At 38.6% G+C, this 108,209-nt stretch overlaps 3 protein-coding genes across 3 annotated transcripts; all 3 read right to left on the reverse strand.

Annotated features, from left to right (window-relative positions):
- Window positions 1-1,655: 1,655 nt before the first annotated feature.
- Window positions 1,656-28,656, reverse strand: LOC126379124 (caldesmon). The gene is made up of 3 exons (XM_050027751.1): window positions 26,317-28,656; window positions 6,493-6,614; window positions 1,656-5,766 (listed from the first exon to the last, which is right to left on the reverse strand). Exons 1-3 carry the CDS (start codon window positions 28,309-28,311, stop codon window positions 4,917-4,919), a joined length of 2,967 nt encoding a protein of 988 aa, XP_049883708.1. The 5' UTR covers window positions 28,312-28,656; the 3' UTR covers window positions 1,656-4,916.
- A 1,651-nt stretch (window positions 28,657-30,307) lies between these two features.
- Window positions 30,308-50,785, reverse strand: LOC126379193 (fatty acyl-CoA reductase 1-like). The gene is made up of 14 exons (XM_050027873.1): window positions 50,699-50,785; window positions 46,921-47,007; window positions 44,322-44,438; window positions 43,580-43,737; window positions 42,279-42,369; window positions 41,684-41,829; window positions 40,037-40,146; window positions 38,330-38,413; window positions 37,804-37,912; window positions 35,406-35,482; window positions 34,412-34,574; window positions 32,912-33,004; window positions 32,114-32,278; window positions 30,308-31,287 (listed from the first exon to the last, which is right to left on the reverse strand). The coding sequence occupies exons 2-14, from the start codon at window positions 46,993-46,995 to the stop codon at window positions 31,113-31,115; spliced, it is 1,563 nt and encodes a 520-aa protein (XP_049883830.1). The 5' UTR covers window positions 46,996-47,007; window positions 50,699-50,785; the 3' UTR covers window positions 30,308-31,112.
- A 10,205-nt stretch (window positions 50,786-60,990) lies between these two features.
- On the reverse strand, window positions 60,991-86,432 carry LOC126379201 (putative fatty acyl-CoA reductase CG5065). Its single transcript, XM_050027887.1, has 13 exons — window positions 86,283-86,432; window positions 71,351-71,549; window positions 70,508-70,665; window positions 70,057-70,147; window positions 69,333-69,478; window positions 68,980-69,089; window positions 68,417-68,500; window positions 68,066-68,174; window positions 67,408-67,484; window positions 64,111-64,273; window positions 62,991-63,141; window positions 62,144-62,250; window positions 60,991-61,262 (listed from the first exon to the last, which is right to left on the reverse strand). The coding sequence occupies exons 2-13, from the start codon at window positions 71,543-71,545 to the stop codon at window positions 61,163-61,165; spliced, it is 1,491 nt and encodes a 496-aa protein (XP_049883844.1). The 5' UTR covers window positions 71,546-71,549; window positions 86,283-86,432; the 3' UTR covers window positions 60,991-61,162.
- Between the last annotated feature and the right edge of the window lie 21,777 nt (window positions 86,433-108,209).

Raw genomic sequence — 108,209 nt, forward strand, 5'->3', positions numbered from 1 at the left:
AAGGCGAGATAAGTAAATACATACGAAAAGGCGATATAAATAGTACCTAAAACAGTACCTACTTCAAAGGCAAATTTTGATACTACTTGCGACATCTGTTGTTGAGTAGATAAAACTAAACATTAGTACTTAATTACGCTATTACCCGTTAGATGGCTCTGCACGCATACAATGTTTATAATATTTTGTTGTTTCAAAATATTGAATCATATCTTATCATTTTCCTTAAACTATGTTTCATTCAATTTCCAATTAAAGATCATACATGATTATCATTTACTTACTGGTGAGGGAAAACATCGAGAAAACCCACATTTCTAAGTTTGTTGAAAGTATTAAAATACAATGTGGTAGGTAGTGGCAAATACCCTCTAGTCTCAGTAGTACGGTTGTTTTGTCCGGTCACGTACTACTGAGCCCTTTTTAGTCTCATTAGTACGGTTATGACGTCAAACCGAACTGTTGAGCCTATAGCTGTAGTAAATTTGGAGTGAAGGTAATGTCGAAAAGGGCGAAAAAGGATATTGACCGGGAAAATTTTATCCAAAATTGTAAGTTGCGTCTTGTAACAAACCAAATATCGACAGAAACTTATGTACATAAAATTGCATCGTATATAGCATCTTAATATGAGTAGAAGAGATGAAATGAATGAAGAAGGGAAGTTAGGCAGAAGAACAGGTTCTAATTTTTTCACAAAGAAAATGATTTTGGTTCCGATTTTTACTGAAGTAGTACTGAGGTACTGAAGTTAAGTACAAGAAGTAAGTAAGTTATGTTATGTTTTTTTACAAAGAAAATTATTTTCGTTCAATATTATTTACTATTTAATAAAAAATATTTCGCTTTCTAATACTTTTTGTGATTTTTATATAACCTCCTTAACCGGACTACTGATACCAAAAAAGTCACATAAGTTCGGTTTGACGTCATAACCGTACTAATGAGACTTTTTTGGTATCAGTAGTTCGGGGCCGGACAAAACAACCGTACTACTGAGATTAGAGGGCAAATACAAATAATTCTTGAGGGACTTTCCAGGCTGCCTTCCTCAAAAACAGTATGGATGGCCCTGTACAGATTTTCCTTCGCTTTCTAATTTCGTGGATAACAGGGTCAATCATCATTTATACCAAAAAAAGAACAAATTTATTATTTATTTAGATTTCTTTCACGATATTTATGTTAGTTTTAAGAAAAAGCTTTTAGAACATTTATAAATATAATTTTTTCATAATCTTGATTGTTACAAAGTTTTGTTAAACTTACGGATATCAAAAAAATTCAAAAATATCTTTATTCAGTAGGTAACATAGTTACACTTTGAATCGTCAATTTTTACATAACGAACGTCTCATCCGCCTAAAACTACTGCAGCTTCTCACAACCTGTGTATAGCCGATAGACTATGTACGCCGTTACTGTGGTTAAGATCGGACCCTTTTTATAATTTTAAGATTAGAGATAAGTAAATGCTTAATGCATGTGGCACTACTTTATATAAATAAATAAACAAATGTAAAAAATGCAAGCGTGTCTGTTATCCATGAAGTTAGAAGGTTAAACAAAGGCAACGCTGTACAGCGCCATCTACATTACATTTGGGGATCGTGGCCTGGAAATTTTCTCATTCTGTATCAAATTAAACTACATAATGCCATTAATTAATAGTTTTATTGAACCAAAACCTCTCTATAGAGTACACATAGTTTTTAAAGACCTTAATTTAGTTAACTATACTAATTAAAGAAAATATGTAAAAATAACACATTATTTACACAACTAAACATTATACACAATAGCAAATAATAATTAAATAAATTAATCAATTTTGCTATTTACCACAACGGCCCTGATTCCTGCAGACACCTAATTTTATTTTAAGTTTTACCTGTCATTTTCTTATTCGTCCAAAAAGTTAATTTAAAAATGATTGCTTGAATGAATGAATAACCCACGCAAATCAAATAGGCATCCCGTTGATATGCAACCAGTTTGACGTATTCTCTCAACTTAATTCTGTCGGGTTACTTGCCAACGTAAAATTTTGAGATTGTTACTTAAACTTAAAATAAAATTAGATGGTGTGCAATGGAATCAGCACCAACATTTAACAAAAGTATTATTTTTGGATGGTAACCCTGGCCAAAATTCGACCATTTTTATACAGATATTTACTTGTAATACTATAACTTATAATTACAATATATGAACACATATTAGTATATATGTAGTTATACACGCACCTTACATATAACAGGCAAGATTGATATATAGTTTAAATATGTGTGATGTAAAAAAAAGATCAGTATGTAATTATTTTATATATTTGTGAAATACTACGATCAAAACCTTCAAAAATTATACATTAAATTTACGCGGTTATTATCATAATTAAAACACATAATAACGGGTTCTTACCGCGTTCAAAGCAGGGATATGAGACTCCCTCATTTGCAGTCGCATCGTCATTAGGGGGCCGTCCATTAATCATGCGAGACTCGAAAGGGGGGGGGGGGGCATGAAAAAATCATGAAATATCATAAGGGGGGAGTGGGGGTGTAGTAATATATCACGAGTATTTATTTTTTGGGATTTTAAACTGTTTTGCTGAATGAAGAATATTTTACAACAAGCAATATTTGTATTATTTTTTACATAGGCCTTGATTTCACAGAGACCACTTTATTTTAAGTCACACCTGTCATTTTCTTACTCGGCTTTGAAATAATTTTTAAATAACTCTGGCGAATCCTGTGCTGCCAACTTAATTCTGTCGGGTTTAATAATGTAGTATTGCTTAAAATTGACGTGTATTACATCAATTTTATACCCGTCGATTACCCGTCCCTTTCCTTTTCGGCGGATAAGAAAATGACAGGTATAACTTAAAATAAAATTAGGTGGTGTGTAATATAATCAGCACCATTATCAATGTTAATTTGAATTATAGTATTTCACAAATCTATAAATAATAAAGACTGATCGGCTTCTTTAAATTCATACATAGAAAATGCTTCAAATATACACTTTGTTTGGTAGAATTTGTAGTTACTTTTTTAGGACAAAATAAAACTCGAATTCAGTGGTTTAGAGGCCGAGCCAAGATTCGAACCTGGGACACTGAGATATAAGTCATGCTTTCTCCAAACAGAGCTACCACGGTTTTATTTAGGGAATAAATTTTATATACTACAAAATCTACAACAAAATCCGAGGAGCTCGGTGGCGCAAAGGTAAACGCGCTCGGTCTGCGATTGTTGAAGTTAAGCAACTTTCGCAAAGGCCGGTCATAGGATGGGTGACCAAACAAAGTTTTCATCTCGAGCTCCTCCGTGCTTCGGAAGGCACGTTAAGCGGTTGGTCCCGGCTGCATCAGCAGTCGTTAATAACCACCAATCCGCACTGGGCCCGCGTGGTGGTTTAAGGCCCGATCTCCCTATCCATCCATAGGGAAGGCCCGTGCCCCAGCAGTGGGAACGTTAATGGGCTGGTGATGATGGTGATGATGACTACAAAATCTATCAAACAACGTGTCAATTTATACATAGTTTATCGTAACACACAAGATTATACATATTGTCTATGATATAGACCACACACACACATTACAAATTTCCTAAAATTGTGCAGTTTTCAATGTAAAAATAGAACTTATTTTCCATACGCCAAACATTTCTTAAAATTTCACAATAAAAAAGTTGTTTCGGTTGAATAAACGTAAAGTTTCGGTCAAATCTCTAAAAAAATAATTAATAATTGAATAATAATAATTATTCTTTTTAAATTTCGATTTGCCTTGGAAAACTTTCGATTTAGACACCCAAAAATATCAGAAATCATTACGGATTTATTAAAAATAAACACGTGTTAATATTATGTATTGTAGAATGTCCCATAAACAATAATTCTTTTTTCTTTTCTCACAATGGATAAAAATAATAAGAAACGTCAAGTCACTAGTGATTTTAATTTTATTTTAATAACTTTTTAGTCAAAATAATAAGTTTTATTTTTAGCTTTTCTAATGGGACATTCTACAAAATAAACCCAACTTAAAATATATATTTTTTTTTACAAATTAGAACTATTTTACGATCGTAAGATGTAACTATGATCGGCAGTCTCACATGTTATTCGCAAACACTTAGCGTCCTCTTGAATAAAAACTATCATAAATTAAAACTAGATTTTTTTAGAATGAGTAAGGAAAAAATCAACATTTTTCCTTTCAAAATCAGGTTAGGTACTTTTGGTAATCTTGGAGGTGAGGTAGTCTTGGAGATGACAAATCACAATTTCTTTTTTCTCAAAACGTCTAATTCGCAATACAACAAATTACTCTGTCCCAATTGTAAGATTTTCTAATTAACTAAATTAGAAACTAATTTGAGACTTGCGAATCTAAAGTCGACGTTTTGCGAATGTTTGACATTTTGCAAAAGCAAGAATTTAAGCAGATTAAGCGTAGCATCGCTAGGTACGCTCAAACTACTTAAATTATTGTCTTTTTTAAATAACTGAGCGAGAAAATATATTTTTCAAGACTTTTTGCATATTTTAGGATTATCGAGAATAAATTCTTAACATAATTTTAAAAAATAATTGAAGTTACCATAAAATATAATCAGACGTTACTAAGTGGAAAACCAATTATAGCTAATCGATTATTAATATAGTACTTATAGACAAAAGTTTTTTGAAGACGATTTTTTGTTAATTTTAAAAAGAACAAGTGAATGAAATATCTGAATATACTAAATAACATTTAGAAGAGGAATCAAAAGAGTATTATATTAACCTAACAGAAATATTAAAAGGAACATTTAAATTACTTCCGAAACCAAATTTTCTTTCACGACAAAATTATTAACTTTCAATTTTTTTTATTATCAGCAATCATTTCTTTATTATTTTTATTTGTTATTCTTATTGTTTTTTGGTCTCTTCAAATTGTCTCTAGTTATTTTGTAATCATTTTTGTTTAGATCTTTAGTTTGGATGGTGTTTTTTTTGACTGGTACCGACTTTCGTAGGTCGCTTTGGTTTTTAGGGCCGGCATGGGTAATATCATTCTTTGAAGACACAGCACTTGTGTTATGCTTACCATCTTCTTTCTTCTGCTTCTCTTCCGCCACCAACTTATTATTACCTTCTTTTTGAACCTCTCCGTTCATTAGAGTTTCTTTTCTAACTTGTTTATTTTTCTCATTAATGTCTTTATCACCATTGACTTCATCCGTTTTATTCTTGCTTTCTTCGTTTCCCTGTATTACTTTTGTAACTTTATTATTAACGTCTGTGGTTGCTACATCATTTTTGTTATTAACATCTGTGTTTTCTACTTCAATTTTATTAATAACTTCTGTGGTTGCTTCTCCAACTTTATTAGTCTCTGTGGTTACTTCTTCAATTTTAATATTAACTTCTGCAACTTCACTTACTCCTGTGATCAGTTCATCAACTTTATTGTCTTCTGTGTTTCCCGATTCGATTTTATTATCATCTGCACTGCTTCCCTCTTCAACACTCTTATCTCCTTCCAACTCCCTCTGAGCGCTTTCCTGTTCATTCTTGATACGTTCTTCTTCTTCCTTCATACGTTCTTGTTCTTTCCTGATCTTCTCTTCTTCTTCTCGCTGTTTCTTCTCGGCGGCTTCCTTTCTCTTCTGGGCGTTCCACCAGGGCATGAATCTTTGGAACATTACCCGGGAACGGTGTTGGGGCTTCAGGACCCAAGATACAGCCATGTCCACATCAGCTATCCTGTAAAGAGATAGAAAATACGTCAAGCCAAAATGATTTTCATACAAACGGTTTATGTACCTTTTTATGAGCCGTGGTAGAACGCTTGCCTCTCACCTTGAGGTCGCAGGTTCGAATCCAGCATAGCCCTAAACTAATTATTGTCGAATTTGTTTTCGAATTTATGTTTGGATCATAAATGATTATCACGTGCTCAGCGGTGAAGGAAAACATCGTGAGGAAAACCCACATTCCCGAGAAATGCATTTTCGGAGGTATGCGTCCTAACCTGTATTGGGCTGGTTGTCCCTTCGCGGGTTGGAATTTAAAAAAATAGGACCTAATAGAAATATATAATGCTAGGGAGATGATGATTTTTTAATTGTTGTAATTAGCCATCCTTCAATAATAAACGGTTCTCTCTTTAAATAGTTTTTAAAGAAAAATGTAAACTGTGATTGACAATAATTTTATTTTTATTTTTGACGTGACTTGACTCAGATAATTGAGTCAGCTCACTAAGTATCCCAACTCTAGGTGAGAGTGAAGTAACAACCGCGTACTGTGTTGACTAGTAATTGTAAGGAATTGTTTTGTGAAAAATTTTAAGTGATATTATTGTCTTGTCTGGCGTCTTGTCTGTGTCTCGTCCTTTTATAATAAACAATTTTATATTCTATTCTATAACTTGCAGGGCAAAGAATCAAACATCGATTATCTCCTTATCACAGGAAATTTTGCTCTCACCTCCTCTTAAACCGCTCCCGGTCAAGCGCATGCCGCTCCCAATGCCCGGCACGGGCCTGCCTCGCCGCGAACGTCCAAACCCTCATCACGTGTACCTTCGGAGGCTTCTCTGAGAATGACACCTGGAACAGATGAGACATAATTATAGTTAGTAAGTAAAATATTCATTTCCTCTACAAATATCATTGTTCTTATACTAAAATTTACAATAATTTTATAACATGAACATTAATAATATTTGTAGAGGCTGGAGCCTAAACTAGGATACCCTGTGTTATATGTCTCCAGGCCTCCACCTCCAGGAATACGGCCATTAATAATGTTTTCAATAGAGCAATACAAAGAAAGTAAATAAAAAAAATGTAGAGTGTGTGTGTGTGCGTGCGTGCGAGTGTGTGGGTGTGTGTGTGCGCGTCTGTGTGTGTGCGTGCGTGCGTGTGTGCGAGTGTATAAGTGTTTGTGTGTGTGTGTGTGTGTGTGTGTGCGTGCGTGTGTGTGCGTGTAAGTGTGTGTGTGTGTGTGTACGTGTGTGTGTGCGCATGTGTGTGTGTGTACAACGATTAGAATAAATAATAAGCACCAGGTATAGCCCTATGTCTATAACAAACTTGGGTTCGGAATTCGTTTCTTCTTTTTCCACAAAATTGGGTAGTTCCCTAGGCCAAAAATAAATTATGAAATTCTGATTACTAAATAAAGACAGATCTAAAGGTTTCTTTTTAAAAAACGTTGTCTTTTTTCTATTTAATTTATTTATGGTCACATCTTAGCCAAGAACAAGAGCTGGGAATATTTGACATAACTAATGTGGTGTTTTCACGCCGCCGCCGCGGTCCAGTGGTTTGAGCGATGGGCTCACGATCCGGATGTCCCGGGTTCGAATCCCGGTGGGGACATCACAAAAATCACCTGGCTGTCCAAAAGATTGTGCTTCGGAAGGCACGTTAAGACGTTGGTCGCGGTTGTTACATGAGTCATGGGGCCCTAGACTGACACCAGGGTTGATGGGGTTGGTAATCCACCTCACAACCCACACGACAGAAGTGTACGATGTCAGATGAAATCACTGTTTTAAATTAGATTAATTACGTCGAAACAGAATACTATTGCGCGGCGCATGACGCATCGATCATGGTTATAATACGATATTGATTCAAAGATAGACAGACAACATAACTCGTGATGAAAGAAACTAAGTCTTTTAAGACCTATTAAAAAGACTAGCTTTCATCTTAAAGGACTCGACTCTAAAATGAAGACTAAAGGTTCGAGTTTTTATTAATAAGACTTAGTCGTTGTATTATAAAGACTAAACGACTTAAACGACTATAGTTGTTTTTAAAAAACTTAAAGACTAAAGGAGATCATCGGATTTCGGCCCAGAAGTCAAAGTGCCGGCCAAAAAATAATTTTGCTATATTCCGTTAGACCTTATCCGTCTGAGTATTTATTACTATGGCACCAAAGCTGTAGGGTCAATATCTTCGGTTTTATTCGAATTAAAAGAACTGTATTTTTCATACATTTTTCGTGAAAATGTAAAGTGCCGGCCAAGTAACAATAATGGTATATATCCTTAGAACTTATCCATCTGAGCATTTATTACTATGGCACCAAAGCCGTAGCGTCAATATTTCTGGTTTTATTCGAATTAAAAAATAAACTTGTATTTTTCATACAATTTGGTGAAAATGTGAAGTGCCGGCCAAGAAACAATATTGGTATATCTCGTTAAAACTTATCCCTTTGACCATTTATTATTATGGCACCAAACGTCTATGACCATTATTTTGGCTTTTATTGGACTTTACGTTTTAGTTTCTAAGTGAAAAGTGCCGGTCAGCAAAAACACATGTCAAAACTATCGAGGAGATACCTGTAAACATTATTCACTATGACAATAACCGTGTATGACCATTAGTTTGGCTGTTGTTGGATTTTTAAAATCTCGATTCTTGATTTTTTTGTTATAAAATAAAATATGACAGGCGCGTTATTTAAAGGATCGTCAGAATGTTTATTACTATGACATTAAACGTCTATGACCACTATTTTGAACTCAATTAGATTTCTCCAAAATCTGGAGTTTTCATAGATACCTACACTTTGGCGAAAAAAGTTTTATCTGGCGATAATGCAGGTAAAGGCGTAATATCGTGGTAGTCTTTGGACACATTTTTATTAATCAAAAATAGTCTCTGACCACTATCTCACCTGATGGTGATACACGCTTTAGAAGCTTATTTTTTTTTTTAAGAAAAGTGAGGTACGATGCTATGTCGGCCGAGTAGCACCAGGACATTGTGATCGGCATACATGCAAAGTACAACTACCCGACTCCTGTCTTCCCTAACAGCTACTTCAGACGTCATGCCAAAATACGAGTTTCGTCACTAGATGGCAAGCTTATCTTTGGAGGGTGGTAACCATCTACGGTCAAGATGAATCAATAACATAATTCGACCTAAACTTAGGCCGTAACGTTGAGTCGAATGCAAAAACTACAGCCAACGTCATATCTAAAATCAGATAGTATTAATATAGAAGTTCACCTAACAACACACAAAACAAAACCCAAAGTATTTATCTGACTAATAACTAGTCATAGGGAAAGCTCTGCTTGTTGTCATTGTTAAAATGTATATAAAAAAAGTTTTTTTTTCAAAAGTATTAAAAGCCAAAGTCGATATTTGGTAATATAGTAAAAAAATACGTTTCAAGTCGTTTACCAAAAGATTTGACTTATTTTGTTACGCTGGCTGACATTTTCCCATTTGAACCAAAACGGAAAGAGAGACGAATAAAAGTCAAAATAATGGTCAAAAATGTTTTGCGCCAGATTATTAAATGTTCTAAAGGTTCTTTGTAATCCGCCGTACCGCTAGTTTTGCCTAAAGCACTTTATTTTTAAACAAAACAAAAAATAAATCAAGATTTTTAAAATACAATAAAAGGCAAACTAATGGTCATACACGTTCGGCGCTATAGAAAAAAATGTTAACAGGCATCTACTCGATACTCTCAACATGGTATTTTTGGTGGTCGGCACTTTTCACATTTGAACTAAAACGTAAATTCCAATAAAAGTCAAAATAATGGTCATAGATATTTGATGTCATATTAAAAAATATTGAGAAGCAACTATTAGACAGATTTGACGTATTTAATTCGATGGCCGGCATTTTACATATTAACCAAAACGGAAAGTCCAATAAACGTCAAAATAATGGTCATAGAAGTTTGGCGCCATACTAATAAATGTTCTAACGGTCCTTTGTAATACGCCTGTATCACTTTTATTCCCAACGGACATAATATATTTTTTTACAAAATGTATGAAAAATCGAGATTTTTAAAATCCAATTAAAGCCAAACTAATGGTCATACACGTTTGGTGTCATAGTAAAAAATGTTCACAGCAATGTACTCGAAAGGTTCGATACATTTTTTTTCTCTGGCCGGCACTTTCGAATTTGGGCCGGCCAAAGTATGGAGAGCCGATGATCTCCTTTCTACAATCCTTCGCAACAACATGCTGAGTCAGTCCCTTTTCCCTGGCAGTGTATTTTTGATTTGTATACTTATCTTTATCTTCTCTACTATTGTACTACACTGTTTTGGGAATAAAGTTATTCTATTCTATTCTATTCTCTTCTAAAATGACTGAAGTTGTTTTTAAAAGGACTAGCACTTGAGTATTACACATGACTCATGCATCATCTTTTGTGTCCTACTAACCACATAGATAGAAAAAAAAACATAAGTTATATTCAGAAATGTTTAATGATTTTTGTATTATAATACGACACGCATCATGCACGAAGGACTAGCGCTCGCGCTACTAAAGGCTATAAGGCACTTTCAGTCCTTTTAGTCGTTTTAGTCTTTTAAGCCTTTTACGTTATAAGGTTAAAGACTACGACTGAAATTAGTCGTTATTTGTAGTCTTATGACTAAAGACTACAGGGTTACAAGACTAATTTAGTCGTAAGGCGTTAAAAATTAGCCTAGTCTTTTTAATAGGCCTTGAAAGACTAAGTTTCTTTCATCACTAAACATAACAGCATAACAAGCCCACGGCTATATTAATCATGTAGATGGCATAAAAAAGAATGAACAGTAGTATTTGTGGGTGCGTGCGTACGGTCACGAGTACTAATATGTATACACTTTGAAACCATGTCACATTAACTGTTTTGACAAATTAAATTGTAGGTCTCATTAAATGTCAAATATGATGGTGCGACAGGGTTCTAAAGTGGGTTAATGATAATGCTCATGACTGTATGCGTGTATTAATGTTGCCGAAAAATCGATAGTTTTACTATCGATAGTAAACAGCCAAAATCATCTACTGTAGGAGTGTCACAACATCTTGCTGAGCTGATGTCCCTTTTTAGAGATAAGATTTTAATTCATTATTTTATTCATTTTTCTATTGTGTGTACCACCTACTTGTTTCTAAAATAAATGTTTTCTTTCTTTCTTTCTTTCTTTCTACCCAACCGATAGTATCGATACTATCGTTTTTTGGTAAACTATCGATAGTTCGATCGACAACTATCGATAGGGCGCTATCGAGCGGCAACACCATAACAAACTACGGTTGTAGTTTGGCGATAGTATTAAAGTGTATATGTATGTAATTTTGTTTATAAATTAAAAAATATATACAGGGTGTTAGTGACATCGTAACGAATACTCAGGGGGATGATTCAGACCATGATTCTGAGTTACATAATATCAAGTGGAATTTTTCGTCGCAAAATTCATGTTTTTTTTTTAGTTTTTTTTTAATTATTTTCAATTCTATACTTTATCCCAATTGGGGTTGGGATATATCCATCGCAAGAACCTACCCACAACTAACAGAGCTTTCTGTTAGGTGAGCCGTATCATCGTCTGTAATGGTCGAGTTAACTGTGTTTACAATAACATAGATCTGCTTCTCCAGAGTAAAAAACTGGGTGTCTCATAAGTTTTCGAATGTACAAAGTCTCTGGCCCCATGCCGGAGGACACACTGACGAAAATACAAAAAAAAAACAACGTGTTTATAATAAATACAAAAAAAAACCGAGTCAAAAACAAATGTTTTTGCCTCGGTTTCGGCGTTTGATGAATTAGTACATGCAACAAAATATCTTTGTTAGAATTTTAATGTCCGATCAAAATGACGACCTTGAGTTACGAAAAAACATTGGAGTATGTCCAATGCTTTTCACTACTAATGCTTTGATGGCGCTTAAGGTGCGCCTCTACTGGAACTCTTTGCGTGAAAGCCCTCAGCCCTTCCTACTTCTCCAGTCTTCTTCTATCGTGTGGGTTGTGAGGTGGATTACCAACCTCATCAAGGCCAGAGTAAACAGGCTCTTTCTGGGCGAGCTCGCTCCATCTTAGGCCTCGTCAATGCCTTCGGGAAAGTTTGGTGCCAAGAGCAAACCCATCAAAGGTAAAAGAAAAGAAAGAAAAAAAGAAACATCCCTGGTGTCACAGCTACTATTGGCCAAAGGCCCCTGCCGTGTTTACAACAGTAAGTTATTCCAGACACATTCGGTATTTACGATAAGTAACATTCATAAAGATATCATCATCATCATCATCAGCTCATTAACGCCCCCACTGCTGGGGCACGGGCCTTCCCTATGGATGGATAGCGAGATCGGGCCTTAAACCATCAGGCGGGCCCAGTGCGGATTGATGGTTATTAACGACTGCTAATGCAGCCGGGACTAACGGCTTAAGGGAGGAGCTCGAGAGTTTTCAACTTTTTTTTGCGGTCACCCATCCTATGACCGGCCTTTGCGAAAGTTGCTTAACTTCAACAATCGCAGACCGAGCGCGTTTACCGCTGCGCCACCGAGCTCCTCATAAAGACATAATGGTGCTAATTCCTGTAAAGACCATCTAAATTTATTTTAAGTTATATCTGTCATTTTCTTATCCGCCGAAAAGGTAAGGTACTCACTTACATAAGCAAGTAGTAATCGTTACATGAGCCATGTCAGGGGCCTTTGGCGGCTCAATAATAACCCTGACACCAGAGTTGCTGAGGTTGGTAATCCACCTCACAACCCACACGATAGAAGAAGTTTTACAATTTAGTGATTTGGCTGCCTAGTATCAGTACCCAGACAGTTAATCCCATGCATTCATATCTAATATTATTATTATTATGAATATATGAAATAAATAAATGTTTTGTGTGTGTGTGTGTGTGTGCGTGCGTACGTATGTGCGTGCGTGCGTATGTGCGTGCGTGCGTATGTGCGTGCGTGCGTATGTGCGTGCGTGCGTATGTGCGTGCGTGCGTATGTGCGTGCGTGCGTGTGCGTGCGTGCGTGTGTACGTGCGTGCGTGTGCGTGCGTGTGTGTGCAAGCGTGCGTGCGTCTGTGTGTATAATGTATGCACCAGAGATAGCCCTACGTTAAAAAAAAACATGGGACTTGATCATAGCTGACGAGTGGATGTATAATACGCAGCTCTGCCTATTCGGAGTTACAGACGCGATGCTATGCTATGTTTGTCATATCATCTCATATTCCCATATCTAAACTTTTCTGCTCGACTTTGCCAAATCGTGTCAGTGTGGACACGGCTTACTGACACATTTCCCAGACAGCTGCCAAGCCCGAGGCTGTCAGTTCAAATACCGCGGTTGAATATTTAGCTGCCATAACGCTATATTAGTTCCGGTGTGCGCAGTAGAGCCGTGGGAGCCCAGTTGGTAAAACGCTTGCGTCTCACTTTGAGGTCGCAGGTTCGATTCCAGAACAGGTCCTAAACCAGTGATAGTCGAATTTGTTTTCGAATTCATGTTTGGATCATGAATGATTATCACGTGGTCATCGGTGAAGGATAGCATCGTGAGGAAACCCACATTCCCGAGAAATGCATTTTCGGAGGTATGTGACCTAACCTGTATTGGACTGGTTTTCCCTTTGCGGGTTAATCATTTATGATCCAAACATGAATTCGAAAACAAATTCGACAATCATTGGTTTAGGCATGTTCTGGAATGGAACCTGCGACCTCAGGCAGAGGCAAGGGTTCTACCAACCGGGCTACCACAGCTCCATAAAAAAAAATGGGATCTTATTTTTTTATTTTTTTTTTATTTATTTGGGAAATTTACAGCGTCTTAATAGTATTAATAAAACTTAAGTATATAAATTGGAAGGCCATTACAAACTTCCACATACAATTAGGGATCATTGCCGATGGCTATGGAATTTGAGAAGCAGTAGAGCTATCGTAGTTATCTGTTTGCAGGAGTAGTAGTAAAAGAGAGTGGGGTCGAACCGACGACAGCGGGTCTCATGCATGGCCTTTCCCTTTCTTCTATTGTGGGCAGAGGTACGTCTATCGCAAGATAAACTATGTACCCACACCTCACAGAGTTTTCTGTTGGTCCAACGCGATAGGCGGTGAGCCGTATCGCCGTCTATAATGGACGAGGCAATTGTGTACAGTCAATAATTTAATGACTTTTTAATGACTGACAGTATACATTAGTGTCCGAAACACTGATAGCTTATCAACAAGTCTGTGTTCGACTATGAGCTGCACGCTTATCTGCTCAAGAGGGTAAGCCCGAGTTGTGTTGTAGGTTTTTGTTTGAAGGTGACAAATCAAGACATCTAGATTCACGCACTTTGTTAAGACGTACAAAGTAACAGACAAGCGCATATAAAAGTAAGTGCGCAATGACACAACAACAATGATATTTAAAATTGACAAATGTTTATAATGTCTTAGACTAATTATTAGGTATTTACTTAATTCCTTGATGCTTAATACTGACATTATTTGTAATATTGTACGTCCGAAATGGACATGCTGTTGAGACAAATTTTATAATGTTTGATACCTACACAGCTTCACAATAAATGCTTCTTCTTTGTTTCTTGTTAATGGACGCAAGTTTCAAATAGCAATATTGCTTTTTTGGATGAATTGTTTCGATGTGGCCTTTTTAACCCCCCTAATCTAGACTATTTGACCCGACTGCTAGGCACAGGCCTTCCCTTGATCCCTCAACTTTTGTCGACACTGCGCGATCCCTGGCCAACCTCTTCGATTATACAGGGTGTTAGTGACGTCGTAACGAAAACTTTGAGGGATGATTGAGACCATGATTCTGAGATGATATGAAGTAGAATTTTCCGTCGCAAAAGTGTCGGAAAATTCCACTTGATATCAACTCAGAATCATGGTCTGAACCATCTCCCTCAGTATTCGTTACGGTGTCACTAACACCCATACCTACTTGTATGGGTACTGTATGTACTTGTGCGGGGTGTAAGTGACATCGTAACGAATACTGAGGGGGATGAAACAGCTGATTATTCTGAGTTAATATCAAGTGGAATTTTCGATTGCAAAAGTATAGAATTCAAAATAATTAAAAAATAAATAAAAAAAAACATGAATTTTGCGACGGAAAATTCCACTTGATATCAACTCGGAATCATGGTCTGAATCATCCCCCTCAGTATTCGTTACGATGTCACTTACACCCCGTATTTGAGGTCATAGATTTACCACTACCGTAGATTGAACATCGGCGCTCAAAAAGTGGGACGCAAAATTACTGTTAATATAGCGACGTTAACAGTACTTTGCAGTTTCTTGTCATTTCTTCTCCTCAGCCATAAATAACACCTTGCGAAATGACGTAAATTCAAAAATGTTACATTGACCTTCAACAAGTTTATCCATGATAATTATTACGTTGGATAAACCAATCTGATTTCTCACGTTGATAATATTATTATCTTTATAAAAAAAATCTATAGACCTCTGCCTACCCTTTCGGGGGATACAGGCGTGATGCCGTCATGTTGTTCTGTTATTATTTGTGTTTATAGTACGAAGCGAATGCGGTGGATATGATGTAATAACCGACTAAGTTGCGTTAAGGTCATAACATGATAATAACGAGTTACTGTTTTAAATGTTCAGTATAATACGAGCCGTGGTAGCTAGGTTGGACGAACGCTCGACTCTCATTGCGAGGTCGCAGGTTCGAATTTACGACTTTAGTTTTTTCTTTGTTTTTACGACACGCCCGGGATGATGTGGACGGAAAATTCCACTTGATATCAACTCAGAATCATGGTCTGAATCATCCCCCTCAGTATTCGTTACGGTGTCATTAACATACATACATACATACATAAACTCACGCCTATTTCCCACCGGAGTAAGCAGAGGCACCCTCATGTAATTTCCACACCCACCACCCGTGTCATTGACACTCTGTATGTAGGTAGGTTCTTCCGTTCATCTGTCAACTGTATCCTCAGTACCCACACCTTCCACACACATATCCTTCTACACACAATCCGTCCACACTTTCTTGGGTGGTCCCCCACCTAGAAATCCAAAGAAAACACGTTTAAAAAAAAAACAAGTTATTTTAATCTATGGAATTCGTGTTGTAACGCTAATTACTTGATGTCAAGGTTTCGTCACGGTAAACGTAACGTAACGCGAACCCATAACGTAAAATAACGCGTTTAAATGGTTTAGTTAGCTAATTGTAATTTTAAATTGTAGTAGTGTTCCTTTTTTATAACCTTTTTTGTAAAGTTTCTGTTTAAGTTTTATTCATATTTATTTATATATAATTGTATCTTTGTTTTTGGGTACAAATGATGACCCTTTCTTGACCCTTTTTTAACAGCCTCCATGGTCTAGTGGTTAGAGCGTTAGGCTCACGATCTGGAGGTCCGGGTTCGATTCCCGATGGGGACATTGTCGAAATCACTTTGTGAGACTGTCCTTTGTTTGGTAAGGACTTTTCAGGCTTGAATCACCTGATTGTCCGAAAAAGTAAGATGATTCCGTGCTTCGGAGGGCACGTTAAGCCGTTGGCCCCGGCTATTAGCCGTAAAAACACCTCCACCAATCCGCATTGGAGCAGCGTGGTGGAGTATGCTCCATACCCCCTCCGGTTGATTGAGGGGAGGCCTGTGCCCAGCAGTGGGACGTATATAGGCTGTTGATGATGATGATGATGAATTATATACACCTAGATATATACGTTTTGTTGTTGTAATTATGAATGTTGTGTGTACCTGTAATTGGAGCACATATACAAAAACTAATTAAAGACTTGCATTTTATAACTTTATAATATGTGTACTGTTGGTATACCTATCTAAATAAATAAATAAATAAACAATTTGAAAGGAAAATTCTATTGCACGTTGTTTACACAACAATAAAGTGATTTCACCAATGTTTTGGTGACGCATGGTGACGCGATGACGAGCGAGTCTTCAGTCCAAACGGTGACGTGTCGGTCTTACCCCAGCCAGGGCAATCCCACAATTTATTACGTAATCAATTACATTTATGTTATCATCATCATCACCAGCCCATTAACGTCCCCACTGCTGGGGCACGGGTCTTCCCTATGGATCGGGCCTTAAACCATCACGCGGGCCCAGTGCGGATTGATGGTTATTAACGACTGCTAATGCGGCCGGGACCAACGGCTTAACGTGCCTTCCGAAGCACAGAGGAGCTCGAGCCCATCCTATGACCGGCCTTTGCGAAAGATGCTTAACTTCAACAATCGCAGACCGAGCGCGTTTACCGCTGCGCCACCGAGCCTGCGCCGCGAACTCCGGTTGATTCAAACAAGCCTGCGCCCAGTAGTAGGACGTATATAGACAGTTTATGTTTATTTACTTAAGTAATAATTGACGATAAAGCTACGTTGGCGATGGATGTACCTCTGACTACCCCAATTGGGATATAGACGTGAATTCATGTTATTTTGTGGTAAATGACCGCTACAGATAGTTCCGTTAGTGTCTTCCAACCTTGGATAAAGTCACATGGTTGCGTGCTGTGGTTGCACGCAACCAACTGATAACCTAATAGGCTTCGGGTTGCAATGTGGCTACTGGTTGGTTGATATCGAACCCACGTGGTCACGTAGAGTTTTGACATGTCAATCTTGGTTGATGATAAATAACAGCTATTAATTAACTTATTGTTGGGTATTGGTATTCGCGGGCCGCTTTCCGCAACTCCACGTCTGAGCGCCTATTTTGCGTGATACCTGAACATACATACATAAACTCACAATTAAAACACATAATAACGGGTTCTTACCGCGTTTAAATGGGGATATGAGACTCCCGATATTTCGACACTGTTGCAAGTGCCATGATCACGGGATGACTGATAAGATTGGAGTGGAGTAGGTAGATCCATAATATTCTACGGGCAGACATATCTGTCTACCCTCTTTCTTTGCCGCTTGTTTATGTTTTTGATATCGGAATATTATGTGTTTTAATTATGATAACAACCGCGTAAACTTAAAACAATGTACATAAACTCACGCCTATTTCCCACCGGGGTAAGCAGAGACTATAGAATTCCATTTGCTTCGATCCTGACACACTTCTCTTGCTTCCTCCACATTCATCAATCGCTTCATACACGCAGGCCGGTTCAGAGTAGATCGTATTAAACCTTTTCTAAGGACATCTCCAATTTGGTCATCGTAAGTCCTTCTCGGTCTTCCTCTGCCAGCCCTACCATCAACTTTTGCTTTATATACCGCTTTTGCAATTCTATTATCCTTCATCCGCTCTACGTGTCCAAACCAACCTAACATTCCCTTCTCAATCTTAGTCACTATATCGTCTTTTACACCACATCTCTGTCTTATCACACTGTTTCTCACTCTATCACTCAACTTCACACCGCAGATGCTACCTGAAACGGGTGGATTTCTCCAACCAGCCTAATTCCCCAAGGAAGTCTAACCGTCCTTTATTTATTGTTAATTCAGACTTTATGAGTTTGAATTCATGTTTGGATTACACATAATTGATATCAGTTTCCAGGATTTGTGCCCGGTTAATGGCAATGGTTCGACCCCTATTACATGGGACTTAAAGCTGGCGAGGAATGGGTATATACACTATACATCTCTGCCTACCCCTTCGGGGATACAGGCGTGTTGTTAAGTTAAGATATGGGTAATCCGGCTCGAAAGACCATATTCCAGTCTGGTCTTATTAAACGCCCAACTTGAGATTAATAGATTTATTGGTGATGCTTCGTAGGTGCTTGTTTACACAGAGCGAGAGAAAGTGACAGAGTAAAAAATTGATTCACAAAAAAATATATATTTTAGTTGGCGTTGCAACAACAGGTATATATTTATTTATTTAAAAGACTAGCACAACAGTTGACAATCATAATAGAGGATAACATATAGTTAGTCCCGGTTACTACTTACTGATGGAAGTTAGTAGTCGTTACATGAGCCATGTCAGGGGCCTTTGGCGGGTCAATAGTAACCCTGACACCAGGGTTGATGGGGTCGGTCATCCACCTCACAACTCACACAATAGAAGAATATAACTTCTCGCTGTTTACATCACAAGTTTCAATATAAATAGGGTAGTATTGGCACTGGATAATGAATTCTGTTTATTTTGGACGTAACGTTGTAATTAATTGTGCTTTTAATTGCCAAACACATAGAAGGAATTCTTAAGCCGTGGTAGCCCAGTTGGCAGAACGCTTGCCTCTAACTTTGAGGTCGCAGGTTCGAATCCAGCACAGGCCTCAACCAATGATTGTAGAATTTGTTTTCGAATTCATGTTTGAATCATAAATAACTAACCACCACTGCTACTAACTTAGTATGTAAGTTTTTGTTACTAACCCTATGGATCTTATGTTGTCCGAATAAATATTTTTTGATTTGATTTTGATTTGATAAACGATTATCACGTGCTCAGCGGTGAAAAACATCGTGAGGAAACCCACGTTCCCGAGAAATGCATTTTCGGAGGTGACCTAACCTGTATTGGGCTGGTTTTCCCTTCGGGGGTTGGAAGGTCAGAGCGGCAGTCGCTTCTGTAGAAAACCGGACCTGTCAAATCTTCAGGTTAGGTTAGCGGACCCTGCGGGTTAATGCTAGGGAGATGATGATGGTGCCCAGTCCAGCATAGGAGTTTAAAAAAAAAAGTAGTATATTAATAACAACACAAGGTGAGAAGACACCCTCGACAGATGTTGTCATGTTATTATATTAGCGCGTATTTGTACGTTGGATATTCATGAGATATTGCTATTGAACAGCCTCCGTGGTCTAGTGGTTAAAGCGTTAGGCTCACGATCTGGAGGTCCGGGTTCGATTCCCGATGGGGACATTGTCGAAATCACTTTGTGAGACTGTCCTTTGTTTGGTAAGGACTTTACAGGCTTGAATCACCTGATTGTCCGAAAAAGTAAGACGATTTCGTGCTTGGGAGGTTTAAGCCGTTGGTCCCGGCTATTAGCCGTAAAAACACCTCCACCAACCCGCATTGGAGCAGCGTGGTGGAGTATGCTCCATACCCCCTCCGGTTGATTGAGGGGAGGCCTGTGCCCAGCAGTGGGACGTATAAAGGCTGTTTATGTTGTTATGTTCCCGATGGGGACATATCGCACAAATCACTTTGTGATTCCTAGTTTGGTTACGAAATTACAGGCTTCTTCTATCGTGTGGGTTGTGAGGTGGGCTGTTGTACCGGGCGAGAGCCTCCAGTGCTCCCCATTTGTCCGGCCAAGTAGTTAATGCCATCTACAGCAAATTGCCGTTACAAAAAGTGCCGTCAAAAAAAAGGGTGCTTTTTTTTGGGTTCTAGCATAGAATTGAATTCTTACCTGCCTAAAGGTTGGATAAAAGTTTTTTTTGTAATATTTGGGTTGGGTTAGGTTAGTTTTTGTAGAAAATATTTGAATGAACTAGTTACTTAGGATATTATCATGGTATAAGGAGAACAGGTAGGCTCAAAACTGACAGCTATTTCAAGGTTAGCCCAGCTGATGTCATCCAACCCTGAGTTTACATTTCGTAAACAATAAATTACCCACGTCCAATTTTTTTAATTTACTTTGCAAGGAAATTTAAAAACTTTTAATTACAGATTTGCGTACATTTTTAATGATTTTTATATATGTGACAAGTAATAGTAATTAAATACATTATTCAGTAATTCACTAAATTTTCAATAATAAAATTTACGTCCTTGGAATGTTGGAGATACCAATTTACCAATTTACGTCATCAATGGGCTAGCAATGGCGGCTTGTCATAGGATTGCGCATAACCTGGTCTTCTTATACCATGGATATTATACTAAATTGCAAGAGCGAAACATTGAGACTCGTTCTTTTGTTCACGCAACAGATGTGACTAACCTTTTTTTTGACGTGATTTATTGTAGATTTGTTGCACATGGCGTTAACTACTTGGGCGGACAAATGGGGAAGCGCTGAAGGCTCTCACCCGGTACAACGTTTAAGACAACAGGCCTGAGGGTGCCCAGTTGGGCGCGAACCTCGGCTCAGGGCGTCGTCTGAGAGGAATAATATTTGAAAGAAGAAATAATATTTGAGGGAAATCCTCGACCACGCCGGCGGGGTCGGTATCGGGTCCAGAAGTGTTTGGTGTCGCGAGCTGATTGGCTGCCTCTATAATGCGCCGCGAAACTTTCAATATAAACAATAATATAATTAGACATATGAAAAAAAAACTTAAGTTATTTAATTTTCACACATCATTCATCATCTCGCAGAACCTCAGACACTCGCGACACACATACGTCCACTCACAAACAGATCACACTCTGGTGCTGATGCAAGGAGTGCATTAAGCATGTGCACGGCACGGAGGAGTGGCGAGTGTATGCCGCCGCCATGGCCAGCAGCGGAGGGCTGCGCGGCCAGGTTGTGTGTGGGCACGTTGGGGACGTACAATCTCACCAGCTGCGTCACCAACTCCGGGCAGTCGCGCGCGATTAGTTTATTTTGCCTACTTCCACAGCGTAATGTGAACAGCTGTATTTTTTTTAAACATCTAGGGCCCTGTGCCGAGGTTTTTCTTGCAGCTTCTTTTCCCCGGCTATACAGGTTGTAAGGAGGCAGTAGTTTTAGGCGGATGAAACGTTCGTCATTGTTTTACGTTTACGCGGTTATTGTCATAATTAAAGCACATAATAACGGGTTCCTACCGCGTTTAAAATGGGATATTTAGACACTGTTGCAAGTGCCATGATCACGGGATGACTGATGAGATTGGAGTGGAGTAGGTAGATAATTTTCTACGGGCAGACGTTCGTTATGTAAAAATTGACGATACAAAGTGTAACTATGTTACGTACTGAATAAAGATATTTTTGAATTTGAATTTCAATTTGAAATCCGAACCACCACGCACCGTGTAATTACGCCCACGACCAATGTTTCAATTTATGAAATCAATAAGGATTGCAAAGCCGCTTCAACACACCGCTTTTATCAGTCTAAAACGATGCATTGCCGTTATCAAACAATATAGGTAGATAGGCGGTGTCGAAACAATATAACATCAGTAAATTGAATTGCATTATGATACGCAAAAAGGATATAGAAATCCACTGTTTTAATGATATTTCAAAACATTTTAACCTTGTTAGCATAATATAAGTTCATAATGGCCCCGATTCCTCCAGACACCATCCAATTTTATTTCAAGTTATACCGTCATTTTCTTAATCGCCGAAAAGGAAAGGGACGTATGATTGACTTAATTTAAAATCTCGCTGGTATTGAAATCGTGTGACGTGTTCTGTCAACTTAAATCTGTCGGGTTATTGGCCAATGTAAAATTTTTAGAGGGTTGTTTTATATTTGTACCTAAAATTGACCTGAGTTCCATAAATTTTACGCTTATTGATTACCCGTCCTTTTCCTTTTCGGCGGATGAGAAAATGACAGATGTAACTTAAAATAAAATTAAGTGATTTCAAAAGGAATTAGCACCTATATCCCAACTAATAGAGGGTAGTCAGAGGTACATTCATCGCACATAAGTACCCACACCTCACTGAGCTTTCTCTTAAGCCAATATGATAGGCCTACATAATACCAGCGTCGTGGTTCACGCCGCGACTTGTGCTGAGTGAGGCCCTTTAATCTCAGGACGTCCACCACCACCTTATGATCACTTCGACCATGGTATAAGAAGACCAGGTATGCTCAATCCTAGCCGCCATTGCTAGCCCATTGATGACGTAAGTGTTACCATTAAATTGGTACCTCCAACATTCGAATGACGTAAATTTTATTATTGAAAAATAATGAATTACTGACTAATGTATTTAATTACTATTACTTGTCACATACATATATAAAAAATCATTAAAACTGTAAGTAACATAACAAATACTTTACTGCACAAACAGGAAAAAACAAAATACAAAACAAAAGTGAAATAGAATGAGTACAACAGGCGGCTTTATTGCTAAGTAACAATGTCTTCCAGGCAACCTTAAGTAAATCTTTTACTGGGAGTTCAAAATTTCCTTGCAAAGTAAATATAAAAACATTGGTCGTGGGTAATTTATTACCGACTTCAATAAAAGGAGGTTCTCAATTCGACCGTATGCTTTTTTTTTTGTTTACGAAATGGCAACGCAGGGTGGTTTGTCACTTTTGAGCATACCTGGTTTTTTTATACCCTGATTTCGACGAACAACCTTTTTCCTTTTTTTTTGTAATTCTTTTGTGACTATTTAAAATGATGTTATTGTCTTGTTTTTGTGTGTGGCGTCCTTTTACAATAAGTAAACCTATTCGGTTAACGCGCTCGGTCTGCGATTGTTGAAGTTAAGCAACTTTCGCAAAGGCCGGTCATAGGATGGGTGACCACAAAAAAAAAAAGATTTCATCTCGAGCTCCTCCGTGCTTCGGAAGGCACGTTAAGCCGTTGGTCCCGGCTGCATTAGCAGTCGTTAATAACCATCAATCCGCACTGGGCCCGCGTGATGGTTTAAGGCCCGATCACCCTATCCATCCATAGGGTAGGCCCGTGCCCCAGCAGTGGGGACGTTAATGGGCTGATGATGAAACCTGTTCTGTAACCTATTCTGTAGGTGGTGAGCCGTATCGCCGTCTATACTATCTTTTTGGAATAACTGTTAAATGAATATTGTTGTTTAGACGCTTCTCTTCCCGGGCATGTCGTAAAAACCGACAGAGGGATTGTGTCCTCTAACATGATGGACTAATGTTATGGGCGATAGGCTGATCCCCTATCACCATAAGGTTCATCATATCCATCTTTGGACTTCGTATCAACAGTGGCTGCAAGTTGTCTTTGATTACTTGTGGCTCTGCCCACCCCATTAGGGATTACGGGCGTGAGTTTATGTATGTATGTATGTATGTTGTTTAGACGATTGTTTTTTTTTTTAAATGAATTGTGTTTGCTCTTTGTAACATCCCTAAACCATAGATAAGATAGCTATAGTTTGTAGCGTATACACACATATATATAGATGTAAAGGTAATCTTTGTATTCAAGTATCGTCACGAGTACTTATATGTATATGTCACCGTAAAATTGTAAATAACGTTAGATTATAATCTATCGATTTGAATCTCGCGAGATTGTGAACTGTCGAATAATTATGAATCGTATCATATTGCTTACAATTTAACGTATTATTTTTCGGTAGATTATAATTTATCGAAGTGAAACCGTCAAATTGTGATACGAAACGCACCTCGCGTGCTATACCATAGAGTTACAAAACTATTAGAGTGAGCATAATGTTAATTTGGGATTCTCTTAAAATGCATAAATGTTTTTGTCATAATTTTAATTATCATAATCCTTTTTGCATAACGTTTTTTAGCATAATAGTTATACTTTCCCATAATAACATCTAGGAATACTGGTTTGTTAGGTATAACTTATTTTTGGAATTAATAAATAGATATCCATAATTCTTTTTTAGAATAATAGTGTTTTGTCATAATTTTTACACCACCCCCTTGGGCCACCCCTATGCCGCCAGCATGTTTATCTTACACACGAAAAGTATAGTGAATGATACGTTTCAGATTTTTTAATTTTGATACATTTTTTCTTACCATGTGATGTCAGAATTATTGATTACTTACTAAATAATTAATAAATACGTACTTGATTTCACAATCTTGAAGAGCATTTATTTTATTTGACTGACACCTGTGTTTTATTCCTAACTCTATGGACACAGAACGGTCTACTGTAAGGCCGACCAATCAGGGACAGCCGTCGGACAGTTGACAATTTGACAATTGTAAGATTGTGATTTAACAGTTTTACTTCGATAGATTATAATCTGACGAATAATAATACGTTAAATTGTAAGCAGTATATTACGTTTCACAATTTTTCGACAGTTCACAATCTCGCGAGATAGATTATAATCTAACGTTATTTACAATTTTACGGTGACACCAAAGTGTATACATATATTAATGCTCGTGACCGTACCTAATAAAGAGTAGGTTCTCGTGTAATTTAGTTTCGGTGTTAATTAATCCTCGGCCCAATAATTAGGGAACAACATATTATTGAGTATAAGGCCGGGTTTCCACTGACGCGGAGATAGGCGGAGAAGGCCGGGTTTCCACTGACGCGGAGATGGGCGGAGAAGGCCGGGTTTCCACTGACGCGGAGATGGGCGGAGAAGAGCGTTCGTGAGAGCGAAAAACGAAGACGCTCTGTCACTCTCTCCCTCACGGTGATTGGTCGATACCTGCACATCTCCGCTCATCTCCGCACAGCTCCGCGTCAATGGAAACACAGCCTAACACTCTTGAAACCATTCTGCCTCTTAAAGAGGTTAAGGAAGTGGCGATGGTGTACTGAGCTTACCCAGGCGCCTCAGTCTTGCAAGGAACTCAAGTTATCAGTGGAGGAAAACGTCAATCTTCTTCCTCTATCATGTGGGTTGTGAGGTAGATTACCAACCTCATCAACCCTGGTGTCAGGATTACTGTTGAGCCGCCAAGGGGTGACACGACTCATGTAACGACTACGTACCTACATACTGGTAAATTAGGAAAGAGAAACCATGGTACCCCGAATTTAACACGAGCGAAGCCGCGGGCAAAAGCTAGTAGTTTGTAATGCGTGCGGCCAGGGAGTGGAATGCACTTCCGCTATTGATGCTTTGTTTAATGACCTCAGTGGTCCCGGGGTCGATTTCCGGTGGGGACATATCACAAAAAATACTTTGTGTTCCCTAGTTTGGTTAGGACATTACTGGCTGATCACCAGATTGTCCGACAGTAAGATGATCCGTGCTTCGGAGGGAACGTTAAGCCATTGCTCCCTGTTACTACTTACTGATGTAAGTATGTAGTCATTACATGAGCCATGTCAGGGGCCTTTGATAATATGCCTAGAATACGTCCCTCCTTAATGCAGCATACTCCACCACTCTGCTCCAGTGTGGTTAGACGTTTGGGCTAGTAGCCCGGGACCAACGGCCTAACGTGCCTTCCGAAGCACGGAATCATCTTTCTCTATCGGACAACCAGGTGATTCAGCCTGCATTGTCCTAGCCAAACAAAGGACGGTCTCACAAAGTTATTTTCGACAGTGTCCCCATAGAGAATCAAACCTGTACCTCCATATTGTGAGCCCAATGCTCTAACCACTAGACCACGGAGGCTGTCTTTTTTTTTTAAGTGGTTCTAAACTTGCACTTACAACCTATTTGAATGAAGACATAGTAAATATACACATAGTGCCTATTATATACATTGTATAAAGACATAGATATTTCTGTATGTATTTATTTATTATTATACTCATAGATTGTACTCGCAATCTTTCCTCATGGTTGTCTGGAAGTAATAGCTTTAAACGATAAATCCGCCATTTGCCATGCACCTAGTTAAGAGTTTTTTGTAATTATTTCTTTTTATTTTGGTGCAATAAAGCATATTAATAATAAAAAAAAGACACTCATAACTCACCCTTTTAGGCGGCTGGCCCTTTTTTCGGAGTTTCTTGTTTTCGTCGATTAGCAATCCCCGTTTCACACTATCACTCTCCAACAACACATCCACATCCTGGGACGGAATCTCGTCAAAAGTCCTCACCGCACAATCCACCTCATCGTTATCCGATGCACAGTCCGATGACATTTCAACCGATGACCCTGTATTTTCCAAATGAGACTTGGAATCTTCATAAAGACTATCGTCTGTTAGATCACTAATTGTCCTCGACAACTTATGGGAAAGTTGACACACACCGGTACCACAGCCCGAGTCACTGATCTCCGAATCAGAATCTGAGCACTCGTTATCACTGTCATCCGTTGTAGCATCGTCACCAAACACATCGTTGGAAGTGTAACAGCTGTCCGGAGATTCCTCAAAGACTATGAACGAGTCTTCAGAATCACAATCTGATGGTTGCCGGACTCTTGAGTGCTTCGGACTGTCTGTGAACACGATTTGGAATGAGTCGTCACTGTCCGTTGTAGAGTTTGAGTGAAAACGCCCCTTAAGCTCGTCAAAATATTCCTTATCGCTGTCTACAGAGCCCGTTGGAGTGTTCTCTGCAGTCAGTTTCTTTGTACAGCACTTTACTGGGGAGCTATCGACGCTGGATATGTCTCCGGAGTCAATTTCTTGAGCAAACAGCATGTCGTCTTGAATATTCTTTCTTATACGTGACTTTCTTCTTTTATCTGTCAGTCTGTTTGGATTCTTAAAATGTTTATCTTGTGTTTTCTCAATTGGTATAACTTTCGTTGGTATTGGCGGTCGTCCTATGACCGGTTCTGGTTCTGGAGCAGAAGCGATCGAGTCTATAACAATTATGGGTTTCTTGCGTTTTTCTAGGAGCAACGATTTGAGTTTAGCCATTTTGTCTTCACAGGAAGATATAATCTGTTTCTTCGAGTCAATTTCAGATTCAAGTTTTTCTATCACAGTTGGATTTGTCTCAGGCTTAGTATTTATTTCTTGATGAGTTTTAACGACTTTGGGGTTATCATTAACGTCTGGTACATTATTAACGACTGTAGGCATGTCGTTAACATCATTGTGCACTTTAATTACTTCAGGCTTCTCGTTAACATCTTTAAGAACTTTAACAATGTCAGTGCTTTCTGGTGCAGATATGATTTCAGTCTTCATTTTGGCAGCGTCTACTTCTGTGAATTCTTGCTTGTGAACATTTGCAAGGGGAAAATATTCGATGTATTCTTCATTAGCAAGGCTTACCAAGTTATTTGCCACAAATTCATCTTCATAATTGTCTTCAATTGAGCCGGGTTCAACAAAAACTCTCCTTGGCCGTCGGGGACGAAGTTTAGGTGCAGACGAGACTGTTTTAGTTGTGAGTAGGCACCTTACGCTGTTAAGTTTGTCTTCACAATGAGCTGCAGCAGACTTACAATTATTCATGTTGTCATTTGATTCAGTACTAACCACCTCCGGAGCTATAGTTTTATTTTGATCATCAGATTTGGCCGCTTGCCAGCCTTCCGGCGACATCTCCTGGTCCATATGTGAATCACATTCAAAACAATCGTAGTACTGAGATACTGGCGACCTAGCCCGCCTATTAAACATTGCACCAGAGATGGCACCAAAAAAGTTGGATATAAAATTTGTTATACCCATAAAAGGCTGATAAAAATCGTGCCTTTGCCCGTTAGGTGGTTGTGCCATGTTTTCTGAAGGCGGTTGAGGGTCGTAAAAGACTTCCTTCGTTTGCGGAGACATTGTTTTCTTTTTTTCTTTGTTATTGTTTGGTGTTATGACTGTATCTGCCAAGTTTTTCTTCAGCGGATCAGGTATTGAATGTATCTTAGTTAGTATGTTTTCCTCGAGGGTAATATCGGATTTCATTGAATCAGTGCTGTAATTTGCTATTGAATAATGCATAGGACCCAAGGGTACACCTTGGTGGAGCATGCCGCGTCGCCCCCGCCAATCACCGCTATGGAAACTCATGGTTGATTTCTTCACTATTTTTACACTTTACTAACACTACAATCACAGTTTCAAGAGGATGCTAAGCCATTTATATTTAGAAACACATTGTTTCTACGTTCAAACACTTGGAAATATCGGGAAAGGGCCTATATAGCTGCCAATGCTTCGAAAACTGAGGCACGGTAGCAGAGTATCTAGGAATCCACTCGCAATACAATTGTCCGGCACTGTTCACTGTATCACCACTGAACACAACGTTAGCAAGGTTAATATCACTTGCAGATTTGGTTTCTTCGAAAAATCGTGTGCTTTGGAGCTCCATTGTAACGAAAATAGCAGAAATACACGTCTTTACAGTTCGGCCATTTTGAGTAAATTGATATTTTTTTAAAACCACAGACAAACAAACATAATAATAGAGTATGACTCATAGGATTAACTCGATTTATTTACTCGACTGAAAGAATCGTCTTGAAATTTCGAGACTATTCGATGAGAGATTTTTACAAAAAAAATAATTTTTAACTTTAATATAACTTTATCCATTTTTAGACTTAAATTTTGCTTGAGATAAGTGTAAATAGTTGAAAAACAAATTGTTCGAAATTAATAAAATCGATATTATGAATCGGTAAATCAACGATGGCAACTCTAGGTTGTCTACCATAGACAAATCGATGTTTTGTATTAGTTGTTATAAATAGCATAAATTAGTCATCTGACTGATTCTGCAAGTAATTTTTGTAAAGGCCGCGCCTAGGCAGAAGTGGCGGCGCGGCGCTACTATCGCAGTATCTGTATAGAATTATTGACTTCTCAATTAGTTCCATTAAAAACCGCAGGACTTCTTGCGTGGCGCGTACTCCTATTTATTGGAATTGTAGCCAATTTAACTCTTGATAAATCGACTTATCTCGGAATGGATGCATTAATAAATTACAACGTATGTGTAACTTTAGTTATAGCTTTGAGGTCTATACTGTATAGCTATAGCAAAAGATTTGGCTGATGCAATCGTTTGAAAATCATTAATGGTGTCAGTACTTCCTGTATAAATTATAGTGCCATCTAGTGGCAAGTAGTAAAAGCATTTTCTATAGTTTTCAATTTATTACTATTACAAATTGCAAATTGTAATATTTGGTATTTGTTGGAAACCAGTTACATTTTTTTACAAAATAATGCTTCAGAATGTAGTCTATATTTTTGGAAAATGATTTGATAAACAGCTTCAAGTAGGTATGTAGGTACCTAATCTAGGTCACTACGGAATAAATTGGCTGATGCAATAAATAGGTAGGTACGGTCACGAATACTAATATATATACACTTTGAAACCATGTCACATTAACTTTTTTGACAAATTAAACCGTAAGTCTCATTAAATGTCACATAATGAGAGTGCGACAGGGTTCTAAAGTGGGTCATGATATTGCTCATGACTGTACAATAATATAATCGTATTTAGACTATAGGTATGTACTTAAATGTATAATCCCTGCAAATTGTGACTAAACTGAAGTATCTAGCTAACTATAAGTAAACCCGTAAGTAAATAAAACAAAGTGATGAAACTACTACCGCCATCTATTGTGAAATAGTGGCACCAAAAATATGTAATATTATTATGTTTGTATGTAATATTAAAATATTCACGCCCTTAGCCCCATAGGAGTACCAAGCCACCAAGTCTGTTATTTGTACCACGATTGACATGGTCAACTTTATAGTATGGCCAGAGTTTATCATATTTTATGAAATTAAATGGAAAAAAAAACTTTTTAAAGATTCTCAATAATAATTTTCTAGAAATCATATTTTTTGGTGAAATTGTAGCGTTAATGAATAAAAACAATTCATCTCTTTTTTATGTAATTTAGTCTATCACACTAGACACATTTTTCCATATTTTAGAAAATATTCGAATTTAGGGAAATAAGAATAAAACATTATTAAAATCCTTTATTAATTATTTTTTAGTCTTTTATTTACAAAAGAGGTGCATCTTACAAAAATAAATTCTTTACTTGCATTTCAAAAAAAATATCTGGCAATTACACTTACTTATAATTAAAAAAATAGCTAATAATTACTTATTCAACTATAAAAAACATATATTTTTACCAACAATATTAATTGATAAAGATTTTATTTTTGTTTCGTGCTAAAAATAATAACTTACCCTACTTTTTCTTAAAAAACATACTAGATGGCGTTAAAAACAGCGTTTCTTCAGCGGATTTTTTTTTTATTATATAACTTAATTATTTATTAAATCAAAAATGGAATACCGTGGTCGTACCATATCCAAAATTATTTTTTAATAATGCCAAATTCCCGAGAACTAACGCCATCTAGTGGTCATAGCTACCTAACACTTTTTTTAGTATCATAATCGTCGTGCAGAATAGGCTGTATGGCTGTATGCCTGTGTTCCATTGCCTTCTCATTTGAGAAAATGTAAATACTACTACTCATAATGGTATAAAATACGGGACCATCCAGGCTACGTTCTTCGAATACAATATAAATATAGATATATTTACTTCGTTTAATCTTCTAATTTCATGGATAACAGACATAATTAATTTATTATTCTGATCAAAATAACTATACTTACATAAACTATACATAATCTGATCCAAATATCAAGCAACAATTATTTTTATATATGCTTCTGCCGTTACATTGTATTTTGGAATAATTATGTATCCGAGTATTGAGAAAATAGGTAATTATGAAGTTAAAGCTGTACAAAGCCTGGAAAGTCCCTCAATAAAAATACATTAATTAAAACCTACGTATTAATTCAACTGTCATCACATGGTCACACTGGCAAAGCCTTCAGCTTTTGCTTGGTCTATTGGTGAGAGGTTTTTCAGAGTACTGTCCAGGGTACCGACCACAGAAGTGAACACGTGCGAATATGAATACAAAAACCACAGCAGAAGACACAGTAGAACCGTTTGCAGTATCACGTCTGCTACGTAGCGTCTGAGAAAGAGAAAAAAAAGCATCATCATCATCATCTCAAAATGTTTTCTTGCCACTGGTTGCCTGGTTGAAATTGCTGCTTAGCAATAAGGCCAGCAGACTTTGCTGTATCTTTCGTCCATGTGTGTAAAACTTGTTTTGAATGTTGTGTCAAATAAAGTATATTTGTATTGTATTGCATCTCCCTAGCGTTATCCCGTTCTCCACAGGGTCCGCTTACCTAACCTGAAGACTTGACAGGTCCGGTTTTTACAGAAGCGACTGCCTGTCTGACCTTCCAACCCGCGAAGGGAAAACCAGCCCAATACAGGTTAGGTCACATACCTCCGAAAATGCATTTCTCGGGAATTTGGGTTTCCTCACGATGTTTTCCTTCACCGCTGAGCACTGATATATATTTAGGCCTGTGTTGGATTCGAACCTGCGACCTCAAAGTGAGAGGCAAGCGTTATACCAACTGGGCTACCAAGGATATTTGTTAACTATTAATAAAAACTTATAATTTATGGGTTTTATAAATAATGACTATAAGTAATGCCCCATTAGACTTTTTTATTTTTTTGTTGTAGATACCATTAACTACTTGGCCGAGCTAATGGTGACCACTGAAAGCTCTCGCCCGGTAAACAATAATTTAACTTTCTAAGACCGAGATTTCCAGACACAATAGATAAGCAGTGGAGTTTGGATTTTAGAAGGATATTTTACCAAAAAATAGCAGAATTGCTTCAATAATGCTCGGAATTCAGGAAATGATTTGGATTTAGATGAATTGCTAAAGTGGCCATTTTGGCCCCCTAGTTCTGACTTTGAGAATAAAACTCACATTCTATGCAGTTTCTTGGCTCTGGGTAAGGTGGACGGGTCTTCCTTGCAGACGAACTGCCTGGCTCCAAGGATGTAGTCTTTCAGGTACTCTGGAATGTCTACTGAAGAGACGTCGGTGAAGAATGTCTCGTCGTCTTCTTTGCTGATCCTTTCGCGCAGGGCTCTGGAAAAAGAACTTGACCATTGACGTATTGGATACCTTTAAAGGGTCGTGGCAAAACCGTCTGCCTGAATAAGGAACTGTGGGACACGATAAGCTACAGAAAAAATGTACAAAAGTTTTTTTAATGCGATTTTTTGCTTTGGTAATGACGTTAGCAAACAAGCAAAGCAACAATGAAAGAGAGGAAGGGGAAGACCAAGAAGAGCTTGGAACAGATCAAAGCGAAGGTGAACGTCTTATAAGGAAGTGAAGGAATTGGCCTTTGATAAACAAGAATCGAAAATGCTACTCCGACAAGACAAGATAAAATACAACCCCGTGCCCATGGCTTTTGAGACTGCAGGTCCTTGGTGTAGCGAGGCGAGGGAATTGATCAGGGAGATCGGCCGGAGACTCAAAGTCAGAGGGGGTGACCCTAGGTCTGCGTCTTACCTGGTCCAACGCCTGTCAGTGGCTGTGCAACGGGGCAATGCCGCTAGTGTAATGGGTTCGTTTGGACCAGGTCAGAATCAGAACACTTAAACGCGTAGTTGGACGTGACGAAGTTACGTATGTTTCTGATTATATGACAGATTGTATTATTATAATAATAAAGATAATTATTGTATAAAATAACAAAAACAAAGCATTTACCTGAAATTGTTGTTAGTGAAGTACCATTCCTTAGTTGTATAGTACTGAATGACACCCATTCCATGGCTGATTCTCTTTTGAACGTTCACCATGCTGAAATAAGTTATAAAATAACAATTAGCATAGTTACAGTCGTGAGCAATATCATTTACCCACTTTAGAACCCTGTCGCACTATCATATTTGACATTTAATGAGACTTACCGTTTAATTTGTCAAAAAAGTTAATGGGACATGGTTTCAAAGTGTATACATATTAGTGCTCGTGACCGTACATTAATATCATTTAATATTTTTTGTTTTTTTTTTTTGATAGAGTTCGGTGGTCCGCAAGATAAATTTTAAGACCAATTATGTACTAAATTCATACAATGAATGATTTGATATTTTTTTGCCAATATTATCTTTTCATCTTTCGCGGTCCTGTGCGCACTCCGGCCAGTCCCTCCGACAAACGTTCAAGTCGTCACGTGTGTGATGGAACGACGAGCGGGAGGCCTCTGCCCAGCAGTGGGATCTTGTAGATCAGATTATACAGGGTGTTAGTGACATTGTAACGAATACTGAGGGGATGACTCAGACCAAGTGGTATATTCCGTCTTCTTCTTCTTCTATCGTGTGGGTTGTGAGGTGAATTACCAACCTCATCAACCCTGGTCTCAGGGTTACTATTGAGCCGCCAAAGGCCCCTGACATGACTCATATAACGACTACGTACTTGCATCAGTAAGTAATAACCGGGACCAACGGCTTAACGTGCCTTCCGAAGCATTTTCCGTCGAAAAGTCATGATATTTTTAGATTTCTAAATTATTTTCAATTCTATACTTTTGCGACGGAAAATTCCACTTGATATCAACTCAGAATCAAGGTCTGAATCATCCTACAAAGTTTTCGTTACGATGTCACTAACACCCTGTATATCTGTTTTCATGAATGAAATCTTGAATCAGGCATTATGAACACTACCTGTAGATATTTTCCCTTACAATACTTCATATTTATATAGATTAACTGTCAGCACGAAAGCAAGAAAAATGCCCTAAGAAGGGTTAAAAAGGCAAAAAAGATTCCTTTTTTTTTTTGGCCTTTTTACCTGGTTTTCACACGCAAATGGGCACGTCAAGTCGACCCTACAAGATCGCATTGTTGGACAAAATTTCCAGCCCCCAAACAAATTTGACCTCGTCGAAAGGTGATGTAAATCAGTGTTGCCCTCTGGGTAAACTTTCACTGAACCCTGGACTGCGGCACCCATATACCTTTATGTTTTCCAACTAAATATTAATTTAATGTGTGTATATTTTAATGTTGTAAATGTATTATGTGTGTCGCAGGTTTTACCTAAATAAACTTTATTATTATTATTTGTATGTCGTTTCCATATCTCGGGCCTACGGAGTCCCGGACTTTTGGAAGGCGTGCGTGGGGCCGAAGCCAACACGTAGATGCCCCTTAAGACAGTTTAATCTAAATGTGGCGTGACACAAAAATGACTCACAAAGTTTTTCGCCCCATCAAAAACAGCAAGCCATCAACCAAATATGCTGGTATCAAGTGGAGAAAGATTACGCAGATCTGGTGAGTCCACCAGTAGGATTTGACAGTACCACCAGGGTACCAGAGGGCTACAGTGTGGGGGTACACGTTTACCCATTTCCTACCTGTAAAAGGAACGAAAATACAATCAGCCATCAATGATTACATAATCAAATCAAATATACTTTATTGCACACAAACAAAACATACAAATGTATAATTAAAACACGTAATGGCCCCGATTCCTGCAGACACCGCCTAATTTTATTTTAAGTTATATCCGTCATTTTCATATCCGTCGGAAAGGAAAGGGACGGATGATTCACAGCTCTTAATTTTAGGAAGAATGAGTAAATGAATGAATAACCCGGGCGAATCAAAAGGTACGTCGCTGGTATGCAATCCGTTTGACGTGCTGTCTACTTAACTGTGTCGGGTTATTGATGGATGTAAAATTTTTAGACGGTTGGTTTAGATTTGTGCTTAATATCGAGTTTTTACCGCATTAATTATGGGTATTATGTGTTTTAATTATGATAATAACCGCGTAAAACTCAAACAATTTACCTTATATGTCGTGGCCAGATCGTAAAATTGATCATTTCATGACGTGTTCGACCATTTCATGAAATGGTCATATTTTAATGAAATGGCCAACTTATATTTTATTTTAATATTATAACCCCAATAATAATCAGATCGCTCCTTAGAGTTATAGCTAGGAATTTACCTACTTTATTCTAAATTTCATTGATACCATTTGGGAGAGCCGCTGATTCTTGAGACACAGATTCGTCTAGTTTAAGAGTCAGAGACTTCAAAACATTTTTGTAAACTTATTATTATTTATTATTAATATAATAAAATACATATTTTTATAATTCTATAAGTTTGATGAAACGGTAAATAAGTAGATATTTTCTAAAATAATGTGTGTAAGAGTACTTCCAACTTACCCAGCTCAATAATTTCAGCCCAAGTCATTTTGACGATGCCGGAGAGAGTTATGTTGTACACACGAGTCTCTTTTGGCCTGTGACGGAGGAAATATGACAAATCAGAGGGGTTAAAAAGATTACGTACAGTCATGAGCAATATAATGTACCCACTTTAGGACTCTGTCGCACTAACATATTTGACATTTAGTGAGACTTACAGTTCAATTTGTCAAAAAAGTTAATGTGACATGGTACAGTCATGAGCAATATAATGTACCCACTTTAGGACTCTGTCGCACTAACATATTTGACATTTAGTGAGACTTACAGTTCAATTTGTCAAAAAAGTTAGTGCGAAATGGTACCAAAGTGTATACATATTAATGCTCGTGACCGTACAAGAAAAGGCTAGTTTCCAACCAGTCAAATCAGTTACTTTTTTCTAAACGTCAAAACAGGAAATTACTATGGAATTTGTACGAAAAAGCACACTGTGACGTCATAAAAAAAGTGATAAAATGTCGGACTTATTATTACGTTTTTCTTGATTAAAATGAATGAATAAGTTAAATAGAAAAAAGAAAATTTTTCGTTACTTTTAAATCTGTCTTCATTTAGTAATCACAATTTTATAATTTATCTTTATTTATTTATTTAATCGTTAACAATTTTTACATTGTGTTCGACATTATATATAATAATAATAATCCATTTAACATATTTAAACATTTCATGACAAGAACATAACAATTTTACATATACAAAAATAATGAATAACATAAAATTTATAGCAATTAATAATAATTTAAATAGCAAAAACAAAGTAACAATGTCAATGAATTGAATTGAATTAAGCAATAATGTCAAAATTTCAAAGGTATTTAGATTTAAGGATGTTAAGTTCAATAAAAAAACCTTTTTAACCTAGTACACGACCAAATTTATAAAGTTAGTGATTATTTAGAAGATATGAATGCATGGGATTAACTGTCTGAGAACTGATATTAGGCAGCTAAATTACTCAATTGTATATCAATATTTTATGTTTATTTTATTTTTTTTAAAAAAGAACGTCTAGGGCCCTGTGCCGAGGTTTTTCTTGCAGCTTCTTTTCCCCGGCTATACAGGTTGTGAGAAGCTGCAGTAGTTTTAGGCGGATGAGACGTTCGTTATGTAAAAATTGACGATTCAAAGTGTAACTATGTTACCTACTGAATAAAGATATTTTTGAATTTTGAATTTGAATTTTGAATTTCATCTGAAAATCAAAATTGTAATTCAATTTGACATTTGCGCTTATAAAAGTAAGGGTGTGATGGCAAGAAATGTCAAAAAGCAATATTGTTTTTTTTAGATGAACCGCTTTGATGTGGTCTTTGTAACCCCTTAGGAATAATTCCGCATTAAGTATTTGCTAAGATCTATAATTCCATTCTCACTTACCACCAAGTGAGTTAGGAGTTCTTCGTTTCTCCATATTTTAATAAAAAAAATATCTACTTAGTATCTACATCACATCCTTTTAGACGAGGCGTTATATCCAGGTCTCACCCAACTGGGCGCCTTCAGGCCTGTTGTCTTTAGAACCCTCAGTGATTCCCTTTTATCCAACCGTTAATGTCATTTGCGACATCCGTACATACATAAACTTATTTAGAACCGCGGTAAGCAGAGACTATGGAATTCCATTTGCTTCGATCCTCACACACTTCTTTTGCTTCTTCCACATTCATCAATCGTTTTCATACGTGCGCGTTGCTTCAGATAAGATCGTATCCGGCTAAGTAGTTAATGCCATTTGCGAGTAACGTCAAAAAAAAAAAGATCGTACTACTAAACCTTTTCTAGGGATATTCATATTCATATTCATTTAATCATTGCAAAGTCACAAGTAGTTAGGTGTTACATACATGGTATTAGGTACATGTGACGCCCTGCAAGGGCACAGCAACGTAAGAGGTGACAGCAGCTTCATTATTAAAAATATTAGAAAGTAACATAGTTAATTATGAATTAAACAAGTTAAAGGTAACAAAATTATTATACACTTACAAAATTATTACATACTAATATACATCACAGTCTAAAATACAATATTTAAAAAATTATATTATTTATTAACTTATAATATTTAAAACTATACAAATTAAATAAAGTACTCAAGCAAATATACAATACATAATTATATACTTACCTAAGCACCTCATCGAACAATCTGTTTATCATTAAAAAACTCTTCAATATTATAATAACTTTTGTTTAGTAGGAATAATTTTAATTGTTTTATGACTTTAAATTTTCTGTTTTTTTGATAGCATTTGGAATACTATTGTAGATTTTAATTGTCATACAATGGGATATCTCCAATTTGGCCAAATCTACAGCTAGCCATGTCCAAAAGATCAGGAGTACTTACTTATCAAGTGCAGTAGCGTATGCAAGTAGAATGCATCCGTTGACGGTGACGTCGACGGGCATGGCGTCTGCCATGTAGGAAGGCTCGCAGTGCATGGAGCGGATAACACCTGGAAAAAAAATAATAGTTTTTCGAGTCAATAGCTATAAGCGCTGTCCTCCGTGTAATGGCCTCCGTGGTTCACTGGTTGAGCGCTGGGCTCACGATCCGGAGGCCTCGGGTTTGAATCCAGGGACATATCTCAAAAATCACTTTGTGATCCCTAGTTTGCTTAGGACATTACAGGCTGATCACCTGATTGTCCGATAGTAAGACGATCCTTCGGAAGGCACGTTAAGCCGATGGTCCCGGTTATTACTTACTGCTGAATGTACGTAGTCGTTACATAAGCCATGTCTGGGGTCTTTAGCGGCTCAATAGTAACCCTGACACCAGGGTTGATGAGGTTGGTAATTCACCTCACAATCCACACGATAGAAGAAGAAGCGCTGTATGAGGAAGAATTATTACAGATTGTTTGGCATACCTTTTCCACTGCCAATCAGCAGGCCAGTGGGCCCATTAAGGTTGTCCACCCATCCTGGATACGGGTCCTTCCACGCGGAAGTCACTGTTAAAACATTCAGAAAAAGTTTATAATCCTCTATTGACGGTTGTCTGGAAGAGATCGCTTTTAGCGATAAAGCCTTTGCCCACTTAGGGTGGTATTAATAAACTAATCTCAGCTGAGACTGCCCTCAAGATCATGCTCAAGTCACTGTTTTTTATATGAGAACTTACTGTCACATTGACATGATCTTGAGAGCGGTCTTGAAGCTGAGATTAGTTTTTTAATACCACCCTAAGGGTGGTATTAATAAACGAATCTTAGCTGAGACTGCCCTCAAGATCGTGCTCAAGTCACTGTTTTTATATGAGAACTGTCACATTGACATGATCTTGACAGCGGTCTTGAAGCTGAGATCAGTTTATTAATACCACCCTTATAGTCTTTAGTTTTTCCTTGTACCTTGTTCTGAGTCTTTGTGAAATAAATGTGTTCATTTCTCAGTTTCGTTTTCGAAATTACATCATTAGAGGAAGACCTAGAAGAGCGTACATTGACGAAATTGGAGATGTCCTTAGAAAAGGTTCAGTACGATCTACTTTATACCGGCGTGCGTGTATGAAATTGATGAATGTTTAGGAAGCAAGAGAAGTGTGTCAGGATCGAGGCAAATTGAATTCTGTAGTCTCTGCTTACCCCGGTGGGAAATAGGCGTGACTTTATGTATGTATGTAGTACATTCTAGAGTACATAGAACAAATAAAAGAATAGACGAAAGTCGTGTCTCATAAAGAAGTCAAAGAATTTGCTTTTGATAGACAATTACGGAGAATGCTACACCGACAAGAGCGTGGCTCTTAAATTTATGATGATGGTATTATAACTTAATAAGTACATAATAACAAACAACAAAAACGTCTAAAAAATTGGCTAGTTGATATGGAATTTTATGACTTGAATGAATATTTTCAACAACAATGATATTTAAAATTGACAAATGTTTATAATGTGACTAATTATTAGGTACTTACTTAATTCCTTGATGCTCAATACTGACATTATTTGTAATATTGTACGTCCGACATGGACATGCTGTTGAGACAATTTTATAATGTTTGACACCTGCATGTATGTACCTACACAGCTTCTCAATAAATGTTTCTTGTTTCTTGTTTCTTGTTTGTTTGTTTGTTATAACTAAATGTATCGCATACTAAAAAAATAAAACCGGGCAAAGGAATCTACACTAACGTCTATAGCCCCATCTATGATGCAGATTTTGAACTAAATAAATGAAACAAACTTTTAATTTACCGCCATCTAGTGACAATAAAAAATACTGTGATAGATAGTTGACAAAATGGCGGTAAAACATAATATTTACTTTGTTATTTTCCAGTAATAATAATAAATAAGTTTATTCAATTAGTAATTTTTAGTTTGTTTTTCTCAATTAGTCCATTTATGGTGCACGAGTGAGAAAGAATTAAGATATTCTCTCTCGCACTAGTGTACATAACACATTTTAGTGACAACAATCTGGCGCCTATCAACAGTAAATCACAGTTTTTTTTTTATCATCACTAGATGGCGAATTTTGAGAATAAAGATAAAAAAATAATAACATAATTATAATAATAATGTTTTTTTTCTCATGTATAAAATTGGTTTAGTTCCGCTACTCACCAATAGATGGCCTTGCAATGGCCAGTGGGAATTTGGTGCCATATTCCGCTACTAAATCTTCTGTGATCGCTTTAGTGTAGGAGTATGTGTTGGGTTCTGAAGATATCAACCTGTAAATAATTATTTTAATTATTTATATTTAATTTTTATGCATTACGATTATTCGCAGCATATTATACTTCCTGTACAGTCATGCGCAATATAATGTATCCACTTTAGGACTCTGTCGCACTAACATATTTGACATTTAGTGAGACTTACAGTTCAATTTGTCAAAAAAGCTAATGTGACATGGTACCACAGTGTATACATATTAATGCTCGTGACCGTACCTATATGCTTCGAATAATCGTAATCCTACAATATTTTTTGTAGAAGAAAATTACTCGATGGGAAATCAAACTCGGAACCACCACTTTTATGGTCAGGGGACTTATAAAGGCTACAAAAAATCATCTATAAAAAAGCAATATTACAATTTGACGTTTGCGCATATACCTAATAGTAAACACGCAATCCAAACAAATGTCAGAAACTACAAGTGCTAAGAGTATCAAATTTTGCATGGAGGTTCGTTTCAGAACGTAGGTGCTCACCAGGACGGGGTTTTGCGAAATTCAACCCCTAAAGGGGTAAAAATGGATAGCACGTTTGTATGAAATTCTATATTAGGCTGCACGCGAATGAACTCGGCTTGTAGGTACTTTTACAAAAGAAAGAAAGAAACATTTTATTAAGTATTTAGGACACCACAGACACGGATTACATTAGGTATATATGTCGAAGGGATATGATAAAAACGGGGATTTGACCAAATCCCCGACATCTTACCAAATAAACCTTTAAAATACCAAAGCAAAATTATTTTTGTCATTTCACTGAACCAATTTAGGGATTTGTTCAATTCACTAGATTTGTTTAGGGAAATGATAAAATCGTGTTGTTATTTTAACATCCTCCGTGATTTGATTAAATCCCTTAGGGAATTGATCAAATCCCCGTTTTTATTATATCCCTGCGACATATACATTATAAAGAATCACATCAAAAGTCAACGCTAATATTTTCTATATAGAAACATGGAAAACGAACACAGAAACTTATACCTAAATTAAATATGACGTCATATCGGCAGGACGTAATATACGATCCCGACGACCCGATTACTCTAGCAATAGAGGCAGCCAATCAGCTTGCGACACTAAACACTTCAGGACCCCGATACCGACCCCGCCGGCGTGGTCGACGATTTCCCTCATTCAGCGCTTATCGCTATCGACCCACTAGGGTCGATTAATTCTTCCAAATATTTTTCCTCTCAGACGACGCCCTGAGCCGAGGTTCGCGCCCAACGGGGCACTCTCAGGCCTGTTGTCTTAAACGTTGTACCGGGTGAGAGCCTTCAGCGCTCCCCATTTGTCCGGCCAAGTAGTTAATGCCATCTGCGGCAAATCTACAATAAGTCACGTCAAAAAAAAATAAAAAAAATAACGTCATATCGGCTTACCCATGTGTAGTAGATGGTGTCCCGAATAAAAGGTCCTCATTCTGATGCCCCGGCGTGGGCCGCGCTGCTGGTATTCTGTGAGACCTGAGTACCTACTGAGTGAAGTACGGACATCGCGCCACCCACACATAAGCACTTACTTAGGCTCCAAGTGGTTGAGAAGATCATCGTCCATCCACTCGACGATTTCCATGATCTTCCTGGGTTTGTGGACGGCTGGGTACAGTTTCTCCTCCAGCACATCTAGATGACAACGGCAGTACGCTGTCGACAGATGTACGAATACCTGGCGAAATCCACATATTAATACGCAGTATTTTTTCTATGCTTATATACATAAACAGCCTATATACGTCCCACTGCTGGGCACAGGCCTCCCCTCAATCAACCGGAGGGGGTATGGAGCATACTCCACCACGCTGCTCCAATGCGGGTTGGTGGAGGTGTTTTTACGGCTAATAGCCGGGACCGACGGCTTAACGTGCCCTCCGAAACACGGAATCATCTTACTTTTTCGGACAATCAGGTGATTCAAGCCTGTAAAGTCCTAACCAAACAAAGAACAGTCTCACAAAGCGATTTCGACAATGTCCCCATCGGGAATCGAACCCGGACCTCCATATCGTGAGCCTAACACTCTAACCACTAGACCACGGAGGAGGCGGAAATGTCAAATAGCAAATTCCTTTTTTCAAACGAATTGCGTCAATGTTGCCTCCTCCAGCACGAACTTACTTCCAATTTCTCCATAGTTTCAGCGAGTTCTAACACTCTCAGTGTTCCAGTAGTGTTCATAGCCACTGCATCTTTAAGTTTCTGATCAAACCTGAAATTAAAAACAAATCAAAATAATCGAAACAAAAATATTTCGCCAGGCTGTATGGCTATGTCCCTTTGCCTGCTCCTTCTCGGGGGCAATTTCAACCAACCAAAAACAAACATCTATGGAACAGGCTTTTTGGCGGGAACGGGAACGGGACAGTTGCTTTCTTCATTGAATAATCTACTTATGTAATTATACTATGTAGTGAAATACACTCCTGTAAGTTTTTCATTAATATAAACGACGAAAGCAACAAAGATTGAAGGTAAGTTTCCGTATTATGTTAATTTATAAAAATAATTACACATAAGTCCTTTTCAAATTCATTTATATACAATAATTACGTAATACATTAAGTATTCAGATTATTTTAACCCAGTAATGAGTACGTTCAACTGTTATTCAAAAGGTCTAGGGTTCATGTCCAGGCTAAAAACAATAACAAAATAAGCTTAAGTTATGCTGTATCGTAATCTTACCACTATAGTCAGAGGTACATGCACACACCTCAGTTATCAGCGACATCTGTTAGATTTTTCGGTTACTAAGTTACATACATACATACATAAACTCACGCCTATTTCCCACCGGAGTAAGCAGAGACTATAGAATTCCATTTGCTTCGATCCTGACACACTTCCCTTGCTTTCTCCACATTCATAACTCGATTCGGTCACTAAGTTACATTTTCAAATATCTTGACATTCAGATAAAAACGAACGAACGAAACGAACTAATTGGTTCCTAAAAAAAGCACTAGATGGCGCTTGTCCGTGACAGAAGGTACGATAAGGTGCAAAAGTCCAATCAGTTTTTTGACAAACATGGCCGTAGAAAAAGAACCCCGGGACAGAATCTGATAGATCTTTGCCAGAATCATAGGGAAAGCATAAGCTTTCAGTACATAATAAGTCTTATCAGTGGAGGTTCTTGGACCAGATTCGCCCATTCTCCTTTTATAATTATGAACTAATGGTTCATAATTTCACAACTGTTTACAAATAATTTGCTGGGCTCAGTGACTGAATCTTTGCTCTTTGATTGTACATAGTACAGTCGAGCATTAATGTGTATACAGACTTACTTTGATACCATGTCACATTAACTTTTTTGCCAAATTGAACTGTAAGTCTCACTGAATGTCAAATATGTTAGTGCGACAGAGTCCTAAAGTGGGTACATTATATTGCTCATGACTGTACATAGTACATACCTGACGCAAGCGGCGCTATGGAAGACCATATTGCAAGTACTCTGCAGCAGCTTCCGGTCCTCATCAGATATGCCAAGTTCTGGTTCCAGGATGTCTCCAGCGATGAGACGGAGCTTCTTGAAGCACGTTGGGTCCTTTTCTTTGAGAGGGTCAAAGACCTGGAAGAAGGGTTCGATTAGAAGACATATATCATACTTATAAATAAGAGAGATATGCCTTCAGCACTCACGCCAACTTCATCAACCATGGTGTCAGGGTTACTATTGAGCCGCCAAAGGCCCCGTGTCTCAAGTAACGACTACGTACTTACATCAGTAAGTAATAACCGAAAACAACGGCTTTCCTTGCTTTCCGATGCACGGATCATCTATATTTTCGGACAACCGGGTGTGTGAATGAGACTGGTGAAATAGTGCTTTTTGTGATACCTACGTCCCCACCAGGATTCGAACCCGGGACTTCCGACAACGGACAAGAGCGTGGCTATTAAATTCATGATGAAATTATTTTCAATTCAGTACTTCTGCGATGGTTTTCTACTTGATATCAACTCAGAATCATGTTCATCCCTCCAAGTTTTCCTTCCGGTGTCACCGACAGCGACACCCTGTATACTGTTACACCTCTGCCTACCCCTTCGGGGATACAGTCGTGAAGCTATGTTATGTTATGTCAATATCTGGGGGCACGGGAGTGCCCCAGCCAAGACAAGGAAATTAAAATGTTTTGTGGTCTATCTTACCTTCTGGTTGATCAGTTCTTTGAGCCTCTCCTCACTGGTGAGTCCCTTCTTCTGCCTCATCAGCAGGTATATGGTACTGACACCCTTGCAGCTGCGGAGTAGCTTCTCAACTAGAGCCTGGAATGCGCCCTTTTAGTTTAGAATTAGAAACATTTATTTAACGTAATTAACGAAGCAAGAAAGGCTGTATGCTTGAAATGGAACTGGGCTGGACATGTTACCCGAATGCCCGATGACCTCTGGGCCAAAAAAGCTACAGAGTGGGTTCCTGCAAATGCTGTCAGACGTCGTGGAAGGCCGCGGAAAAGATGGCGCGACGAGTTAGACCGCTTCTCGAAACGGTGGCGCGAGCAAGCTGGGGACAGGGAGGAGTGGAAGAAGGGACGAGAGGCCTTTGCCCTGCAGTGGGACATTGAGGGCTATTAATAATAATAATAATCACCGCCTGCTCATTTTATCCATGTTTACCAACATTGATGGAGCAGGCGCCATAGTCCCCCATAGCTCCAGTATCCCGGTCCACTAACCCCTAACCCAATAGTCCAGTTCCCTTTGCTCCCATAATCTGCAATAGTCCTACACGAACCGGGGATTGTCTTTGGGTGCACTCGCATAGTGCATGTGGTGTCACACCACATTTAGATTAAACTGTCTTAAGGGGCCTCTATGTGTTGGCTTCGGCCCCACGCACGCCTTCCAAAAGTCTGGAACTCCTTAGGCCCGAGATATGGAAACGACGTACAAATAATAATAATTATCATGGATTTTGTTGAAGGTCAAGAGAATTCAATCCCGATCTTGCGGGATTCAAAAGTACAAATACCTTCCGCATAAGGTTGTACCTAAAAGTACAATATAGTACAGTCAATATTTTCGATGGAATAATATCTCAGTTAAAATTACCTTTTTTACCAAAAGGATAACTGAGTTTATTGTATGACAATGAATCCAAAATTTTCGTCAAAAGGAACTGTTATTTTTTATAGTTATGACTTTTTTGTCCGTCGTTTCTTTCAGAAAATTTCTGTCAATTTTTTCTTCTCTAGCGGTCTTATACAGAAATTTCGCGTTATTTAACATGGATACTCCTGGCGAAGAAAATGTTGACTGAGAATTTTTCTGAAGAAAGATATAAACGATTTATAAATACCGATATGTAATATGTAAAAATAAAACTATGCCACTCAGATTATTAGATGTAACTGGGAGTGAAGAGCGATGCCTCCTAACACAGACTTTGTAGTCTAAAAGGAGTCATCATCATGTAAAATAAAATTGTAACTCTGTTTTAATTAATTATTTCATTTCATTTCATTAAAGACATTTCAGTTCACTTAACTTCCGCTACCTCTTTTTTTCATATTTATAAAGTACCTAAGTCTACTTTAGTTATTATGTGTAAAAATAATAATAATAATAATAAAGGCGTCGGGATGTGACGACCCCATCGCCCCCTGGTGAATTCATCAGCGAACCTGGTGAATTCAATAGTGCAGTCAGTCTCCGCAGGCCAGCTTGTGGCGAGCTGTAGGTGAGTGACGACACCACGGAGCTGAGATCCCCCGAGAGTCGGTCAGGCCCTCCGTCTCCGGCTTGCCTTCACTGGCCGGCCGGAGTGGACCCCAGCGGGGGCCGCAGGACTCTCACCTCTGGCTTGCCTTCATTGGCCGGCCAGAGTGGGGCGTTAGAGCTATACGCTCGCAGGGTGGAAGTGAAAGATGCATAAGTCGCGAGTTGGTGAGGCGGGTAAACCGCCTCGCAGAAAGCGGTGTACACCTCTCGACACCCTGAGCTGCTCACAACCATGTTGCTGCCTTGCCGTCCAGTCGCGTCGGCTAGATAGGCGGCCCATCCAGTGAGTGGCGAGTCACCGCCTGCTCATTTATCCATGTTTACCAACATTGGTCGAGCAGGCGCCATAGTCCCCCATAGCTCCAGTATCCCGGTCCACTAACCCCCAACCCAATAGCCCAGTTCCCTTTGTTCCCATATTTTGCAATAGTCCTACACGAACTGGGGATTGTCTTTGGGTGCACTCCCATAGTGCATACAGGGATAATCGCCGGTTGGTGTCACACCACATTTAGATTAAACTGTCTTAAGGGGCCTCTACGTGTTGGCTTCGGCCCCACGCACGCCTTCCAAAAGTCCGGGCCTCCATAGGCCCGAGATATGAAAAAGACATACAATAATAATAATAAAGTTCTGTCTAGTAATGTGTCTGTCTAGTTATTAAATAACTTGTAATGTATACCCTCATTGGTTTTTAAAAGATGTGTTGCTGTTGCAGTTTCTTGTCATTTTTTCTCCTCAGCCACAACACCTTGCGAAATGACGTAAATACAAAAATGTTACATTGACCTTCAACAAGTTTATCCATGATAATTACGTTGAATAAATGATTCTGATTCTGTCTATTTAACAATACTTTATCATACTGCAAAGTTTCGTCGCCTGAGGAATTCATTTTGGGATCCACAACCCTTTCCTACACTAAGATGCGTAGAAAGAGAATTTTGTTAAACAAAAGTTGCGCGCTAACTTTCAACATGTTGCGTAAAAAGTAAAAAGCAGATGTAATCAACCTTTTTTAATTTACCTTTCCAACAAATCCAGTGGCTCCAGTAATCAGGATATGTTTCCCCTTGTAGAACTCCGGCACAGAGGGCGCCATTGTCACTTACAGCTGAAGACCATAATAATATAGGGTTAAAATCTGTTAACATGTTACTGTGTATAGTGGTTAGAGAGTTGGGCTCACGATCTGGAGGTCCGGATTCGATTCCCGATGGAAACATTGTCGTCTTTGTGAAACTGTCCTTTGTTTGGCTAAGACATTGGAAGTTTGAATCATCTGAGTATCGGGCTAATAGCCCAAACAACTCCACCAACCCGCAGTGGAGCAGCGTGGTGGAGTATGCTCCATACCCCCTCCGGTTGATTGAGGGGAGGCCTGTGCCCAGCAGTGGGACGTATATAGGCTGTTTATGTTATGATATCTATGTCACTTACAAGGCTCGACCATTATCGACGGCGATGCGGTTCACCTATCACGTTGGTATAACAGAAAGCTCGGTGAGGCGTAGCTTGGTTCATCTTGCGATGGATGTACCTGTGACTACCCCAATTGGGATATAGCCGTGGGCTCATGTATATGTATTTGTGTTTGCATGAATAACTTCTGCAGTTGTAAGGTCAAATGATTTCCATATCCGCATTAGTTTAAGCAATGAATGTCATGCGATATCGACGGAACGTTTGATTATTCAAAAAAGAAATGTTTGAAGCAGCGTTGCCAGACGTCCCGATTTTGGCGGGACGTCCCGATTTTTAAATCAAAATTTAATGTCCGCACGGGACAGGCTCAGTCCCGCTTTTCGGGAATAACTCGACCGTGCGTGCAACGTACTAATTTTTTGTTTTGGTTTTTCCCGCAGGGTAAGGCAAAGGGTCAGCCATGTCTTACGTATTTTTTTTCTTGATGATTAATGAAATGATGAAAGGTGATGATGATGAAACCTAAGCCCCCACCCTCGGAGTAGACTCCTACTCCGAACCCCAAACGAATTAACTCAAAAGTCCGCATAAACTTTCGAGTTATGAAGCGGCTTCCTGGCACGAAGCGAAATAGGCAGATACACTTTGTTTATTCAATACTCCGATATAATAACACTCGCGAATGTCTTCCGACTAACTAAATGCGATCATTAACCACAAAACACCACTTCGTATTAATTATTTAGATTATTCAATGAAGAAAGCAACTGTCCCGTTCCCGTTTCCCGCCAAAAAGCCGCAACGTAGGTACTAAGAAAGCGCGGGCGGATGGCACAGACAAGTGTGTAATAAATAAAACTAATAAAACTTTCATAAATAAGTTCTAATAAATTAAACTTAAAAAAAAATATTTTGATTTCCATTTTTTTATTCAGAAGACGAATAAGACTCAACTATTTAACGATAGGGTAAATCTGATTAAAAATATCATATTTTTATTAAAATACATTTTCTATGGATACATTTTCTATCTATTGTCACGGAAACGTAATTTGAAATCAAATTAAAAGAAAATATTCGAAAACTTTTTATTATAAGTATACGTTTTTTTTTACTATGTCCCGCTTTCGACGAAAGAATTCCGCTTTTTGCACTCAAAAAGTTCCTAACCCGACTTGGCAAAAAAAATCTGGCAACGCTGGTTTGAAGTGAAGAGGAGCACTTTTACATTTTTCGATTGTAGTTTGAACGTGACGTATTGTAGATTTGCCTTTTTTTTGGCGTTACTTATTGTAGATTTGCCGCAGTTGGCATTAACTACTTGGCCGGACAAATGGGGAGCGCTGAAGGCTCTCACCCGGTACAACGTTTAAGACAACAGGCCTGTGGGTGTCCCGTTGGGCGCGAACCTCGGCTCAGGGCGTCGTCTGAGAGGAAAAATATTTCAAAGAATTAATCGACCCTAGTGGGTCGATAGCGATAAGCGCTGAATGATCGCTCATTCAGCCTCAATCGTCGACCACGCCGGCGGGGTCGGTATCGGGGTCCTGAAGTGTTTGGTGTGTAGATTTGCCGCATATAGTTCCCAACTAGTCAAATCAGTTACTTTTTATTTATTTAAACGTCAAAATATGAAAATACTTACGTCATAGAAAAACCTGATAAAATGGCCCCGATTCTTCCTAATTTGGAGGAGACACCTAATTTTATTTTAAGTTATACCTATCATTTTCTTATCCGCCGAAAAGGAAAGGGACGGATGATTGACAGCTCTTAATTTTAAGAATGAGTAAATGAATGAATAACCCGGGCGAATCAAAAACGTATCTCGCTGGTATGCAAACTGCAAAAATTTTATAGAGTCGTAAAACCGAATGTTCTTTTAAAATCCAAATCCTATTGTTTAACTATTGTGTTTGGAAATCTCGGCGTTACGAGGATAGGGTTATTTTAGATTTGTGCTAAAAATTGACGTGTTCCATAAATTTTATGCTTGTCGATTACCCGTCCCTTTCCTTTTCGGCGGATAAGAAAAAGACAGGTATAACTTAAAATAAAATTAGATGGTGTTTACAAGAATTAGCACCAATGTCGGACTTATTAAATTGTTCATGGTTAAAATTCATAAATAAGTTAAGTACTTAAATAGAAAACAGGATATGTGTATCGTTAGTTTTAGATCTGTTTTTATTTAGAAAACAGAATTTTATATTTTATTTTTGATCTAGCATACAAATCAAGTTTGCCGGAGATGCCTTTTGAGACTAGTTACATTTACAGCCATTTTAAAAGCTGCCACAGAAACGCTGTTTGAATCATCTGATAAAGATGTAAAGGCCTGAGATGATGATGACAAGATATTTTTTTGACTTGAATATGATTTTCATTGTAGGTTTCAGCTCGCGACAACAAATACTTATGGACCCGCCGACGTGGTCGATGATTTCCCTCATTCAGCTATCGGGCCACTGCGGTCGATTGATTGTTTCAAATATAATCTTCTCAGACGACGACGCCGTTTTGTTCGCCCTGGTTATTCATTCGTTTTAAAATTAACTTGTTGACAATTATCCGTCCCTTTCCTTTTCGACGGATAAGAAAATGATGGATATAACTTAAAATAAAATTAGGCTGAAGGCTCTCACCCGGTACAACGTTTAAGACAACAGGCCTGAGGGTGCCCAGTTGAGCACAAACTTCGGCTCAGGGCGTCGTATGAGAGGAAAAATATTTGAAAGCATTAATCGACCCTAGTGGGTCGATAGCGATAAGCGCTGATTGAGGGAAATCGTCGACCACGTTGGCGTGGTCGGTATCGGGGTCCTGATGGTAAAGTTACTGTATGTAATTGAAGTATTTATAAGATAAAACTGTTTAAGCTTACCCGTCACACTACCAATATTGCATGTCTATTTTTATAAGCAAAACATGGTTCTCAATTATCGCATTCCGTATAGTACAATAGGGTGTTACATAGGCATAGGAACTAAAGCACGGACCCTGCAGGGCACAGCAACGTTGAAGGGAAGAGAGGAAGTGTGTATTAAAATTAAAACTTATCATTTAAAAATTCGCCTACGGTATAATAGCTCTTTTTAATTAGCATTGTTTTTAGATTTTTAATTTTTTTTTTTTAGATATGTGAAACTATAATTTTACTACTTTTACTGCCATATATGTACCACATTTTTTGCAATAAACGAATTTGAATTTGAATTTTGAATTTTGAATTTAATGTACTTGTACTTTTTTTTTTGATGTACTTATTTACACTTGTTACCATGTTAAAATATCATGTTTTAAGCAAAAAATAAATGATCATGATTATGATTATACACCCAAAAAACTCCCCTTAAAATAAAAAAAAAACAGAGACTTACCCTAATAAACAGTGACGTGAGTATAGGAACAGTACTTTGTACTAGGCCTGCGTATTATGCACTGATATTCGCTAAGGTTACGACCAGTGGTCCCTGCATTTGTAATTCAGATTCATAATGCGCATTGTACACATACAGGCTGAAGGAAATTCGGTTCAATTTTGCAGTGTCAAAGAGTAAACAATACTACCAGAAGGGACACCGTGTAACCTTCCCGAGAAACGCGTTTCTGAGGCATAACGTAACCTCAGGTTACGGCTGGTGATAAAGAGGGATCTCAGGATGCATGATAGTCGATATTTGATTTTTTTACCCTGCAGGTTACATTCATTCCCACCGGGGTAAGCAGAGACTATAGAATTCCATTTACTTCGATCCTGACACACTTCTCTTGCTTCCTCGACATTCATCAATCGCTTCATATACGCACACCGGTTCAGAGGAGATCGTAGTGTGTTAATCTTTTCTAAGGACATCTCCTTGCAGGTTGCAATGCACAAGACGATCTTTTAATATAAGTACTATCGCGGAGCTCCGTGTGTCGTAAAGTTTGCGGATGAGTGGAGTGCAAAGTTGGAGTGTGAACTATTTGCTCATACTTGTATGGCGCGCGTTTTGCGCTCACTTGGCCCTTTCTACCTCTTTCTTCTTCTATTTTGTGGATATATTATGTAGCTTACGGTGCTAATTCCTGTAAATACCATCTAATTTTATTTTAAGTTATATCTGTCATTTTCTTATCCGCCGAAAAGGAAAGGGACGGGTAATCGACAAGCATAAAATTTATGGAACACACGTCAATTTTAAGCACAAATCTAAACCAACCGTCTAAAAATTTTACATCCGTCAATAACCCGACACAGTTAAGTAGACAGCACGTCAAACGGATTGCATACCAGCGACGTACCTTTTGATTCGCCCGGGTTATTCATTCATTTACTCATTCTTCCTAAAATTAAGAGCTCTGAATCATCCGTCCCTTTCCTTTTCGACGGATATGAAAATGACGGATATAACTTACAAGAAAATTAGGCGGTGTCTGCAGGAATCGGGGCCTACGTTTAAGTAGGTTTTCCATCAAAAATCCGGTACTTAATTAGAATACCATTTTTGCTATTGTTGATTCGGTACTAATGACATCCAGTTATTATAATTGCCGCTAAAAATCGGGATTTCTAATTTTGGTGTTGTTTTTTCTCTATAAGATACTGACCACATCTTTTTGTTTATCTCTTTTTTCAATGTATGGAACTGGTTCTCGTATTTGGAGAATGTTGCTTCATATTGTAGATTGTTGCCATTCAACTCACTGTCAATTTCCAAATGCAAGTTATCAATGGCTACCCATCTTGTTTCTAATGTTTTTAGGGCATCCTCAAACTCCCATTTCTCCACAATGTTTTCTACGATAATGTTCGACACGGTTCTCGTGAAAGCCCGAAAATTGGCTTCCTGTTTACGAATACTCTCATCGAGTCTACTCAGATTTCCTCTTTGCGGCTTTTCTCCGACGTTTTCCTTGCGCGGAATTCCTACCTGATGCAGTTGTAGTCCTTGTGCCGCACTTGTACCTGCCTCTGCGCTTGGATCAATTCCCGTCTCTCGTTGTACTTCAATTTTCTCTTGTATTCTATTCTAATGTATTCTATTCAATGTTTACATTAGTAAGTAATTAGGGAAAAAATAGATTATTTTATGACATCACCTTATCAACTTCCGGGTAAGATAAATAAAAATAGAACTCGTCGTAAACAAGAAATCTATGAAACCAGTAAGCATATTTGATTTGATTTGATTTGTTAAAAGAAAAATATTTTATCGGCAAAAAATACATAGTTACACATTGGCCCCGATTATTCCGGCAGGTTTCCGGCCAAGTAGTTAATGCCATCTGCGGCAAATCTACAAGGGGACTATATTTTCTATCACCAAAATTTATATTTGTCATCAAGATGTATCACCTAATAAATAGATCTATCGCCACGAAATATTTTCGTTCTCAGATAAACAAAAATTGTTCCCAGGTATGAATTATCAAATTAATGTTAATATATGTGTAAAATAAGAGATCGATAACCAATAAAATTATATTGCATTACATGAATATAAACTTCGTTCTTATAATAACAGTTTTGTTACTTAAATAATAACTCTGTGCTCAGAATGGTAGATCTGTCACCAAATAAATCGATTATCGATCCCTGACTGCGACTCCTTTTTATTTGATATTTTGTCACCAATACAGTAGTAACATTTTATTTCGTTCAGATATTAAATTAATAGTATTCGTTACCAATTTAATACATCAATTTATAATTTTAATGAAAAAATGATCAAAGGGGCGGAGACAAATTGGCGCGCTTTAAAAATTGACTAATCCGGCCTCAACGATGGGTAATAGGTAACTAGGTTCGATCACACGATGCGCGACGCGGGCGGCGTACCATAAGCCAGCTATTTTAAACCAGCGCTGATTGTTCAGTGGTAATTATTTTAAACAATAAATATTGATTATATTGACTTTAATTGTTTTATTTACTACTCTGCTAAATATAATTTATACTACCAGTGGAAATTTAGAACCTTGGGAGTCTAGTTAAGTAGCAGAATCTTTTGATTGAAACGATGATGACAACCCTAATTTTTTATTTGAACTTAATGCAATTTTCTAGTAACATAATATGATTTATTGGTAATCTCTTTAAATTAGTTTGTTTAAATACTTATTAGGACACACCTATTATAATACATACAAAAACATTTATTTGGTACTAGACCTTATATCTCAGGATTTTAGGTGATTTATTGTGGAACTGATTTTGCATTGTTTGGTGACTACATTTTGGTGACAGATCTACTATTTTGAGGACAAACCCTATTATTTAAGAAACACAAAACTAATTAAATTGGTGATAGCTTAAATGATACCCAATCTACAATAAGTCACGTCAAAAAAAAAGGCAGGTTTAAGTTATACCTTTCTGTTTCTTATCCGCCGAAAAGGAAAGGGACGGATGATGAACAACCGTATAAAATGAACGAATAGCCCGGGCGAATGTCGTTTGACGTGTGCTGTCAACTTAATTCTGTCGGGTTATTGGCCAATATATAAATTTGGGAGGATTTTTAAAATTCCCGCCTAAAATTGAAGTGTGTTCCATATTGACTGTCGATTACCCGTCCCTTTCCTTTTCGGCGGACAAGAATATGACAGGTATAACTTAAAATAAAATTAGATGGTGTGTACAGAATTGTATTTATTGAAGAAAAAGAATGTCAGGTAAAAAAAGAATTGCCAACATAATCATTAACTAGCAGATTAGCCCACATACTAGGCTGATAATAATGGGTACGTTCTCAATTCCCAACAACCCCCTCAGTATTCGTTACGATATCGCTAACTGTATATCCGGCCAAGTAGTTAATGCCATCTGCGGCAAATCTACAATAAGTCACGTAAAAAAAAATCTGTCTAGGAGCCGCTTCCGTGGTCTAATGGTTAGAGCGTAAGGCTCACGATCCGGGTTCGATTCCCGGTAGGGACATTGTTGAAATCACTTTGTGAGACTGTCCTTTGTTTTGTAAGGACTTTTCAGGCTTGAATCACCTGATTGTCCTAAAAAGTAAGATTATTCCGTGCTTCAGAGGGCACGTTAAGCCGTTGATCCCGGCTATTAGCCGTAAAAACACCTCCACCAACAACAACCCTGACACCAGGGTTGATGAGGTTGGTGATCGACCTCACAGCCCACACGATAGAAGAAGATTATATAAAAAAAAAACATTTATTTGTTATTTTCGCGTTCGGTCAGTTTAAGTTGTGTAACTTTTTTACTGTTTTATAATTAAGGATTGATGTATCCATAAAACGTATTATTTTATGAGCAAATGTTTCCTGAAAACATTAATTTAACTACTTATATAGGTACTTTTAAAGTTAATTGCATTAATTATTCAGGCCAAGTATTTTAATGCCATACGCATGCGGTAAATCTGCAATAAGTTACGTCAAAGAAGCCATTGAACATGGTTGGTACGACACATGACCTGGAAAAACATATACCTCTTCATCATCAGCCTTTTGCTGGCCACAGCTGTACGTATATCTCCTAGACATAACATAAACAGCCTATATACGTCCCACTGCTGGGCACAGGCCTCCCCTCAATCAACCGGAGGGGGTATGGAGCATACTCCACCACGCTGCTCCACTGCGGGTTAATTCCACTTGAATTTAATTCAGAATCATGACTTGAATCATCCCCCTCAGTATTCGTTACGATGTCACTAACACCCTGTACAAGTACGTACAGGTAGCCATACAAGTACGTATGGGTGTTAGTGACACCGTAACAAATACTGAAGAGGATGATTCAGACCATGATTCTGAGTTGATATCAAGTGGAATTTCCTGTCGGAAAATTCATGATTAGTGTTTTTTAAAATTATTTTCAGTTCCACACTTTTTTTACGGAAAATTCCACTTGAAATTAACTCAGAATCGTGAGCTGAATCATCCCCCTGAATATTCGACACGGTGTCACTGTATTATTACATACATACATACATACATAAACTCACGCCTATTTCCCACCGGGGTAAGCAGAGACTATAGAATTCCATTTGCTTCGATCCTGACACACTTCTCTTGCTTCCTCCACATTCATCAATCGCTTCATACACGCACGCCGTTTCAGAGTAGATCGTATTGAACCTTTTCTAAGGACATCTCCAATTCACTGTATTATTATTATTTGAAATAATAAAACATATTTTTTATTATCTACTTATTTAAAAAAAAAAATAACCTCTTTTAAAAAATCCCGTTAAAAAATCACAAAAACCACTTCCTAAGGTGATCCCGCACTTTCCGGAAAGGAAAACTTTTTTCGAGTTTTTTCTACTTTAGAAACTTAATACAACTGTTCAGTTAACTTCTATACTATACTAGATAGCTTGTAGTAAACAACTATAACGAATATTTGTTTGTGCGTGGTATCGATGTAATAATCTATTGGACTAATTACGTGTTCGTTGATGGATATTAGTTGCTATTGCTATTGGCACGCCAAGGCAAGCTCGAGTGCTAATCAAATTTATTTTTATGCCTAAAATAAAAAAATTCAAATAATAATAATATAAAAAAAAATAAAAAAAATCAAATGCAATTCTTGATGAATGTGAAGCTTTCGATTCTGTTACTAATACTAGGTTAAACTTTCTGTTACTAACAAAATATGGACTAGTTTCGGAAGTAAATATTTTGAATTTGAAGCAAGAGACCTGAGTCAGGATCAAAGCAAGTGAAATTCTATAGTCTCTACTTACCCCGGTGGGAAATAGGCGTGAGTACGTATATGTATGTATGTAATAATATAAGAAAAACACAGCTTAATAAAAAATAATGATAATAAAGGAAAAATATACAAAAAAAGTTGGTTTTTATGCTGTGCTTTCATTGTATTCTGTAATATATTTCTCCATCTTCTTCTTCTGCATGCCAAATAATTTTACTTTAAAAAAATAAAAATCATAGACAACACAATGTTTTTATCTTCACTTGAATTTCGCTTGTTCTTGATGTGCACGCCTGTCTGCCTTCTCTTAGTTTAAGTTTATCTCTTCACTGCTGACCACAGGCCGCTCTTCAATCAATCGGACGGGTTATGGAGCATACTCCACCACGCTGCTCCACCGCGGGTTTGTGGAGCCGTTTTACGGCTAATAGCCGGGACCAACGGCTTAACGTGCCCTTCAAAGCATGGAGTCATTACAAAACATAGGACAGTCTCACAAAGACTTTAACCACCTTACAAATAAAGAATTTTAGGGGTTTAATTATTTGACAGTCAAGCAAAGTTCAGTCGAATTGTATGATAATTGGATTCAATTTTGTTTAGCTTTCAAATACTTAAACCCATGTTCATCCCTGGTTTATTTTTTATTTGTAAGGTGGTTAATGTTTAATGTCATTTTATTTGTACTCTCTTGTGTTAGTGGATTTTTTTGTGTGTATTATTCCGGCCAAGTAGTTAATGCCATCTGCGGCAAATCTACAATAAGTCACGTCAAAAAAAAAAATGTGTGTAAGTATTGATTGTAAGTTATGTGTTACGAGTATTCCGTGATTTGTTTTATATTTTGTAGTGTTCCTTTATAATAAACATTCTTTCTTTTTTCCCCATCGGGAATGGAACCTGGACTCCCAGTTCGCGAGACCAACGCTCAAACCGCTAGACCACAAGGCTGTTGCAACAGTGATGTTGAGTTTTGACCAATAAATTAAGTATATTATATTATTTTAACTGATCGATAGCATCTGATTGTAATATCACTTGCCATCGCAATTCGTAACAGAAACGGGTCGTTCACATCCTCAGTACATTATCACATTACCCAACGCATTATTGTAGCTAAAAAAACTACTAACTGGTAGTCGACTATTTACAACGTTAGTTTAATAACATAGCTTCACGCCAGTATCCGCAAAGGGGTAGGCAGAGGCGTCTAGCATGTGATAATCATTACCCCTACCACCACCAGGGTTACACCACCTTCACACCCTGACACCAGGGTTGATGAGGCTGGTATTCCACCTCACAACCCACACGATTAGAAGAAGAGAATTCGAAAACAAATTCGAAAATCATGTTTGGATCATAAATGATTATCACGTGATCAGCGGTGAAGGAAAACATCGTGAGGGAACCCATATTCCTGAGACCTAGGATAACATTTATGAAAGAAATAAAAGAGGAGGTGCAGGTCGTGTCGTATCGGGAAGTATCGGCGTCCGAAGGACGTAATATACGATCCCGACGACCCGATTACTCTAGCCATAGAGGCAGCCAATCAGCTCGCGACACCAAACACTTCAGGACCCCGATACCGACCCCGCCGGCGTGGTCGACGATTTCCCTCATTCAGCGCTTATCGCTATCGACCCACTAGAGTCGATTAATTCTTTCAAATATTTTTCCTCTCAGACGACGCCCTGAGCCGAGTTTCGCGCTCAACTGGGCACCCTCAGGCCTGTTGTCTTAAACGTTGTACCGGGTGAGAGCCTTCAGCGCTCCCCATTTGTCCGGCCAAGTAGTTAATGCCATCTGCGGCAAATCTACAATAAGTCACGTCAAAAAAAAAGTCGTATCGGGAGGTGAAGGTTTTGGCGGGAAGAAGAGAGGAATGGCGATTACTCCACCGACAAGAGCGCAGCTCTTAAATAGAGAGAGAGAGATTATCGATCAAACAGTCCAATCCGTGTTATATAGTGTGCCCTTTTCAGCAGGATATTTCAGTGGCAAGTCGAATATTGCGGCGTTAACGTTGCCTAACGTAATAATTGTAACCGTTTTTCAGTTTACTACGAAATTGCCGTGATTTCGTTCGTTTGCTGTCAAACTTGGTACTTGCCAATTACCGTATAAAGGAGTTAATACAATGGTGCTTTTTCTTGTTCTCACTCAGTGATTTAAGAGCCACGCGCTTGTCTGTGTAGCATCAGTGTAGCTCTCCATTCTTGTCTCATCATCATCATCAGCCCATTAACGTCCCCACTGCTGGGGCACGGGCCTTTCCTATGGATGGATAGGGAGATCGGGCCTTAAACCCCCACGCGGGCCCAGTGCGGATTGGTGGTTATTAACGACTGCTAATGCAGCCGGGACCAACGGCTTAACGTGCCTTCCGAAGCACGGAGGAGCTCGAGATGAAAACTTTTTTTTTGTGGTCACCCATTCTATGAGCGGCCTTTGCGAAAGTTGCTTAACTTCAACAATCGCAGACCGAGCGTAACAAACATAACCACATAATATTTTACACATTACGTCACAGAACAGTACATACATACATACATACATAAACTCACGCCCGTAATCCCTAATGGGGTGGGCAGAGCCACAAGTAATCAAAGACAACTTGCAGCCACTGTTGATACGATGTCGTAAGCTGGATATGATGAACCAACTACTGTTCTGTGACATGATGTCACAGAACAGTATTTCCATAAAAACTCCAAAGAAAACTTCCGTTTTGACGTTTCGTAAAAAGTATCCCATTTGACTAGGTTGTCAAGTAGCCTATTCTGCAACCGGAGACTGGGCCCTTAAGACCACACTGGATCGTGATCAAACGCGCTCAAAACTTTTAATAAAAAAATAATAATAAAAATCTCTCTTTCTCTCTATTTAAGAGCTGCGCTCTTGTCGGTGGAGTAATCGCCATTCCTCTCTTCTTCCCGCCAAAACCTTGTGCCTAAACCTTATAATAAAAATCTTATGTACTTACTTATATTCCTAACAGGGTAATGAAAAAGTGGAATTCTCGATGTATCTATCGCACGCAACGATTTGCATAAATTAACATATTTAATTAGGCACTGTTGATTGTAATAATCGCTGTGTTTCTGTCATAAAAAATACATAAAATAACTGATACCGGGACCCCGGTATTACATATATACCTTGTATTGATTAGGTAAGTGGACCATGTGAAAAGCGTTCAGAGACGTTGGCGCCGCGGCAACGCGACGCCTGCGCTGGTCGGCTGCCGAACGCCGAGCGTGCGCGGCGCTGCCTTTTTTTTTCACGTGACTTATTGTAGATTTGCCGCAGATGGCATTAACTACTTCGCCGGACAAATGGGGAGCGCTGAAGGGATCTCACCCGGTACAACGTTTAAGACACCAGGCCTGAGGGTGCCCAGACGTCTGAGAGGAAAAATATTTGAAAGAATTAATCGACCCTAGTGGGTCGATAGCGATAAGCGCTGAATGAGGGAAATCGTCGACCACGCCGGCGGGGTCGGTATCGGGGTCGCGAGCTGATTGCCCGCCTCTATGGCTAGAGTAATCGAGTCGTCGGGATCGTATATTACGTCCTTCGGATGCCGATACTGGGTGTGTGTCGTAGGTTTTACCTAAATAGGTAAACTTTTTTATTATTTTTTTTTATACTTTTCAGTACCGTCCCTAAGCGGGATGTATTCGGAAGCCACAACAAAGTGGAGAGCGGAGAGTTGCTTGTTCGATACGTAGTATTATTTCTTATTCTATGACTTAAGTAAGCCAGAGAGGGGGTGAGGTAGGCGCTCGAAACGAATTGGTGCGGGGCGTAAAGTTACCGTTCTACACGTAGTAATAAGTATTCTATTTTCACATTAAAACACAGTGAGTAGGTATATCTAGTTTCATATAATATTTATTTTCTACAATATTCTTATTAACTATAATTAAATTGGCTTATATTAACAATATAATTAAATGTTCACATTTAGATACTTGTCTTCTCGGGCATGTCGTGAAATCCGACAGAGGGATTGTGTGCTTACTAACACTATCTTAGACAATTGTTATGGGCGATAGGCTGACCCTTGGTTGGCCCTTGTCATGATAAGGCTCATCATACCCATCTTCGTATTTAAGTTGTCTTTGATTTTGTGGCTCTGCCCACCCCATTAGGGATTACGGGCGTGGGTTTGAATGAAATTGTGTTCAATATGAATCTTGTTTTTTTTAAAGAACGTCTAGGGCCCTGTGCCGAGGTTTTTCTTGCAGCTTCTTTTCCCCGGCTATACAGGTTGTGAGAAGCTGCAGTAGTTTAGGCGGATGAGACGTTCGACATAAAACGTGAAAATTGACAATTCAAAGTGTAACTATGTTACCAACTGAATAAACAATAATTTTTTTTAGTTTGCGGTTGATTGTTGATCTTATAGACAAAACAGGGGGGTAAGAAGGCCACATCGAAGCAATTCATCTAAGAAAGCAATATTGCAATTTGACATTTGCGCATATACAGGGTGTTAGTGACATCGTAACGAAAACTTTGAGGGGTGATTGAGGCCATGATTCTGAGATGATATCAAGTGGAATTTTCCGTCGCAAAAGTATGGAATTGAAAATAATTAAAAAGAAAACAAAAATTTTCAGGAATATTCAGACTGAAAATTCCACTTGATATCAACTCAGAATCATGGTCTGAACCATCCCCCTCAGTATTCGTTACGGTGTCACTAACACCCATACCTACTTGTATGGCTACCGTATGTACTTGTGTGGGGTGTAAGTGACATCGTAACGAATACTGAGGGGGATGATTCAGCTGATTATTCTGAGTTAATATCAAGTGGAATGTTTCACCGCAAAATTATAGAATTGAAAATAATTAAAAAAAAAACTAAAAAAAATCATGAATTTTGCGACGAAAAATTCAACTTGATATTAACTCAGAATCATGGTCTGAATCATCCCCCTGAGTATTCGTTACGATGTCACTAACACCCTGTATAAAAGTAAGTAAGTGTCACAAATGTCAAATAGCAATATTGTTTTCTTAGATGAATTGCTTCGATGTGACCTTTCTAACCCCTTTGTTTAAAGACATGTAATTTTTACTTAAAATATTTTTAATTATTTATTTAAGAATTGATTACAATTATTCTAACCTAGTTTATATATTTACCTAGTTAATTGAGTAGAGATAGAAATATTACAGTGTAGTGGTATAGGAAATATAAACAGAGAAGGCAAATGACGGCTTTGGCGAAGATGTCCAGATAGTACAGTCTGAAAAAAAAAAACAATTTATTAAAAAACCTTAAAAGCTTTGAGAAATTATAGACGGTAGTTGCCTTTGAGTAGGGTTGCCATCCGTCCGGGTTTCCCCGGATTTGTCCTAGTTTAGAGGGCATCCGGGGAGCGTCCGGGGAAGGTTTCATTTGTAAACCGGGTTTTAAAAAAAAAACAAAATTGGGCCGCCCGCGAGACATGCACTATGCTCGCACACACACCACGATCAACCGACGAACCAAGTATATTCACAACCAAGTATATTATGTTTTTGTTAAATATTTTAATAAGGTTTTGTTCTCTTATTTCGAGAATTAAAAAAGCTGATTTATATAAACAACTTGTAACAAATTGTAATATGATTCTGTTTTGTTAAAATTATGAATGAATAAAAAAGGTGATTTATGACATTTTCAACTGTTTTTTATTTCATTGATTATGTTTAAAAGATCTTGTTGTCATGTCCGGTTTTAGGACTAAAATCCGGGGTTTTCACGCGTCTTGTCCTGTTTTCCAAATTTGAGAGATGGCAACCCTACCTTTGAGCATAGAATAAGGAATAATACTACGTATAGAACGGTAACTCTCCGCTCCCCACCAGCGGCTGAGCTAGGTTTACCTCACCCCCTCGGTCTTACTTTAGTCTTCAATCGCATGGGCGTCAGACGTAACACACAGATGCGTGTGTACTAATTATGTATTATCTTCTTCTTCTTGTATGTATTATATTTTGATAGTAAAGTAACAAACTCAAGAGAAGGTGCAGGTCGTGTCGTATCAGGAGGTGAAGGTTTTGGCGGGGAGAAGAGAGGAATGGTAATTACTCCACCGATAAGAGCGCAGCTGTTAAATAAAGAGAGAGAGAGTAGCAAACTCACTGTCTGTTCAGCCTCCTAGCCTGTGGCAGCGTCGAAGGGTCCTCCTTTAGACAGTACTCCCGGCAGCCTTTCATGTAGTTCCTGATGTAGTCACTCCAGTTGATCACCTGGGGAAATGAAGAAACGTTAGTTAAACTGGTTTAATAGGAAAAAAAATAGTAAGTAGTTTTTTTTCTTGTACCTATTCTTCTTTTTTTTGTTGTTGTACTGTTGCCTGGCTGTGACTTTTCATACCTTTTGTTATTCCGTTAATTTTATTTTTATTTTTTTGAAACAAATTCTACATACATGTTAATTACATAAGTTGTGCGCGTCTGTAATTGGTGCAAACACTAGTACTAGCCTTAAGAAAGTTTTATTAATTGTTGTGTGTTTGTACTGTTGATGTGCCTAATAAATAAATAAATAAATAAACGTTTAGTGATGATGAAGAATCCATCAAGAATCCACAGGTTATTCAGAATCCAGAGGATATTCAGAATTCAGAGGCTATTCAAAATCCAGTGTTTTTAATTATTTTTAATTCCATACTTTTGTGACGGAAAATTCCACTTGAGATTGACTCAGAATCGTGAGTTGAATCATCAGGGAGATGTCCCTCAGTATTCGTTACGATAATTAAAGCACATAATAACGGGTTCTTACCGCGTTTAAATGGGGATATGAGACTCCCGATATTTCGACACTGTTGCAAGTGCCATGATCACGGGATGACTGATGAGATTGGAGTGGAGTAGGTAGATCCATAATTTAACCCGTTATTATGTGCTTTAATTATGATAATAACCGCGTAAACTTAAAACAATATTCGTTACGATGTCACTAACACCCTGTAAAATTTACTTACTTCAATATCAGTAAAGAAAGTTTCGTCATCTTCCTTAGAGAGCCGTTTTCTCAAGGAGACGTAGAGGTCATTCTTGAAGTGCCATGGCTTCATGGTGTAGTATTGGAGCACGTTGAGTCCGTATGTCACTCGCTTCTGGACTTTGACCATGCTGAAAGAAAGATATCAGGGTTAAAAAGGCCTCATCGAAGCAATTAGGGACTTTCCAGGCTCAGGCCTTTACATCTTTATCAGATGATTCAAACAGCGTTTCTGTGGCAGCTTTTAAAGTGGCTGTAAAGTCCATTGCGAGAGCGACAGTAGCGGCCGCACGACTGGCATTGTAGTTGAGGGTTACTAGATGGTACAGGTGGTAAATCGGCCCTCTCACTTCTGTGTCGCCTCACGTTCGCCAAAAACAATATAGATGGTTACTACTTACTGATGTAAGTAAGTAGTCGTTACATGAGCCGTGTCAGGGGCCTTTGGCGGCTCAATAAAAACCCTGACACCAGGGTTTATGAGGTTGGTAATTCACCTCACACGATAGTAAAAGAAGAATACAGATGGCGTTGTTTAGTTTAAACGTCATAATTACCTATTTTCTCATTACTCGGGTACATAATTATACCATAATATAATGTAATGGCAGAAGCATTAAAAATAATTGTTGCTTGATAATTTGGATCACATTATGTTGCTACCTATATTGCTTCTCTTTACATAAGTTCCTATTTAATTTAATTATGACATTATAAATAAATAATAATAAATAAATAACAGCCTCCGTGGTCTAGTGGTTAGAGCGTTAGGCTCACGACCTGGAGGTCCGGGTTCGATTCCCGATGGGGACATTGTCGAAATCACTTTGTGAGACTGTCCTTTGTTTGGTAAGGACTTTTCAGGCTTGAATCACCTGATTGTCCGAAAATGTAAGATGATTCCGTGCTTCGGAGGGCACGTTAAGCCGTTGGTCCCGGCTATTAGCCGTAAAAACACCTCCACCAACCCGCATTGGAGCAGCGTGGTGGAGTATGCTCCATACCCCCTCCGGTTGATTGAGGGGAGGCCTGTGCCCAGCAGTGGGACGTATATAGGCAGTTTATGTTATGTAAATAAATAATTAAAAAAAAATACTCACAAAGTCTTCTGCCCCAATAAGAAAAGCAGTAAGTCGATGAAGTAAGCGGGCAGCAGGTGGGTGAAGAGTAAGGCGAGCTGGTGATGCAGCCAGGAGGTCTTCGGCGAGCCGCCAGGGTACCACATGCAGACGGAAGAAGGGAATTCTTGCACGTGGAGGCGACCTAGAGAAAAGTAACTTTTGATTTTCTTATCATTAAACACCTACTCCTCACCAGCTATGTTTCAGTCCCAAGTAAAAGGCCCATTGCCATTAACCAGGCCAAAATTTGTAAGAGTAAGAAGTAAGATATCTTACCTCTTACTCTTCATACGCAATACCTATGTTGTTCGGCTTTTGGTTTGTGTGGACTGTATAATATGTAGATGGTGAGAGGAGGAACACCAGATTGTTACTTTTCACTATTTAATTAAATTGTTAATAAAATACAACACACTTTTACACTTTCGCGGGAGGCGTCGGCCGCTCGATTCTTCGAACATTGCCATACCAAAAAATATTATTTATTGTTATACCTGTGTTGCCAGCAACATATCGACGGGGAAGAAGCAAATACTCCTATCTTACACAGACCTAACTTTACAGGAGGAGGAAAAAACTGAATAACTTTTTTGTTAATAATTATAGCGCGACGTCATGTTCTGAAGGTAGTTTTGTTATTTCAAGAGACATTTTTTTAAACTAATATTAATTTTGTATATATAGAGGAATTAAAGTTAATGTAAGTTAGAGCCTATTGGTTTCTGTGTTGGGTCGAAAGTTTTGACGTTAGACGGTTTTTCCACTTGCAATTAATCCTTCAAATTCCTATTGTTTGACTTATTTCTCTTTGTAAACTATTCACTGTAGCTTCAAAAACCTATTAATAATTAAAAAAAACAATAACTATAAAACTAACGTAAATTATACATGATTTTGTAAGATAGGATCTATTGCTTTGAATGAATTTCAAATTATGTTCAAGTTAGGAGATATTATAAAGCAATGCCGCAACATTTAACTAGTAAATATTTAACTGTAAACTATTATAAAGCATGCAATATAATAACAAATAATCGTATTTTAAAAAAAAATACTGAAACGACAGCTTTTTTAAAGAAAGTGCTACGCTTAGCATTTTTAATGAAAATAAACTTTGATCTTAAACAAGGTTTCACAAATTATTTATTGATCATGATAAAGTAGGCACCTTCGTTTTCTAATTGGCATTTAAAAAAAAATATCAATATAGTACGAATTATATATTCATTAAGTCAATAATCAACTGAGATCAACAAGTAGGTACTTATTAAAATCATTATCAATAGCCCGGTCAATAAAGGGGTTGTAGAGTATGTGGGAGGAATCCTATGATTTTTCTTCAGGAATGTGTTCCGGAACACATTCCTGAATGTGTCCTTATTTATGGAGTTAACATAGTAAAAATTCCCACGTTTACATGGTGTCATTTCCGTAACTTAATGTTTACCAAACCATACAAAAATATAAAATATCGATATTTTTGTATGGTATTGGTCGTTCGATTTACTTCTCACTTTTTATTCTAAATTCCTCTCCAAAATTAAAACTGTGGGAATTTTTTTGACAAAAAGATAATTATAAATAACCCAGTTATCCAATATCAAATAATTAACTTGTCAAACAATTTTTATTATTTTTATTAGTCTTTAAAAAAAATGTTTTGTGTTGCGGAATGGGTGTAGGTCAGAGATACCAATTTTGAGTTTTTCGCTAATATCTCAAAAACGATGCGTCCTAGAGAAAATAACTTTATATTAATTTAAAGAACATTAAATTGTCTACAAATTTGTTAATATAATATTTTTTTGATATTTCGCCCGTTTTCGAGCTACACGCTTAGGAAAAAAATAATTTAATATTAAAAAATTGTCAGTGATCGAATCACCCCAAAAAGTAGATCTTGGGTCCATCATCTCTTATTTTTGAAACAAAGACACATTTCGTGCCATGCCCATTGCCCATCATCATCCATCGACCTCCATCATCTTCCATTAAACAAAAAGACTCATGCTTCTGAAGATAGGAGCTATTATCGATTAAAACATGAGATAGGAGTTATTTATTTCTGTAGAAAGGAGATATTTTTATAAAAACTATTGCAACATATAAAATCTTTATTTTAAGAGCTATTTCTATTCATCGAAAATCACCCTAAAAGTAGGAAATATACAACGGAGATCTTGCCAGCCAACGTAAAATTAAATTTCGCAACGAACTACATCAAAAAGTCGATTTGCCTAAAAATGTAAGATAGGAGTATTTGCTTCTTCCCCGTCGATATGTTACTTTAACTAATTTCATAATTTTTATGTGATCACAATTTTCGTAAACGGCCTCTGTGGTCCAGAGGTTGAGCGTTGTGCTCATGATCCGGAGGTCTAAAATCGGGTCTCTAAAATAAATGACTTTCTTTCTTTCTTTCCTTCAAAAACCTGGAAACCACGTGATATCATGATCTATGATCAAAAAATGAACTGGATAGTTTCCTAGGTCAAAGATAAATTATGAAATTCTGATTACTAAATAAAGACAGATCTAAAGGTGACCACTGCAGGGCAAAGGCCTCTCTTCCTTTCTTCCAATTCTCTCTGTCCCCAGCTTGTTCGTGCCACCGTTTCAAAAAGCGGTAAAAGCGGTAAGCGGTCTTCTTCTTCTTATCGTGGGTTGTGAGGTGAAATGCCAACCTCATCAACCTTGGTGTCAGGGTTATTCTATCGGACCACTAGGGTTGATTAATTCTTTCAAATATTTTTCCTCTCAGACGACGCCCTGAGCCGAGGTTCGTGCCCAACTGGGCACCCTCAGGCCTGTTGTCTTAAATGTTGTACCGGGTGAGAGCCTTCAGCGCTCCCCATTTGTCCGGCCAAGTAGTTAATGCCATCTGCGGCAAATCTACAATAAGTTATTATTGAGCCGCCAAAGGCCCCTGACATGGCTCATGTAGCGATTCACGTAAATAGTAACCGGGACCAACGGCTTAACGTGATCAGGTGAGCAGACAATCAGGTGATCAGCCTGTAATGTCCTAACCAAACTAGGGATCACAAAGTGATATTTTTTTGGTAAGCGGTAGCTGCCTGCTTGTAATAGGACTGGGCTGTTGCCCGAATGCCCGATGACCTCTGGACCAAAAAAGCTACAGAGTGGGTTCCTGCAAATGCTGTCAGACGTCAGGGAAGGCCACGAAAAGATGTTCCATAATCTCTACTTAATCATGTAGGGAATAGGTTTGAGTCCGTATAGGTATCTATGTATATATGTATTTTTCTTACTTACCCATATCAAGAGCATCGCCCCAAGTCAGTGGGTTCAAACCAGATTGCGTAATGTTGCACACGCGAACTTCTTTAGGTCTGTAATGAATCAAAATATAAATTAAACAACAAATACCTACTATAATCAAAGAATATAATTATATATTCCATATTTCTTCTTCACACAATTTAAATAAAGATTTTATCTATCTATATATTTGCCTATATTTTATAGCTAAAGAAAAGAAAACGCCTGACAAAATATTTATAGCAAGCTTACTTTTAATTGTTTGCTGTGAATATTTGAGCAGGAGTTACTGACATAATTCCTACAACATTGTGTAGCTAAAGAAAAAAAAAACGCCTGACAAAATATTTATAGCAAGCTTCCTTTAAATGTTTGCTGTAATTTTTTTTTTCTTTTATTAAATAAAAATAACAACCTTAATCTAATACAATTTACTGTCCACCAAAATGGAAATATTTGAGCAGGAGTTACTGACATAATTCCTACAACATAATAAAATTGTGTAGCTAAAGAAAAGAAAACGCCTGTTATAATATTTATAGCAAGCTTACTTTTAACTATTTAAAATTATTTGCTATGAATATTTGAGCAGGAGCTATTGACATAAATAACCGACTTCCTATAATGTATGTAGAAAGGTAGTTCCACTCACTTGTCTAAAGCAGTGACATACGCCAGCACGATGCACCCATTGACGGCCATGTCGACAGGGATGACGTCAGCTAGAATCTTTTCATTACACATCATCGTACGAATCACACCTGAAAAACATCATCATCATCATCAGCCCATTAACGTCTCCACTGCTAGGGCACGGGCCTTCCCTATGGATAGATAGGGAGATCGGGCCTTATACCATCACGCGGGCCCAGTCATTGCTTTTTTATATTAATTGCTGCTAAGTGGCCTTTTTAACCCTCAAATCAAATATAAAGTCAAAAACCAAATGGAAATGAATGGATGTTGGATGGAATGGATTTATGGAATCAAATGCTATTTTTACCTTTGCCAGCTCCCACCATGATGCCAGTCGGTCCGTTGATGTTGTCCACCCAGCCAGGGAGAGGCTCCTTGTAAGCCGCTGTCACTGTAAATAAAAAGAAATCTTCAGAACAGAAAGAATGTTCAGATAGAAGAACAGTATCCGTGGTCTAACAGCTTCTGTGGTCTAATAACTTCTGTGGTCTAACAGCTTCTGTGGTCTAACAGCTTCTGTGATCTAACAACTTCTGTGGTCTAGCTTCTGTGGTCTAACAGCTTCCGTGGTCTAACAGGCTCGTTGGTCTAGTGGTTAGAGCGTCGGGCCCCCGATCAGTCTGTGCGTCTGTCCTTTGTTTAGAAGGATTGCGGGATTCAATCACCCGTTTGTCCGAAAAAGTAAGATGATTCCTTGCGTTATTCCTTGGTCCCGACTATTAGCAGTAAAAAATATCTCCACAAAACCGCAGTGGAGGTCTCTCTCCACCGGCAAGTGAACCCGGACCTCCGTTCGTGAGCCCAACGCTTTAAATTAATACATTATCTTATCTTAAAGGTCAAAATATGAAGGAAGAGTAAAATACTCACCGATAGAAGGTCTAGCAATCACAATGGGGAACTTGCCAGCATGCTGGGACACCAGGTCTTCAGTCAGGGACTTGGTGTACGCATACGTATTGGGCTGGGGCTCCATCAACCTGGAAGTCACATATTGGTTTTAATACAAACATAAGCCGTTGGTCCCGGTTACTACTTACTGATGTAAGTAAGTAGTCGTTACATGAGTCATGTCTGACTCCAGGGTTGATGAGGTTGGTATCCTCACAACTCACACGATAAGAAGAAGATCATTCATTGCTTATGTCTATCGGCTCATTAAGGTGGATTGATTCTTTCAAATGGACCTGGCCTTTAAAACATTCTGGATAAAGAGAACGTACTTCAGCTCCATATGATTGATCAGGTCATCATCCATCCACCGGCAGCATTCCATGATGTCCTGGGGTCGATGTTTGGCTGGGTACAACTTTTCTTCCAATAAGTCCAGCTCACAGCGACAGTACGACGTTGACACGTGAAGGAATACCTGGAATCAGAGAAGCATTTTTGGATTATTTGTGATGTCCTATCCAAGGAAGCCGTGGTAGCCCAGTTGGTAGAACGCTTGCCTCTCACTTTGAGGTCGCAGGTTCGAATCCAGCACAGACCTAAACCTAAACCAATGATTGTCGAATTTGTTTTCGAATTCATGTTTGGATCATAAAATCACGTGCTCAGCGGTGAAGGAAAACATCGTGAGGAAACCCACATGGGTTGGGTGAGAATTCTCGGGAATGTTCCCGAGAAATGCATTTTTGGAGGTATGTGACTTAACCTGTATTGGACTGGTTTTGCCTTCGCAGGTTGGAAGGTCAGACAGGCAGTCGCTTCTGTGAAAAACCGGACCTGTCAATTCTTCAGGTTAGGTAAGCGGACCCTGTTAAAAACGGGATAATGCTAGGGAGATGGTGTGATGTCCTATCCAAACTAAGGATCACAGAGGGATTTTTGTGATATCTCCCCACCGGGATTCGAACCTGGGACTTCCGGGCACACGGTAAAAATGAGATTTTTTAGTGTCCAGCGAAAATTACATTCATGAGAGTAGTTAGAACACTGTCTTACCTCCAAGTTCTTCATACCCTCAACAAGAGCCAATACTCGCTGTGTACCCACTGTGTTCATGCTGACAGCATCTCGGAGGGGCATGTCGAACCTGAAACAGAAAGAGACGGAATTTACAACAACAGAAGGAAAAACGCTTAAGGTTGCCTGGAAGACATTTCTATTTAGCAATAAGGCCGCCGAGCATGTGATAATTATTTATGTTCAAAACAAATTCGACAATCATTGGTTTAAGCCTGTGCTGGATTCGGACCTGCGACCTCAAAGTTTTTTTTTGTTTTTGACGTGACTTATTGTAGATTTGCCGCAGATGGCATTAACTACTTGGCCGGACAAATGGGGAGCGCTGAAGGCTCTCACCCGCGACCTCAAAGTGAGAGGCAAGCGTTCTCAACTTCGGTACCACGGCTCTCAGTGGTAGAAGAAGAACTTCATCTACTCTAGTACATACCTGACACAAGCAGCGCAGTGGAAGACGATCTGGCACTCCCTCTGCAGTTCCTCTCGGTCTGCAGCAGACACTCCTAGCTCCTCCACCAGGATATCTCCAGGTACAACCTTCAGTTTGTTGAAGACTTTCGGAGATTCGTTTTGAAGGTTCTCGAAGACCTGGAAAGAGAATATTGAATATTGAATATTGAATATTGAATATTGAGATAGCAGTTTTTAGTTTAAAATTACTTTATGATCCCTAGTTTGGTTGGGACATTGCAGACTTCACCTGATAAAATTGCAGCGTATCACATTAAATATACATCGTCAATTTAAAAGTAAAATGCTGAAACTTATCCACACCACTAATAATTTTATGTAATTTTATAATTTTATGTACTTAACCACCTATCTCTAAGTTTTATTCTGCAATAGTTTTAGTTTTCGTTTGATTTTTTCATATCATTTAAACGTTGTTGTGTTGTATTAGTTAGACGATTTATGTTTTTTCTTTCTTAAATTTTATTTTCAATTATTATTGTTCTTTTTAAGCTCACTTTAGTTTATACTTTTTATTATCAGTGTTGTGTGCATCTATAATTGGCAGGCATACCGGAACTTTTCCTTTGTGTATTTTATATTGTGTGTTTGTGTATGTACTGCTGTTGATGTACCATAGTAAATAAATAATAAATAAATTTGAGAAGCAGTAGAGCTATCGTAGCTACCTGTTTGCAGGAGTAGTAGTAAAAGAGAGCGGGGTTGAACCGGCGACAGCGGGTCACATACAAAATGCGCGTTAGGACCTTTCCAACTTCTTTCTTTTCTTTCTTCTATTCCCTGTTAAGAACCTTTTCCTTACCTTAGAGCTGACGAAGTCCTCTAGCCGTTCCCTGGTCCCCTGGCCTTTCTTAGCTCTCATGAGCACGTAGATACTCTTCAACTGCGGACAGCATCTCAGCAGCTTCTCCACCAGCACCTTCCCCATAAATCCAGTCGCTCCAGTGATGAACACCGACTTGTCGGCATAGAAGTCTGCCACGGACGGTTTCTCCATTTTTCTGGTGGAGAGAGAATAATATTGTTACTTATTAAGTGGGTTTGAAAGTAAAACATCACATAAACCAACGATAAGAGCGTGGCTCTTAAATTACTGATGATGATTTTGGTGCAATAAAGTATTTTATTTCTCAAAAATATTTAATTCTAAAATAAGTCGAAATGTGAGATTGTTTTTAAATCAATGACCATGTAAATAGTAAAACACTATAATAATTGATTTATTCATAAATAATAAAAAAAACAGAATGTAAATCCACCACAGGCTTCGTCAGTACCAACATTCATATTAAAAAAAAAAAAAAAAAATAAAAAAAAAATAAGGGAAAGCATATTCAATTCATACATAATAAAATCCGCACAAGCTTCGTCAAAATACAAAAACAAAACCACAATTGGCTTCGTCCAAAAAAAAAAAAAAAAAAAAAACCATCCATAAAGTATTTGTATTGTATTGGTAGTATTCTTAATTCCACGCCGGGAGCATAGAAGCATAAGGAATAATACTACGTATAGAACGGTAACTCTCCGCTCCCCACCAGCGTCTGAGCTAGGTTTACCTCACTCCCCCCCTCGAACATAGTTTCAACTTGAATCGTATGGCGTCAGACGTCACACACGCAGATGCGCGTGTACGATAATGACAATGTGTAGTGTTTTTGTAAAACGAGGTTGTTTGTATGAAGTGTCCGGGGTGTGGTAGAAGCCATACGTAACTACTGGCCTAATTATGTATTGCCTTGGACTTCCGTGTACATCAGCTTCGGCAAAATGCATACAAACGACCATATTATTGTTTGAAGGCAATGAAGGTCAATGTTAATTACAGTTAAGCAATGAAACACAATATTGATTGTTAACAGAACCTATTACTAGATGACGAAAGTTTTAATACAGAATCGTTTCATGTGGAAAGCCACGGGAGCTCCGTGGTTCCTTCGCAATAAAAATCTGCACATTGACCTAGGTCTGCCAACCACTGCCCAATGGCTCAAATTAGCTTCAAAACGTTTTTTCGATTCTGCTCCGCACTACCCAAATCCCCTGGCAGTTGCGGCTTCCAAATACATTCCGCTTAGGGACGGCACTGAAAAGTATCGGCGTCCGAAGGACGTAATATACGATCCCGACGACCCGATTACTCTATCCATAGAGGCAGCCAATCAGCTCGCGACACCAAACTCTTCAGGACCCCGATACCGAACCCGCCGTGGTCGACGACTTCCCTCAATCAGCTTATCGCTATCGTCCCACTAGGGTCGATTAATTCTTTCAAATATTTATCCTCTCAGACGACGCCCTGAGCCGAGGTTCGCGCCGAACTGGGCACCCTCAGGCCGGTGGTCTTAAACGTTGTATCGGGTGAGAGCCTTCAGCGCTCCCCATTTGTCCGGCCAAGTAGTTAATGCCATCTGCGGCAAATCTGATAGCGATAAGCGTTGATTGAAGGAAATCGTCGAGCACGCCCGGCGGGGTCGGTATCGGGGTTTTGAAGTGTTTGGTGTCGCGAGCTTATTGGCCGCCTCTATGGCTAAACTATTTCTATTCTATTCTGATAAAGACAGACGGAGCGGAGTAACTGCAGTCTGCAGATTATCACTCATCTCGCCCCGTCATTATTTTAATGTGATGATTGCCTGTGTACGCCATAACGGTTTGTCTATATACTTAAATTTTTAGAAGAATAACCCGGGCAAATTTTTTTTAGTGTTTTTCATGATATTTATAGTTTTATTTTTCTTTTTGTTTCTTTTTTCATTCATTGTATATTTTTGTATATTGGCTTTTATTGTTTTTCTCGTCATACAGCGCATTGGGTTACACTGTGATGTTGTATGTACTTTTATAAATAAATAAATAATAATATACTACGTATAGAATGATAACTTTCCCGCCCTTATTCTTATAGGGTGCCGACCTCACCCCCTATTATAACGTTTTTCTTGATTAAAATTCATAAAAAAGTTAAATAGAAAAAAGAAAATGTTTTTCGTTAGTTTTAGACCTGTTTTTATTTAGTAATCGGAATTTCATAAATTATCTTGAACCTAGTACAAAACCTTATTTAAGAGCCACGCTTTTGTCGGTTTATTATTCTCCATGCTGGCGGCCTCTGAGGTCCAGTGGTTGAGCGTTGTTCTCACAATCCGGAGGCCCCGGGTTCGAATCCCGGTGGGGACATATCACAAAAATCACTTTGTGATCCCTAGTTTGGTCGGGACATTACAGGCTGATCACCTGATTGTCCGACAGTAAGATGATCCGTGCATCTGATGTAAGTATGTAATCTGTATATGAGTCATGTCAGGGGCCTTTGGCGGCTCAATAATAACCCTGACACCAGGGTTGATGAGGTTGGTATTCCACCTCACAACCCACACAATAAGAAGAAGGAGATTCTCTGCGCTACTTTAAAAAAAAACGACTTATAAAATCTTATAAAGCAAACTGTTGAAACGCTCATTAATTGCAAATCTTTACGAGGTACAAACTCGATAGTTAATTGGTCGTGCTTGAGCTATGATCAAATGATTACACTTCGGTAGAACCTAAGACGGCGGAAAATAGTCTAGACTATTGTACTGGGTAATTACTAATGTAGTAACTATCAGGAAGGGAAATGCCCAAGACCTAATCACCTCCCTAGCGTTCCCGTCTTCACAGGGTCCGCTTCACACATCACTAATTTAAGAGCCACGCTCTTGTCAGTGTAGCATTCTCCATGCTAGTTTTATTAGGGAAAAATAGGGCAGTGGTTTCCCTCTTGCCTTCCGCCCCGCAGTACTCTGTTAACGCGAGTGGGATGGCGCCCAGAGTAATCTAATTCAAAGCCGTACTAGGACCTCTTCCGCCTCTGAATAGTACTGACAGTTACTCATACCCTCTGTCAGGTTCCAGGTTACAGTCCCTGTGACTTGCCCCTTCCGTCCTGCATTGCCGTACCGATGGCTCCTATCTCCGCCTCTGCAACCGTTGAGGTCTTCACCCGTATCCCTGGGCAATGGTTCTACGTTATACCACGTAGGTCTGGGTCCCTATCTGAACTCAGCCACCATCTCACTTCAGCCTACTGAAGTAAGAGCATAGCTGGCGAGGAATGAGTGTAAATACTCGTAATATAAGTATAATATATGTCTACCCCTGAGGAGCTCGGTGGCGCAGCGGTGAACGCGCTCGGTCTGCGATTGTTGAACTTTCGCAAAGGCCGGTCATAGTCATGGGTGACCACAAAAAAAAAGTTTTCATCTCGAGCTCCTCCGTGCACGTTAAGCCGTTGGTCCCGGCTGCATTAGCAGTCGTTAATAACCATCAATCCGCACTGGGCCCGCGTGATGGTTTAAGGCCCGATCTCCCTATCCATCCATAGGGAAGGCCCGTGCCCCAGCAGTGGGAACGTTAATGGGCTGATGATGATGATGATATGTCTACCCCGTCGGGGATAAAGGCGTTATGCTATATAATGTTAGTTACCTAATTGCACAGTTAGGCAAACCCGAAGTTTACTTATATCTGTCAAAATAAACAATAAGTTAACATGACTTATTTACTTCTCAATCTGTTATTTATAATTATGCTGGCTTATATATGAATAACATAATATAAACAGCCTGTATACGTTCCACTGCTGAGCACAGGTCTTCCTTCAATCAACGGGAGGGGGTATGGAGCATACTCCACCAAGCTGTTCCATTGCGAGTTGGCAGAGTTTTACGGCCCCTCCGAAGCACGGAATCATCTTACTTTTTCGGTCAATCAGGTGATTCAAGCCTGAAAAGTCCTTACCAAACAAAGGACAGCCTCACAAAGTGATTTCGACAATGTCCCCATCGGGAATCGAACCAGGAGCTCCAGATCGCGAGCCTGACACTCTAACCACTAGGCCACGGAGGCAGTTATGAATAATAATGATTTATTATTATTCTTTTCCGTTTTTTATCCTTCAATTGACATTGCGTTATCTATTGAGCTAACGTGTTAGAACAGCGTTAATCTACACATTAAACATGTCAAAGTATATAAAGGTGAATCCATACAACTACACGCTTCATAGCCTTTTTAGCGGCCTCCGTGGTCCAGTGGTTGAGCGTCAGGCTCACGATCTGGAGCTCCGAGTTCGATTCCCGATAGGGATATTGTTGAAATCACTTTGTGAGACTGTCCTTTGTTGGGTAAGGATTTTGCTGGAATCAACTGATTGTCTGAAAAGTAAGATAATTCCGTGCTTCGGAGGGCATGTTAAGCCGTTGGTCTCGGCTATTAGCCGTAAAATCACTTCCGCCAACCCGCATTGGAGCATCGTGGTGGAGTATGCTCCATACCCCCTCCAGTTGATTGAGGGGAGGCCTGTGCCCAGCTGTGGGACGTATATAGGATGTTTATTTACCTATGTATGGTAAAGTGCATTTAAACTTGGCGTTGGAATCGATTGAAATATTTTTGTAGCTCAATAAAGGCGGAAACTTGGTCGCCATTTTGTAGATATATAATACAAAAGACGTCCTTATTACTATGCTGCAGTTACTTCCAGACAACAAATGACAGGAAGACAAGTGCTCATAAACACCTCATTGAATCAACATCTTTGTTCAAACAAGATAATTATGGCTATGATGTCAGACTTAAGTTAATAGATTTCTTAATATAGCAAGAATTCTTATTTACTTCTTTGGTTAGCTGGTTACGAAATATTCTTCTCCTATCGTGAGGGTTGTGAGGTGGATTACCAAGCTCATCAACGGTGGATTTACGTGTATGGTTAGGAAATATTTAATTATGAAATATGAATAGGAAGACTTCGAAACCCAGCACGATCCTAAACCAATAATTTTCCAAATTACTTTCGTATTCAAAACGAACATTTATTCTATCATCTATCGTATGAATCGTATGAATTGCTTCGATGTGGCCAACTGGGCACCCTCAGGCCTGATGTCATAAACGTTGTACCGGGTGAGAGCCTTCAGCGCTCCCCATTTGTCCGGCCAAGTAGTTAATGCCACCTGCGGCAAAACGAAAAAAGAAGTTCGATGAGGCCTTTTTAACACCACAGAATGTGATCTTTCAAAATGGCGGTTATATTGTTTTCACTATAAGACGATAATAATATATTATGTTGTTTGGATGTATGTATGTATGTATATTTGTATAATTATGTTGTATGTATGTCTCCCATGTACTTGACAGTGGACATGAAGTGACGTACGAGCGTGTGACTAGGCAAGCAAATATAATAGTCATTCAACATACCAGTTTGAGAAGTAAATAAGTCTTGTTAGTATAATATTTATTTTGACAAGATTTTAGTGAACTTTAGAACCGTTTGTATTGTATATTAGCCAAATTAATAAATTGTATTACGAGCCGTGGTAGCTCAGCTGATAGAACGCTTGCCTCTCACTTTGAAATCGCAGGTTCGAACCTAGCAGAGGCCTAAACCAATGTCCTATTTGTTTTCGAATTCATGTTTGGATCATTAATGATTATCACGCGCTCAGCGGTGAAGGAAAACGTCGTGAGGAAACCCACATTCCCGAGTAATGCGTCACGGATGTGTGGTCATATTCTGCATTGGGCTGGTTTTCCCTTCGGGTCGGAAGGTCAGACAGGCAGTCTTCTGTTAAATCCGGACCTGTCAAATCTTCAGGTTAGGTAAGCGGACCCTGTGGAGAACGGGTAGGGGCTAGGGCTAGGGGGATTATTTATTTATTATGATGATGAGTAAATTGTATTACGAAATTTTATGTTTTTTTTAAAGAACGTCTAGGGCCCTGTTTTTCTTGCAGCTTTTCCCCGGCTATACAGTTTGTGAGAAGCTGCAGTAGTTTTAGGTGGATGAGACATTCATTATGTAAAAAAATACGTTTCAACGCCTATGTTACTTACAGAATAAAGACACAGAATACGTTTGCTAAACGTTGTACCGGGTGAGAGCCCTCAGCGCTCCCCATTTGTCCGGCCAAGTAGTTAATGCCATCTGCGGCAAATCTACAATAAGTCACGTCAAAAATATAAAATAAAAGGTAGGTACACAGTTAATGACGGTTTTATGTCACTGCGTAACCAATATGCTTAGTTATGTTTTTATTGCCCACGCTCTCAAAAATTTAGTGCACTTTTTACAAAGTGTTTTTGATGTAAGAAAAAATTAGGTGTTACATAAGTTAATTGAAAAATTGCCACCCAATGTGAAGACGGCAAAAAAAATGTTACATTGTTCAATGAATTTGTTATTTTGTTAATGTTATAACTTATAATACGACATAATGTAAAGGCAATAAGTATTACGCTAACAATGTTGATGTAACTTCGGCTAGCCTAGTTAAAAGAACCATGATAACTGTAAACGGTCTCCGTGGTCCACGGTCTCACGATGCGGATGTCCCGGGTTCGAATCCCGGTGGGGACATATCACAAAAATAATTTTGTGATCCCTAGTTTGCTAACATTACAGGCTTATCACCTGATTGTCCGAAAGTAAGATGATCCGTGCTTCGGAAGGCACGTTAAGCCGTTGGTACCGGTTACTGCTTACTGGTGTAAGTGAGTAATCGTTACATGAGCCATGTCAGGGGCCATTGGCGGCTTTGTAACCCTGACACCAGGGCTGATGAGGTTGGTAATTCACCTCACAACCCACACGATAGAAGAAGACCGTTCAGGGAGTCGCTGTCAAAATTACAATCCATCCTTTGGCAACAGCACTCGCCGTTAAACATTTGTAGACTAACCGAAGCAACGTCACTCCAAACTTTCGCCGTACAAAAAATATTTACTTACGACACGAAAGTACGAAACACTCAAACAGCTTGGCATTTTGATAATTTCGTAACAAAGTCGCCGGCGCATGATCATCATGACTGGACATTATTTGTGATCATGAGATGAATCGGTATTCGGCTCAAGGTAGCCCAGACGGAAGAACGCTTGACACTCATTCTGAGGTCGCAGGTTCGAATCCAGCACGGGCCTAAACAAATAAACTGCGAATTTGTTTTCGAATTCATGTTTGGATCTTTTTTTTAACGTGACTTAATGCAGATTTGGGGAGCGTAGAAGGCTCTCACCCGGTACAACGGTTAAGACAACAGGCCTGAGGGTGCCCAGTTGGGCGCGAACCTCGGCTCAGGGCGTCGTCTGAGAGGAAAAATATTTAAAAGAATTAATCGACCCTAGTGGGTAGCAATAAGCGCTGATTGAGGGAAATCGTCGACCACGCCGGCGGGGTCGGTATCGGGGCCCTGAAGTGTTTGGTGTCGCGAGCTGATTGGCTGCAAATGTTTGGATCAACAACCGGAGCTCCATAACCCCTCTAGTTGATTGAGGGGAGGCCCAGCAGTTTTTTTGACGTCATTTATTATAAAAAAAAAAAAAAATATATTTTGGATCAAAACATAATTATTCTTCTTCTATCGTGTGGGTTGAGAGGTGGATTACCAACCTCATCAACCCTGGTATCAGGGTTATTATTGAGCCGCCAAAGGCCCCTGACATGGCTCATGTAACGACTACTTACTTACATCAGTATGTAGTAACCGGGACCAACGGCTTAACGTGCCTTCCGAAGCACGGATCGTCTTACTTTTTGGACAATCAGGTGATCAGCCTGTAATGTCCTAACCAAACTAGTGATAACAAAGTTATTTTTGTGATTTGTCACTAGCGGGATTCGAACCCGGGACCTTCGGATCGTGAGTTCAACGCTCAACCACATTATGTATGATGTTATGGTAGATTTGCCGCAAATAGCATTAACTACTTGGCCGGAATTTTGTCACCACCGGGTATCAAACCCAGGACGTCTGCATCATGAGCCAACCACAGAACGGAGGTCGTTATGGATGCAAAGGGACTTTGAGACATTAAAATATAGTATGCCACCTGTCGTTTCATGTTTTGCAACATATTGCGATTGTCATGACGAGACATAATGGGAAATTGAGATGCGTAGGCGCAGAACACAGACGTTTTTATAATAGGAAATGTCGCAATCTCACTGTCGCATTATCAGAAATAAGAATCAGGAACAGAGCCTCAGCGCTCCCCATTTGTCCGGCCAAGTAGTCAATGCCATCTGCAGCAAATCTACAATAAGTCACGTCAAAAAAAAAAAAGAATCAGGAACCACAGTTACAAATCAGAATCATGGTTAAACTTGTTGAAGGTCAATGTAACATTTTTGAATCCACGTCAAGAATTTTTCGGAACAAAGTTTTCAGTACGATATCATTAACACCCTGTATATAATAAGCAAAACATAATTCTATTATACTCAAGCAAATATGAATGTTTAATTAAAATTACGCAACCGAAATCCGCAATAGCCTAGTTCGAAGAACGCTTGACTTTCATGTAGTGTCGCGGGTTTGAATCCCGGAGGGCTCAAAACCACTGAATTCGATTTTATTATAGTTTGAATTCATGTTTGGATCGTAGATAAAATTGATATCACGTGTTTTCCAGGTTTCTTCTTCTTATCGTGTGGGTTGTGAGGTGGAATACCAACCTCATCAAACTTAGTGTCAGGGTAATTACAGAGTCGCCAAAGGCCCCTGACATGGCTCATGTAACGACTATTCACATCAGTAAGTAGTAACCGGTACCAACGGTTTAACGTGTCTTCCGAAGCACGGATCATCTTACTTTCGAACGTACAGGTGATCAGCCTGTAATGTCCTAACCAAACTAGAGATCTCAAAAAGTGATTTTTGTGATATGGCCCACCGGGATTCGAACCCTGGCCCTCCGGATCGTGAGCACAACACTCAACTACTGGACCACGGAGGACGTTATCGTCTTTATTGTGTGAACACCTTTACTTCCACTGTTTATTTAAACGCAACTTGCTACATGTGAGGTGTGAATGATATTTGCAATGAGTGATTATGCCCGAGAATATTCCCAAGATCGGCTCCCAAAAATGAGCTCGGTGGCGCAGCGTTAAACGCGCTCGGTCTGCGATTGTTGAAGTTAAGCACCTTTCGCAAAGGCCGGTCATAGAATGGGTGACCACAAAAAAAAAATCATCTCGAGCTCCTCCGTGCTTCGGAAGGCACGTTAAGCCGTTGGTCCCGGCTGCATTGGCAGTAGTTAATAACCATCAATGCGCACTGGGCCCGCGTGGTGGTTTAAGGCCCGATCTCCCTATCCATCCATAGGGAAGGCCCGTGCCCCAGCAGCGGCGACGTTAATGGGCTGGTGACGATTCCCAAAATACAGGAATATTTCCGGGCATATATCACCAAACTTGACGCGAAAGGCAAGAGGGAAACCACTGTCCTATTTTTCCCTAAAAAGTAGCATGAAGAATGCCGACCACCGACAAGAGCGTGGCTTTTAAATTAGTGATGAATATTCCCTGTTGTAAAAACTCGTTAAGACTTGCTGCTTTTTTTTCGAATTATTACTTCTTGTACTCTGATCTTATATGTCTAAAAGCAAGGTAATTAAGCTCTTTTTATATAAGGTTTGTTGCTTTTTAACGTCTCAGCCGAGGGTCGCGCCCAACCGGGCACCCTCAGGCCTGTTGTCTTAAACGTTGTACCGGGTGAGAGCCCTCAACGCACCCCATTTGTCCGGCCAAGTAGTTAATGCCATCTGCAGCAAATTTACAATAAGTCACGTCGTTATTTGAATTATTTTACCACCTTTTTTGTATTCTATGTGTTCTCGCAAATAAATTGATTTGATTTGATTTGATTTGAAAAGAACTGCCGGGAATATTCCCAAAGCGGGAAAATTCCCCGGAAAGGCAGATTACTTTTTGCAATACATCATTGTATAGTTAAGCAACGGTTCACAACCAACAAATCATGGTATTGACCTTTTTTCTAATAAGGCGCGTAATATAAAGCTTCGGTTGCGTAATTTTAATTAAACATAGCATAGCGCAATATCCCCAAAGGGGTAGTCAGAAGTGTAAACTATACAGGATTTTATTGACATCGTAACGAAAACTTTCAAGCATGACACATACACATACATAAACTCACGCCCGTAATCCCTAATGGGGTGGGCAGAGCCACAAGTAATCAAAGACAACTTGCAGCCACTGTTGATACGAAGTCCAAAGATGGATATGATGAACCTTATGGTGATAAGGGATCAGCCTATCGCCCATAACATTAGTCCATCATGTTAGAGGACACAATCCCTCTGTCGGTTTTTACGACATGCCCGGGAAGACAAGCAGCTGAACGTGTTCTATGTTTTTTATATGCTCCCAGAACAGCATAGAAGCATGATTCAGGCAATAATTCCGAGTTGATATAATTTTTTTACACCCTGTACAAGTACATACAGGTATCCATACAAGTAGGTATGGGTGTTAGTGACACCGTAACGAAGGGGATGATTCAGACAGTAACTCTGTCTAGGGGTGTAAATTAGTAAATTAGACAACAATAAAATATAAAGGCTTAGGCGTGGTGCTAATGTTAGATTTTTTTCTTGTATTTACGTAATATATAATAAGTATCAAAGTATATTGCATAGTAATAACCTGCCTTGGGTATCTTGAAATCTGGAGCAAAGTTTTTTCTACGAAACAATAGTGATTATATAACTATGCGACGCTGGGAAAATGTCAATTTTCTAGATATAAATCTGGGCTAAGTCAAACTAGTTACAGACATACAGATATAACTCACGGCTTTAATCATAATACACTTTTTTTAAGAATATGAATAAGATTAAAATAAATTTATTGCCAGTAACAATTTAAATTTTTCTATAAGAACTAGGTAATTATGAATATTACGAATACTGGCTAAAGGAAATGGCTCAGCTTGTGCTGTGATGGAGCCATGCTATGGTACCGTCCATCGCTGGTTTTCAGTCATTTCCTCTTCGTGGGATATTGTGCTGAAGTAATTGTCAACGAGGGTTAGAGGACATTAAATAGAAATATACAGGGTGTAAGTGACATCGTAACAAATACTGAGGGGGATGATTCAGCTCATTATTCTGAGTTGAGTTCACTTGATATTAAGTGGAATTTTCTGTCGCAAAATTCACGATTTTTCTTTAGTTTTTTTAAATTGCTTTCAGTTCCATACTTTTGCGACGGAAAATTCCACTTGATATTAACTCAGAATAATCACCTGAATCATCCCTCTCCGTATTCGTTACGATGTCACTTACACCCCGTACAAGTACATGTGGGTGTTATATATTTAGTATTGTTCAAGTCCCACTGCTGGGCATAGGCTTTCCCTTATTTAACGGAGGGGGTATGGAGCATACTATACCACGCTGCTCCACTGAGGGTTGGTCGAGGTGTTTTTACGGCTAATAGCCGGGACCAACTGCTTAACATGCCTTCCGAGGCACGGATCATTTTACTTTCGGACAAGGCCGTAATGTCCTAATTAAAGTGGGGAACAGATTATGATTTTTGCGTTATGGATTCGAACCTGGGACCTCCGGATTGTGAGCCCAACGCTCAACAATTGGACAATTGGTTAACCACGTGATATCAATTATCTATGATCCAAATAAGAGACAAATACTGAGAATTATTGAGGACAGAAGATGCAAGATGATTGGACACCTAATAAGACGCGACGAATTTATTAAAAACATCATAGAAGGAAAGCTAGAAGGAAAGAGAGGAAGGGGAAGACCAAGAAGAGCGTACATGGAACAGATTAAAGAAAAGGTTAACGTCGTGTCTTATAAGACACAGAGGTGTTGGAGGAGGATGGAAAGAATAAGTTGGACAGAAAGGGTTACAAATGAGGAAGTGCTAGTAAGAGTGAAGGAAAAGAGACAAATACTGAGAATTATTGAGGACAGAAGAGGCAAGATGATTGGACACGTAATAAGACGCGACGAATTTATTAAAAACATCATAGAAGGAAAGCTAGAAGGAAAGAGAGGAAGGGGAAGACCAAGAAGAGCTTACATGGAACAGGTTTAAGAAAAGGTTAACGTCGTGTCTTATAGGGAAGTCAAGGAATTGGCCTTTGATAGACTGGAATGGAAAATGCTACACCGACAAGAGCGTGGCTTTTAAATTGATGATGATGATGAACCAAATATGAATACAAACTCAATAATCAGATCGTGTCCTCAAATATCGAGAAATGTAATATTGGACAATATTTTTTTTTAAGAAAGGAGGCCGATTTTCAAGGTCCACGTTGCACATCGTCGCGAGCAAGTTACTTTTACCTAAAAAAATAAAGCTTTTATTTTTTTAAACCTGTTTTCGGCAATGGTTGTCAATTTTTACGGTTTTACGAAGGTAGGTTGTAATAGTGATTAAATGAGTGTTTACACTTTTACAAAATTGTATTTCCTAGAAGGGCCATGGACGGAACTTGCTGTGCTTCCGGACAAGTGGTGAATGTCATCTGTTGCAAGTCAATCTATAAAAAGCGAAAGGTCACTCACTCACTGACTGAGTCACTCACTTATCACGATATCTCAGAAACTACAAGTGCGAGCAGTCTCAAATTTTGCATGGGGATTCCTTTTAGGACGTAAGTGCTCACTAAGACGGGATTTTGCGAAATTCAACCCCTAAGGGGGTAAAAAGGGGTGGCAAAATTAGAACTGATATTAGGCAGCTAAATTACTCAATTGTATAACAATATTTTATGTATATTTATTTTTTTAAAGAACATCTAGGGCCCTGTGCCGAGGTTTTTCTTGCAGCTTCTTTTCCCCGGCTACACATGTTGTGAGAAGCTGCAGTAGTTTTAGGCGGATGAGACGTTCGTTATGTAAAAATTGACGATTCAAAGCGTAACTATGTTACCTACTGAATAAAGATATATTTGAATACGAAACTTGTATAGTTTTAATACATTTTCCACGCGAATAAAGGGGGTATCAAATAGTAATGTGTAAGTAGTATATAAGGAAAGTCACTATGGTGTAGTAGTTAGAGAGTTGGGCTCACGATCTGGAGGTTCGGTTTCGATTCCCGATGGAGACTTTATCAAAATGGACCACGGAGCCTGTCAAAACACCTCCACCATCCCGCAGTGGAGCAGCGTGGTGGAGTATGCTACATATCCCCGAGCTGATCGAGGGAAGACCTGTGCCCAGCAGTGGCACGTGTATAGGGTGTTTAATTTATGTACGAATTGTAATTATTCATCACAGGAGTTTGGATTAACATTGGCTGCAAATTGCCTTGTGGCTCTGCCCACCCCTTTACGGTACACGGCCGAGAGTTCATGTTTTTGTAAATACTTTACATATAAATAAACCAATGGAGTAGTCAGAGGTACATCCATCGCAAGATGAACTAAGTACGATCACGAGTACTAATACGTATAGAGTTTGAAACCATGTCACATTAACTTTTTGACAAATTAAACCGTAAGTCTCATTAAATGTCAAATGTGATAGTGCGACACGGTTCTAAAGTAGGTACATGTTATTGCTCATGACTGTACCCACACCTCACCGAGCTTTCTGGTAGACCAACAGTATGTAAGTATTGTTATTCAAATTCAACATACATATATACACATACATAAACTCACGTCTATTTCCCACCGGGGTAAGCAGAGACTATAGAATTCAAATTCAAAAATATCCTTATTCATTAGGTAACATAGTTACACATTGAATCGTCAGTTTTTACATAACGAACGTCTCGTCCGCCTAAAACTACTGCAGCTTCTCACAACCTGTATAGCCGGGGAAAGGAAGCTGCAAGGAAAACCTCGGCACAGGGCCCCAGACGTTCTTAAATATAAAATAAGTAATCATATGTTTACCTCTGTGACATGTTCAGAATCCTAACTAGCCTTGTACGTTTTAATGTTTTTGGTACAGACAATACACGTACACGGTTTGAATTCTAAATAAAATTTATTGTTTGTATATTTTATTTAGTCTTAAATGGCCTTTTTTTCTGACGTGACTTATTGTAGATTGGCCACATATGGCATTAACTACTTGGCCGGACAAATGGGGAGCGCTAAGGGCTCTCACCCGGTACAAAATTAAAGACAACAGGCCTGAGGTTGCCCAGTGGGGCGCGAACCCCGGCTCAGGGCATCGTAGGAGGAAAAATATTTGAAAGAATTATATCGACCCTAGCGGGTCGATAGCGATAAGACTACTGCAGCACCAATGCAGCGCTAATGTAGTGTACCTGTCTGTCTGTGTCTGTAGTGTCCGGAAGCAATAAATGTTTCTTTCTTTATAAGCGCTGAATGAGGGCAATCGTCGACCACGCCGGCGGGGTCGGTATCGGGGTTCTGAAGTGTTTGGTGCAGTGTGACGTATATAGGCTGTTTATGTATGTATGTAAACATTTATTGCACTTATATATTTAAACTACACGCTAATTTCCCTTGCATGAGCAGATAGGTTTCGCTTCTTTCCCCGTAGATTAAGAATAAGATTAGAACTCAGCGGGTACCACAAAATAATGCATCTTCTTTTTCTATCGTGTGGGTTGTGAGGTGGATTACCAACCTCATCAACCCCTGTTGTCAAGGTTATTGTTGAGCCGCCAAAGGCCCCTAACATGGCTCATGTAACGATTACTCAGTTACATTAGAAAAATATAACGCATTAAATTTGATAAAAATGATGCATTAAAATAAATATTCTCTTAAATAAATGAGATTAAAAAACGGAAGTTTACATTAAACCGCTGTCCACCCTAAACGTGAAAAAGCCGTGAAGACAATCACTTTATAAAGGTTAACATTATAAAATCAAAACCACTTCGAAAACGTAGAAGATATAGAAAAAAAAAGTCGACATACCTTCCAATATCGCACTTTTTACAATCACAAAGAAAGTCACTCACAGAAAAAAAATAACTATAAGACTTAAAGAAAAAGTATTTTTTTTTTGCACACAACACGATCAGATGTCCGTTCGCGATCGACTATAATACTATAATGAATGCTGTAGATCGCTCTGTCGCACTATAGCTCACTAAAGGTATTATAACCCTTCTCATGCGCGTGAGTCAAAAAACATACGAGCCAATTCGGCCCTAACAGCCAATTTTATAAAAAGGCCATTAAAAGTATTTATTTAATTACCCAAAGAAATATTTCAAAAATTCCCTAGAACGTTCTCTAAGTAATTATTGTCGGTAATTAGTCATTTTATGAGTGTTAATGTAAGAAAGTACTTACAATGAGAGTGTGCATGCTATGTTCCATAAAAAAAATCAGATGGCGCTGCATATATTTAACATGATAAACCGATTTTCTCATTCAATTAATAAATAAAATCTCAAATAATTGTTGCTTTAGGAATCATCACCAGCCCATTAACGTCCCCACTGCTGGGGCACGGGCCTTCCCTATGGATGGATAGGGAGATCGGGCCTTAAACCACCACGCGGGCCCAGTGCGGATTGGTGGTTATTAACGACTGCTAAAGCAGCCGGGACCAACGACTTAACGTGCCTTCCGAAGCACGGAGGAGCTCGAGATGAAAACTTTTTTTTTCTGTGGTCACCCATCCTATGACCGGCCTTTGCGAAAGTCGCTTAACTTCAACAATCGCAGACCGAGCGCGTTTACCGCTGCGCCACCGAGCTCCTCAAGCTGCTGCTTTAGGAATATGTTACCTATATTGCTTCTCTTTATTTTGATCAGAATGATAATGATTGGACGATGCAATTGTGCCTGGGTGTAATAACAAGGGTCATCATTCATACATACATAAACAGCCTATATACGTCCCACTGCTGGGCACAGGCCTCCCCTCAATCAACCGGAGGGGGTATGGAGCATACTCCACCACGCTGTTCCACTGCGGGTTGGTGAAGGTGTTTTTACGGTTAATAGCCGGGACCAACAGTTTAACGTGCCCTCCGAAGCACGGAATCATCTTACTTTTTCAGACAATCAGGTGATTCAAGCCTGAAAAGTCCTTACCAAACAAAGGACACTCTCACAAAGTGATTTCGACCATGTCCCCATCGGGAATCGAACCCGGACCTCCAGATCGTGAGCCTGACGCTCTAACCACTAGACCACGGAGGCTGTTATCATCATTTATACCCAAAAACAAAGATAAAAGATGCATATGTCTGTTATCCGTGAAATTAGAAGGTTAAGACAATAAAGTACAGCGCCATCTATGAATATTTAAAATAAATATTCAAAAAATTCGCGAGAAAGTTCATTAAGTAATTATTGTCATTAAATAGTCATGTAAGAAAAGTATTACAATTAAATAATGACCTGTTTTATGGATGTGTCATCACGTGAAGGTACCGCGATTTTAAAGAAATACCAAGTCAAGAGTACATACTCCAAACATCACGCCTATACCCGCTAAGGGTTAGGCAGAGGCTTATAGTATCTATAGGTATGCTTATGCATCCACTCCTCGCTACCCCGCCGGCGTGGTCGACGACTTCCCTCAATCAGCGCTTATCGCTATCGACCCACTAGGGTCGAGTAATTCTTTCAAATATTTTTCCTCTCTAACGACGCCCTGAGCCGAGGTTCGCGCCCAACTGGGCACCCTCAGGCCTTCAGCGCTCCCCATTTGTCCGGCCAAGTAGTTAATGCCATCTGCGGCAAATCTACAATAAGTCACGTCAAAAAAAAAGAAAAACCATCTATGTGTAAGTCGCATGTAATAGAGGGGAGCTTATGAGCTTATTGCCATTAACCGGGTGCAAATTCTTGATATCAACAATCTATGATCCAAACATGAATTCAAACTCCTGTAATTCTAAGCGCGCATCTGCGGAAATGGGAGCCATCGGTACGGCAATGCAGGACGGATGGGGCTAGTCACCGGAACTGTAACGTGGAACCTGACAGAGGGCAGCAGTAACTGTCAGTACTATTCATAGGCGGAGGACATGAGTCCTAGCACGGCTTTGAAATAGACTACTCTGGGCGCCATTCCACTCGCGTCAGACAGTACTGCGGGGTGGAAGGCAAGCGGGAAACCACTGCCCTATTTTCCCCTAAAAAAGTAGCATGGAGAATACCATCGACAAGAGTGTGGCTCTTAAATAAATTATTAATATTATGACGTGTCTATTCGACCGTACAGCACGTAACGGGTTAAGTTATTATGACATCGAACGTCTTTATAAAGGACAATTTATGGGTTATTGGTAATACGCAACGGCGTTCGTAGCATGCACTCGCTATTAATAAAACCAATCTATTTATAAACATAAACAGTCTATAAACATCCCACTGCTGGGCAGTACTTTTATACAGGTTGTTAGCGACATCGTAACGAAAATTTTGAGGGATGATTCAGACCATGATCCTGAGTTGATATCAAGTGGAACTTTCCGTTGGAAAAGTGGAACTGAAAATATAAAAAACACAAACATTTTCATGAATTTTCCGACAGGAAATTCTTCTTGATATCAACTCAGGATCATGGTCTGAATCATCCCCCCAGTACTTGTTACGATGTCACTTACACCCTATCTACCTGTACGTACTTGTACGGGGTGTAAGTGACATCGTAACCAATACTGAGGGGGATGATTCAGCTCATTATTCTGAGTTAATGTTAAGTGGAATTTTCCATTGCAAAAGTATAGAATTGACAATAATTAAAATAACACATGAGGAGCTCGGTGGCGCAGCGGTAAACGCGCTCGGTCTGCGATTGTTGAAGTTAAGCAACTTTCGCAAAGGCCGGTCATAGGATGGGTGACCACAAAAAAAAGTTTTCATCTCGAACACCTCCGTGTTTCGGAAGGCACGTTAAGCCGTTGGTCCCGGCTGCATTAGTAGTCGTTAATAACCACCAATCCGCACTGGGCCCGCGTGGTGGTTTAAGGCCCGATCTCCCTATCCATCCATAGGGAAGGCCCGTGCCCCAGCTGTGGGGACGTTAATGGGCTGATGATGAAAAACAACACAAAAAACATAAATTTTGTGACGGAAGAAAGAAAGAAAGAAACATAGACTGAATCGGTATTCATTACGATGTTACTAACACATAATGACTCCACGGTTGACAAGGTTGGTTATCCTTACAACCCACACAATAAAGGTCTGTCTTCTGCCAGTGTACGGTCACGAGCATTAATATACAGGGTGTTAGTGACGTCGTAACGAAAACTTTGAGGGATGATTCAGGCCATGATTCTGTGTGAATTTTCCGTCGCAAAAGAATGGAATGAAAAATAATTTAAAAAAACACAAACATTTTCATGAATTTTCCGACAAGAAATTCCACTTAATATCAACTCAGAATCATGGTCTGAATCATCCCCCTCAGAATTCGTTACGGTGTCACTAACACCCATACCTACTTGTATGGCTATCTGTATGTACTGGTACGGGGTGTAAGTGACATCGTAACGAATACTGAGGGGGCTCATTTAGCTCATTATTCTGAGTTAATATCAAGTGGAATTTTCGATCGCAAAAGTATAAAATTGAAATTAATTAAAAAAATAATAAAAAAAAAACATGATTTTACGACGGAAAATTCCACTTGATTTTAACTCAGAATCATGGTCTGAATCATCCCCCTCAGTATTCGTTACGATGTTACTAACACCCAGTATATACACTTTGGTACCATGTCACATTAACTTTTTTGACAAATTGAACTGTAAGTCTCACTAAATGTCAAATATTATGGTTAGTGCCACAGAGTCCTAAAGTGGGTACATTATATTGTTCATGACTGTACAGTGCACTTGCGGCGGAAATCTAAATCCAAGAAAAATAGCATATTGCAATACAATATAGAATACAATACAATACAATACACAATAAATGTTTTATTGCTCATAAACACAACAAACAAAAGTAGTGTAATAATGGTGTTTATTGTTGTAAGTTAATAAAAACAAAGTGTTTGTAACAACATTGTTGATTGAACACTTAATAAGACATAACTTTTTTTATAATGTGACTTATCGTAGATTTGCCACAAATGCCATTAACTACTTGGCCGGACAAATGGGGAGCGCTGAAGGCTCTCACCCGGTACAAAATTTAAGACAACAGGCTTGAGGGTGCCCAGGCGCTCTCGGCTCAGGGCGTCGTCTGAGAGGAAGAATATTTGAAGGAATTAATCGACCCTAGTGGGTCGATAGCGATAAGCGCTGAATGAGGGAAATCGTCGACTACGCCGGCGCGGCGGGGTCGGTGTTTGGTGTCGCGAGCTGATTGGCTGCCTCTATAGCTAGAGTAATCGGATCATCGCGATCGTATATTACGTCCTTCGGACGCCGAAACTTTTCAGTACCGTCCCTAAGGTAAAATAGAAAGAACGTAAGATTAATATATTTTTTTTGTTTTCCCCGAAGAGTAAGGAAAAGGGAACTATGCCCATACAGCCATGTCTGACGTATTTTTTTCTTGATGATTAATGAAATGATGAAATGTGATGATGATGAAACCTAAGCCCCCACCCTCGGAGTAGACTCCTACTCCGGACCCCAAACGAATTAACTCAAAAGTCCGCATAAACTTTCGAGTTATGAAGCGGCTTCTTCCCATGAAGCGAAAATAGGCAGATACACTTTGTTCATTGAATACTCCGATATAATAACACACGCGAAAGTCTTCCGACTAAATTAAAGCGATCATTAACCACAAAACACCACTTCGTATTAATTATTTAGATTACTCAATGAAGAAAGCAACTGTCCCGTTCCCGTTTCCCGCTAAAAAGCCGTAAGATTGATAATCAAGAGAGATTTCTTTTGTTTCGGTTTTCACCGAAGGGCAAGGCAAAGGGAACTATGCACATACAGCCAAGTGTTATGTATTTTATATCTGAAAATTCGTTAATGTCACTCGTTCACTGGTAGGCAATCCTGTTGACCCTCACTGTGAGGTTGCAGGTTTGATTCCCAACATGGGCCTAAACTAATGATTTTCGAAATTGGATCATAAATTATCACGTGCTCAACAGTCAAAGAAATTATCCTGATTAAAGTGAGAAATGCGTTTCGGAGATATGGGTTCTAACTTGTATTGGGCTGTTTTAAGTGAATCGCTTCTGTAAAAAAAACCGGACCTGTCAAATCTTCAGGTTAGGTAAGCGGACCCTTCAAACGGGATAACGCTAAGGAGATGATGAAGTACTTGATAAAAATCATTTATGATTTCCCAACCCCCCACCCCCTCACCTTATGGTTTTCTGGAAGAAATCGCTTTAAGCGGATAAGTCCGCCATGTTGAGAGTCTTTTCGTAATTATTTCTTTTTATTTTGGTGCAATAAAGTATAATTGTATTTGTATTATGATTTAAACATTAATTAAAAATCCATTGGTTTAGGCCCGTGCTGGATTTGAACCTGAGACCTCACATTGAGAGTCAAATGTTCTTCCATCCAGGCTACCACGGGTCTAAATAAGAATTTTGGTTTGTATGGTATGTTAAACGCCTGAAGAAATGTGCACGCAACATAAAGATGATATTTCTATCAGGCGCTGCACGAGTTCAAGTATGAGTAGTTCTAGACAAAGGGTTCTGGGTTTAAAGGTAAGAGAGAAAAGATACTTTATAGGTAAGCATGTTCTATCCTGTTCCACATAGTCACTTACTAACTTGTCACTTGATATTGTGGTCATATTATGCTATCTAGTAAGAAAACATAAATATAAATAGCCTATACACGTCCCACTGCTGGGCACAGACCTCCCCTCAATCAACCGAGGGGGTATGGAGCATACTCCACCACGCTGCTCCACTGCGCTCCAATGATGCACATAGATTGAAGATAAACGCTATGAGTAAACAATTTTGCGGTGATACCTGTCACGATCCATACATCCGTGTAGGGCCCTGAAACAGACTTGTTGCATGAACTCACGGAATAACAAGAAGTTGACATAACATAACATTACGCCTGTATCGGCCTCCGCCTCAGTGGTCCAGTGGTTAAGCGTTAGGCTCACGATACGGAGGTCCCGGGTTCGAATCCCAGTGGGGACAAATCAGAAAAATCTCTTTATGATCCTTAGGTTAGGCATTACAGGCCGATCACCCGAACGTTCGAAAGTAAGATGATCCGTGCTTCGGAAGGCACGTTAAGCCGGGACCAACGGCGATAAAGGGATACAGGCGTCTTCTTCTTCTATCGTGTGGGTTGTGAGGTGGATTATCAACCCCGTCAACCCTGGTGTCCGGGTTACTATTGAGCCGCCAAAGGCCCTTGACATGGCTCATGTAACGACTACATACTTACATCACTAAGCATGATCTGTGCTTCGGAAGGCACGTTAAGCCGTTGGTCCCGGCTGCATTAGCAGTCGTTAATAACCACCAATCCGCACTGGGCCCGCGTGGTGGTTTAAGACCCAATCTCCCCATCCATCCACAGGGAAGGCCCGGGCTGATGATGATTCTTATTATTGTTATTTTCATTAATGAATGAATGGAAGGCTGTTATGCTGTTCTGGGAGCAAATAAAAAACATAGAACACGTTCAGCTGCTTGTCTTCCCGGGCATGTCGTAAAAACCGACAGAGGGATTGTGTCCTCTAACATGATGGACTAATGTTATGGGCGATAGGCTGATCCCTTATCACCATAAGGTTCATCATATCCAGCTTACGACATCGTATCAACAGTGGCTGCAAGTTGTCTTTGATTACTTGTGGCTCTATCCACCCCATTAGGGATAACGGGCGTGAGTTTATGTATGTATGTAATGAATGGAAGGGTTTATTTTCTCGTTGATTGCCTGGCCCAACAGGGTATTTTTATTTTTCCATAATACTTACGTTTATGTATAAAATTTTCCGAATGCGTCATTTTAATAAGATATTGGAAAATTTATACTTAATATTCTTAGTAATATAATAATAGAAGAATAGGCTAGTTTCCAACTAGTCAAATCAGTTACTTTTTACTAAACGTCAAAACACGAAATTACTATGGAATTTGTATGAAAACGCACAATGTGACGTCATAGAAAAACGTAATAAAATGTCGAACTTATTATTACGTTTTTCTTGATTAAAATTCATAACTAAGTTAAATAAAATAAAGAAAATGCTTTTCGTTAGTTTCACATTTGTGTTTATTTAGTAATCAGAATTTCATAATTTATCTTGAACCTGGTACACGACCCAATTAATATCTATACATAGTCTATTTAGTAGCAGTAGCACACATTTTTCTCTAAACCGCAATGAGAGATAATTAATGTAGGTCTAGATAATGGCCCCGATTCCTGCAGACACCACTTCTAATTTTACTTTAAGTTATACCCGTCATATTCTTACCCGCCGAAAAGGAAAGGGACGGATGATTGACAGCTCTTAATTTTAGGAAGAATGAGTAAATGAATGAATAACCCGGGCGAATCAAAAAGGTATCTCGCTGGTATGCAAACCGTTCGACGTGTGCTGTCAACTTAATTCTGTCGGGTTATTGGCCAAAGTAAAAATTTTAGACGGTTGTTTTAGATTGGTGCTTAAAATTGACGTGTGTTCCTTAAATTCTATGCTTGTCGATTACCCGTCCCTTTCCTTTTCGGCGGATAAGAAAATGACAGATATAACATAAAATAAAATTAGATGGCGTCTGTAGGAATTAGCACCATTATATTACTAGAATACTAAGTATAAGCATGGGTTCTCATCGCGAACATTAGGAAACATTGTTCAAAAAAATTTCAATAGATGACGCTAATAGTACCGATTTGTAATTAAAGTTTCTTTAAAAGCCAATAATCGATAAATAGGCACTAAAATTATGTTTTATAATTTAAAAGTTATACTCCAACCAAAAGTTAATCAAAGATATTGGCATTTAATGGAGATTTTTATATTTTTAAATTTAGTGGTTACTCTAGCGGATTTACGTCGGAACTACGTCGAGTATGGAGCTTGTTGAGGGGTTGAACGTTCTCGTTTTTATTAACGCCATCTATAATTATGTGTAAGAAGCTCGCTTAAAGTTGCGCCATCTATCGTTAATTATTGCAACATCGATCTAGCTTTGCCACAGATAATAAAATATTACGTTTTTAAAAGATTGTGTTTATTTGCAAAATACATTTTATTGAATTAATTAAATGTTTAGTTGTAATTCTCATAAATTATGGGAGATACAATATCAAATTTAAAAAAAAAATATAACCTGTATAAATATCATTTAAAACTAAATTTGAGAACAAAAAAAAAACGCAACTTTCAAATAACGTAGGTAGGTTAGTAACCTACCTATGTTTGAAAATGTTTGTTTTCGTTTGAATTACGAGTCGAACGCGCCTTCTACGTTTTGTGTATTGTGGTTTACAAACTAACCCTGGACTGAAATCGAACTTTGATTTGGCTTCATGAAACCTGCTTTCACGTAGCGGCACAGGAACAGTGGTTATAAAAAATGTCTGCACACAATTGTTCTTATTATAATTGTACAAATTCTTCGGAACAGAAGTCAATGTTCCGTTTTCCGTGGGATGACGTCAACCGCCTAAAAGTATGGCTTGAGAATTGCGGTAAGTAGTTAAATGTTTACTTTTATTTATTTTTAATATTAAACTGCAAAAAGTTATCAAACAAACAATTTGATAGAATCAATGACAATCAAAACTGGAATAAAATAAAAAGAAATACCTAATTAACATGGTGGGAAAGTTATTGCCACTCCCCCTACTTGCTAGACTATTATTTTGGTACCTAATCGGTTTATCATTTGTCACCATTTATCATTTAGTTTACCATAATTAATGTAATACTTAAACTCAAGCTGAGATCAACAATTTAGAGTAGTAGAACAGTTTTTTCTGTCTGAAGAACATAATATAATTAGGTATTGTGCTCAATGTCAATTTGGAATTATTAAATTAACTTTTGTACAATTGGGTAATTTAGCATGGCATATAGATATACTAATCAAACTTGAAAATCATAATTAGTGATTTTTAACATATTCTTACTGGGAACTCAGGGCCTCCAGATTCTGAACCAATTGCTATAACTACTAAAGCACTGGAATAGTCAAAAACTTGTAAAGTACCTACTATATACCAATACTGTATGCGATGGATTTATATTTCCAAGTGAACTGTGGAATAAAAGGGACAAAAGTTAAAAAAAGTCAATCAAGTACATAATTATTGCTGAATTTTGGACTGTTTTATTGAACATTTTATAGACCAGGGCGGTTAAAATAGCCACATCGAAGCAATTCATCTAAGAAAGCAATATTGCAGTTTCACATTTGTGCATATAAAAGTAAGTGTGCGATGCAAACAAATGTCAAATAGCAATATTGCTTTCTTAGATGAATTGCTTTGATGTAGCCATTTTGGCCCCCCAGATATCTACTTACACATTTACTTTTAATTTAAGATGAAAATAAATAAAAATAAAACATTAATTTATTTCTTCTTATACAGTCTTAATAGATACCTAAGATAAACTACTATCTACCAAACCTACAGTTTTGTACCAATTTCACACATCGGGACTGTGTACAGAAGCCAGGAACCCAAATGAGGTATACCTAGTATCTTGGTCTCGCTCACACCTGACCACCTTTCAGCAGGTAACAATCTATACATACATTATGTATAGGTAGGTACCTACAAGAACTTAATAAGACATGTCAAAAGTTGCTGTTTTAGTAGATTCTGCCTCTGTGTATTATTGATTAGAACATTAGGCTTATGATCTGGAGGTCCGGGTACTGTTTCTGATATTATCAAAATTACTTTGTGAGATTATTCATCACAAATCAAATATTTTTAATGATCACAAACAGTTAGAACATACAAAAATTTATGCAACATACCTACTACAGTACACATGGGAGGCCTGTTTAAGCAATTTCTTCCAGGGAACCACTACCATGATCCAACCATTAATCTTTGTTTAGTTATGACATTGCGGACTAAGTCACTTAATTGTCCGAAAAAGTAAGAGTAAGCTTTGCTTCAGAAATTATATAGTTGGTCCGGGCTACCACCAAAACGATTACCTCCTGTTATTTGAGGGTAGAGACGATCCAGCAGTGGAACATCTATAGGCTATTTATGTTTTATTGAAAATTATATTCTTTTCTTGTAGGTAATATGAACATTGCCCACTTGCCTGCAGAAAATTTGCGGTCAAGGTATTTATGCATTGACCATTTCAATATCAAGTATGTACGAAATGAGACTGGTCATAGAAAAAGACTCCAGAGAAGTGCAGTTCCAGAACCATATCAGACTCAAGACGTTCAAAATCACTCAAGCACTTCCTCACCAGGTAAGCACAATTAATTTGTCAAGTTATTACCTACAATTGGGTAGGTAGGTACTTACCTACCACTGAATTAATACAAATACAATCAAATTTTTATTGTAGGTTAGGTACCTACCTATTGCTTGAATATCTACATAATATTGGGTTTTAGTATAGTGAGTTATTACCTACATGAATGATACCTACCGACCTTGAGTTTTTTTGAAATGTTAGGTACCTAGCTAATTACAACTTACCTACTACTTAGATGTAGACAAGTTAATGTAGGTATCTACCTACCTAGTTAAATGTTTAAAGTAGGGGATAGGTTGTTTGTATGAAGTGTCCGGGCTGTGATGATAGATAGGTTCGATAGGTGCCTATAGACGTCTCGATTCCGAACCATTTTCAGTAACTAAACTATAATAAAGCCGTATTAACATAAATTGTAGGGTTTAAAATAATTAAAGACGTAAAATATTACTTTATTGTACCTATACCAAGATACCTACCTACTATCTATAATACCTACTTAATACCTTAATGACAAATTGACAGCCTCCGTGGTCTAGTGGTTAGAGCGATAGGCTCAAGATCTGGAGGTCCGGGTTCGATTCCCGATGGGGACATTGTCGAAATCACTTTGTGAGACTGTCCTTTGTTTGGTAAGGACTTTTCAGGCTTGAATGGTGATTCAAGCAATCAGGTGTGATTGTTCGAAAAAGTAAGATGATTCCGTGCTTCGGAAGGCATGTTAAGCCGTTGGTCCCGGCTATTAGCCGTAAAAACACCTCCACCAACCCGCAGTGGAGCAACGTGGTGGAATATGCTCCATACCCCCTCCGGTTGATTGAGGGGAGGCCTGTGCCCAGCAGTGGGACGTATATAAGCAGTTTATAATACCTTAATAGGTAAGTATCTACCTAGGTAAGTTAGGTAGCTATAGGTAGAAAAGTAGCTTTTCGCTTTCAACTTTACGCAGACGGCGATTGTCGTAGATGGGTAGGTAATGTAACCTACCATAACGTAACCAGTTGTTTAAGCCTGAAGGGGTAACAAACATACAGGCAGATTTACCTACATACCTAGGTACCTACTACGCATCGCATCGCATCGTACGTACCTATCATTTGCGTTTGCGCGACTCAGCCAGTAGGTAGGTACCTGCCTACCTACTTACCTACAATCGTAATAACACGTGACCTCGCGCAACGCAACAAGCTAGAATGGATCTTATCTTTATAATGACATAAAGTCTATAGTTGCTCGACACACGGAATTGAGACGTAGTTGTTTACAATCTTGTACAAAACAGTGCACCGCGCTTACAGGGCTTATAGGTATATATTATAGCGGTTATTAAACTACCCAAACGCGATGCGTCGAGATCGCGGGCTCGGGCATCAGGATCGGGCAGTGTTATAATAAACAGTTCATTGGTGGGCGACCCACGATTTCGTCATACATTTTATAGGTAGGTAGGTTACATTGGTACACACGATGACCTGACGCATCGTGTGTGGCAGATGAATCGAGTTAATGTAGGTAATAAAGCCTTATCATTCCACTTACTTAAGTAGGTAGGTACCTACTATGTTTGTGGCTCTTTCACGCAAAACCTATACCGCAGCGTAGCTACCTAAAATCATATAGGTACGTAAAGTAAGGCCAACCAGACGAGATACAAAAAGGTAAACAAACGGACCATTACTGAGTTACATTGCGATAACCAGGGATTATCATCTCTGTCCTTATCACTCGTACGCGCAGTTATGGCGTCAGTTGGTCAACGACAGCTGTCGTTGTGTTTCGTGGTAGGTACAGGAAAGCAGTCGGTACTGCAGCTGTCAACATTTGGACCGCCATTTTATGAACATGTTCATTTCTGTTTGGATTGCGTTCGAAGTGATACATATTTTTTCGTCCCCGTATTTACCTACTTAGATTTTTGTTCTTATTATTCCGTTTCTGTTACTTTTATTTTTGATTTTTGCTGGTATTATGAGTAGTTGTTGATTTAAACACAGTATTGACAACATGATTGATAATACGATAGATAGTTTTATCATAAACACAGCTGACTCGGACTCTTCCGACGAATCATCTTTGTCTAGTACAGACGACAGCGATTAAAATTCGAACTTTATGATAATTTATTCAAATATAAATGTTTTGAACCTCTGAAACTTTGTTTACATTCTATATCTCGTCTGGTTGCCTTTAACACGTCAGTAATCTAATCATTATTTTTATTTATTTTATTTTAAGTTATATCTGTCATTATAATTAAAATCAATTTATTCAAACAAAAACAAAACAAACACACCCTATAAATAAAACACCTCCTCCAATGCGTCACATCGAGGCAAGGTGCCCAACAGGCTGGCAGCATTACCCCTCTGAATCGCCAGGCTAATTCTCTGACAGAAATAACTACCAGCCCTAGCATCCCCCGAAGCCCCGATAAGACGCATTGAGAGATCTGTCATTATTATTTTTTTATTCTATCTGTCATTATAATAATATTATAAAACAAAGCTCCCACGCCATTCGCTCGTCTGTTTGTTGGCGGCTATCTCAAAAGAAAAAAATAATAATGACAGATATAACTTAAAATAAAGTTAGATGTGTTTACAGGAATTAGCACCAATGTCATGACTTACAAGAAGTGTTACATATTTTTTTCTTTGAGCTTCTATATTTGCAACTTTTTACCACGCACTTCGCATGTTGCCAGTTCGGCGCCTAATCGCGCACCGCGGAGAAATACTGTCACGTCGCTATATTAACAGTAACTTTGCGTCCCACTTTTTGAGCGCTGATGTTCAATCTATGTCCGAAAAAATCAAGACTAGTGGGAGCTTTCATCGAAAAAGCTGCCTAATGGTTTTGAGATATAACAAAACAATGTATTGTGGTTTTTTATAAGTACCTACCTATGTCTATCTTTTAGGAATCACTTATCATACACATTTTAATATTTATAAAATGGCTACGTTAATACGTTAGTTACCTACCTACTTTAATGAATGTTATAATTGCCCTTTTCTTCCTTTATGTTAGGTATTGTTATCTCCAACAACTTTGCTTTACATTCATCTTTTGGGGCCTTTGGCGACTCAATCATAACCCTGACACTAGGGTTGATGAGGCTGGTATTCCACCCACGATAAGAAGATAAGATTCACGACATTATTTAATACATACTATTTTTCGTTTTAGGTTCATCAGGTACTTTTAAAGTACTGACACCGAAAAAGGTGTACAAAAATAAACGGCTTCGCGACTGCGAACTTGAAGAGCTCGTGGAGCCGCCAGCAGTAGCATACCAGTGCAACACGCCGAAGAGAAGACGGTTGTCAATTACTGAAGACACGCCAAAATGCAAAGTGTTAAAAAAGAAATTAGTATTGTATCTAACAATAACAAAATGTAATACCTTTTGAATTAAAGAAGTAGTTTAATTGAATATTTATTGTATTTTCATTCTAGTCATTAAAAAAAAATCCAACTTCATTAAATTTGTTAATTTTAATAATCAAGTAGGTATCTTAATTACAATATACTAATACTACTTTTATATAAATTGTAATGAACAATTAATTATTTATAGTTACTTTAAATGATATCTATCTATGTAATGGAAAGGGGATAGTAAAATAAAAAAGACACATTTCTATTGTTTAGTTATTTATTCAAAACCATACACAAACTCAGTTGAATCAGAAAAGCTGGATCAGTGTTTTTCCCAGGAAAACCTAGGTAACTATTTGGTACTCAACTAAAACTCATTTAAACAGGCACATTATTGCCAGATTCACATTCGGCTGTTTGCACATCCTTTCCTTTACTACTTGGGCCACATTATCTTTCCACTTATTTTATATTATCTTGACTCAACCAGGGTACTCGCTATATTATGTTACCTACAAATGAAAATATAATAGTTATTAAAAGACCACATTAATTTTGATCGGCAATGATATTCAGAACAAAACATTTCTACCACCCATTAGGTATTATAGGCATTAGTTTATCTATGTATCACAGATAATATAATAACATAACATAAGCAAGATCTTGCATCCCATTGAGGTAGTCAAAGTAACATTCATCACAAGATGAACTAAGCACACGCACCTCACGAGCTTTCCGTTAGGCTAACGATAGGCTGTATCGCTACCTATAATGGTCAGGCCAAGTGTGCTAGATGTGAACTGTTTAAATTAAATTAATGCAAGTCCGGTACCAGGGTTTGAACCGGGTTCATCGTTTGAGATGCAAACAAGTCTACCATTATGACCTATTTTATATTAGAGTAATAGTGACTATATAATAATAGTAGGTATATTGCAATGTATGACAAAACTTGTGTGCCAAAACTCTGCTCTGTCCGCCCTGAGAAGGAGAGTAGGTGTGAGTTAATACTCTCATATACCAATGAGTAGTAATAGTAGGCTCTATTTTTTACATTTAGACACATGGATGACCTATTACGCATGTAATCCGATGAGTTTGAAATTTATCTACTTTATTGAACATTTAGATATTCGGGCTCAAAGAAATGGGTTAATGGGATAATAATTTAAGCATACATACCTGGCATAGTGCGATTCTCATTTATGCAGAACAGAAGTCAGGATTAAGTTTTCACTATAATACCTACAACTCCAAAGAAAATATTTTTCTTTGAAAAGTAGTGTGGCTTTCATGAGGTAGACTTGTATCATATTCATCACTTGGTCATGGTCAGAAAATTGTTGATATGTGGTTCAAATAGCCTTTGCATGTCATTCTTCATAATGGTTATCATCGTCTTTAGAGATCTGAAATAAATTACAGGCTTAAATTCACAACACGCTCACTGCCTAACTAGACTTATTTAACTTTTTTTCAACAAACAGTATATTATGATTTGTACCATAGATAGGTGACAGCTACACAAAAAAGTATCTACTACATACATACTTATACTCACGCCTGTAATCCCGATTAGGCTGGGCAGAGCCACGAGTAAGCAGAGACCAATTTGGAAGCACTTTATACAAAGTCCTCAGGTGCTTAACCGGTGGTCCAATGTAATGTTTCATCATGCTAGAAAAGACTTGTCTTTCATAAAGGTTCTCCTCAGTCGGGTTTACGACACGCCCGGGATGATAAGGGACGATTGCGTTCTAGGTAGGACCTTAGCTATGTTTTTAATTATCTTCCAGTTTTAGTAACTAATTAGATACTTACAGGAGTTGGAGATATATTTTTGCCAATACAAAATGAAGACGTAATCAATAAACCCCACCAAACAAAGACCTTGTATTCTTTGCCCACCAAACATCAGATATAATCGTATGTCAACTAACAACTGTCACCTTGACAATGTCACAGATCATTGTCACAGATTATAATACTAACATGTCAACGTTGAGAAAAAAAAATCCGTTTGCGCCATCTATTATCTTAATTTTACTCTAACTCTAAGTAAATATATTGTGCTTGCAATAACTTGCACTCAGTAAGCTGAAATTTCACTAGATGTCGCTCGATTCGTTCGATCCCATCAATAAATGACCACTAGATGCCGCTAAAAAAGGGGCGTTTTAGCGGCATCTAGTGGTCATTTATTAGAACTAAAAATAGCCCGAAGAATTGCCCGAGTTAGAACGGCACAGTTTCGTTGTATGACGTGAGGCATCTGTACGGTAGTATTATATGATCTGTGGTATAAGTAAAGAATTAATATCTATAGGTACATAGTTTATTAAGTATAGTTTATTTAGTATCTCGAAACCGCAATGATAGATAATGTTAGGAGCCGTGGAAACCCAGTTGGTAGACCGCTTGCCTCTCACTTTGAGGTCGCAGGTTCGCATCCAGCACATACCTAATCCAATAATGGTCGAGTTTGTTTTTAGAATTCATCTTTGGATCATAAATGAGTATCACGTGCGCAGCGGTGAAGGAAAACATCGTGAGGAAACCCACACTCCCGAGAAATGCATTTTCGGAGGTATGTGACCTAACCTGTATTGGGCTGGTTTTCCCTTCGCGGGTTGAAAGGTCAGACTGGCAGTCGCTTCTGTAAAAAACCGGACCTGTCAAATCTTCAGGTTAGGTTAGCGGACCCTGTGAAAAACGGGATAATGCTAGGGGGATGATGATATCAGGATTCTTATTGAGCCGCCAGAGGCCCCTGACATAGCTCATGTATCGACTACATATTACTTGGCCCTGATTCCTGCAAACATAAAGAAAAAAAACACCTCCTAATTTTATTTTAAGTTATACACGTCATTATCCTATTCTCATCCGCCGAAAAGGAAAGGGACGAGCAATCGACCGGCCAATCATTTATGTTCTAATAACCTTTTTTACATAAAGTAATACATACCAACCTCATCAACCCAGATAAGGAAATTGCATATTTAAGATAGACATAAGAAACAGCTGTGTAGTTTGTAGTCAAAAGTAAATGTAAATAATATATATTGTAAAAGAAGAAAATAAAGTAAGTTTTCACCCCCTGTTTTCTCCACACCCTACAATAAGAAACAAAATAGGATAGGAATGAAAAGAATGAAAGATGATGAATGAAAGTGCGAGAGGCATAAAAGCGAGAACTGGACTGGTAATAGAGGACAAGAATGAATGTGTGCCAGTGTAGGGCCCTATTGGGCAAATAGTTATATAAGTCACTAGCAGAAATAAGCTATGTATGTAGTTATAAAAAGTCCCTGCCCATCCTGTGCGGCAGGGGTACAAGAAAAAAAAAAAAACCTCATCAACCCTGGTGTCAGGGTTACTATTGAGCCGCCAAAGGCCCCTGTGAAAACGTAACCTGTGAAAAACCGGAGATGATGAAGTAGATTATCTAATTACGTCGTAATCATGAACCAGTGATAGCACTGTTCTAAGAACGTTACGAAAGTAATGCCATCTAGTTTCCAATACCAGAAGTTTGCTGTCATTTACCACGATGAGAGTTATATAATATAAAGTATGCCAAGTTAGTTCTGTTGTAATATTAAAGGAATCCGTTAGATGGCGCTCTTCGCCAAATGAAAATGAAAAATCAATCATTTTTATTTGCCAGAATACAATTTACAAAAGATGGTATAGTATTACAGTATGTCATAGTATTCAACCTTAACTAGGCATGCAAATATTTTAACAATTTGAAAACAAAACTTCCAATCATAACAAATTATTTTTTTTACGTTTTAAAAAAAAAAAAAAAAAAAAAAAATATACGGTCGAATTGAGAACCTCCTCCTTTTTTGAAGTCGGTAAAAAGACAAATAAACCATTTAAATCATAAAAACAATGAAAATGAAATGTCTTTATTAATTAAAACAGAGTTACAATATTATTTCACATGATGAAGACTCCAAAAAAGCCAAAAAAACTAACTCGCGCTTTAATCCGCTTCAGGGTGGAGAGAGTGTATAAAAATTATACTACTCTATATATCTGCCTACTCCTATCTTCTTCTATCGTGTGGGTTGTGAGATGAATTACCAGCCTCATCAACCCTGGTGTCAGAGTTATTATTGAGTCGCCAAAGGCCCCTGACATGGCTCGGGGCTTTAAACCATCACGCGGGCCCAGTGCGGATTGATAGTAATTAACGACTGCTAATGCAGCCGGGACCAACGGCTTAACGTGCCTTCCGTAGCACGGAGGAGCTCGAGATGAAAACTTTGTTTTTGTGGTCACCCATCCTATGACCGGCCTTTGCGAAAGTTGCTTAACTTCAACAATCGCAGACCGAGCGCGTTTACCGCTGCGCCACCGAGCTCTTCTATTTATGAGGTGAGTGCACGATAATTCCCTCTTAAGACCTCCGTCCGCCGTCCTCTCCTTCCCTCACTTATCATTAAGCTAGTTATTTTTAATTTACTTCTAAGTACAGTCGATTACTTAATTTGTAATTATTAAGTTTCTTATAATGAAGGTTCCTATGAGCGACTTTCCAATCGGCGTTCCCCAAAAACACGATAGATGGCGTTGTTAGGTTTTTTCTTCATTTAAACTTCTTATTCTAATTTAAAAGCGGTATATAAAGCGAAAGTTGATGGTAGGGCTGGCAGAGAAAGACCGAGATGGACTTACGATGACCAAATTGGAGATGTCCTTAGAAAAGGTTCAATACGATCTACTCTGAACCGGCGTGCGTGTATGAAGCGATTGATGAATGTGGAGGAAGCAAGAGAAGTGTGTCAGGATCGAAGCAAATGGAATTCTATAGTCTCTGCTTACCCCGGTGGGAAATAAGCGTGAGTTTGTGTATGTATGTATGTATGTTAAACTTCTTATTTCATAGATAACAGACATTATGCATCTTTTATCATTGTTTTTGGGTATAAATGATGACCCTTTTTATTACACCAAGGTACAATTATAACTTACACCAATTATTATTATGTTTGTCATTTCCATATCTCGGGACTATGGAGTCCCGGACTTTTGGAAGGCGTGCGTGGGGCCGAAGCCAACACGTAGAGGCCCCTTAAGACAATTTAATCTAAATGTGGTGTGACAAACACTTTCGCAGTTTTAAAAAAAAAACACTTTCGCCCGTCTTCTTCTAATCGTGTGCCTGAGAGATTAGTTTTATAATGCAATACAGTTGGTATTAGTTACCAATTAATGCTTTGGCCGATATCTTATGGCTTCTACGATTGACCTAATTATATGTATGTATATGTATGTATATAACGTTACATTGGTGCTAATTCCTGTAAATACCATCTAATTTTATTTTAAGTTATATCTGTCATTTTCTTATCCGCCGAAAAGGAAAGGGACGGGTAATCGACAAGCATAAAATTTATGGAACACACGTCAATTTTAAGCACAAATCTAAACCAACCGTCTAAAAATTTTACATCCGTCAATAACCCGACACAGTTAAGTAGACAGCACGTCAAACGGATTGCATACCAGCGACGTACCTTTTGATTCGCCCGGGTTATTCATTCATTCACTCATTCTTCCTAAAATTAAGAGCTGTGAATCATCCGTCCCTTTCCTTTTCGACGGATATGAAAATGACGGCATATAACTTTAAATAAAATTAGGCGGTGTCTGCAGGAATCAGGGCCATTATATGTATAACTGGATAGTTTCCTAGGTCAAAGATAAATTATAAAATTCTTGTTACTAAATAAAGCCAGATCTGGTGACAAAAAACATACATATAACATAACATAAATAGCCTAGCGGGTCGATAACGATAAGCGCTGATTGAGGGAAATCGTCGACCACGCCGGCGGGGTAGGTATCGGGGGCCCAATTACCGTAGCGTAACCGGGTCATTTGTTTAAGAATTTCGTCAAATGCCACAATTGAATAATTCACAGGCCCGGATATATATGACATAAGGCCTACATAGTCGGTCATAATGAAAAACCGGTTTCCATAGGGTTGGGAAAATGTCGATAAAAATATATCGATAGTTCTTCTTCTACCGTGTGGGTTGTGAGGTGGATTACTAACCTTACTAACCCTGGTGTCAGGGTTACTATGGCTAACGACTACTAACTTACATCAGTAAGTAGTATCCGCGACTAAAACGGCTTAACGTGCCTTCCGAAGCACGGATCATCTTACTTTTGGACAATCAGGTGATCAGCCTGAGGACACATAATACAATAGGGATCATTAAGTGATTTTTCATGACGTGTCCTCACCAGGATTTGAACCCGGGGCCTCCGGATAGTAAGGTTAAGCGAAGGGAAATCTGTACAGCACCATCTGTTTTCTTACTGTGGAACTTCGCCTGGAAATTTCCTCATTGAAACCAAAGTATCTAAAATCAATACGACCTTGTCATTTTATAGATATGCCTAGCCTAGTTAACATTGAGGCCGAGGCAATCAGACGACCAACATCAAAAACCAACAACAAAAATCAGGTTGTTCTTGCAGCTTCTTCCCCGGCTATACAGGTTGTGAGAAACTGCAGTAGTTTTAGGCGGATGAGACGTTCGTTATGTAAAAATTGACGATTTAAAGTGTAACTAAGTGTGTATGAGTGTGTCTGTGTGTAATGTACCTGTCTGTCTGTGTCTGTGGTGTCCGGAAGTAATAAATGTTCCTTTCTTTCTTTATTTCTTTCTTACTATGTTACCTACTGAATAAAGATATTTTTGAATTTGAACTATTGAAAAATGGTCAATTATCGATATCGATATTTAGTTTTATCGTTATATCTTCTTACATACAGTGTGCGTGTGTCTGTGTGTAATGTACCTGTCTGTCTGTGTCTGTGGTGTCCGGAAGTAATAAAATGTTTCTTTCTTTCTTTCTTACTATGTTACCTACTGAATAGAGATATTTTTGAATTTGAACTATTGAAAATTGGTCAAGTATCGATATTTCGTTTTATCGATATATCTATGTCCCCTCCCTAACGCGAAGTGAAGCGCAACCACTTTCACTAACAGTGGCTCTTACATTTCCTACTCCATAACCTCACAGTTCATACCTTCGTAATTGTTAGGCAATACTTACCTTGTGATTAGGCACAGCGCTCCCCATTTGTCCGGCCAAGTAGTTAATGCTACTACGTCAGCATTCGTCAAAAAATTAAAAGACCCTTTCTACGACAAAACGGCCTTTGTAGTCCAGTGGTTGAGCAATGGGCGACATTGAGGCCGCGGGTTCGGATCCTGGTGGGGACATCACTAAAATAATTTTGTGATCCGTTTGGTTAGGACAGTACAGACTGATCACCTGATTGTCCAAAAAGTAAAAAGATCCGTGTTTCGGACACGTTAAGCCGTTGATCCCGGTTATTACTTAAGCAATCCCGAAAACTTCGGGACTAAAATATGACCGGGATCCCGGGATCCTCTATGTACAACGCCGTCTATATTGTTTTAGCTGACAACATGGTTGATGAGGTTGGTGATCCACCTCACAACCCACACGATAGAAGATTAAAAAAAACTGCATTGAGGTCAACCGGTCATAGGCCTACTGAGAAGATTGCATAATGTCGGTTCTTCAATGACGCTTTGGACATCACGTTTCATCGCACGTGATATCTTGGTCATGAACCATAAAATTATGGCTATAAAGTGATGGTCAAGCAGTCGAAAGATTGCAGATCCGAATCCCAGCAGGCGTACAGTCATGAGCAATATAATGTATCTACTTTAGGACTCTGTTCCACTAACATATTTGACATTTAGTGAGAATTACAGTTCAATTTGTCAAAAAAGTTAATGTGACATGGTACCAAAGTGTATACATGTTAATGCTCGTGAGCGCACCTGTTGAATTCGTAGTTGTTTTTACAATTTTTTTTCCGTCACATACAGGGTGTTAGTGACATCGTAACGAATACTGAGGGGGATTATTCAGACCATGATTCTGAGTTGATATCAAGTGGAATTTTCCGTCGCAAAAGTACAATATAATACAAATACACTTTATTGCACCAAAATAAAAAGAATTAATAACAAAAAGACTCTTAACTAAGTAAATGGCAAATGGCGGCCTTATCGCTTAAAGCGATTTCTTCCAGACAAGCATAAGG

This window comes from Pectinophora gossypiella, chromosome 28 (genome assembly GCF_024362695.1).
Source record: "Pectinophora gossypiella chromosome 28, ilPecGoss1.1, whole genome shotgun sequence".
NCBI lineage: Eukaryota > Metazoa > Arthropoda > Insecta > Lepidoptera > Gelechiidae > Pectinophora > Pectinophora gossypiella.

What these genes read in the sequence shown, in the direction of transcription:
- LOC126379124 (XM_050027751.1), bottom strand. Translation starts at nt 28,311, where the DNA reads ATGAGTTTCCATAGCGGTGATTGGCGGGGGCGACGCGGCATGCTCCAC. An exon ending in AGGGCCAGCCGCCTAAAAGG is followed by an intron (nt 6,615 to 26,316) that starts GTGAGTTATGAG and finishes CATCTGTTCCAG; the next exon opens with GTGTCATTCTCAGAGAAGCC. An exon ending in CGGGAGCGGTTTAAGAGGAG is followed by an intron (nt 5,767 to 6,492) that starts GTGAGAGCAAAA and finishes ATCTCTTTACAG; the next exon opens with GATAGCTGATGTGGACATGG.
- LOC126379193 (XM_050027873.1), bottom strand. Translation starts at nt 46,995, where the DNA reads ATGGCGCCCTCTGTGCCGGAGTTCTACAAGGGGAAACATATCCTGATT. An exon ending in TACGCTACTGCACTTGATAA is followed by an intron (nt 35,483 to 37,803) that starts GTAAGTACTCCT and finishes CCTCCGTCACAG; the next exon opens with GCCAAAAGAGACTCGTGTGT. An exon ending in TTGATGGGGCGAAAAACTTT is followed by an intron (nt 33,005 to 34,411) that starts GTGAGTCATTTT and finishes AACTTATTTCAG; the next exon opens with CATGGTGAACGTTCAAAAGA.
- LOC126379201 (XM_050027887.1), bottom strand. Translation starts at nt 71,545, where the DNA reads ATGGAGAAACCGTCCGTGGCAGACTTCTATGCCGACAAGTCGGTGTTC. An exon ending in CATGGTGGGAGCTGGCAAAG is followed by an intron (nt 68,175 to 68,416) that starts GTAAAAATAGCA and finishes GATGTTTTTCAG; the next exon opens with GTGTGATTCGTACGATGATG. An exon ending in GGGCGATGCTCTTGATATGG is followed by an intron (nt 64,274 to 67,407) that starts GTAAGTAAGAAA and finishes ACTTTTCTCTAG; the next exon opens with GTCGCCTCCACGTGCAAGAA.